This window comes from Cibotium barometz, chromosome 16 (assembly GCF_041138505.1).
Source record: "Cibotium barometz isolate CiBa-2024 chromosome 16, ASM4113850v1, whole genome shotgun sequence".
In the NCBI taxonomy this organism is placed as follows: Eukaryota; Viridiplantae; Streptophyta; class Polypodiopsida; order Cyatheales; family Cibotiaceae; genus Cibotium; species Cibotium barometz.
The window spans coordinates 22,458,340-22,573,135 of NC_141061.1; the positions used below are offsets into that span (position 1 = coordinate 22,458,340).

The following is a 114,796-nucleotide window of genomic DNA, read 5'->3' on the forward strand; positions in this document are numbered from 1 at the left end:
AAAACTTACTATTTTTTAATCTGAAAATAGAGCTTCAATGGAGTATGTATTTGGGAAAGGTAGAGTTTGAATAAGCTAGAAAGCTTTTAGGGCATGCAATAGTAATGAATCTAGATGATTTTTAGGCCCATAAACATAACGTTAAGCTCAATACTCAAACCTTAACCTTTGTTTTTCCAAAACAGTATTTGAGAGGTGCACAAAGCTTGAATTTATTGATGTAATCACAACAAAGTAATCATCAAATTGACTTAATCATGAAAGAACAATGTGTCCATCCTTTCTACCATCAAATTTTGTAAAAGTGAAAGAGCGACGACTTATCTTTCATTCCTTCCGTGTGCTTTGGGCATCAAAAATTGCTTTGAGAATCTTGGTGAGGCTATCATCTTCTAGAGAATTATTAGCCCATGCATGCTTCTCATGCTCCAATAAGGATTCAATGTGCATGCGGCGTTGTTGCTCTTCTTGGAGTTAAGCTTGGATCAAAGAAAGTCTCATTTGCACAATGCAGATCATGATCGGGTTAAGAAAAGAGATGCCGAGTGTTGAATATGGGAAGAGGATCACCTTGCTTTAAAGAGATCAAGGACGAGAGGTAATACTTCCACAACCAATCTACTTCAATTTGTTGCTTTTGCACCGTAAAATGAAAGATTGGAAGGTGTTAGTGATGAAGCAAGAGAGTTGATTTGAGAAGGAAATTGTTGATTGTGGAGAGGCTAGCATTCACAAGCACATTACTTATGAAGCTTGCAAATCACTTTGCACATAAATTAACAATGATTTTTTTATTGCTATTTAAAATAAAATAGGGGTGTAGTAGCTCAAAACGACGGGGTCGATGAGATGAAGAGGGGGAAATTTGCAGAGGTGAATTTGGAGGTGCGATGTGGATTTTAGAGGTAAAATAATATAATTTGGGGAGAAATTTTAGGGGGGAGATGGGTTTATGAAAAAGTGGGAGGGTGAATGAGGAGAGGGGAGAAGGTAAAGGAAAAATCCCATAAGCCAAAACATAGGGAGTGAAAAGAGGGGTATATATAGTTTGTTGGTTTTATTGGCATGTGTCTAAGAGGTGAAAGAGAAGGGAGAGAGCTTGTGCGATTTACTTGCTTGCTCCTCCTAATGAGCTTGATCCTCTATATAGGGCCTTGGGCCTTATGACCTTTGTGGGCCTATGTTAGGATGTACCTGGCTACCATCGGCGGGTGTACCCGATTCTGCAAGAGCTGGGCTGGCACCCACCACGTTCGCACGTGTCTTCTGGGATGCTTCTTTGAGGCTTCTATGCACAACATGTGGCACGCTTACCAAGGATTGGTTCTTTGCCCAACGGGTGACACGACAAGGATTAGTTGCTGCAGTACTTCTAGATGTAGGCCTGGCTATGGTACCATTGTTGTAGGAGGGTTGTGGCACTCATGTGCAAATTCAATAAAATAATGGACAAAGCTCACTCTTCTTCTCTCAAAACACCATAGCTTATTGAGAAATAGATTTGCAGGAATATGAAAGAAGAGAAGATGCATGACACACACATTGGGTACAATCTCCCCCCACTTGCTTGATGGATCGCGCTTTCAAGCAAATGTATTTAGATATCTTTTATTATTATTTTGTGAGCCAAAAATGACTTTTACACTCCACTTTGGGCCTTGCCCCTAAACTTTAGGGAAGTGTCATACATGAAGTGATGTGAACCACCTTTGGGCCTTGACTTTAGCAAAGTGTCAATGCATGAATTAATATGAACCATATACTAAGGGTAAATAAACCATTTGAATAAATATGTCCCTATAACAAATGTGCACATTAAATATGTGTGCTGCCATTTTATGTACAAGATAATGACAGCCACCAAGCCACTACATAATATGTCCCATAAATATAATGTCGCTAAAAGTATAATACCGCCACCATGAACATAGTGATGCCAAACTGTGCATCCAATATGCATGCCAAAAATGTGTAACCATCATCATGCCGCCCGCATTAGCCCTGCCACCACTGATCTGCTATCGAAAACACATGCACAAGATTACATTCAGTTACTATCTACTGAACATGCACCTAACATGGTGCGACCAGTACTACCTGGCGGTAAGTCACTGACCATGTGGAAATAAATCAAAAATAAATATCCATAAAAATATTTCAATAATTTCCATAATCCATAATAGAATGCCCAATCGTCCTTTGCATAGTTTGCTAATTCTTTCTTGTCAACACTTGGTGCTGATGCATCAGCTACCACCACATCCATGCCTAACTCTTTGTTATGTTCCTTTCATTCATTGATGTAATGGCCCTTTAGAATCATCCTAGTCTTCTTAACATCCTTGTGAACCACATATTAGTTAACACATTCCTATGACAACTATGTCCGCACACTTATGTAATGGGCACTCGTACTATATTGTAAATCCTGTCATTTGATGAGGGAAAGGTCCCTAAAGACGCTCCCAAGTATCGAGCTTTAAAGGACAGACAAGAGGATCTTGGTCAGTTGGCCAAACCATAGAGAAAAGCCTTGTAACTATGTTTTGGGCACCCAGGTCACTTACTCCCAAGCAGCCTAGTGGGAAAAGGCTTGGAACTATAAAAGCCAATTTAACTTATTTGTAACTCATCCTCCCATTTGTGCAATAGAAGTGGAGTGTTCTCTCTCTCCCTCTCTCTTGCAACTTTAATGTAGAATGTGTGGTGTGATTAGGGTTAGGGTTTGGGAGTGATTAGTACTAATCACTTACTTTCTCTCTCTCTCTCTCTCTCTCTCTCTCTCTCTCTCTCTCTCTCTCGATTAGGCTGACCAACGATGCGATTCTCTTCCGTGGAGATCTCACATGATCTTCACGAGAGAGCTTGCATCACCTGTTGGATTAGAGTAACCACCTCGGTGTAACAACGAGTGTGGGAGGACGGTAGTGTGACGAGCGGCTACGATGGAGCTCTTGAGCTATGCTTGAGCTCACAGATAGGCAACTTCCCATGACACACTTAGGGTAGGGTTTCCTTAACATATTTGGTGCCACTGCCGGGGAGTGCCATCTGCTACTTGTCTACGCCATCTTTACCGATGGATCCCCCATAGCCTACGAGGGTAGGCTCTTTGGCATGCAGTTTTTTGATTTTTTGTTGTATTTTGATGTTTTTCTTGGTTGTTTTTATGTTTTTGTTGAGATTCATGTATAGCTTTGTGTTTAAACTAGGATTACTACTTGTTTGAGTTAAAAACTTGTGATTTGGGTGATTAGACAGACTACTCAAGAGGGTTTTTGCTTAAACCTAAATCGTTTTTCTTAATTTTTTGCTCAATCCTTTTTCTTTTGCTTAATCTCTTTGCATACGTAGGTTAGCATTACTAGATAGAACACTAATCAAACAAAAAAACCCAAAAAACATAAATTCTCTTAATTTTCACTAATATGTTAGTGGACTTAAAGAGAGCAAAAACTAAATTGAGCCTAATTACGTGTAATTAGATTAATTGGAGTGACATTAGTGTTCTCAACACTTGCCTTCACTCAAACCTATGCTTAGTTCACTCCAATGAAGCCTTAATTAGCAAGATTTAACACTAATTTAGTCTCTTTTATCTAATTTTCTCTCTTTTGAGTGGATTAATTAGTGACCTAATTAGTAATCACATCTTTGGATTAGCATAACATTACTAATCCACCTATCAAATCCCCATGCTTAAACTCCTCACCAATTAAGAGTAATTTGAGGGCAAAGAAGAGGGTTAAGGAGTGATTAATAGTAAGATTAAGAGAATTAGTTAAGCTAGAGTACCTCTAAATTAGTTGAAATACACTAATTTAGAGGTAGCCTCTAACTTTAGCCCTTTCCCACCTACCTACCTACCTCCAATTTGAAATTCAAATTCCAAATTCCAAATTCCAAATTCAAACTCAAATTTCGGCTTGCCATGGCCGTTCCACACTTGCCATGGGTGTTCCATCCTCCTAAAGCCACGGGCGCTCGCTTGTAAGTGTACACTCGTACCCAAAAAAAAAAAATTAAAAAAAATTGAACAACCGTTCCACACTTGCCATTCAAAACTAAAGCCACGGGCATTCACTTGTAAGTGTACGTACGGCGTACAAAAAAACATTTTTTTTCCCAAAAATTTGTACGACTATTCCACACATGTCGTGGTCGTATAATTTTTTTTTTCAAAAAGATAAAAAATAAAAAATTTGTACGGTTGTTCTACACTTGCCGCGGCCGTTCCAAACTAAAGCCACGGGCGATTACCTAGCATACAGCCGTACCCAAAAAAAAATTTGAATTTTGTTTGAACGGTCATTCCAGACGTTTGCTTGTAAGCATACGGTCGTACCAAAAAATAATAATTTAATTTTTAAAATTATAAATTTTAAAATCTTTCAAGGTGCTTTTGGTCTACCTCCCTAACTCACTAGGGTCGTTTTTACATGCATAAAACGCCTCAAAAGACCACTTTTAACCTTGAGGATGCATTCACGCGACGCAAGGCAAAAGTAAGCTAAAACTCTTATTTTGGGCCTGCACGCACACTATTAAAGCTTTTTTAAGCTTCCTTGCATACCATGGACACCTCTCGCTCATGGTTGCATGCCTCCAATGCCTCTATTCCATTCGACAGCACCCCGGCCTCAATTACTCATTCACATATGGTCGCCATGCCACACATGCTTGGCCGGGAGGGTGAAACGATCTTTGAAGAGCCCTCATCTAGTGGGGCCCCTCCATACATGCACACCGGCGTGCATAGATGTCCGAAGCACATTCACATATCCTCTTCACTATCTACCACGGATCTATTCCCACCCCCACCCTTGTACCACCTCCCCTTACGCCACAATTTGACATTCCAAGCTTAGCACAAGCTCTAGGAAGGGGAGTGTCACAACACTTGCACCCACGAACATCACATACAAAACCTATGTGAGAAAAAAATTTCAAACTTCTGCCAAAATTCCACAGAGTTTGAGACCCTGTATTCCACATTGAGATCTTTAACCAAATTTGTCAGGCATTTGAAATTTTTGATGATGCAACCAAAGTCCATCTCCTTAGACTCAGCCTTGAAGGCAAGGCCGTGCAATGGTTCCAATGCTTGGACCCTCGGCACAAAAGTGCTTTCAAAGCGCGATGAGAGACGTCTTTATTTGCGGATTTGAACCCTACGGGCCCAAATAGAGCCTCGTTATCCAATTGTTCCAATTAGAACCAAAACTCGAGGAAACATTATGTGACTACATCGCTCACATCAAGTACCTTGATTCATGTTGTGAAGAGAGGGAAAAATTGAGAGATAAGCAATTAATGGACCGTTTTCTCTTGGGCTTGCACAATCCAAGGCTTCATGACCACCTGTTGGTTAAGGACTCCTCCACCTTTGATCAGGCCTGCAAATGGGTGATCTTTCTCGATAACAACACGCGAGAAAGCTATTCCACGCAATTGGCCACTACGCTAATAACAACCCAAAGTTTGTTTGTAACGTTACCTTTCTCTCTTTTCAGGCCCCAAGCCTTGCTAGTGGCACCACCCCAAACTTACTACTCATACAACGTGCCACCACGACCTTCTCTAATACCAATCTTTCCATCCCAACCGTTGCCTACCATGAAAACCCCATTACTTATGGAAAGATCCCAACCAGGTTTATTGCTCAGCCTGTGGAGCCCATGAGCTCCGGTATCCCCAAGGCACCCCTAACACCTCATCTCCCTTTGTCGATGCCTCACATGGACCCTAAACCACTTGTGCACACTATAGGTGCCCCCACGCAGGGAAACCACCTCTTTTGTGTTTCCTCTACCATGAACCCCATAGAGTGGCGGACTGCCCTCAAAAGAAACGTCTGCCAATGCAACCAGAATGTCATAGCTGTGGAATTGACCATTACTATAAGGATTTCCCTTTGCAATCAATTTCTCATTCCACAGTTGAAGGCATGCCATCCCTCAATGTGTTAAGCGTTCAACATGGGAAGATATCCACTATCCCATTGAATGTCATCATGCAGTTGTAGGCCAAGCTAAAGAAGGCCACATCCCAAAAGAAACAACACTCTAAGCACATTGGCCACGGTGACGATTGGGTTAGCATTCGCACACACGGGCTCAACAAAGACCACATCATCCTCGTCTGGGAGCAATGATCGTGCCGAACTGCCACTCCCCCATGCAATCCACCAAAAAAACTCACCAAACGGGAAAAACAGATGGCCACATACCCCAATGTCATCCTTAAGAAGCAACGTCTTTAGGAGGCCCAAGCACTAGTAGAGCAATACTAGGCTCTACTTGAACCGGCATTTGTTTTCATAACCTTTGACCCCGTACTACCTGAGTGCACACTATCCCCCATTGAACCTGAACTTTCGCACTAGGTAAGGCAGAAGCCCCCACAAACGCTCATGGCCGAGGACGATCCGTTCACCAACATGATATTGACAAATGATGATTTTGCCCCTCTGGCGCCTCCTCATCCTCCAATGCATATTTCACAAACGGCCGAGCCCAAATCCCCTGTTCGCATCAAACAACTCGATGCGAACACTGACAGAGACTCACGAGGTCCGCACACCAAATTTGCTAAGGTATTTTGTCCTCCTACTGCAGCCACCTATCGACCTTCACACTTGTCAAATAAGGGCCAAATTGAACTTCCATATACTATTGTTGGTCCACCCTACGATCAAGGCCCCACCCCTCAAGAAGCCTCTTTGTCTTCCTTTCCTCCTAAATCCACATGCCCATTGGAACCTTGTTAAAAGGTAGTCCAAATTTATGGAATGACCTTCGGGATTGATGGAACACAAACTAAGGGCTTCTGTGGAGGAGGAAGCTCCATATTCCTTGGATGAATCGGAGCCCCATCATCCAGACTTACTCCATCACCACCACCCACAACACAAAGGTGCACCAACAATTCGTGTCAATGCACTGGGACAATACTTTGAAGGTAATGACACAAACACAGCATTGCCCATTTCCTATAACGGACATGTGGTCAAAGGCATCCTAGATGGAGGTGCTGGTGTAAGCATCCTCACACAAACATGTTGGGAAAACTGTGGCCAAACACGCCTTAATCCCACCAAATTGGTGATCAAGCTTGTGGACAGGAACTCTACAAAACCCATGGGCCTAGTGCATGACCTCAAGGTCAAAGTCTGTGACATGACATTCCACCTCACATTTGTGGTCATGGATTTTCGTAATGACACCTATGAAGCCATATTGGGTCGACCCTTCATGAGACAAACCCGACTAATCCATGATTGGGACCTACGTCATGTCTACCTTTGCAAACAGCTTCAAACGCTTAAGGTCAATTTATATACCTAGCACTCCCATCCCAGGGCCAAATCTCCCTTTGCTGAAGACTCTGTGACCACTACCAGGACAAATGATCTCTTGGTTTGCAAGGCTTGTCATCAAGCCCTTGATGACATGCGGGTGCCATCCACGACCGCTTCTGTCAATAGTGACAAAGTTGACCATGATTGGCTTAAACTCCTTGCTACACTTAACACCCTCCCAGGTCACAAACTTGACACAATTTGTGCTCCCAAATGGCCAAACCATTCATGAACCCTACAAGGCCATTGCCTCACTTAACCTCCTGAGTGTAAGTGTAGCTCCACAACCTGAAGCAACCACCCTTCAAGTCTGGATAGATTTCTCCTTTGGTAGAAACATGCCTTGTCTCCCATACCTAGCCATAATATTTTGCCATGGGAAACATGGGTCTCTCTGGGCAAACCCTCTCTTAAAACTACCCATGCCAAAGTTCAATTGCCTAGTGGATAACTCATACAAAGCCTTGGGTCCTTACATAAACTATACAATCTGTATCTAACCCATTAGCTTGTAAGTTCTATGTGGTTCCTACAGGTGAGGCAAAAGAAGTAGTCATCCTCGGAGGAAGCTGGGTCCAAAACGCTATAAGTACAATCAACTCCACTGACAACATAACTACCCTCAAGCTCCCCAAGGCAAGGTAACAATGATCCTCTAGGATAGGGAGTGCATCGACTCTAATCCTTTACCCCCACCAACTGCTTCCACAAAGGGTATTCTCAGACTCTCCCCAACAACTAGTAAGTCTTCCACTAAACCTGAACTACCACCAGAACTCAACTCACCAAGAATATGGATTGAACTCCCAATTGAGAATGGTCTACAAAGGTGGCAAGCCCACATATATCCTATGGTCCACACCAATCTCATATTCTTGGAGGCGTAGAAAGATCGTAGAAAACCCACACTAACAAAAGAAGACACTTACATTCAAATATCACATGAAATGCGTTTAATGAGTGTTGGGTATTTCATTCCTAAAATTTCTATTGGAAGTAACCAATTGGAGTGCATATTTCATGTTATAGATGCAGGAGCACTTCAAGGCCGGATAAAATTAGAAAAGATGCCACTCACTGTCAAATCAATTGACGCAAAGAAACGGCCACCATGGAAATCAACGGCAACAAGGCTACCGTCCTCTTGTGTCCGCCCTAGAGGAAACCATCCACATGTCCTCACCCTCGACTGCCCTTCCCCCTCACGGCCCCTCCTCATTATCGGTAGTCTCCCCTATTTCCCCACCACATACCTCACCTAAGCCGGTTGATCGGCCACTGTCGACACCACCCACCAAGCCTCGTCGTCTTGTCCACATTGCCCCTCAACCCTAGATCCTCGACCACCCACACTGGAAGCAGACCTCATATCTTTATCATGACAATCAATGGTGGGTGCCCAAGAATCTTCTAGCCATTCAGGGATTCTATGATGGCTATACATAACTATGGATCCTTAGACGGCCATCTCTAAAACCCAAGCACAAAAAGCCAACTAAGCCAATAAACACCAACCCTAAGACAAAGATTCAACGTTGGCTAGTCCACGACTGTCTTACAAGCACAAGGCTACTATGAAGGCAACCCTCACCTCTGGCTACCCAAGCATGCCACCTGTGCTCATCCCCCACAACAACTCTCTAGAAAGACGCGACAAAGGGTCCTATAACCATTGGTTTGGCAACCCCAAGCACAACGAAGCCAACAACGTTGGGTGCCTACCAATGTGCTCCAAGCACGAGGCTTCCATGAAGGCAACACACATTTGTGGCTTCCCAAGAGCTTCCCAAGCCACAATCAAAAGCCTCTTCTCCGCGTCGACAACCATCTCATAGCTCAAAGCCTCGTCGACAAAAAAGCCAGAAGCCTCACTAACCCATGGACCTTCCTCACTAACCCATGGACCTTCATCACTTGGCAACATTGGGTGCCCAAATGTCTCTTAGAAGCCCAGGGCTTCCATGATGGAAATTCCATCATTTGGCATACCCCTCAGCAATTCGCCCAAACCACACCCACAATGCCAGTACCTGTCCAATCGACAAAGATGGTTTGGTGACCAATGGGCAGGCAAGTTCCCTCCTCCCTCGATAAAATCCTTGGAATTTGCCCACACCCAACCCATGGGCACTCCAAAGCTCAATTCGCCCAACCCATGAAGCCTCATCCACGAAGCTCCACCCCGCCCCTTGACTTTGTCACAAAACTAAGAGGCAGCGCTACACGTGGCTAAGCTTATCTAGCCACTCAAAGATAAACTCAAAGGTAAGCTCACAACTCTAGCCACATGGGCCACTCAGTACAAAACCCTCTTTAGGGGTGCTGACCAATAAACACATGTAAAAAAAAAGAGAGTGTCTAGGTGATTAGGACCACGGGCACACCTTTTGCCCTCACCCATGCACAACACCTGCAAATCTCATTGGGCTCAGTCCATGCGCACACACCGCGTAAAGCTTCATCAACAGCCATCCAAGTACATCTCTGGATAGGATTACCATGGTGGGAAAAGGACATACAAGAGGATCTTGGTCAGTTGGCCAAATCATAGAGAAAAGCCTTGTAACTATGTTTTGGGCACAACAGGTCACTTACTCCTCCGAGCGACCTAGTGGGAAAAGGCTTAGACCTATAAAAGCCGATTTCTCCTGTTTGTAACTCATTTTCTCATTTGTGCAATAGAAATGGAGTGTTCTCTCTCTCCCTCTCTCTTGGAACTCTAATGTAGCATGTGTGGTATGCTTAGAGTTAGGGTTTGGAAGTGATTAGTGCTAATCATTTGTTCCCTCTTGCTTCCTCTCTCTCTCTCTCTCTCTCTCTCTCTCTCTCTCTCTAGTGATTAGGCTAACTAATGCGATCCTCTTCCGTGGGGGATCCCACTCACGATCTTTGCCAGAGAGCTTGCATGATCCGTTGGATTAGAGCAACCGTCTCAGTGTGACAGAGGATGGGGATGACGAGCGGCTACGGTGGAGCTCTTAAGCCATGCTCGAGCTTGGCGGATAGGCAACTTCCCATGACATGGTTAGGGTAGGGTTTCCTTAACAATCCTTACCGAGAAAACTCGACTGATTCTGCTAGCACCACTATCAAAATACAAACATGTTGATCTGTCCATTGACATCCCCACATGATGGATAAAAGGGTCATAATTGTAGTGTCCACAAATCCTTTGCATAGTTCTCTAATCCTTCTTTTCAACACTTGGTGTGCTGATGCATCAACCATACCTGACTCTTTCTTCTTTTCCTTCTCTAGCCTTTTCCTACATTCATTGATCTAATGGCCTAGCTTTAGAGTCAACCCAATCTTCTTGGCATCCTTGCCAAAAGACTGGGCTAATTCTGCCTTTAACTTATAGCTGCCTTGAGAAAAGGCTTTGCCATTACCTTTTTAACTAGCAAAAATGCTGATCTCCCACATGCATACTAGTTCGCTTTTGTCAAGATTGTGTGTTGCAAGAGAACTACTAGTTCGGTTTTGTCGAGATTGTGTGTTGTTTGACTCTCATTCATCTTTAAACTTATAAAATTATGTTTTAGAAAAACCTTTAAGTTGTTAATTTTATTGTTGAAAAGATTTTCCAATTTCTCCCATACCTCTTGGGTTGTTTTGTTGAAGTCTAAATGGTGGATGAGACTATCAATGATTCCCAAGCCAATAAGTGCCAGTGCTTTGTCATTTTTGTCCTCTCAAGTAGAAAAGCTTATGGGTTTCCTCGTATACTCCAATCGGTACCTTTGGTAATATTCCAGACTCTATCAGAAATTTTTGTTTGCCAGGTAGGGAAGTTAGAGATGGTGAACTTCTCGACTACTATGATGTTTCTTGTGATCTTTGTGGTGAGTCTTTTTGGAGAGGCTTGAATTTGAAAAACCCCCAATTTTTTGATGCTGCAGGTGCTCCTATCTATTTGATGTAGAAAAAGGTGGGAGGTGCATACATGGTTGTTGCTAGGTTAGTTAGTAGGTGTCACACATGTGGAGGCAATAGCAATGATGAGATGAGACAGGCAACGGTTATAGGTCATCGGGCCAATAACGATAGATGATAGCGACTGTAGGTCATCAGGCACACGTAGCAAGAGGTAGTGTGAAGTTTCAAACTGTTGGTGGGTGGCAGTGGAGCTATTGGTGCGGTACAGTTACTATTGCACAGAGGGTAGCTCAGGGAGCTAGCTCTTGTAGGCTGATCATTGTAGATGTGTAAGACTATCTCCTATTAGGGTTTTCTAAGGAGACACAGGCCTAACCTTGCTTTGATACCAGGAGTATTGGTGTTTGTGGAGAGAGAGAGAGAGAGAGAGGTATTAACATCAATAGAATGCAACACGAGGGCATATACGACCAATGGTAGGACTTGAACTTGGGTGGATCATGGCCTTTACAAGGGCCCTCGCACTAGCCAATCTGCCTCACTTGTGAGTGGCAGAAAGGTAGTGCGAGGGTCCTCTTTTATTACACACACACACACACTATGGGAGAGAGAGAGAACGAATGTATTGCATGACTCAACGATTGTTGTCATTAATATATTAGTCTTCACCAAGTACATTGCTTTTATATCTTAGAGATTCATCCACCTCATAGATTCACATTGCATGCATACTTATCCACTTTACCTCATAGATTCACATTGAATGCATACTTACCCACTCTCCTAAGAATGGGTTCACACACACACATGCAGACTTACCCACTCTCCTAAGAATGGGTTCACACACACACATGCACATAGAGAGTGTACATTGGCTCTGAATCCCAACGTTTGCTCTACAAATATCTAGGCTCTACTCTTAACGGAATGGTCCTAGGTCTACCTCTATTGTCAATTAAGAGTGAATATCCTCTTTATGTTAAGTTCTCATATATAGGCTCATAACTAGGCTTTGGTCTAGTTATAAATCCAATGTTCATTTATTCAATGTGAGGCTCCTTGACCTAAAATATTAGTCATTCAACTTTGACCTCAAATATTTGTCATTGATTCAATGTTAGGCTCCTTGACCTCAAATACTAGTCATCTACTTTATGCATCACATAAAGTAGAATTCTTCTCATGTGTTCTTATGTTATGTCTAGGGAAAGGGATAGCCAAGGATCAAGTTCATGATGATGTGCAAACTGATGGGACACCTTGTGACACCTCAACATCTATAGTATGATAAAGTTCATGGTGTGCAATTTGATGAGACACCTTGTGACACCTCAACATCTATAGTTCAAGTACAATGGATCTCCTTACACACCTCAACATCTATAGTTTAAGTACAATAGATCTCCTAACACACCTCAACATCTATAGTTTAAGTATAACGGATCTCCTTACACACCTCAACATATCTCCTTACTCTATAGTTTAAGTATAATGGAACTCTTTACACTTCCATGGCATTTTGGTATCTTAAGAATCCATCTATGGTAGTACAATGGAACTCCTTATGCACCTCAACATTTGTAAGTACAATGGAACTCCTTATGCACCTCAACATTTGTAAGTACAATAGAACTCCTTACGCATGTTGGTATCTTAAGAATCCATTTGGAAATGGATGTTGGTATCTTAAGAATCCATTTGGAAATGGATGTCTAAGTTTTTTATCACTCACGACTAAATTAACATGTATGCAAGTAGCGATTTTTCCATGAGTTGGTACATGTCATGGCTTCTCATCTATGAAAGCCCCACCATGATTGCATGGGAGGAATGGATAGTCAATCTCGTTGTTCAACTCTTGAATCCTTGCTTGTCACGTGGACATGTAACCTCTATTACGAGTCTTAGTGTGCTTCCATTGTGTGAGTGCCCAATAGGATCATCATGCATATTCTTCTTCCCATTGTGAAATCCGTGCCATCCATCAGACTTCATTCTATTGTAGAAGTCACAATTCCAAAAACAATATTTGGCTAGTCCCACACACATAGCTTTACCTAACCTTCTGTTTTGAAAAGCCAATCAAAACATGCCCCTTATGTCAAAAAATGTTGTTATTGTAAAAAAAAAATGTATTTCATTAATATTTTAAAGCTATGGTTTTACATATCAACCTAAGGAAGGATCCTTGCATAGGCCACCTGGTGCCACTTGGTGCCTATAAAAGGGGAAATCTTGCCATTTGGGCATCCAATGCATGTTAGGCCATTGTCGCATGGTCAAGTTAGACATAGATGCACATTTATCGCAATTCCGTGAGCTCATTCTCATGGATGGAAACTGCATGGACAAGTTGCATTTAGGGCTGAGATCCTTGTAATCGTCGTGGACAAGATTCCATCAATTCCATTGGATACAACTAGTTGGGAACCAGTGCTTCACAAGTCTTTTGAGGCTTCCAAAATCAAATTCTACCCAAACCTCCTCCTCCCCTTCTCGAACCTCCAAATTCTTGCCACGTGGCTTGTGCTCTTTCTTAAGATAATATAGAGATATAGAGAAGAGAAGAGATGGAGGAAGGACGTTAGCCAGCAGTGGGAAAAGGCTATTAGTGAACATGTGTCCTGATTGCCCATCATGTGAAAACTCAGTGCTCACAGTCTCACTCTCGCCTGTCTCTCTCTCTGTCTCTCTCTCTTGCGGGAGCGATGGACATCATCTCTCAGTTGCAAGACCAGGTGAACAAAATCGCCTATTTGGCGTTCAACACGGTGGGAACCCTTCAGAGAGACGCGCCCCAATCTCGCCTCTCGCAGCATTACCCAGAACCTCCTCCCCCTTCCTCCGCAGAGGCCATCGCTGCCCTCTCGGACCAACCCAAAGCCATGGCGGCGGCCCTTCTCCAAGCGGCCAAAGAGGTACTTCTCTCACAGGTCTTATTTTTCGTCTTCAGGAAAACAAAGTGAAAGCCTAAGAGTCCGCATGCTTGCCGTATCCTTTTCTGAATACATGTTACGAACACAGGCAGAGGATGGATGAGGCCTTGGCCTTCTCGGAAGAATGGCCCATTTTCCTGCCACTTACCCTATAGGTCCTAGACTAGGGTTCTAACCTTTTATTCATGTGTGTGCCTAAGTGCACCACCCCTAGCACTTTATTCCTAACTTCCAAACACATTTCCAACAATCCCCCCTTGGTGGTAATGTGTGTATGTACAAAGATTTATGCAGCCTTAAAGCTGCTGAATATGCCTCTGCTTCAAAGCGATGTGCTGAATATCCAAGGCACTGATAAACATAGCTAGAAGGTCCAATCTTGTTCAACAAAACTGGCTGAATTTGGTTCTTGCTTTTTTCTCAGACCTTTCAGACACTGTATTTCTAGACTCTTTCTTCTTTTCACTGGCAATCCTCTTCCTACACTCACCAATGTAATGACGAGGCTTGTGATAGTAGTGACACTTGCCCTTTTTCTTGGCTTTAGAAGCATCACCTTTGGGCGATGAGTCTTCTTGAGAAGATGGCTGGCTTGAATCAACATTGGTTTTGTCTATATCTTTGACTGTGATGAATGCTTGATCACCACCACGAGTGTTAAGACATATTAACTCTAGTTTTCTTCTCTTGTAATAATAATCCCATGAACTCATCAAAGGTAACAGGATTAGCAACTCCTCTCATAGAGAGATTTAGAGAGGTGTGAAAACCAAGATAAGAGGAAGGCAGTGAGGTCAGAATGTTGTGACAAATTGCCAGTGTGGAATTACCTCATCAATGTTTAGCAGTTGCTCCCTTAAGTCTTTTACCTTCGTAAGGTGCTCAGTCATAGCGTCCGCGTGTTACATTCATATCAGAGCATCAGGCTCAGCAAAGCTAAACACTGATTCAGTCCCATATGATGGTGTATAGGTCCAAGGTATGGGAAAGTACATGGGTACAAAGCCCAAGGCAAGGAACACAAGATCGGGAAGAGCTTCGAGGAGGTTTGTTGGTGGTGTTCCACAAAGCCAGAGAGGATGGCAGTCCTGTGAGCCAAATAGGTTCTCGGGCAACGGTCCCAAGGGAGGATTATCCTCCAAGGGTTGATGTGAGTGTCAGACTCATTTCTCAGGAATGAAGACCAAGACAGTGTTCAGAGACAGGGCAGGAACGGATTGGGGACTGGATGGAACAGATGCATAGATATTATTCAGAGTCAGAGTGGTTTTGGAGACCGGGCCGGGTTTTCAGTGAAAAGGGTTGCCAGAGATAGATGGATGGATGACAGAGGGACTCCCGGAACAGAATGGGATGATGACAGTCATCCAAGGAAAAGTTGGAATCCCGTCATCAAGTTTAGCAGAGGGGGATGTCATGTGCAAGTATGCCATGGACATGTTCCTTAGCTAGTTTAGAAGGGGCAGCCAAAAAAGAATGATAAGAACCAGAAATTGGAGCATCAAGTGCTTTTTTGGCTAGAGGGGACCAGGATGACCAAGCGGTTGCAAGAGGGTACTGTCGGCTGCAAGAAAAGGCTGTCGGCTAGACCATATTAGGGGCGGTTGCAGGCGCATCACATTTATGGGAAGATATTGCCAGTTGGCTGGCCGACCAACAGTCGGCCAGCTCTTCTATTTGTTCAAGAGCCTATAAAAAGGCAAGGATGCTCATTGTATTAGTCATTCGCTCCCTTATAGAGTGGATCAAGTACTAGGACAGATTTTGGTGTGTTACACCTTTTTGGCAAGGCAACCTAGGACTGTAGACTGAGTACCTTTTTGTACCATATGAAATATACAAAATTTCCAGCATTTCTCTCTCTCTCTCTCTCTCTCTCTCTCGCTCTCTACTCTCCCTTCTGTCTGCGTTTTTGCATGAGCATGTTCTAAGTAGTGTTTAGGGCTGAAAGAAGACCCCCATAGCTTCCGCGTGCTACATTACATTGGTATCAGAGCATCAGGCTCAACAAAGCTAAACACTGATTCAGTCCCATATGATGGTGTACAGGTCCAAGGTACAGGAAAGTACACGGCTACGAAGCCCAAGGCAAGGAACACAAGATCGGGAAGAGCTCCCAGGAGGTTTGTTGGTGGTGTTCCACAAAGCCAGAGGGGATGGCAGTCCTGTGAGCCAGATAGGTGCTCGGGCAAGGCTCCCAAGGGAGGGTTATCTTGCAAGGGGTGATGTGAGAGTGCGAGACTCATTTCTCAGGAATGAAGACCAAGACAGTGTTCAGAGTCAGGGCAGGAACGGAGTGGGGACTAGATGGAACATATGCATAGATATTATTCAGAGTCGGCCTGGGTTTGGAGACCAGGCCGGGTTTTGAGTGAAAAGGGTTGCCAGAGATGGATGGATGGATGATAGAGGGACTGGTGGAACAGAATGAGATGATGACAGTCATCCAAGGAAAAAGGGTTGCCATGGATGGATGGATGACAGAGGGACTCCTGGAACAGAATGAGATGATGACAGTCATCCAAGGAAAAAGTTGGAATCCTGTCATCAAGTTTAGCAGAGGGGGATGTCATGTGCAAGTATGCCATGGACATGTTCCTTAGCTAGTTCAGAGGGGGCAACCAGAAAGGAATGATTAGAACCAGAAGTTGGAGCATCAAGTGCTGTTTTGGCTAGAGGGGACCAGGATGACCGGGCGGTTGCAAGAGGGTACTGTCGGCTGCAAGAAAAGGCTGTCGGCTGGACAAGATTAGAGGCGGCTGCAAGCGCATCACATTTATGGGAAAATACTGCCACTCGGCTGGCCGACCAGCAATCGGCCAGCTCTTCTATTTGTTCAAGAGCCTAGAAAAAGGCAAGGATGCTCATTGTATTAGTTATTCTCTCCCTTATGGAGTGGATCAAGTACTAGGACAGATTTTGGTGTGTTACACCTTTTTAGGAAGGCAGCCTAGGGCTGTAGACTGAGTACCTTTTTGTACCATATGAAATATATTGAATTTCCAGCATTTCTCTCTCTCTCTACTCTCCCTTCTATCTGCGTTTTTGCATTAGCATGTTCTCAATAGTGTTTAGGGCTGAAAGAAGACCCCCAGAGCTTCCGCATGTTACATTGGTATCAGAGCATCAGGCTCAGCAAAGCTAAACACTGATTCAGTCCCATATGATGGTGTACAGGTCCAAGGTATGGGAAAGTACATGGGTATGAAGCCCAAGGCAAGGAACACAAGATCGGGAAGAGCTTCGAGGAGGTTTGTTGGTGGTGTTCCACAAAGCCAGAGGGGATGGCAGTCCTGTGAGCCAGATAACACGGACATGTGCCTTAGCTAGTTTAGAAGGGGCAGCCAGAAAAGAATGATAAGAACCAGAAGTTGGAGCATCAAGTGCTTTTTTGGCTAGAGGGGACCAGGATGACCAAGCGGTTGCAAGAGGGTACTGTCGGCTGCAAGAAAAGGCTGTCGGCTAGACCAGATTAGAGGCGGTTGCAGGCGCTTCACATTTATGGGACAATACTGCCAGTCGGCTGGCCGACCAGCAGTCAGCCAGCTCTTCTATTTGTTCAAGAGCCTATAAAAAGTCAAGGACGCTCATTGTATTAGCCATTCTCTCCCTTATGGAGTGGATCAAGTACTAGGACAAATTTTTGTGTGTTACACCTTTTTAGCAAGGCGGCCTAGGGCTGTAGACTAAGTACCTTTGGTACCATATGAAATATATTGAATTTCCAGCATTTCTCTCTCTCTCTCTCTCTCTACTCTCTCTTCTATCTGCGTTTTTGCATTAGGATGTTTTGAGTAGTGTTTAGGGCTGAAAGAAGACTCCCAGAGCTTCCGCGTGTTACATTTCTGTTATCAACTACTTCATTATATTCAACAGCTATTCTTTTAGGTCTGTTACCTTAAGATGATATGCAATGGAATCACCTTTGTTCATGGTTAAGTCGTTGAGCTCCCGCATCAGGTTTATGACTCGTACTTCATTAATAGAGTATGGTCTCGAGGACCACCCAGGCAGTCCTTGTAGAGCTACAGGATTGGATGTGAGGTACAATTGAGTGCTTGACTTAAAGAGCAATCATGGGCATCCCATTGTCTTTGATCTATAGTGGGTCCAGGAGGCGGTGATGTAATGCCTAACACAACTTGTGCCACAATTTGAGTTGCCCTTGATGTCCAGGTGCCAGGAGTTGGTGCAGTAGGACGAGGCTCTTCGCCCGTGAGAATCTCGCATAGCCCCTTGGCATAGTCACAGGGGACGGAAGGGACGGACTGTTGGAACGGAGGGACGCCGAGTCGGGAGGGTTCAGCCAACGGGGACGGTTCAGAGAGAGAGGCAAGGGCCAAGCCTCAAGGGCCAAGGCCCCAAGGCTCAAGTCTAAAGGCCAAGCCTCAAGGCAAGAGAGAGGCAAGGGCCAAGGGCCAAGCCTCAAAGGCTCAAGGCCTCCCCAAACGGCCAGAAACGGGCAAAAAAAACTAGTCTGATTGTGCACAATGGCTCCCTGCCGTCCCCCACAGCGGTCCTCGTTCCTACTGCCGTCCCCTTCACCGTCCCTTGTGAGGGACGCCTCCAGGGGGACGTCCAACTGTCCCCTGCCGTCCCCGTTGCTGAACCGTCCCGACTCGGCGTCCCTCCGTTCCAACAGTCCGTCCCTTCCGTCCCCTGTGACTATAAACTACACGCTTCTACACATATGCTTGGCATCTGGATGCAAACCAAACACTCAAAACACTTGACATCGTTCCAGAGGGAGACTTGCAGTATGGACTGCCACCACAGATTCATGTGCAGGACAATGCACATGAATCAATGTCAAGTTTCCACTCTAGGTCCTGCAACGGCTACACTGATATGTCCATGTGGCATCCAAGTGCGGGATGCACGTGACACTCTAGCTTCTGCATAATCCCACCAAAGTCCTTTTCATGCATAGTGATCTCTCATGGAATCCAACTCTCTATGATAGGCAATGGTCACTGAATGTACCTGTGGTCTCCTAGATAGAGCATCTGCAAACACATTCTTCTTTCCAGGTTTATGAATAATCTCAAAATGAAACATGGACAAAAAGTTTGCCCACCTCATATGCTTCTTGGAAAGCTTAGTTTGGGTCAAAAAATATCTCAAACTTCGAAGATCCGTCTTCACCATGAAATTAGCCCCAAGCAAATAATGCTTCCATGAAGTAAGAGCATGAATCACGGCTAGAAGTTCTTTCTCATAAATCTGCAAGTGTTTCTCTGCGTGTTGCAACCTTCAGCTCTCAAAGGCAACCACGTGTCCTTGGGTGTAAAATGTTGGGTTTTATGCTGTGTATGCACCTAGAGGAGTGCTAGTGATCATCAGTAGATTACTGGGGCACTTTTTACTTCAGTTAGTGGAGGTTTTTTTCCCGAGTTTTAGCTTAGTTTCACTTATAATAATTTATAAGTGATTTGGTCCACCTGGCACACTTTATGGCCGGACCATGTGAACACATCTATTAGGTCACTTCTTTATGTGGCTATTGTACTTCACTTTATCATAACTGAATACAAGAGTAGTCGTGTTCCTTCCTCTGCCTCTCACGTTTCTGTTACGTTCCTGTTTGAAGTACCTCCAAACCCTAACCCTAACTGCAGAGCCAGGTTGGTCTGCCCTGCCCGTACTGCTCCACGCCATGAGTGTCCATACAGACAGCCGCCTTCAGCCGTACATTCAGTACGGGCGCCTGTCCTATTCCGTACTCTGCTCCGTACTCTGTCCGTACTGGTCCCCGCACTCAGCTGCACAGTCAGCTGTTCGTACAGTCAGGTTCGCCAAGCTGAAAGTACAGGTCTTCGCCTGTTTTGTATTGTACCCGTCAGCTGCAGGTACAGTTACTCTGCTTCGTACAGGCGACCTACACTTGCCGTGTACCTGCTCGCCTAGCTCCGTACAGTACTAGTCAACTGCAGTCTCCGTACAGTACTTGCAGGTGACTTACACACGCCGTTAGCTGCTCGCCCAGTTCCGTTCAGTAAAGTCATCCGTACCTGCACCGTACAGCAGTCCAGTACCTGCTGCGCATATCTGAAGCCAACCAGTCGACTGCAGTTTCCGTACAGTACCTGGTTGCGTGTACCTGCACAGTACAGTCGATTGTACCTGCTCCGTACAACAGACCAGAACCTGCTGCGCGTGCTTCGAACTGTTGTCTACCTACAGTCAACTTGTACCTCCAAAAATCATAGTTTTGGTAAGCTTTACAAGTTTTGAAATTTGGGCATTTTTCTCTGTGAAAATTTTATGGCAGATACAGGCAGATTTGCTTGCAAAGAAATCTCTACAGGTTTTTTGCAAGGTTTTGGGTGCAGTAATTTTGGGCATTTTTGGGCACTGTGTAAGCCATTTTTGCTGCTCTACTCAGTCAGTGGTGCATTGTTTTGCACATTCAGAGGATTGAGAGTGCAGGCATATTTGGGTTAGCTGTATTCAGTGGAGTACAGTTGCTTTCAGGGTTGTTGCTATTGGGTTTTTTGATACACAGGTACATTGTGCATTGGCATAATGGCAAATCAACAGCAGAGTGATATATTCACGTATTTGTCTAAGGAAGACAAGTTGGATGGCATGAACTACTCCTTGTGGAGTTTTATGCTGAGAAATGTGCTCGTGGCAAAAGGTCTTTGGGATTTTGTTAGTGGTGATGAACCACGTCCAGGTCCATTGGCTCCAGAGACTCCTCCCCAAGGGGGTGCTCGTTGGACGAGGACAACAGGTAGTACAGGCACCAGGTCAGCCATTGCCTGTTCAAAGAACAAATGCTCAGAAGACATGGGATGCCAGAGATGCACAAGCCTTGTCACTCATTGCATTGTCAGTACAGAGGTCTATTATACCTCATATTCGTTCAGCTGGCTCTTCACGGAATGCATGGGTGACTTTGGAGCAGATGTATGTTGCTCGTAATGAGGCTCGGATCTCATTTTTGAAAAGAGAGCTGGAAAATCAGAAAATGCATGAAGGAGATGATATGTCTAGCCACTTGAACAAGCTGCAGGATTTGAGAGAGCAACTCATCAATGTGGATGAGATTATTCCCGAGACATAGCTTGTGTCCACCATCTTGAACTCTTTGCCAAGATCTTGCTTGGCTTTTCATACCTCTTTGAACCTCAGCATGAGGAATGCTGTTGAACCCCTTAAGTATCAGGAACTTGTTGCTCTCTTGCTACAAGAAGAGCAAATCAAGAAGAATATGAATATGAACACAAGTGCTGAACAAGCATTTACTACAGGTCAAAAAGGGAAAGGCAAATCTCAGCCAAAGAGTTCAAATCAGAATTCAGGTGATGGTGGTTCATCTCAGGAAACCAAGAAAGGTGATGGACAGCCCAAGAAGAAGGGCAAATGCCATTACTGTAAGAAGCCAGGTCACTACATCACAGGGTGTAGGAAGAGGATTGCAAAAGAAAAGCCAAAGGAATCTGGGATGTCTGTAAATGATGCTTCTCAAGCTCCTCCGGAGACTGCTTCTTTTGTTGAGGACAGGGATTACTGTTTCTACACATGCAGCTATGATGCCTCTTGGTCTTCACAGGCACTCAGTGTGACAGAGCATGCATGTACTTGGTATTTTGATAGTGGTGCTTCAAAGCATATCACATCTCGCAGGGATTTGTTTTGTCATGTAGGCCCTGCCCCTGTTGGCAAAACTGTTCAGTGTGCCAATAATGCTTCATATCCAGTTCGTGGCATTGGGGAGATTCAGCTCACAGCCATTGATGGCTCTATTCTTCGTCTTACAGATGCCTTATATGTACAGGGATAAAGAAGAATTTGTTGTCCATTTCTTCTTTAGCACACTGTGGTATGCAAGTCCACTATGATGATGACAAATGCATGGTCAGAGACAAAGCTAATGCTTTGACCTTGATGCTTACTGGTACATTATGTCATGGACTTTATCAGTTGGATGCATTTCAGTCAGTGGATCAGTCTGCTTATAATGCATTCACTCTTACTCCAGCTATGGTTGATGCGGAGTTATGGCATGCTCGCATGGGGCATGTAAATTTTGGTAGTCTTATGCTTATGCAGCGACATAACATGTTGACAGATCTACCTCTTATGGAGAAACCTCCAGATCACATATGTGAAGGATGTATTTTGGGAAAAATGCATCGGTTTTTCTTCCCACGTGATCAGGCTCTACGAGCAACTGCAAAGTTGCACCTTATACACAGTGATCTTTGTGGTCCCATGCAGACGAAGTCATTAGGAGGTTGCTTCTATTTTGCTATATTTATTGATGACTTCTCTCGTATATGCTGGGTCTATCCGTTGACACAGAAATCGCAGGTATATGATGCATTTTTGGCCTTTGTAGCACTTGCTGAAACAGAGTCAGGATGCAGGTTCAAACTCTCCGTTCTGACCGAGGGGGGGAATATATGTCACACATGTTGAATTCCTTTCTTGAGAGTAGAGGTATCAAACATCAATATACTACTCCTTATACTCCACAGCAGAATGGGGTTGCAGAAAGGAAGAATCGGTCACTCATGGAGATGGCCAGATGTATGTTAAAGGCAAAGAAGCTACCGCATTCTTTTGGGTGGAAGCTGTTATGTGTGCTTGTCATATTTTGAATCGATGTCCCACAAAGGCATTGGTTTCGATAACTCCTTTTGAGGCTTGGCATGGCCGCAAGCCTTTGGTATCACATTTTCGTACTTTTGGGTGTCTTGCATATGCACACATACCCAAAGAGTTGAGGAGGAAGTTGGATGATAAAGCCAACAAATGTATTTTTGTTGGGTATAGCCGTGAGAGCAAGGGCTACCGGTTATATGACCCACTATCCAAGAAGATATTCACTAGTCGGGATGTGATTTTTGATGAAAAATCAGAAATATCCATGGCTGGTTATGATGCAAATCAGGCTGAAAATGATGTGTTTGAAGGTCTACTACCTATGGAGTTTCATTCCACAGTTGGTGATCCAGATCCATGCCTGAATTCAGAAAACAACTCTTACTCCTTGTTTCAATATCTTCCTCAACGCATGCGTGGGTATCGTCGGTGACCCAGAGCCCGAGCATCGTATGGTCAGCCCCCTCTAGTATCCTAGAACTTCACTCATAGGCCGCTTCCTTGGTCCCTCATCCACCATAGTGGAAGCCCACCATTTTAATCGAACCGAGGCTGGTCAAGACCTTGGCCTTGCTATGCGAGATGTAATTCAGCAGCAATTGAGCTAGAAGTTGAGCCAAATGTTATGGCCCTGTGAAAATGGAACAGCACAAGTGTGGGCATGGTGGTTGCTGAGTCAAAATATTAAATGATTCACATGTGGGGTGCCCGGATAGAGATAATGATGTGTGGACATCCCTAGGTGTGAAGGGGGGAACTAGAACATTAATATTTTAATGTTATATATGTGGTTGCCCCTAGGCCTTAGTGGCCCCTAGTGAACTTTAATAATTATTAAAGTTGGGGCCCTAGGACAAGTTTGGGGAGGGGGCAACTCCACTTTTGGAGTGCATGCCTCTCTCTCTTCACTTTCTCTCTAGCTTTTGGGGGAATCGTGCAAGCCTAAGCGTGGAGGAGAGGAGAAGCAACGTGGGACTACTGAATATTGTTTTTGCTGCTGTTTTTCTGTGCAAACCTGCCGTACAGTCCACGTATGCAGTCCGTACAGAGTTGTATGACTGCAAGTACAGTACGGCTGTCTTCTCTGCTGCAAGCTTTGCTGGTACAGGCGGCGTTGACAGAGCTTGAGCAGGTACAGGCGGCGTTGTGGGTGCTGCTGTCTGCAGATTCTGCTGCAGATGCAGGTACAGGTACGGACAGCTGTACGGACTGAACAGGAGCTGGCGGCACTGGACAGTACAGGTGTTGGCGGCGCTGGACAGACCTGGAACAGGCACAGCGCTGGACTGAGCAGGTACAGTCGGGTACAGAGACTGTATTCAAGCAGCGTAGGCAGGTACAGTGCCACGTGGGCTGCTGGTACAAACTGTACGGATTGGTACAGTGCATATTTTATGGTCTGTACAGTCAGGTACAGCACTGAAGTGGATGCAAAGAGGAAGGTACAGACAGGTACACCCACACGTGTGAAGCAAAGTTGTTGAAACAAGTGTGCAAGTACAGAGTGCAAGTACAGACTGGTACAATCACTTCCTCCGGTGCAGATCCACGAGCTGATTTTGGTAAGCTCTGAATTTGTTTATCTACTTTTCTTTCCAATAGCTTATGTCTGCTGCAGATCTGTGCTATCTGGCCCCTTGTGAGAGGAGGGGTATGGTAGATTGAAAAGGGTGGAAACAGAGAGATTGGACAGTGAATGTATGCTTGTGCTGAGTTGTGGAATCATGTGCATGAGATATGCTAGATGTATGTTCAAGGTTGTCCTGCTGAATAGTCTTGGTTGATCAGAGGGGAGCACAGAGTGTTGCTTTGAGACACAGATTTGTGCGTGTGAATCCTCTGTGCTAAGAGGTATTATGGGCTGCCAGATTGGATATACAGGTGTATTCTCTTGGCTGGTTTTGGTGTACTCAGCCTTACATATTTGTGAAATTGAATAAAGAAATACCGCAAGGGACGCCAAGCTTTGGGGCCAACAGGTGTCATTTTATTTTCAGATTTGGGGCACTCTAGTTCCAATCCAATTTGTTTTCATATCTAGACTACAAGTGGAAGGGTGACTGCTAGTCTACCGCACTTTGGTTTCTACCAGAGGCCGGTTTCACCAAATATGGGGCAGGAGGCACCACAGGTCAGACCTAGATGGTATTTGAGGACGTTACAGGACAGCCATGTAGAGGGTCCTCTTGCTGGTCGTACTCGTAGGGAGACACGGACCAATGAGCATGCACACATCATGGATTTGAATATGGTTATGGCAGCTAGGTTACAGGATGATGGCGAGCCTGATTCATTTGTGGATGCACGAGACAATGTGCATTGGAATAAAGCCATGCAGGATGAGCTTGATTCTATTAAAAGGAATCAAACATGGGATTTGGTTGATCTGCCCAAAGGCAAGAAAGCAACTGGTACTAAGTGGGTCTGTAAGTTGAAAAGACATGCAGATGGATCCATTGACAGGTACAAAGCCCGTCTAGTTGCAAAGGGCTATGCACAGAAGAAGGGCATTGATTATGAGGAGACATTTGCTCCTACATCCTGTATGTCGACACTTAGGTGTGTCATTGCATTGGCTGCACATTGTGGTTGGGTTGTTCACCAGTTGGACATTAAGACTGCTTTCCTACATGGGGACCTCGCGGAGGAAGTTTATGTATATCAGCCCATCGGTTTTGCAGAACATGGTCATGAAGGGAAAGTATGCAGGCTGAAAAAGGCCTTATATGGTTTGAAACAAGCTCCACGAGCTTGGTATGGAAAGATAGATGCTTTCCTACTCACTCAAGGCTTTGTGAACAGTCCATCAGAAGCCACTTTGTATGTAAAGAAAGAAGAGAAAGATCTGCTGGTCATCAGTCTTTATGTAGATGATCTTTTGCTCATGGGATCAAATGATGACAAAATTGCAGCTTTTAAAGAGATACTGCAAACAGACATTTGACATGTCTGATTTGGGGCTCGTACACTACTATTTGGGCATACAGTTTGTGCAGGATAACAGAGGCATTGGGTTGTTGCAATCTCGGTATGTTGCTAAACTTCTGGAGAAGTTTAAATTTCAGGATTGCAAGCCTATTAGCACTCCTATGGAGCCTGGGATGAAACTGTCACTACAAGATGACAGTATTTCCTTTGATGCCACTACGTATGCTCAGGCTGTTGGGTGCCTTATTTACTTGTGTACTACACGGCCAGATATTCAGTATGCCGTATCTCAGTTGAGCAGATTCATGCACAGCCCGCGATTGTCACATTGGCAAGCTGTGAAGCGTGTATTTCGGTATTTGTAGGGTACCTTGTCTCTTGGATTGCTTCATCCTGAGGGGGGTGACATGCAGTTATATGCTTACAGCGATTCAGATTGGGCTGGTGATTTTGATACCAGACATTCCACTAGTGGAAATTGTTTCTTTCTTGGCTCTTCATGTATTTCTTGGCTAAGCAAGAAACAGATCACAGTGGCCACTTCGTCTTGTGAGGCAGAGTACAGAGCAGCCTACACTACTACCGTTGAGTGTGTCTGGCTGCGTCGTCTCATGACTGATATGGATATTTCAGTGGAGGAGCCTACACCTATCTATACTGATAGTCAGAGTGCCATTGCTGTGGCCAGGAATCCTGTGTTTCATGCTCGCACGAAACACATTGAGATTCACTATCATTTTGTTCGGGAGAGACTCCAGGCAGGTGATATCAGTCTTATCTACTGTCCTACAGATGAGAATGTGGCAGACATCTTCACCAAGGCATTACCACGTCCAAAATTCGAAGCATTCCGCATTGCTTTGAATTTGTTTCCTTTTGGTCGATGATGTACAGTGATCACATATCACTCGAGGGGGGTTTGTTGGGTTTTATGCTGTGTATGCACCCAGAGGAGTGCTAGTGATCATGAGTAGATTACTGGGGCACTTTTTACTTTAGTTAGTGGAGGTTTTTTTCCCCAGTTTTAGCTTAGTTTCACTTATAATAATTTATAAGTGAATTGGTCCACCTGGCACACTTAATGGCCGGACCATGTGAACACATCTATTAGGTCACTTCTTTATGTGGCTATTGTACTTCACTTTATCATAACTGAATACAAGAGTAGTCGTGTTCCTTCCTCTGCCTCTCACGTTTCTGTTACGTTTCTGTTTGAAGTACCTCCAAACCCTAACCCTAACTGCAGAGCCAGGTTGGTCTGCCCTGCCCGTACTGCTCCACGCCATGAGTGTCCATACAGACAGCCGCCTTCAGCCGTACATTCAGTACGGGCGCCTGTCCTGTTCCGTACTCTGCTCCGTACTCTGTCCGTACTGGTCCCCGCACTCAGCTGCACAGTCAGCTGTTCGTACAGTCAGGTTCGCCAAGCTGAAAGTACAGGTCTTCGCCTGTTTTGTATTGTACCCGTCAGCTGCAGGTACAGTTACTCTGCTTCGTACAGGCGACCTACACTTGCCGTGTACCTGCTCGCCTAGCTCCGTACAGTACTAGTCAACTGCAGTCTCCGTATAGTACTTGCAGGTGACTTACACACGCCGTTAGCTGCTCGCCCAGTTCCGTTCAGTAAAGTCATCCGTACCTGCACCGTACAGCAGTCCAGTACCTGCTGCGCATATCTGAAGCCAACCAGTCGACTGCAGTTTCCGTACAGTACCTGGCTGCATGTACCTGCACAGTACAGTCGATTGTACCTGCTCCGTACAACAGACCAGAACCTGCTGCGCGTGCTTCGAACTGTTGTCTACCTACAGTCAACTTGTACCTCCAAAAATCATAGTTTTGGTAAGCTTTACAAGTTTTGAAATTTGGGCATTTTTCTCTGTGAAAATTTTATGGCAGATACAGGCAGATTTGCTTGCAAAGAAATCTCTACAGGTTTTTTGCAAGGTTTTGGGTGCAGTAATTTTGGGCATTTTTGGGCACTGTGTAAGCCATTTTTGCTGCTCTACTCAGTCAGTGGTGCATTGTTTTGCACATTCAGAGGATTGAGAGTGCAGGCATATTTGGGTTAGCTGTATTCAGTGGAGTACAGTTGCTTTCAGGGTTGTTGCTATTGGGTTTTTTGATACACAGGTACATTGTGCATTGGCATAATGGCAAATCAACAGCAGAGTGATATATTCACGTATTTGTCTAAGGAAGACAAGTTGGATGGCATGAACTACTCCTTGTGGAGTTTTATGCTGAGAAATGTGCTCGTGGCAAAAGGTCTTTGGGATTTTGTTAGTGGTGATGAACCACGTCCAGGTCCATTGGCTCCACAGACTCCTCCCCAAGGGGGTGCTCGTTGGACGAGGACAACAGGTAGTACAGGCACCAGGTCAGCCATTGCCTGTTCAAAGAACAAATGCTCAGAAGACATGGAATGCCAGAGATGCACAAGCCTTGTCACTCATTGCATTGTCAGTACAGAGGTCTATTATACCTCATATTCGTTCAGCTGGCTCTTCACGGAATGCATGGGTGACTTTGGAGCAGATGTATGTTGCTCGTAATGAGGCTCGGATCTCATTTTTGAAAAGAGAGCTGGAAAATCAGAAAATGCATGAAGGAGATGATATGTCTAGCCACTTGAACAAGCTGCAGGATTTGAGAGAGCAACTCATCAATGTGGATGAGATTATTCCCGAGACATAGCTTGTGTCCACCATCTTGAACTCTTTGCCAAGATCTTGCTTGGCTTTTCATACCTCTTTGAACCTCAGCATGAGGAATGCTGTTGAACCCCTTAAGTATCAGGAACTTGTTGCTCTCTTGCTACAAGAAGAGCAAATCAAGAAGAATATGAATATGAACACAAGTGCTGAACAAGCATTTACTACAGGTCAAAAAGGGAAAGGCAAATCTCAGCCAAAGAGTTCAAATCAGAATTCAGGTGATGGTGGTTCATCTCAGGAAACCAAGAAAGGTGATGGACAGCCCAAGAAGAAGGGCAAATGCCATTACTGTAAGAAGCCAGGTCACTACATCACAGGGTGTAGGAAGAGGATTGCAAAAGAAAAGCCAAAGGAATCTGGGATGTCTGTAAATGATGCTTCTCAAGCTCCTCCGGAGACTGCTTCTTTTGTTGAGGACAGGGATTACTGTTTCTACACATGCAGCTATGATGCCTCTTGGTCTTCACAGGCACTCAGTGTGACAGAGCATGCATGTACTTGGTATTTTGATAGTGGTGCTTCAAAGCATATCACATCTCGCAGGGATTTGTTTTGTCATGTAGGCCCTGCCCCTGTTGGCAAAACTGTTCAGTGTGCCAATAATGCTTCATATCCAGTTCGTGGCATTGGGGAGATTCAGCTCACAGCCATTGATGGCTCTATTCTTCGTCTTACAGATGCCTTATATGTACAGGGATAAAGAAGAATTTGTTGTCCATTTCTTCTTTAGCACACTGTGGTATGCAAGTCCACTATGATGATGACAAATGCATGGTCAGAGACAAAGCTAATGCTTTGACCTTGATGCTTACTGGTACATTATGTCATGGACTTTATCAGTTGGATGCATTTCAGTCAGTGGATCAGTCTGCTTATAATGCATTCACTCTTACTCCAGCTATGGTTGATGCGGAGTTATGGCATGCTCGCATGGGGCATGTAAATTTTGGTAGTCTTATGCTTATGCAGCGACATAACATGTTGACAGATCTACCTCTTATGGAGAAACCTCCAGATCACATATGTGAAGGATGTATTTTGGGAAAAATGCATCGGTTTTTCTTCCCACGTGATCAGGCTCTACGAGCAACTGCAAAGTTGCACCTTATACACAGTGATCTTTGTGGTCCCATGCAGACGAAGTCATTAGGAGGTTGCTTCTATTTTGCTATATTTATTGATGACTTCTCTCGTATATGCTGGGTCTATCCGTTGACACAGAAATCGCAGGTATATGATGCATTTTTGGCCTTTGTAGCACTTGCTGAAACAGAGTCAGGATGCGGGTTCAAACTCTCCGTTCTGACCGAGGGGGGGAATATATGTCACACATGTTGAATTCCTTTCTTGAGAGTAGAGGTATCAAACATCAATATACTACTCCTTATACTCCACAGCAGAATGGGGTTGCAGAAAGGAAGAATCGGTCACTCATGGAGATGGCCAGATGTATGTTAAAGGCAAAGAAGCTACCGCATTCTTTTGGGTGGAAGCTGTTATGTGTGCTTGTCATATTTTGAATCGATGTCCCACAAAGGCATTGGTTTCGATAACTCCTTTTGAGGCTTGGCATGGCCGCAAGCCTTTGGTATCACATTTTCGTACTTTTGGGTGTCTTGCATATGCACACATACCCAAAGAGTTGAGGAGGAAGTTGGATGATAAAGCCAACAAATGTATTTTTGTTGGGTATAGCCGTGAGAGCAAGGGCTACCGGTTATATGACCCACTATCCAAGAAGATATTCACTAGTCGGGATGTGATTTTTGATGAAAAATCAGAAATATCCATGGCTGGTTATGATGCAAATCAGGCTGAAAATGATGTGTTTGAAGGTCTACTACCTATGGAGTTTCATTCCACAGTTGGTGATCCAGATCCATGCCTGAATTCAGAAAACAACTCTTACTCCTTGTTTCAATATCTTCCTCAATGCATGCGTGGGTATCGTCGGTGACCCAGAGCCCGAGCATCGTATGGTCAGCCCCCTCTAGTATCCTAGAACTTCACTCATAGGCCGCTTCCTTGGTCCCTCATCCACCATAGTGGAAGCCCACCATTTTAATCGAACCGAGGCTGGTCAAGACCTTGGCCTTGCTATGCGAGATGTAATTCAGCAGCAATTGAGCTAGAAGTTGAGCCAAATGTTATGGCCCTGTGAAAATGGAACAGCACAAGTGTGGGCATGGTGGTTGCTGAGTCAAAATATTAAATGATTCACATGTGGGGTGCCCGGATAGAGATAATGATGTGTGGACATCCCTAGGTGTGAAGGGGGGAACTAGAACATTAATATTTTAATGTTATATATGTGGTTGCCCCTAGGCCTTAGTGGCCCCTAGTGAACTTTAATAATTATTAAAGTTGGGGCCCTAGGACAAGTTTGGGGAGGGGGCAACTCCACTTTTGGAGTGCATGCCTCTCTCTCTTCACTTTCTCTCTAGCTTTTGGGGGAATCGTGCAAGCCTAAGCGTGGAGGAGAGGAGAAGCAACGTGGGACTACTGAATATTGTTTTTGCTGCTGTTTTTCTGTGCAAACCTGCCGTACAGTCCACGTATGCAGTCCGTACAGAGTTGTATGACTGCAAGTACAGTACGGCTGTCTTCTCTGCTGCAAGCTTTGCTGGTACAGGCGGCGTTGACAGAGCTTGAGCAGGTACAGGCGGCGTTGTGGGTGCTGCTGTCTGCAGATTCTGCTGCAGATGCAGGTACAGGTACGGACAGCTGTACGGACTGAACAGGAGCTGGCGGCACTGGACAGTACAGGTGTTGGCGGCGCTGGACAGACCTGGAACAGGCACAGCGCTGGACTGAGCAGGTACAGTCGGGTACAGAGACTGTATTCAAGCAGCGTAGGCAGGTACAGTGCCACGTGGGTTGCTGGTACAAACTGTACGGATTGGTACAGTGCATATTTTATGGTCTGTACAGTCAGGTACAGCACTGAAGTGGATGCAAAGAGGAAGGTACAGACAGGTACACCCACACGTGTGAAGCAAAGTTGTTGAAACAAGTGTGCAAGTACAGAGTGCAAGTACAGACTGGTACAATCACTTCCTCCGGTGCAGATCCACGAGCTGATTTTGGTAAGCTCTGAATTTGTTTATCTACTTTTCTTTCCAATAGCTTATGTCTGCTGCAGATCTGTGCTATCTGGCCCCTTGTGAGAGGAGGGGTATGGTAGATTGAAAAGGGTGGAAACAGAGAGATTGGACAGTGAATGTATGCTTGTGCTGAGTTGTGGAATCATGTGCATGAGATATGCTAGATGTATGTTCAAGGTTGTCCTGCTGAATAGTCTTGGTTGATCAGAGGGGAGCACAGAGTGTTGCTTTGAGACACAGATTTGTGCGTGTGAATCCTCTGTGCTAAGAGGTATTATGGGCTGCCAGATTGGATATACAGGTGTATTCTCTTGGCTGGTTTTGGTGTACTCAGCCTTACATATTTGTGAAATTGAATAAAGAAATACCGCAAGGGGCGCCAAGCTTTGGGGCCAACAGGTGTCATTTTATTTTCAGATTTGGGGCACTCTAGTTCCAATCCAATTTGTTTTCATATCTAGACTACAAGTGGAAGGGTGACTGCTAGTCTACCGCACTTTGGTTTCTACCAGAGGCCGGTTTCACCAAATATGGGGCAGGAGGCACCACAGGTCAGACCTAGATGGTATTTGAGGACGTTACAGGACAGCCATCTAGAGGGTCCTCTTGCTGGTCGTACTCGTAGGGAGACACGGACCAATGAGCATGCACACATCATGGATTTGAATATGGTTATGGCAGCTAGGTTACAGGATGATGGCGAGCCTGATTCATTTGTGGATGCACGAGACAATGTGCATTGGAATAAAGCCATGCAGGATGAGCTTGATTCTATTAAAAGGAATCAAACATGGGATTTGGTTGATCTGCCCAAAGGCAAGAAAGCAACTGGTACTAAGTGGGTCTGTAAGTTGAAAAGACATGCAGATGGATCCATTGACAGGTACAAAGCCCGTCTAGTTGCAAAGGGCTATGCACAGAAGAAGGGCATTGATTATGAGGAGACATTTGCTCCTACATCCTGTATGTCGACACTTAGGTGTGTCATTGCATTGGCTGCACATTGTGGTTGGGTTGTTCACCAGTTGGACATTAAGACTGCTTTCCTACATGGGGACCTCGCGGAGGAAGTTTATGTATATCAGCCCATCGGTTTTGCAGAACATGGTCATGAAGGGAAAGTATGCAGGCTGAAAAAGGCCTTATATGGTTTGAAACAAGCTCCACGAGCTTGGTATGGAAAGATAGATGCTTTCCTACTCACTCAAGGCTTTGTGAACAGTCCATCAGAAGCCACTTTGTATGTAAAGAAAGAAGAGAAAGATCTGCTGGTCATCAGTCTTTATGTAGATGATCTTTTGCTCATGGGATCAAATGATGACAAAATTGCAGCTTTTAAAGAGATACTGCAAACAGACATTTGACATGTCTGATTTGGGGCTCGTACACTACTATTTGGGCATACAGTTTGTGCAGGATAACAGAGGCATTGGGTTGTTGCAATCTCGGTATGTTGCTAAACTTCTGGAGAAGTTTAAATTTCAGGATTGCAAGCCTATTAGCACTCCTATGGAGCCTGGGATGAAACTGTCACTACAAGATGACAGTATTTCCTTTGATGCCACTACGTATGCTCAGGCTGTTGGGTGCCTTATTTACTTGTGTACTACACGGCCAGATATTCAGTATGCCGTATCTCAGTTGAGCAGATTCATGCACAGCCCGCGATTGTCACATTGGCAAGCTGTGAAGCGTGTATTTCGGTATTTGTAGGGTACCTTGTCTCTTGGATTGCTTCATCCTGAGGGGGGTGACATGCGGTTATATGCTTACAGCGATTCAGATTGGGCTGGTGATTTTGATACTAGACATTCCACTAGTGGAAATTGTTTCTTTCTTGGCTCTTCATGTATTTCTTGGCTAAGCAAGAAACAGATCACAGTGGCCACTTCGTCTTGTGAGGCAGAGTACAGAGCAGCCTACACTACTACCGTTGAGTGTGTCTGGCTGCGTCGTCTCATGACTGATATGGATATTTCAGTGGAGGAGCCTACACCTATCTATACTGATAGTCAGAGTGCCATTGCTGTGGCCAGGAATCCTGTGTTTCATGCTCGCACGAAACACATTGAGATTCACTATCATTTTGTTCGGGAGAGACTCCAGGCAGGTGATATCAGTCTTATCTACTGTCCTACAGATGAGAATGTGGCAGACATCTTCACCAAGGCATTACCACGTCCAAAATTCGAAGCATTCCGCATTGCTTTGAATTTGTTTCCTTTTGGTCGATGATGTACAGTGATCACATATCACTCGAGGGGGGTTTGTTGGGTTTTATGCTGTGTATGCACCCAGAGGAGTGCTAGTGATCATGAGTAGATTACTGGGGCACTTTTTACTTTAGTTAGTGGAGGTTTTTTTCCCCAGTTTTAGCTTAGTTTCACTTATAATAATTTATAAGTGAATTGGTCCACCTGGCACACTTAATGGCCGGACCATGTGAACACATCTATTAGGTCACTTCTTTATGTGGCTATTGTACTTCACTTTATCATAACTGAATACAAGAGTAGTCGTGTTCCTTCCTCTGCCTCTCACGTTTCTGTTACGTTTCTGTTTGAAGTACCTCCAAACCCTAACCCTAACTGCAGAGCCAGGTTGGTCTGCCCTGCCCGTACTGCTCCACGCCATGAGTGTCCATACAGACAGCCGCCTTCAGCCGTACATTCAGTACGGGCGCCTGTCCTGTTCCGTACTCTGCTCCGTACTGGTCCCCGCACTCAGCTGCACAGTCAGCTGTTCGTACAGTCAGGTTCGCCAAGCTGAAAGTACAGGTCTTCGCCTGTTTTGTATTGTACCCGTCAGCTGCAGGTACAGTTACTCTGCTTCGTACAGGCGACCTACACTTGCCGTGTACCTGCTCGCCTAGCTCCGTACAGTACTAGTCAACTGCAGTCTCCGTACAGTACTTGCAGGTGACTTACACACGCCGTTAGCTGCTCGCCCAGTTCCGTTCAGTAAAGTCATCCGTACCTGCACCGTACAACAGTCCAGTACCTGCTGCGCATATCTGAAGCCAACCAGTCGACTGCAGTTTCCGTACAGTACCTGGCTGCGTGTACCTGCACAGTACAGTCGATTGTACCTGCTCCGTACAACAGACCAGAACCTGCTGCGCGTGCTTCGAACTGTTGTCTACCTACAGTCAACTTGTACCTCCAAAAATCATAGTTTTGGTAAGCTTTACAAGTTTTGAAATTTGGGCATTTTTCTCTGTGAAAATTTTATGGCAGATACAGGCAGATTTGCTTGCAAAGAAATCTCTACAGGTTTTTTGCAAGGTTTTGGGTGCAGTAATTTTGGGCATTTTTGGGCACTGTGTAAGCCATTTTTGCTGCTCTACTCAGTCAGTGGTGCATTGTTTTGCACATTCAGAGGATTGAGAGTGCAGGCATATTTGGGTTAGCTGTATTCAGTGGAGTACAGTTGCTTTCAGGGTTGTTGCTATTGGGTTTTTTGATACACAGGTACATTGTGCATTGGCATAATGGCAAATCAACAGCAGAGTGATATATTCACGTATTTGTCTAAGGAAGACAAGTTGGATGGCATGAACTACTCCTTGTGGAGTTTTATGCTGAGAAATGTGCTCGTGGCAAAAGGTCTTTGGGATTTTGTTAGTGGTGATGAACCACGTCCAGGTCCATTGGCTCCACAGACTCCTCCCCAAGGGGGTGCTCGTTGGACGAGGACAACAGGTAGTACAGGCACCAGGTCAGCCATTGCCTGTTCAAAGAACAAATGCTCAGAAGACATGGGATGCCAGAGATGCACAAGCCTTGTCACTCATTGCATTGTCAGTACAGAGGTCTATTATACCTCATATTCGTTCAGCTGGCTCTTCACGGAATGCATGGGTGACTTTGGAGCAGATGTATGTTGCTCGTAATGAGGCTCGGATCTCATTTTTGAAAAGAGAGCTGGAAAATCAGAAAATGCATGAAGGAGATGATATGTCTAGCCACTTGAACAAGCTGCAGGATTTGAGAGAGCAACTCATCAATGTGGATGAGATTATTCCCGAGACATAGCTTGTGTCCACCATCTTGAACTCTTTGCCAAGATCTTGCTTGGCTTTTCATACCTCTTTGAACCTCAGCATGAGGAATGCTGTTGAACCCCTTAAGTATCAGGAACTTGTTGCTCTCTTGCTACAAGAAGAGCAAATCAAGAAGAATATGAATATGAACACAAGTGCTGAACAAGCATTTACTACAGGTCAAAAAGGGAAAGGCAAATCTCAGCCAAAGAGTTCAAATCAGAATTCAGGTGATGGTGGTTCATCTCAGGAAACCAAGAAAGGTGATGGACAGCCCAAGAAGAAGGGCAAATGCCATTACTGTAAGAAGCCAGGTCACTACATCACAGGGTGTAGGAAGAGGATTGCAAAAGAAAAGCCAAAGGAATCTGGGATGTCTGTAAATGATGCTTCTCAAGCTCCTCCGGAGACTGCTTCTTTTGTTGAGGACAGGGATTACTGTTTCTACACATGCAGCTATGATGCCTCTTGGTCTTCACAGGCACTCAGTGTGACAGAGCATGCATGTACTTGGTATTTTGATAGTGGTGCTTCAAAGCATATCACATCTCGCAGGGATTTGTTTTGTCATGTAGGCCCTGCCCCTGTTGGCAAAACTGTTCAGTGTGCCAATAATGCTTCATATCCAGTTCGTGGCATTGGGGAGATTCAGCTCACAGCCATTGATGGCTCTATTCTTCGTCTTACAGATGCCTTATATGTACAGGGATAAAGAAGAATTTGTTGTCCATTTCTTCTTTAGCACACTGTGGTATGCAAGTCCACTATGATGATGACAAATGCATGGTCAGAGACAAAGCTAATGCTTTGACCTTGATGCTTACTGGTACATTATGTCATGGACTTTATCAGTTGGATGCATTTCAGTCAGTGGATCAGTCTGCTTATAATGCATTCACTCTTACTCCAGCTATGGTTGATGCGGAGTTATGGCATGCTCGCATGGGGCATGTAAATTTTGGTAGTCTTATGCTTATGCAGCGACATAACATGTTGACAGATCTACCTCTTATGGAGAAACCTCCAGATCACATATGTGAAGGATGTATTTTGGGAAAAATGCATCGGTTTTTCTTCCCACGTGATCAGGCTCTACGAGCAACTGCAAAGTTGCACCTTATACACAGTGATCTTTGTGGTCCCATGCAGACGAAGTCATTAGGAGGTTGCTTCTATTTTGCTATATTTATTGATGACTTCTCTCGTATATGCTGGGTCTATCCGTTGACACAGAAATCGCAGGTATATGATGCATTTTTGGCCTTTGTAGCACTTGCTGAAACAGAGTCAGGATGCGGGTTCAAACTCTCCGTTCTGACCGAGGGGGGGAATATATGTCACACATGTTGAATTCCTTTCTTGAGAGTAGAGGTATCAAACATCAATATACTACTCCTTATACTCCACAGCAGAATGGGGTTGCAGAAAGGAAGAATCGGTCACTCATGGAGATGGCCAGATGTATGTTAAAGGCAAAGAAGCTACCGCATTCTTTTGGGTGGAAGCTGTTATGTGTGCTTGTCATATTTTGAATCGATGTCCCACAAAGGCATTGGTTTCGATAACTCCTTTTGAGGCTTGGCATGGCCGCAAGCCTTTGGTATCACATTTTCGTACTTTTGGGTGTCTTGCATATGCACACATACCCAAAGAGTTGAGGAGGAAGTTGGATGATAAAGCCAACAAATGTATTTTTGTTGGGTATAGCCGTGAGAGCAAGGGCTACCGGTTATATGACCCACTATCCAAGAAGATATTCACTAGTCGGGATGTGATTTTTGATGAAAAATCAGAAATATCCATGGCTGGTTATGATGCAAATCAGGCTGAAAATGATGTGTTTGAAGGTCTACTACCTATGGAGTTTCATTCCACAGTTGGTGATCCAGATCCATGCCTGAATTCAGAAAACAACTCTTACTCCTTGTTTCAATATCTTCCTCAACGCATGCGTGGGTATCGTCGGTGACCCAGAGCCCGAGCATCGTATGGTCAGCCCCCTCTAGTATCCTAGAACTTCACTCATAGGCCGCTTCCTTGGTCCCTCATCCACCATAGTGGAAGCCCACCATTTTAATCGAACCGAGGCTGGTCAAGACCTTGGCCTTGCTATGCGAGATGTAATTCAGCAGCAATTGAGCTAGAAGTTGAGCCAAATGTTATGGCCCTGTGAAAATGGAACAGCACAAGTGTGGGCATGGTGGTTGCTGAGTCAAAATATTAAATGATTCACATGTGGGGTGCCCGGATAGAGATAATGATGTGTGGACATCCCTAGGTGTGAAGGGGGGAACTAGAACATTAATATTTTAATGTTATATATGTGGTTGCCCCTAGGCCTTAGTGGCCCCTAGTGAACTTTAATAATTATTAAAGTTGGGGCCCTAGGACAAGTTTGGGGAGGGGGCAACTCCACTTTTGGAGTGCATGCCTCTCTCTCTTCACTTTCTCTCTAGCTTTTGGGGGAATCGTGCAAGCCTAAGCGTGGAGGAGAGGAGAAGCAACGTGGGACTACTGAATATTGTTTTTGCTGCTGTTTTTCTGTGCAAACCTGCCGTACAGTCCACGTATGCAGTCCGTACAGAGTTGTATGACTGCAAGTACAGTACGGCTGTCTTCTCTGCTGCAAGCTTTGCTGGTACAGGCGGCGTTGACAGAGCTTGAGCAGGTACAGGCGGCGTTGTGGGTGCTGCTGTCTGCAGATTCTGCTGCAGATGCAGGTACAGGTACGGACAGCTGTACGGACTGAACAGGAGCTGGCGGCACTGGACAGTACAGGTGTTGGCGGCGCTGGACAGACCTGGAACAGGCACAGCGCTGGACTGAGCAGGTACAGTCGGGTACAGAGACTGTATTCAAGCAGCGTAGGCAGGTACAGTGCCACGTGGGCTGCTGGTACAAACTGTACGGATTGGTACAGTGCATATTTTATGGTCTGTACAGTCAGGTACAGCACTGAAGTGGATGCAAAGAGGAAGGTACAGACAGGTACACCCACACGTGTGAAGCAAAGTTGTTGAAACAAGTGTGCAAGTACAGAGTGCAAGTACAGACTGGTACAATCACTTCCTCCGGTGCAGATCCACGAGCTGATTTTGGTAAGCTCTGAATTTGTTTATCTACTTTTCTTTCCAATAGCTTATGTCTGCTGCAGATCTGTGCTATCTGGCCCCTTGTGAGAGGAGGGGTATGGTAGATTGAAAAGGGTGGAAACAGAGAGATTGGACAGTGAATGTATGCTTGTGCTGAGTTGTGGAATCATGTGCATGAGATATGCTAGATGTATGTTCAAGGTTGTCCTGCTGAATAGTCTTGGTTGATCAGAGGGGAGCACAGAGTGTTGCTTTGAGACACAGATTTGTGCGTGTGAATCCTCTGTGCTAAGAGGTATTATGGGCTGCCAGATTGGATATACAGGTGTATTCTCTTGGCTGGTTTTGGTGTACTCAGCCTTACATATTTGTGAAATTGAATAAAGAAATACCGCAAGGGGCGCCAAGCTTTGGGGCCAACAGGTGTCATTTTATTTTCAGATTTGGGGCACTCTAGTTCCAATCCAATTTGTTTTCATATCTAGACTACAAGTGGAAGGGTGACTGCTAGTCTACCGCACTTTGGTTTCTACCAGAGGCCGGTTTCACCAAATATGGGGCAGGAGGCACCACAGGTCAGACCTAGATGGTATTTGAGGACGTTACAGGACAGCCATCTAGAGGGTCCTCTTGCTGGTCGTACTCGTAGGGAGACACGGACCAATGAGCATGCACACATCATGGATTTGAATATGGTTATGGCAGCTAGGTTACAGGATGATGGCGAGCCTGATTCATTTGTGGATGCACGAGACAATGTGCATTGGAATAAAGCCATGCAGGATGAGCTTGATTCTATTAAAAGGAATCAAACATGGGATTTGGTTGATCTGCCCAAAGGCAAGAAAGCAACTGGTACTAAGTGGGTCTGTAAGTTGAAAAGACATGCAGATGGATCCATTGACAGGTACAAAGCCCGTCTAGTTGCAAAGGGCTATGCACAGAAGAAGGGCATTGATTATGAGGAGACATTTGCTCCTACATCCTGTATGTCGACACTTAGGTGTGTCATTGCATTGGCTGCACATTGTGGTTGGGTTGTTCACCAGTTGGACATTAAGACTGCTTTCCTACATGGGGACCTCGCGGAGGAAGTTTATGTATATCAGCCCATCGGTTTTGCAGAACATGGTCATGAAGGGAAAGTATGCAGGCTGAAAAAGGCCTTATATGGTTTGAAACAAGCTCCACGAGCTTGGTATGGAAAGATAGATGCTTTCCTACTCACTCAAGGCTTTGTGAACAGTCCATCAGAAGCCACTTTGTATGTAAAGAAAGAAGAGAAAGATCTGCTGGTCATCAGTCTTTATGTAGATGATCTTTTGCTCATGGGATCAAATGATGACAAAATTGCAGCTTTTAAAGAGATACTGCAAACAGACATTTGACATGTCTGATTTGGTGCTCGTACACTACTATTTGGGCATACAGTTTGTGCAGGATAACAGAGGCATTGGGTTGTTGCAATCTCGGTATGTTGCTAAACTTCTGGAGAAGTTTAAATTTCAGGATTGCAAGCCTATTAGCACTCCTATGGAGCCTGGGATGAAACTGTCACTACAAGATGACAGTATTTCCTTTGATGCCACTACGTATGCTCAGGCTGTTGGGTGCCTTATTTACTTGTGTACTACACGGCCAGATATTCAGTATGCCGTATCTCAGTTGAGCAGATTCATGCACAGCCCGCGATTGTCACATTGGCAAGCTGTGAAGCGTGTATTTCGGTATTTGTAGGGTACCTTGTCTCTTGGATTGCTTCATCCTGAGGGGGGTGACATGCAGTTATATGCTTACAGCGATTCAGATTGGGCTGGTGATTTTGATACCAGACATTCCACTAGTGGAAATTGTTTCTTTCTTGGCTCTTCATGTATTTCTTGGCTAAGCAAGAAACAGATCACAGTGGCCACTTCGTCTTGTGAGGCAGAGTACAGAGCAGCCTACACTACTACCGTTGAGTGTGTCTGGCTGCGTCGTCTCATGACTGATATGGATATTTCAGTGGAGGAGCCTACACCTATCTATACTGATAGTCAGAGTGCCATTGCTGTGGCCAGGAATCCTGTGTTTCATGCTCGCACGAAACACATTGAGATTCACTATCATTTTGTTCGGGAGAGACTCCAGGCAGGTGATATCAGTCTTATCTACTGTCCTACAGATGAGAATGTGGCAGACATCTTCACCAAGGCATTACCACGTCCAAAATTCGAAGCATTCCGCATTGCTTTGAATTTGTTTCCTTTTGGTCGATGATGTACAGTGATCACATATCACTCGAGGGGGGTTTGTTGGGTTTTATGCTGTGTATGCACCCAGAGGAGTGCTAGTGATCATGAGTAGATTACTGGGGCACTTTTTACTTTAGTTAGTGGAGGTTTTTTTCCCCAGTTTTAGCTTAGTTTCACTTATAATAATTTATAAGTGAATTGGTCCACCTGGCACACTTAATGGCCGGACCATGTGAACACATCTATTAGGTCACTTCTTTATGTGGCTATTGTACTTCACTTTATCATAACTGAATACAAGAGTAGTCGTGTTCCTTCCTCTGCCTCTCACGTTTCTGTTACGTTTCTGTTTGAAGTACCTCCAAACCCTAACCCTAACTGCAGAGCCAGGTTGGTCTGCCCTGCCCGTACTGCTCCACGCCATGAGTGTCCATACAGACAGCCGCCTTCAGCCGTACATTCAGTACGGGCGCCTGTCCTGTTCCGTACTCTGCTCCGTACTCTGTCCGTACTGGTCCCCGCACTCAGCTGCACAGTCAGCTGTTCGTACAGTCAGGTTCGCCAAGCTGAAAGTACAGGTCTTCGCCTGTTTTGTATTGTACCCGTCAGCTGCAGGTACAGTTACTCTGCTTCGTACAGGCGACCTACACTTGCCGTGTACCTGCTCGCCTAGCTCCGTACAGTACTAGTCAACTGCAGTCTCCGTACAGTACTTGCAGGTGACTTACACACGCCGTTAGCTGCTCGCCCAGTTCCGTTCAGTAAAGTCATCCGTACCTGCACCGTACAGCAGTCCAGTACCTGCTGCGCATATCTGAAGCCAACCAGTCGACTGCAGTTTCCGTACAGTACCTGGCTGCGTGTACCTGCACAGTACAGTCGATTGTACCTGCTCCGTACAACAGACCAGAACCTGCTGCGCGTGCTTCGAACTGTTGTCTACCTACAGTCAACTTGTACCTCCAAAAATCATAGTTTTGGTAAGCTTTACAAGTTTTGAAATTTGGGCATTTTTCTCTGTGAAAATTTTATGGCAGATACAGGCAGATTTGCTTGCAAAGAAATCTCTACAGGTTTTTTGCAAGGTTTTGGGTGCAGTAATTTTGGGCATTTTTGGGCACTGTGTAAGCCATTTTTGCTGCTCTACTCAGTCAGTGGTGCATTGTTTTGCACATTCAGAGGATTGAGAGTGCAGGCATATTTGGGTTAGCTGTATTCAGTGGAGTACAGTTGCTTTCAGGGTTGTTGCTATTGGGTTTTTTGATACACAGGTACATTGTGCATTGGCATAATGGCAAATCAACAGCAGAGTGATATATTCACGTATTTGTCTAAGGAAGACAAGTTGGATGGCATGAACTACTCCTTGTGGAGTTTTATGCTGAGAAATGTGCTCGTGGCAAAAGGTCTTTGGGATTTTGTTAGTGGTGATGAACCACGTCCAGGTCCATTGGCTCCAGAGACTCCTCCCCAAGGGGGTGCTCGTTGGACGAGGACAACAGGTAGTACAGGCACCAGGTCAGCCATTGCCTGTTCAAAGAACAAATGCTCAGAAGACATGGGATGCCAGAGATGCACAAGCCTTGTCACTCATTGCATTGTCAGTACAGAGGTCTATTATACCTCATATTCGTTCAGCTGGCTCTTCACGGAATGCATGGGTGACTTTGGAGCAGATGTATGTTGCTCGTAATGAGGCTCGGATCTCATTTTTGAAAAGAGAGCTGGAAAATCAGAAAATGCATGAAGGAGATGATATGTCTAGCCACTTGAACAAGCTGCAGGATTTGAGAGAGCAACTCATCAATGTGGATGAGATTATTCCCGAGACATAGCTTGTGTCCACCATCTTGAACTCTTTGCCAAGATCTTGCTTGGCTTTTCATACCTCTTTGAACCTTAGCATGAGGAATGCTGTTGAACCCCTTAAGTATCAGGAACTTGTTGCTCTCTTGCTACAAGAAGAGCAAATCAAGAAGAATATGAATATGAACACAAGTGCTGAACAAGCATTTACTACAGGTCAAAAAGGGAAAGGCAAATCTCAGCCAAAGAGTTCAAATCAGAATTCAGGTGATGGTGGTTCATCTCAGGAAACCAAGAAAGGTGATGGACAGCCCAAGAAGAAGGGCAAATGCCATTACTGTAAGAAGCCAGGTCACTACATCACAGGGTGTAGGAAGAGGATTGCAAAAGAAAAGCCAAAGGAATCTGGGATGTCTGTAAATGATGCTTCTCAAGCTCCTCCGGAGACTGCTTCTTTTGTTGAGGACAGGGATTACTGTTTCTACACATGCAGCTATGATGCCTCTTGGTCTTCACAGGCACTCAGTGTGACAGAGCATGCATGTACTTGGTATTTTGATAGTGGTGCTTCAAAGCATATCACATCTCGCAGGGATTTGTTTTGTCATGTAGGCCCTGCCCCTGTTGGCAAAACTGTTCAGTGTGCCAATAATGCTTCATATCCAGTTCGTGGCATTGGGGAGATTCAGCTCACAGCCATTGATGGCTCTATTCTTCGTCTTACAGATGCCTTATATGTACAGGGATAAAGAAGAATTTGTTGTCCATTTCTTCTTTAGCACACTGTGGTATGCAAGTCCACTATGATGATGACAAATGCATGGTCAGAGACAAAGCTAATGCTTTGACCTTGATGCTTACTGGTACATTATGTCATGGACTTTATCAGTTGGATGCATTTCAGTCAGTGGATCAGTCTGCTTATAATGCATTCACTCTTACTCCAGCTATGGTTGATGCGGAGTTATGGCATGCTCGCATGGGGCATGTAAATTTTGGTAGTCTTATGCTTATGCAGCGACATAACATGTTGACAGATCTACCTCTTATGGAGAAACCTCCAGATCACATATGTGAAGGATGTATTTTGGGAAAAATGCATCGGTTTTTCTTCCCACGTGATCAGGCTCTACGAGCAACTGCAAAGTTGCACCTTATACACAGTGATCTTTGTGGTCCCATGCAGACGAAGTCATTAGGAGGTTGCTTCTATTTTGCTATATTTATTGATGACTTCTCTCGTATATGCTGGGTCTATCCGTTGACACAGAAATCGCAGGTATATGATGCATTTTTGGCCTTTGTAGCACTTGCTGAAACAGAGTCAGGATGCGGGTTCAAACTCTCCGTTCTGACCGAGGGGGGGAATATATGTCACACATGTTGAATTCCTTTCTTGAGAGTAGAGGTATCAAACATCAATATACTACTCCTTATACTCCACAGCAGAATGGGGTTGCAGAAAGGAAGAATCGGTCACTCATGGAGATGGCCAGATGTATGTTAAAGGCAAAGAAGCTACCGCATTCTTTTGGGTGGAAGCTGTTATGTGTGCTTGTCATATTTTGAATCGATGTCCCACAAAGGCATTGGTTTCGATAACTCCTTTTGAGGCTTGGCATGGCCGCAAGCCTTTGGTATCACATTTTCGTACTTTTGGGTGTCTTGCATATGCACACATACCCAAAGAGTTGAGGAGGAAGTTGGATGATAAAGCCAACAAATGTATTTTTGTTGGGTATAGCCGTGAGAGCAAGGGCTACCGGTTATATGACCCACTATCCAAGAAGATATTCACTAGTCGGGATGTGATTTTTGATGAAAAATCAGAAATATCCATGGCTGGTTATGATGCAAATCAGGCTGAAAATGATGTGTTTGAAGGTCTACTACCTATGGAGTTTCATTCCACAGTTGGTGATCCAGATCCATGCCTGAATTCAGAAAACAACTCTTACTCCTTGTTTCAATATCTTCCTCAACGCATGCGTGGGTATCGTCGGTGACCCAGAGCCCGAGCATCGTATGGTCAGCCCCCTCTAGTATCCTAGAACTTCACTCATAGGCCGCTTCCTTGGTCCCTCATCCACCATAGTGGAAGCCCACCATTTTAATCGAACCGAGGCTGGTCAAGACCTTGGCCTTGCTATGCGAGATGTAATTCAGCAGCAATTGAGCTAGAAGTTGAGCCAAATGTTATGGCCCTGTGAAAATGGAACAGCACAAGTGTGGGCATGGTGGTTGCTGAGTCAAAATATCAAATGATTCACATGTGGGGTGCCCGGATAGAGATAATGATGTGTGGACATCCCTAGGTGTGAAGGGGGGAACTAGAACATTAATATTTTAATGTTATATATGTGGTTGCCCCTAGGCCTTAGTGGCCCCTAGTGAACTTTAATAATTATTAAAGTTGGGGCCCTAGGACAAGTTTGGGGAGGGGGCAACTCCACTTTTGGAGTGCATGCCTCTCTCTCTTCACTTTCTCTCTAGCTTTTGGGGGAATCGTGCAAGCCTAAGCGTGGAGGAGAGGAGAAGCAACGTGGGACTACTGAATATTGTTTTTGCTGCTGTTTTTCTGTGCAAACCTGCCGTACAGTCCACGTATGCAGTCCGTACAGAGTTGTATGACTGCAAGTACAGTACGGCTGTCTTCTCTGCTGCAAGCTTTGCTGGTACAGGCGGCGTTGACAGAGCTTGAGCAGGTACAGGCAGCGTTGTGGGTGCTGCTGTCTGCAGATTCTGCTGCAGATGCAGGTACAGGTACGGACAGCTGTACGGACTGAACAGGAGCTGGCGGCACTGGACAGTACAGGTGTTGGCGGCGCTGGACAGACCTGGAACAGGCACAGCGCTGGACTGAGCAGGTACAGTCGGGTACAGAGACTGTATTCAAGCAGCGTAGGCAGGTACAGTGCCACGTGGGCTGCTGGTACAAACTGTACGGATTGGTACAGTGCATATTTTATGGTCTGTACAGTCAGGTACAGCACTGAAGTGGATGCAAAGAGGAAGGTACAGACAGGTACACCCACACGTGTGAAGCAAAGTTGTTGAAACAAGTGTGCAAGTACAGAGTGCAAGTACAGACTGGTACAATCACTTCCTCCGGTGCAGATCCACGAGCTGATTTTGGTAAGCTCTGAATTTGTTTATCTACTTTTCTTTCCAATAGCTTATGTCTGCTGCAGATCTGTGCTATCTGGCCCCTTGTGAGAGGAGGGGTATGGTAGATTGAAAAGGGTGGAAACAGAGAGATTGGACAGTGAATGTATGCTTGTGCTGAGTTGTGGAATCATGTGCATGAGATATGCTAGATGTATGTTCAAGGTTGTCCTGCTGAATAGTCTTGGTTGATCAGAGGGGAGCACAGAGTGTTGCTTTGAGACACAGATTTGTGCGTGTGAATCCTCTGTGCTAAGAGGTATTATGGGCTGCCAGATTGGATATACAGGTGTATTCTCTTGGCTGGTTTTGGTGTACTCAGCCTTACATATTTGTGAAATTGAATAAAGAAATACCGCAAGGGGCGCCAAGCTTTGGGGCCAACAGGTGTCATTTTATTTTCAGATTTGGGGCACTCTAGTTCCAATCCAATTTGTTTTCATATCTAGACTACAAGTGGAAGGGTGACTGCTAGTCTACCGCACTTTGGTTTCTACCAGAGGCCGGTTTCACCAAATATGGGGCAGGAGGCACCACAGGTCAGACCTAGATGGTATTTGAGGACGTTACAGGACAGCCATCTAGAGGGTCCTCTTGCTGGTCGTACTCGTAGGGAGACACGGACCAATGAGCATGCACACATCATGGATTTGAATATGGTTATGGCAGCTAGGTTACAGGATGATGGCGAGCCTGATTCATTTGTGGATGCACGAGACAATGTGCATTGGAATAAAGCCATGCAGGATGAGCTTGATTCTATTAAAAGGAATCAAACATGGGATTTGGTTGATCTGCCCAAAGGCAAGAAAGCAACTGGTACTAAGTGGGTCTGTAAGTTGAAAAGACATGCAGATGGATCCATTGACAGGTACAAAGCCCGTCTAGTTGCAAAGGGCTATGCACAGAAGAAGGGCATTGATTATGAGGAGACATTTGCTCCTACATCCTGTATGTCGACACTTAGGTGTGTCATTGCATTGGCTGCACATTGTGGTTGGGTTGTTCACCAGTTGGACATTAAGACTGCTTTCCTACATGGGGACCTCGCGGAGGAAGTTTATGTATATCAGCCCATCGGTTTTGCAGAACATGGTCATGAAGGGAAAGTATGCAGGCTGAAAAAGGCCTTATATGGTTTGAAACAAGCTCCACGAGCTTGGTATGGAAAGATAGATGCTTTCCTACTCACTCAAGGCTTTGTGAACAGTCCATCAGAAGCCACTTTGTATGTAAAGAAAGAAGAGAAAGATCTGCTGGTCATCAGTCTTTATGTAGATGATCTTTTGCTCATGGGATCAAATGATGACAAAATTGCAGCTTTTAAAGAGATACTGCAAACAGACATTTGACATGTCTGATTTGGGGCTCGTACACTACTATTTGGGCATACAGTTTGTGCAGGATAACAGAGGCATTGGGTTGTTGCAATCTCGGTATGTTGCTAAACTTCTGGAGAAGTTTAAATTTCAGGATTGCAAGCCTATTAGCACTCCTATGGAGCCTGGGATGAAACTGTCACTACAAGATGACAGTATTTCCTTTGATGCCACTACGTATGCTCAGGCTGTTGGGTGCCTTATTTACTTGTGTACTACACGGCCAGATATTCAGTATGCCGTATCTCAGTTGAGCAGATTCATGCACAGCCCGCGATTGTCACATTGGCAAGCTGTGAAGCGTGTATTTCGGTATTTGTAGGGTACCTTGTCTCTTGGATTGCTTCATCCTGAGGGGGGTGACATGCAGTTATATGCTTACAGCGATTCAGATTGGGCTGGTGATTTTGATACCAGACATTCCACTAGTGGAAATTGTTTCTTTCTTGGCTCTTCATGTATTTCTTGGCTAAGCAAGAAACAGATCACAGTGGCCACTTCGTCTTGTGAGGCAGAGTACAGAGCAGCCTACACTACTACCGTTGAGTGTGTCTGGCTGCGTCGTCTCATGACTGATATGGATATTTCAGTGGAGGAGCCTACACCTATCTATACTGATAGTCAGAGTGCCATTGCTGTGGCCAGGAATCCTGTGTTTCATGCTCGCACGAAACACATTGAGATTCACTATCATTTTGTTCGGGAGAGACTCCAGGCAGGTGATATCAGTCTTATCTACTGTCCTACAGATGAGAATGTGGCAGACATCTTCACCAAGGCATTACCACGTCCAAAATTCGAAGCATTCCGCATTGCTTTGAATTTGTTTCCTTTTGGTCGATGATGTACAGTGATCACATATCACTCGAGGGGGGTTTGTTGGGTTTTATGCTGTGTATGCACCCAGAGGAGTGCTAGTGATCATGAGTAGATTACTGGGGCACTTTTTACTTTAGTTAGTGGAGGTTTTTTTCCCCAGTTTTAGCTTAGTTTCACTTATAATAATTTATAAGTGAATTGGTCCACCTGGCACACTTAATGGCCGGACCATGTGAACACATCTATTAGGTCACTTCTTTATGTGGCTATTGTACTTCACTTTATCATAACTGAATACAAGAGTAGTCGTGTTCCTTCCTCTGCCTCTCACGTTTCTGTTACGTTTCTGTTTGAAGTACCTCCAAACCCTAACCCTAACTGCAGAGCCAGGTTGGTCTGCCCTGCCCGTACTGCTCCACGCCATGAGTGTCCATACAGACAGCCGCCTTCAGCCGTACATTCAGTACGGGCGCCTGTCCTGTTCCGTACTCTGCTCCGTACTCTGTCCGTACTGGTCCCCGCACTCAGCTGCACAGTCAGCTGTTCGTACAGTCAGGTTCGCCAAGCTGAAAGTACAGGTCTTCGCCTGTTTTGTATTGTACCCGTCAGCTGCAGGTACAGTTACTCTGCTTCGTACAGGCGACCTACACTTGCCGTGTACCTGCTCGCCTAGCTCCGTACAGTACTAGTCAACTGCAGTCTCCGTACAGTACTTGCAGGTGACTTACACACGCCGTTAGCTGCTCGCCCAGTTCCGTTCAGTAAAGTCATCCGTACCTGCACCGTACAGCAGTCCAGTACCTGCTGCGCATATCTGAAGCCAACCAGTCGACTGCAGTTTCCGTACAGTACCTGGCTGCGTGTACCTGCACAGTACAGTCGATTGTACCTGCTCCGTACAACAGACCAGAACCTGCTGCGCGTGCTTCGAACTGTTGTCTACCTACAGTCAACTTGTACCTCCAAAAATCATAGTTTTGGTAAGCTTTACAAGTTTTGAAATTTGGGCATTTTTCTCTGTGAAAATTTTATGGCAGATACAGGCAGATTTTCTTGCAAAGAAATCTCTATAGGTTTTTTGCAAGGTTTTGGGTGCAGTAATTTTGGGCATTTTTGGGCACTGTGTAAGCCATTTTTGCTGCTCTACTCAGTCAGTGGTGCATTGTTTTGCACATTCAGAGGATTGAGAGTGCAGGCATATTTGGGTTAGCTGTATTCAGTGGAGTACAGTTGCTTTCAGGGTTGTTGCTATTGGGTTTTTTGATACACAGGTACATTGTGCATTGGCATAATGGCAAATCAACAGCAGAGTGATATATTCACGTATTTGTCTAAGGAAGACAAGTTGGATGGCATGAACTACTCCTTGTGGAGTTTTATGCTGAGAAATGTGCTCGTGGCAAAAGGTCTTTGGGATTTTGTTAGTGGTGATGAACCACGTCCAGGTCCATTGGCTCCAGAGACTCCTCCCCAAGGGGGTGCTCGTTGGACGAGGACAACAGGTAGTACAGGCACCAGGTCAGCCATTGCCTGTTCAAAGAACAAATGCTCAGAAGACATGGGATGCCAGAGATGCACAAGCCTTGTCACTCATTGCATTGTCAGTACAGAGGTCTATTATACCTCATATTCGTTCAGCTGGCTCTTCACGGAATGCATGGGTGACTTTGGAGCAGATGTATGTTGCTCGTAATGAGGCTCGGATCTCATTTTTGAAAAGAGAGCTGGAAAATCAGAAAATGCATGAAGGAGATGATATGTCTAGCCACTTGAACAAGCTGCAGGATTTGAGAGAGCAACTCATCAATGTGGATGAGATTATTCCCGAGACATAGCTTGTGTCCACCATCTTGAACTCTTTGCCAAGATCTTGCTTGGCTTTTCATACCTCTTTGAACCTCAGCATGAGGAATGCTGTTGAACCCCTTAAGTATCAGGAACTTGTTGCTCTCTTGCTACAAGAAGAGCAAATCAAGAAGAATATGAATATGAACACAAGTGCTGAACAAGCATTTACTACAGGTCAAAAAGGGAAAGGCAAATCTCAGCCAAAGAGTTCAAATCAGAATTCAGGTGATGGTGGTTCATCTCAGGAAACCAAGAAAGGTGATGGACAGCCCAAGAAGAAGGGCAAATGCCATTACTGTAAGAAGCCAGGTCACTACATCACAGGGTGTAGGAAGAGGATTGCAAAAGAAAAGCCAAAGGAATCTGGGATGTCTGTAAATGATGCTTCTCAAGCTCCTCCGGAGACTGCTTCTTTTGTTGAGGACAGGGATTACTGTTTCTACACATGCAGCTATGATGCCTCTTGGTCTTCACAGGCACTCAGTGTGACAGAGCATGCATGTACTTGGTATTTTGATAGTGGTGCTTCAAAGCATATCACATCTCGCAGGGATTTGTTTTGTCATGTAGGCCCTGCCCCTGTTGGCAAAACTGTTCAGTGTGCCAATAATGCTTCATATCCAGTTCGTGGCATTGGGGAGATTCAGCTCACAGCCATTGATGGCTCTATTCTTCGTCTTACAGATGCCTTATATGTACAGGGATAAAGAAGAATTTGTTGTCCATTTCTTCTTTAGCACACTGTGGTATGCAAGTCCACTATGATGATGACAAATGCATGGTCAGAGACAAAGCTAATGCTTTGACCTTGATGCTTACTGGTACATTATGTCATGGACTTTATCAGTTGGATGCATTTCAGTCAGTGGATCAGTCTGCTTATAATGCATTCACTCTTACTTCAGCTATGGTTGATGCGGAGTTATGGCATGCTCGCATGGGGCATGTAAATTTTGGTAGTCTTATGCTTATGCAGCGACATAACATGTTGACAGATCTACCTCTTATGGAGAAACCTCCAGATCACATATGTGAAGGATGTATTTTGGGAAAAATGCATCGGTTTTTCTTCCCACGTGATCAGGCTCTACGAGCAACTGCAAAGTTGCACCTTATACACAGTGATCTTTGTGGTCCCATGCAGACGAAGTCATTAGGAGGTTGCTTCTATTTTGCTATATTTATTGATGACTTCTCTCGTATATGCTGGGTCTATCCGTTGACACAGAAATCGCAGGTATATGATGCATTTTTGGCCTTTGTAGCACTTGCTGAAACAGAGTCAGGATGCGGGTTCAAACTCTCCGTTCTGACCGAGGGGGGGAATATATGTCACACATGTTGAATTCCTTTCTTGAGAGTAGAGGTATCAAACATCAATATACTACTCCTTATACTCCACAGCAGAATGGGGTTGCAGAAAGGAAGAATCGGTCACTCATGGAGATGGCCAGATGTATGTTAAAGGCAAAGAAGCTACCGCATTCTTTTGGGTGGAAGCTGTTATGTGTGCTTGTCATATTTTGAATCGATGTCCCACAAAGGCATTGGTTTCGATAACTCCTTTTGAGGCTTGGCATGGCCGCAAGCCTTTGGTATCACATTTTCGTACTTTTGGGTGTCTTGCATATGCACACATACCCAAAGAGTTGAGGAGGAAGTTGGATGATAAAGCCAACAAATGTATTTTTGTTGGGTATAGCCGTGAGAGCAAGGGCTACCGGTTATATGACCCACTATCCAAGAAGATATTCACTAGTCGGGATGTGATTTTTGATGAAAAATCAGAAATATCCATGGCTGGTTATGATGCAAATCAGGCTGAAAATGATGTGTTTGAAGGTCTACTACCTATGGAGTTTCATTCCACAGTTGGTGATCCAGATCCATGCCTGAATTCAGAAAACAACTCTTACTCCTTGTTTCAATATCTTCCTCAACGCATGCGTGGGTATCGTCGGTGACCCAGAGCCCGAGCATCGTATGGTCAGCCCCCTCTAGTATCCTAGAACTTCACTCATAGGCCGCTTCCTTGGTCCCTCATCCACCATAGTGGAAGCCCACCATTTTAATCGAACCGAGGCTGGTCAAGACCTTGGCCTTGCTATGCGAGATGTAATTCAGCAGCAATTGAGCTAGAAGTTGAGCCAAATGTTATGGCCCTGTGAAAATGGAACAGCACAAGTGTGGGCATGGTGGTTGCTGAGTCAAAATATTAAATGATTCACATGTGGGGTGCCCGGATAGAGATAATGATGTGTGGACATCCCTAGGTGTGAAGGGGGGAACTAGAACATTAATATTTTAATGTTATATATGTGGTTGCCCCTAGGCCTTAGTGGCCCCTAGTGAACTTTAATAATTATTAAAGTTGGGGCCCTAGGACAAGTTTGGGGAGGGGGCAACTCCACTTTTGGAGTGCATGCCTCTCTCTCTTCACTTTCTCTCTAGCTTTTGGGGGAATCGTGCAAGCCTAAGCGTGGAGGAGAGGAGAAGCAACGTGGGACTACTGAATATTGTTTTTGCTGCTGTTTTTCTGTGCAAACCTGCCGTACAGTCCACGTATGCAGTCCGTACAGAGTTGTATGACTGCAAGTACAGTACGGCTGTCTTCTCTGCTGCAAGCTTTGCTGGTACAGGCGGCGTTGACAGAGCTTGAGCAGGTACAGGCGGCGTTGTGGGTGCTGCTGTCTGCAGATTCTGCTGTAGATGCAGGTACAGGTACGGACAGCTGTACGGACTGAACAGGAGCTGGCGGCACTGGACAGTACAGGTGTTGGCGGCGCTGGACAGACCTGGAACAGGCACAGCGCTGGACTGAGCAGGTACAGTCGGGTACAGAGACTGTATTCAAGCAGCGTAGGCAGGTACAGTGCCACGTGGGCTGCTGGTACAAACTGTACGGATTGGTACAGTGCATATTTTATGGTCTGTACAGTCAGGTACAGCACTGAAGTGGATGCAAAGAGGAAGGTACAGACAGGTACACCCACACGTGTGAAGCAAAGTTGTTGAAACAAGTGTGCAAGTACAGAGTGCAAGTACAGACTGGTACAATCACTTCCTCCGGTGCAGATCCACGAGCTGATTTTGGTAAGCTCTGAATTTGTTTATCTACTTTTCTTTCCAATAGCTTATGTCTGCTGCAGATCTGTGCTATTTGGCCCCTTGTGAGAGGAGGGGTATGGTAGATTGAAAAGGGTGGAAACAGAGAGATTGGACAGTGAATGTATGCTTGTGCTGAGTTGTGGAATCATGTGCATGAGATATGCTAGATGTATGTTCAAGGTTGTCCTGCTGAATAGTCTTGGTTGATCAGAGGGGAGCACAGAGTGTTGCTTTGAGACACAGATTTGTGCGTGTGAATCCTCTGTGCTAAGAGGTATTATGGGCTGCCAGATTGGATATACAGGTGTATTCTCTTGGCTGGTTTTGGTGTACTCAGCCTTACATATTTGTGAAATTGAATAAAGAAATACCGCAAGGGGCGCCAAGCTTTGGGGCCAACAGGTGTCATTTTATTTTCAGATTTGGGGCACTCTAGTTCCAATCCAATTTGTTTTCATATCTAGACTACAAGTGGAAGGGTGACTGCTAGTCTACCGCACTTTGGTTTCTACCAGAGGCCGGTTTCACCAAATATGGGGCAGGAGGCACCACAGGTCAGACCTAGATGGTATTTGAGGACGTTACAGGACAGCCATCTAGAGGGTCCTCTTGCTGGTCGTACTCGTAGGGAGACACGGACCAATGAGCATGCACACATCATGGATTTGAATATGGTTATGGCAGCTAGGTTACAGGATGATGGCGAGCCTGATTCATTTGTGGATGCACGAGACAATGTGCATTGGAATAAAGCCATGCAGGATGAGCTTGATTCTATTAAAAGGAATCAAACATGGGATTTGGTTGATCTGCCCAAAGGCAAGAAAGCAACTGGTACTAAGTGGGTCTGTAAGTTGAAAAGACATGCAGATGGATCCATTGACAGGTACAAAGCCCGTCTAGTTGCAAAGGGCTATGCACAGAAGAAGGGCATTGATTATGAGGAGACATTTGCTCCTACATCCTGTATGTCGACACTTAGGTGTGTCATTGCATTGGCTGCACATTGTGGTTGGGTTGTTCACCAGTTGGACATTAAGACTGCTTTCCTACATGGGGACCTCGCGGAGGAAGTTTATGTATATCAGCCCATCGGTTTTGCAGAACATGGTCATGAAGGGAAAGTATGCAGGCTGAAAAAGGCCTTATATGGTTTGAAACAAGCTCCACGAGCTTGGTATGGAAAGATAGATGCTTTCCTACTCACTCAAGGCTTTGTGAACAGTCCATCAGAAGCCACTTTGTATGTAAAGAAAGAAGAGAAAGATCTGCTGGTCATCAGTCTTTATGTAGATGATCTTTTGCTCATGGGATCAAATGATGACAAAATTGCAGCTTTTAAAGAGATACTGCAAACAGACATTTGACATGTCTGATTTGGGGCTCGTACACTACTATTTGGGCATACAGTTTGTGCAGGATAACAGAGGCATTGGGTTGTTGCAATCTCGGTATGTTGCTAAACTTCTGGAGAAGTTTAAATTTCAGGATTGCAAGCCTATTAGCACTCCTATGGAGCCTGGGATGAAACTGTCACTACAAGATGACAGTATTTCCTTTGATGCCACTACGTATGCTCAGGCTGTTGGGTGCCTTATTTACTTGTGTACTACACGGCCAGATATTCAGTATGCCGTATCTCAGTTGAGCAGATTCATGCACAGCCCGCGATTGTCACATTGGCAAGCTGTGAAGCGTGTATTTCGGTATTTGTAGGGTACCTTGTCTCTTGGATTGCTTCATCCTGAGGGGGGTGACATGCGGTTATATGCTTACAGCGATTCAGATTGGGCTGGTGATTTTGATACTAGACATTCCACTAGTGGAAATTGTTTCTTTCTTGGCTCTTCATGTATTTCTTGGCTAAGCAAGAAACAGATCACAGTGGCCACTTCGTCTTGTGAGGCAGAGTACAGAGCAGCCTACACTACTACCGTTGAGTGTGTCTGGCTGCGTCGTCTCATGACTGATATGGATATTTCAGTGGAGGAGCCTACACCTATCTATACTGATAGTCAGAGTGCCATTGCTGTGGCCAGGAATCCTGTGTTTCATGCTCGCACGAAACACATTGAGATTCACTATCATTTTGTTCGGGAGAGACTCCAGGCAGGTGATATCAGTCTTATCTACTGTCCTACAGATGAGAATGTGGCAGACATCTTCACCAAGGCATTACCACGTCCAAAATTCGAAGCATTCCGCATTGCTTTGAATTTGTTTCCTTTTGGTCGATGATGTACAGTGATCACATATCACTCGAGGGGGGTTTGTTGGGTTTTATGCTGTGTATGCACCCAGAGGAGTGCTAGTGATCATGAGTAGATTACTGGGGCACTTTTTACTTTAGTTAGTGGAGGTTTTTTTCCCCAGTTTTAGCTTAGTTTCACTTATAATAATTTATAAGTGAATTGGTCCACCTGGCACACTTAATGGCCGGACCATGTGAACACATCTATTAGGTCACTTCTTTATGTGGCTATTGTACTTCACTTTATCATAACTGAATACAAGAGTAGTCGTGTTCCTTCCTCTGCCTCTCACGTTTCTGTTACGTTTCTGTTTGAAGTACCTCCAAACCCTAACCCTAACTGCAGAGCCAGGTTGGTCTGCCCTGCCCGTACTGCTCCACGCCATGAGTGTCCATACAGACAGCCGCCTTCAGCCGTACATTCAGTACGGGCGCCTGTCCTGTTCCGTACTCTGCTCCGTACTCTGTCCGTACTGGTCCCCGCACTCAGCTGCACAGTCAGCTGTTCGTACAGTCAGGTTCGCCAAGCTGAAAGTACAGGTCTTCGCCTGTTTTGTATTGTACCCGTCAGCTGCAGGTACAGTTACTCTGCTTCGTACAGGCGACCTACACTTGCCGTGTACCTGCTCGCCTAGCTCCGTACAGTACTAGTCAACTGCAGTCTCCGTACAGTACTTGCAGGTGACTTACACACGCCGTTAGCTGCTCGCCCAGTTCCGTTCAGTAAAGTCATCCGTACCTGCACCGTACAGCAGTCCAGTACCTGCTGCGCATATCTGAAGCCAACCAGTCGACTGCAGTTTCCGTACAGTACCTGGCTGCGTGTACCTGCACAGTACAGTCGATTGTACCTGCTCCGTACAACAGACCAGAACCTGCTGCGCGTGCTTCGAACTGTTGTCTACCTACAGTCAACTTGTACCTCCAAAAATCATAGTTTTGGTAAGCTTTACAAGTTTTGAAATTTGGGCATTTTTCTCTGTGAAAATTTTATGGCAGATACAGGCAGATTTTCTTGCAAAGAAATCTCTACAGGTTTTTTGCAAGGTTTTGGGTGCAGTAATTTTGGGCATTTTTGGGCACTGTGTAAGCCATTTTTGCTGCTCTACTCAGTCAGTGGTGCATTGTTTTGCACATTCAGAGGATTGAGAGTGCAGGCATATTTGGGTTAGCTGTATTCAGTGGAGTACAGTTGCTTTCAGGGTTGTTGCTATTGGGTTTTTTGATACACAGGTACATTGTGCATTGGCATAATGGCAAATCAACAGCAGAGTGATATATTCACGTATTTGTCTAAGGAAGACAAGTTGGATGGCATGAACTACTCCTTGTGGAGTTTTATGCTGAGAAATGTGCTCGTGGCAAAAGGTCTTTGGGATTTTGTTAGTGGTGATGAACCACGTCCAGGTCCATTGGCTCCAGAGACTCCTCCCCAAGGGGGTGCTCGTTGGACGAGGACAACAGGTAGTACAGGCACCAGGTCAGCCATTGCCTGTTCAAAGAACAAATGCTCAGAAGACATGGGATGCCAGAGATGCACAAGCCTTGTCACTCATTGCATTGTCAGTACAGAGGTCTATTATACCTCATATTCGTTCAGCTGGCTCTTCACGGAATGCATGGGTGACTTTGGAGCAGATGTATGTTGCTCGTAATGAGGCTCGGATCTCATTTTTGAAAAGAGAGCTGGAAAATCAGAAAATGCATGAAGGAGATGATATGTCTAGCCACTTGAACAAGCTGCAGGATTTGAGAGAGCAACTCATCAATGTGGATGAGATTATTCCCGAGACATAGCTTGTGTCCACCATCTTGAACTCTTTGCCAAGATCTTGCTTGGCTTTTCATACCTCTTTGAACCTCAGCATGAGGAATGCTGTTGAACCCCTTAAGTATCAGGAACTTGTTGCTCTCTTGCTACAAGAAGAGCAAATCAAGAAGAATATGAATATGAACACAAGTGCTGAACAAGCATTTACTACAGGTCAAAAAGGGAAAGGCAAATCTCAGCCAAAGAGTTCAAATCAGAATTCAGGTGATGGTGGTTCATCTCAGGAAACCAAGAAAGGTGATGGACAGCCCAAGAAGAAGGGCAAATGCCATTACTGTAAGAAGCCAGGTCACTACATCACAGGGTGTAGGAAGAGGATTGCAAAAGAAAAGCCAAAGGAATCTGGGATGTCTGTAAATGATGCTTCTCAAGCTCCTCCGGAGACTGCTTCTTTTGTTGAGGACAGGGATTACTGTTTCTACACATGCAGCTATGATGCCTCTTGGTCTTCACAGGCACTCAGTGTGACAGAGCATGCATGTACTTGGTATTTTGATAGTGGTGCTTCAAAGCATATCACATCTCGCAGGGATTTGTTTTGTCATGTAGGCCCTGCCCCTGTTGGCAAAACTGTTCAGTGTGCCAATAATGCTTCATATCCAGTTCGTGGCATTGGGGAGATTCAGCTCACAGCCATTGATGGCTCTATTCTTCGTCTTACAGATGCCTTATATGTACAGGGATAAAGAAGAATTTGTTGTCCATTTCTTCTTTAGCACACTGTGGTATGCAAGTCCACTATGATGATGACAAATGCATGGTCAGAGACAAAGCTAATGCTTTGACCTTGATGCTTACTGGTACATTATGTCATGGACTTTATCAGTTGGATGCATTTCAGTCAGTGGATCAGTCTGCTTATAATGCATTCACTCTTACTCCAGCTATGGTTGATGCGGAGTTATGGCATGCTCGCATGGGGCATGTAAATTTTGGTAGTCTTATGCTTATGCAGCGACATAACATGTTGACAGATCTACCTCTTATGGAGAAACCTCCAGATCACATATGTGAAGGATGTATTTTGGGAAAAATGCATCGGTTTTTCTTCCCACGTGATCAGGCTCTACGAGCAACTGCAAAGTTGCACCTTATACACAGTGATCTTTGTGGTCCCATGCAGACGAAGTCATTAGGAGGTTGCTTCTATTTTGCTATATTTATTGATGACTTCTCTCGTATATGCTGGGTCTATCCGTTGACACAGAAATCGCAGGTATATGATGCATTTTTGGCCTTTGTAGCACTTGCTGAAACAGAGTCAGGATGCAGGTTCAAACTCTCCGTTCTGACCGAGGGGGGGAATATATGTCACACATGTTGAATTCCTTTCTTGAGAGTAGAGGTATCAAACATCAATATACTACTCCTTATACTCCACAGCAGAATGGGGTTGCAGAAAGGAAGAATCGGTCACTCATGGAGATGGCCAGATGTATGTTAAAGGCAAAGAAGCTACCGCATTCTTTTGGGTGGAAGCTGTTATGTGTGCTTGTCATATTTTGAATCGATGTCCCACAAAGGCATTGGTTTCGATAACTCCTTTTGAGGCTTGGCATGGCCGCAAGCCTTTGGTATCACATTTTCGTACTTTTGGGTGTCTTGCATATGCACACATACCCAAAGAGTTGAGGAGGAAGTTGGATGATAAAGCCAACAAATGTATTTTTGTTGGGTATAGCCGTGAGAGCAAGGGCTACCGGTTATATGACCCACTATCCAAGAAGATATTCACTAGTCGGGATGTGATTTTTGATGAAAAATCAGAAATATCCATGGCTGGTTATGATGCAAATCAGGCTGAAAATGATGTGTTTGAAGGTCTACTACCTATGGAGTTTCATTCCACAGTTGGTGATCCAGATCCATGCCTGAATTCAGAAAACAACTCTTACTCCTTGTTTCAATATCTTCCTCAACGCATGCGTGGGTATCGTCGGTGACCCAGAGCCCGAGCATCGTATGGTCAGCCCCCTCTAGTATCCTAGAACTTCACTCATAGGCCGCTTCCTTGGTCCCTCATCCACCATAGTGGAAGCCCACCATTTTAATCGAACCGAGGCTGGTCAAGACCTTGGCCTTGCTATGCGAGATGTAATTCAGCAGCAATTGAGCTAGAAGTTGAGCCAAATGTTATGGCCCTGTGAAAATGGAACAGCACAAGTGTGGGCATGGTGGTTGCTGAGTCAAAATATTAAATGATTCACATGTGGGGTGCCCGGATAGAGATAATGATGTGTGGACATCCCTAGGTGTGAAGGGGGGAACTAGAACATTAATATTTTAATGTTATATATGTGGTTGCCCCTAGGCCTTAGTGGCCCCTAGTGAACTTTAATAATTATTAAAGTTGGGGCCCTAGGACAAGTTTGGGGAGGGGGCAACTCCACTTTTGGAGTGCATGCCTCTCTCTCTTCACTTTCTCTCTAGCTTTTGGGGGAATCGTGCAAGCCTAAGCGTGGAGGAGAGGAGAAGCAACGTGGGACTACTGAATATTGTTTTTGCTGCTGTTTTTCTGTGCAAACCTGCCGTACAGTCCACGTATGCAGTCCGTACAGAGTTGTATGACTGCAAGTACAGTACGGCTGTCTTCTCTGCTGCAAGCTTTGCTGGTACAGGCGGCGTTGACAGAGCTTGAGCAGGTACAGGCGGCGTTGTGGGTGCTGCTGTCTGCAGATTCTGCTGCAGATGCAGGTACAGGTACGGACAGCTGTACGGACTGAACAGGAGCTGGCGGCACTGGACAGTACAGGTGTTGGCGGCGCTGGACAGACCTGGAACAGGCACAGCGCTGGACTGAGCAGGTACAGTCGGGTACAGAGACTGTATTCAAGCAGCGTAGGCAGGTACAGTGCCACGTGGGCTGCTGGTACAAACTGTACGGATTGGTACAGTGCATATTTTATGGTCTGTACAGTCAGGTACAGCACTGAAGTGGATGCAAAGAGGAAGGTACAGACAGGTACACCCACACGTGTGAAGCAAAGTTGTTGAAACAAGTGTGCAAGTACAGACTGGTACAATCACTTCCTCCGGTGCAGATCCACGAGCTGATTTTGGTAAGCTCTGAATTTGTTTATCTACTTTTCTTTCCAATAGCTTATGTCTGCTGCAGATCTGTGCTATCTGGCCCCTTGTGAGAGGAGGGGTATGGTAGATTGAAAAGGGTGGAAACAGAGAGATTGGACAGTGAATGTATGCTTGTGCTGAGTTGTGGAATCATGTGCATGAGATATGCTAGATGTATGTTCAAGGTTGTCCTGCTGAATAGTCTTGGTTGATCAGAGGGGAGCACAGAGTGTTGCTTTGAGACACAGATTTGTGCGTGTGAATCCTCTGTGCTAAGAGGTATTATGGGCTGCCAGATTGGATATACAGGTGTATTCTCTTGGCTGGTTTTGGTGTACTCAGCCTTACATATTTGTGAAATTGAATAAAGAAATACCGCAAGGGGCGCCAAGCTTTGGGGCCAACAGGTGTCATTTTATTTTCAGATTTGGGGCACTCTAGTTCCAATCCAATTTGTTTTCATATCTAGACTACAAGTGGAAGGGTGACTGCTAGTCTACCGCACTTTGGTTTCTACCAGAGGCCGGTTTCACCAAATATGGGGCAGGAGGCACCACAGGTCAGACCTAGATGGTATTTGAGGACGTTACAGGACAGCCATCTAGAGGGTCCTCTTGCTGGTCGTACTCGTAGGGAGACACGGACCAATGAGCATGCACACATCATGGATTTGAATATGGTTATGGCAGCTAGGTTACAGGATGATGGCGAGCCTGATTCATTTGTGGATGCACGAGACAATGTGCATTGGAATAAAGCCATGCAGGATGAGCTTGATTCTATTAAAAGGAATCAAACATGGGATTTGGTTGATCTGCCCAAAGGCAAGAAAGCAACTGGTACTAAGTGGGTCTGTAAGTTGAAAAGACATGCAGATGGATCCATTGACAGGTACAAAGCCCGTCTAGTTGCAAAGGGCTATGCACAGAAGAAGGGCATTGATTATGAGGAGACATTTGCTCCTACATCTTGTATGTCGACACTTAGGTGTGTCATTGCATTGGCTGCACATTGTGGTTGGGTTGTTCACCAGTTGGACATTAAGACTGCTTTCCTACATGGGGACCTCGCGGAGGAAGTTTATGTATATCAGCCCATCGGTTTTGCAGAACATGGTCATGAAGGGAAAGTATGCAGGCTGAAAAAGGCCTTATATGGTTTGAAACAAGCTCCACGAGCTTGGTATGGAAAGATAGATGCTTTCCTACTCACTCAAGGCTTTGTGAACAGTCCATCAGAAGCCACTTTGTATGTAAAGAAAGAAGAGAAAGATCTGCTGGTCATCAGTCTTTATGTAGATGATCTTTTGCTCATGGGATCAAATGATGACAAAATTGCAGCTTTTAAAGAGATACTGCAAACAGACATTTGACATGTCTGATTTGGGGCTCGTACACTACTATTTGGGCATACAGTTTGTGCAGGATAACAGAGGCATTGGGTTGTTGCAATCTCGGTATGTTGCTAAACTTCTGGAGAAGTTTAAATTTCAGGATTGCAAGCCTATTAGCACTCCTATGGAGCCTGGGATGAAACTGTCACTACAAGATGACAGTATTTCCTTTGATGCCACTACGTATGCTCAGGCTGTTGGGTGCCTTATTTACTTGTGTACTACACGGCCAGATATTCAGTATGCCGTATCTCAGTTGAGCAGATTCATGCACAGCCCGCGATTGTCACATTGGCAAGCTGTGAAGCGTGTATTTCGGTATTTGTAGGGTACCTTGTCTCTTGGATTGCTTCATCCTGAGGGGGGTGACATGCGGTTATATGCTTACAGCGATTCAGATTGGGCTGGTGATTTTGATACTAGACATTCCACTAGTGGAAATTGTTTCTTTCTTGGCTCTTCATGTATTTCTTGGCTAAGCAAGAAACAGATCACAGTGGCCACTTCGTCTTGTGAGGCAGAGTACAGAGCAGCCTACACTACTACCGTTGAGTGTGTCTGGCTGCGTCGTCTCATGACTGATATGGATATTTCAGTGGAGGAGCCTACACCTATCTATACTGATAGTCAGAGTGCCATTGCTGTGGCCAGGAATCCTGTGTTTCATGCTCGCACGAAACACATTGAGATTCACTATCATTTTGTTCGGGAGAGACTCCAGGCAGGTGATATCAGTCTTATCTACTGTCCTACAGATGAGAATGTGGCAGACATCTTCACCAAGGCATTACCACGTCCAAAATTCGAAGCATTCCGCATTGCTTTGAATTTGTTTCCTTTTGGTCGATGATGTACAGTGATCACATATCACTCGAGGGGGGTTTGTTGGGTTTTATGCTGTGTATGCACCCAGAGGAGTGCTAGTGATCATGAGTAGATTACTGGGGCACTTTTTACTTTAGTTAGTGGAGGTTTTTTTCCCCAGTTTTAGCTTAGTTTCACTTATAATAATTTATAAGTGAATTGGTCCACCTGGCACACTTAATGGCCGGACCATGTGAACACATCTATTAGGTCACTTCTTTATGTGGCTATTGTACTTCACTTTATCATAACTGAATACAAGAGTAGTCGTGTTCCTTTCTCTGCCTCTCACGTTTCTGTTTGAAGTACCTCCAAACCCTAACCCTAACTGCTGAGCACCTTCATAAAATTGTCCCTATACGATCCCCACTTGCATCACATTTTGCCACAAACGGTTTCACTAGGTTTGGAATGACTAATACCGGTCCAAAGTAAGCTTCTTCTTCAATAGGTTGAAGGCATGTCTCTGATGGTCACCACATCTAAACACTGCTTTATTCTTGGTTAGATCATGCAATGGAGCGGCAATGGTGGCAAAGTTTCTAATGAACCTCTTGTAATAGGAGTGTAACCGGAAGAAACTACACACCTCATGTATGGATTTCAATTCTGGCCAATTCTTGATGGTCTCAAGCTTTGCTGGGTCCGTCCGCATGCCTTCCTTAGACACTATTTCTCCAAGGTAATGTATCTCTTCTAAGAAAAACTCACTCTTCTTTCCATTGATGAACAACTTGTGCTCATGCAACTCTTGGAATACCTTAGCTAAATGCTTTCTGTGTTCCTCTTTGGTCTTGGAAAACACCATGATGTCATGATGTCATCAAAGAAAGTGTTTGCGTACTTCGGATGTGGTCTAAGGATCCGATCCATCATGTGGTTGAAGATAGCCGGAGCATTTGTGAGAACAAAAGGCATCACCAAGGTACGGAAGGCAGTCTTGTGAATATCTTGTGGTTGGATCCAAATGTGATGATAGCCACTCTTCAAGTCAATCCGACTAAAGAATGCCGCGCCTTCTAGTTGATCCAATATATCATCAACCCTCGGTATAGGAAACCGATTCTTGATTGTAATCTTGTTCAAGGCTATGCAATCCACGCACATGCAGGATGAGTCATTTTTCTTTTGCACTAGAAGCATTGGAGAACAAAAGGGTGAAGAACTAGGCTGTATCAACCCCTTTGAATGCAAGTCCTGTACTTTTGCCATAATCTCTTCTTGTTATATTGCACTCACATGTGTTGTCAGACCCCATCCTATCCACACAGCTTGCGAATACCATCTCTCCTCCTGTGGGGACTTGCTATCTCAATGAAGTCTCCCGTAACTCTATCGCTAGCCTGGGTCCAAAAGGAAGCTCTGGCATGGTATCTATACTCCACCCTCCTCTCCTTGATGGATATGATGTTTGTACGGGTGGTAGCAAGCTGACTCTCAATCCAAGGGCTATCGGGGGAACTCTCTTGAAACCGCTAAAGAGAAGCTAGACCCCTCCTCAGACTCCTCTCCTGCTCATGGAATCCGTCCAATCTGCTTTGAGCTGCCTCGTGCAAAAAGCTGTTGATCTCACCAAGCCCGGGATCTGAGGAGCACGCAACAGAGCCTGATATAAAATCCAATCCCCCAAATTCGCTCTATCTTGTTGCATATCTAAGCAATCCCAACTGCCCTTGCGAGAGACGAGGCAGTAGTGGGGGGGATTCCATCACTCTTCCTAAGTCTCCACCGATCACTGGGAGGAGAGGAAGGTATTGCTTTCTAAGGCTTGGAAAGTGAAAGAAAGTGAAGCAAATAGAAAACACAGATGTAGGCCCAGGTACAAGACCTGTAAATGCTGGAAACTGATGTTTATTATTGAATACTGAGCACGAGGGAAGCCCGTAGGTGCTGTACAATGGTAAGAAGTAGTAGCATCTGCGAATGACCTCAAGTGAATGCTAAAAAATGAGATGAACTGGGGGAGAGGGAGTCAGCCCTTATATATTCCCTCAGGATGCTGGTCGGCTAGCTGTAGCAGGCTGACAACAAGACAGTAGCATAAAATGCTACAAAAATGCCTAAAAATACCAAAAAATGGTAGAAAAGTGCTGAATAATCTCTACTAAGATATGCCAATGCAGGGCCTCATAAATGGCCAATACAAGTGATGTAGACTCTTTGGAGATGATATAATCCAACACCTCCTCTTCAGCGCCAGAGGGGCGGTCAAATACCAGCACGCTGAAGTAACACCTCCATAGTAGCTTTCGGAAGTGGTTTGGTGAAGAGATCAGCCACATTGTCCTTGGTAGAACAGTTCCAGTCACGTACAAAATGATAATGCACTTTAATATGCTTGGATCGTCCCCGTATCATAGGATTTTGTGCTAGAGCAATAGCACTCTAAGAATCCGAGAAGATAGTAACCGGGGAAGTGTCGGCACAGCACAAATGCTCGAGAATCTGATGAATCCAAAGTGCCTCAGTGGAGGAGAGAAGGTAGGATTTATACTCAGCCTCGGTGGAAGAAGCAGAAACAATCCTCTACTTTTGAGACTTCCAAGAAACCAATCCAGTACCAAGCATGAAGGAATATCCAGATGTAGACCTCTGAGTATCAATGCAGCCTGCCTGTAACATGCAGCGGAAGTATTCGTAATTTGAGGATCCTGTCACACAAATGCTCACACCGTCTTCTGTATCTTGAGTTTCGTGAGTTTAGCAATCCACTTTAAGACTTCAAACTTAAGAGATTTGAGAGAGAGAGAGATGGAAACTGTACATCGTATGGGGTCCCGACTTACCCACTGAAGGGCCCCCTATCCCGTTATCGGAATAGTATTTTCTTTATTTCTTTGAAGAGACTGACGGTGGACTAACGGTAAGACAAACGCATGATCTAGGAAAACCAAGAGCCGGGCTGAACTGTACTACACGGCTGTAGAAGCACCAATGATAACCAATCTCGAGCCTATGCACTCTTCCCAATGGATGTAGGAACGCTAAATCTGAGGCTGAGAGAAGGGGCTGATTGGGACTGTTCTAGACTATGTATGAATGTTGAAAACGAGTATGAATGCTAAGTTTTACCTTCACCAAGTGGCTGTAGCAAAACGATGCATATGAGTATGCTGAAAACTGTATGGATGCTGAAAATGCAAGGGGAACTGAATGCTGAATGCTGTAGAGGCTGCGTTTTACTGCATAGAGGTTGAATTGCTCAAGCGTTGATGCTCCTATATGCTGATGAGGAAAACGCTGAGGTATGAGGTGCTGAATTCTGCAATCGCTTTATGCTCCTTGTGCTAAAGGCTCTAGGCGATGAGGTCTTCAATGCTGATTATGATATGAATGAATAAATGGATGATATGCTGAGCTATTTATATGGACATGGGGTGCTGGTCGGTTGGCTACAGGCTTGGCTACAGGCTGGCCGATTGCACTTGTCCAAGAAAAATATATAAATGATGTAAAAAATGCCCAATAAATGCTGAAAAATATGGGAATCATACTAGATAAATATTGATGACTGCTATATGATATCTGAAGGCTTCTGCAATGGTCTAGATGGCCTACATGCATATGGAATGAATGCTATGCATAAATGCATACATGTCCTGATGCAAACTCTAAGGCTTCTACTGACTCTACATGCATGAATGCATCTCTTCAAGTGGGTTAAGGGACTTGGATTGATTGACTGGCTGTCTAAGGTTGAGAATGACCTACGTAGCTCGTGCCTGACTTATCCTGGACTGAGGATTACAATGGCGTACGACAATTATCATCCTAAAAGGTACTAATAATGTACAATGTTGCATTGATGATGATGAGCCATCTTGTCACCATGCACTACAGTGCAGAGTGCATGTGACACTGCCCAATGAGAATGTATGAAGCCAACCAAATCAGCACCACCGGAGCAGGTGATGTCATAATCTGAAGTACCTCGAAGATAACGAAGAACTCTCAAAGCTGCCTGCCAATGAGACCTTCGAGCAGCTGATGAGAACTGGTTGAGGACACTCATAGCATAGGAGATGTTTGGACGGGTGTTGGCAAGGTAAAGCAATGAGCCAACAATCTGCTGGTACTTTGTGGAATCCACCAAGGGTGTATCATCCTCACATAAGTTGGCATTGGGATCCATGGGACGAGAGAGGTGTACAATCTGACAACCCATAAAGTGAGAGCAGCTTCTTCACATACTTCTGCTGAGAAATGAAGATACAATCATCTTTCTGCCAAACCTCCAACCCAAGAAAATAGTGTAGAAGGCCAAGATCAGTCATGTCAAATGTCTCTGAAAGCTTGGATTGAACTTGAGTGACCAACCTTGTATTTGAGCCAGAAAGAATGAGGTCATCAACATACAAAACAATGACACAAATATCTCCATTAGAAAGAAGCACATAGAGATGGCTGTTAATGCCTTCTCAAATTCAAGAGACAACAAGAAGACATCAATCTTCTGATACTAGGCATGGGGTGCCTGTTTGAGACCATGTTTGAGACCATAAAGAGCCTTCTGTAGAAGATACGCATGGGTGTCCTGTCCCTAAATCACAAAGCCAGGAGGCTGCTCAACATAAACTTCCTCCTCTAAATATCCATTCAGAAAAGTGGATTTGACATCCATCTAGAACACGGGCCATCTTAAGTGTGCAGCCAGAGCCAAAACAATCTTGATTGTGGTATACGTGGCTGTAGGAGCAAATGTCTCATCAAAGTCTTCACCTGCCTTCTGAGAATATCCTCGTGCAACAAGGCAAGCTTTGTACTTGTCCAAAGTACCATCTGCATGAAACTTGACTTTGAAAATCCATTTCACACCAATAACACGACAATGTAAAGGCCGTGGTACCAAAGACCAAGTGTTATTCCTCTCAATAGAGGCCATCTCTACTTCCATCGCTTGCCGCCACTGTGGCTGTGAAAGAGCCTCCTCTGGACTCTAAGGCTCATCAATCTCCTGGAGAGAACTCATGAGAGCATAATTCATTGTGTGATGAGATGTGGAAGCCCGAGATGAACGGCGAGGTCCAGGGGTGGTGGTAGAGATCTGGTTATGGAGCTATGCGCATCAGTTAGACCAGAATCTCTAAAGAGTTGCTGAATCCACTGAGGTAGGCCAACCTTCCTCTCAAAGCGTGAAGAAGAAAGAAGATCTAGCTGCAGAAGAGGACTCATCCGATGCTGCTGGAAGTGGTGATGAGGTAAGCACTGGTGAGGGTAATCCCAGAGTCAAAGCAGGATTCTTAGAGGGACTGGGAGTTGTAGAAGCTGATGCAACGGGATCGGGTGACTGTGAAGGAGCAACTTGCACCGAGATTGCAATAGGGGGAGGAGGAGGAGCTGGATGTGGAAGAGGTAAAAGATCACTAGCATTTGTTGGGAATAGATCATCCAGAAAGTCGGAAGATGCATCAGGTGGAGAGGAATCAGTGCCAAACAAGCTCTCATCAAATCGAGCATCACGAGAAATGATGATGTCATCAACCTTCAGATCCCAAAAGCGGTACCCTTTGGATCTGAGACCGTAGCCTGTGACGATCATCCTCCTTGACTTTGGTGCGAGTGTGGTCCTTTTCTTATCTGGAATATGTACATAAGCATACAGAAGGCTTGTGTCTTGTAAAGGCCTCCTCCGGAGTCATCTCCTCAACCGCTTTTGTGAGAGAGCGGCTAATGAGATAAACTGAGATAGCCACAACTTCACCCCAGAAGTAGGAGGGAGACCTCCATGATGCAACAAGGCACGAGCCATCTCTTTGACGGTCCGGTTCTTCCGTTCCACAACTCCGTTCTGCTGAGAAGTATAAGGAACTGTAGTCTGTCGGCGGTGAATGCCCTTTGAAGCAAGGAAGTCATCAAATGGTACAAACTCGCCACCATTATCAGTCCGGAGGAATGAAACTCTACCCCCAGAATGATTTTCCACCATTGTGATCCAAGTCCCAAAATTGGCAAAAGCATCTGACTTGCGAGCCAGAAAACATACCCAAACTTTGCGAGTGAAATCATCCACAAGAAGAAGAAAATATCGAGCCCCGCCAAGAGACTCAACCTCCATGGGTCCTGTAAGATCTGCATGTATAAGCTCCAGTCTTTGGGTTGCTCGATGAGTGGCCTCCTCTGGAAATCCATCTCGATGATGCTTGCCCATCATGCAGGATGAGTAGATGTGTGAGAGAGACGTGAGCCGAGGTAGGTCGCTGACAACCTACTTAGAATGGAACTTTTGTAAGGCAGCAATGGGTACATAACCGAATCGAGAAAGCCACATCGAAGTATCTGCCTCAGAAACCAAAGCCATCAAGGGGGAGAAAAGCTGATGAATATGAGAATCAGTGTGAGGGATTTGGGAAGAAAAATTGGTGATCTTGTAGAGACCCCCATCATGGACTCCATTGGCAACAACTGAGAGAGTCTTTTTATCAATTACTTCGATGACCTCATCATCAAAGTACACACCAAGTCCCTTTTGAGAAGCTTTGTATACTGAAAACAGATTTTTGGAAATTCGTGGTACATGGAGCACATCATGTAAGGTGGCAAAGGAACCCAAACTTCAAAGAAACATTAACAACACCGGTGAGGACAGGAAGCGCAGAGTTGTCACTGATACGAACTGAAGAAGAGAGAGTTTGGTAGTCCTCCAAGATATGGGCCTGATTGTTCATGTGGGCAGAAGCACCACTATCACCAACCCATTCCACTGCTTTAGGTGTGACACTAACCTCTTCAGGCGAAGTCATATCTATGATCACGAGGAATGAATCTTTCGAAGAAGTGGATGAATCTGTGACTGCCATGTATGCAACTTTGGCAGATCCCTCCTTTGAAACTTTGCCTTTATCTTTGGTGTTGTCCTTGTCAGATGCTTTAGAAGCATCCTGGGCTTTATACTTGGCTTTTGCTGCTCGAGAATCATCATGGTGAGCAAAGCAACGAGTCTTAGTATGACCTGACCTGCCACAATAATCACATTCATTGCTTTTGTCCTTGGATTCCTTAGAATCCTGTTTACCCTTGCCTTTGCCTTTGTTGTTGTTGTTGTTGTTGTTGTTGTTGTTGTTGTTGTTGTTGTTGTTGTTGTTGGAGTTCCCTTTTCCGCCTTTGCCTTTGCCCTTGTCAGAGGCAACAAAAGCAGACTCCGACTTGCCTTTTTCCGCGAAGCATGCACTTTGTTGGGGTAAAGGCGTTATGCCCACCCTTATAGTGTGTACAAGCCCATAAGTTATAGTACATGGTACACTTAGTACTTTTAATGTACTAAGTGCACTATGTGTACTAGTGCAATATACATGTGTGATAGGGGAGTCACACACTCACATTCTTGATGAGTTGACTTATCCCCACAACTCTCTCTCTCTCTCTCTCTCCCTTGCTTCTCTGTGTATGTCTCCCACACATGTACTCTAACCCTAATTCTTCTCTCTCCCATTCAACTGGTATCAGAGCCTGCATGTACTGTACGGACCTGCGTGCTGCATCAGAACTGGTCGCCTGTGTGCGCTGCGTGGGCAGAATCTCTTGTAGGTGCTAAAGCACATGTGAAGCTGCCCTGTGCAGAACAGGGCAAACCAATTCGTAGGAGACAGCTGAGCAAAGCAGCAAGGCGTGTGACCACAAGGTGTGTGAAGCGAAGACTACAGAGGCGTGGTGCACATGGTGGATGGCATAGCGGACGTCCATCGAATACTAGGCCAGCGCATTCAACTGACTCCCTGGGCGCTAGGCGAAACAGGCGGACACTTAACTGGCTGCGAACCAGAACAACACGCATACCTGGCGCTACCTCGCTACCAGCGATAAGGTTGGCGGCGTGCTGCGCTTGTTGCCCTTCTGCTGGCGCCTCCAACAACAAGAGGGTAAAGGACAACCATGAAGCTTCTGCCCAGGGAAAGCGAGAAGCTTTTCTTGCATCAGGCATGCTTCCTTGCACAAAAACGCCTTGCTAGAGGTCTCCGCCTCAATTGTGCAGAAGCCGTTGCCCTTATTGCTTCTCAAACGCCATAGCTCACAGCTCTCGTATGGTCCTGGCTGGGGGAGCGAAGCCTCCTGTGGACAGAATCGAATCCACAGCAACAAGCAGGAGCAACAGCATCAACATCAACAAGAAGTGCCCCCCCCCTTTCTGCAACAGCATCAACACAAAGAAATTCAGCTTGCAAATCTCAGAGAAATTCAAAAATTTAGAGGTATTTACCTTCAATTTTGGGAATTTCTTATCAATTCAATCAATTGAGCAGGTACAGGTGTCGAATTGCTCAATTTTTGAGCAAAATTGGCAAAATTGGGTGACATTGGTCACAATCAGGATCAATTTGCAGGAAATTGGATGTCGAAATTTTGGGCTTTTGATGTAATTGTGCAATTAAGCAGTCATACATGCTGTATGATGTGAGAAATCGCACATTTGGGCAAAATTGCAGCAAATTGCAGTGCAAATCAAGGGGCTTTTGTGCCGATTGGATTGATTTGCATGCAAGCAATCGCATTTGATGCTGTGGATAATGTGTTGATGCCTTACAAGCACTCAATGTGCCTGTAAATCAAGGGGCTTTCATGTATTGGATGTATATCTGGCCAGGGGGAAGCACTGTGAACACTCTGGATGCCTTCATGTGCGTCAATGTACCATGTATGATCAGCAATTGATCTTAAATCAAGGGGCTTTTCAAGATTTTATACTTGTTGAGCTCGGCAAAGCAGCAGGCAAGACATTTATGCCTTGAATCCTCAAAAATCAGCTTGCAGTCAAGGGGCTTTTGCCAATTTCTGTTCGGGACTGTTGTATGCAGTGTTCGGGACTGTAAAAGTCTGATTTTCACGGTACAGGTTTGGTACATCATTGGTGCACTTAGTACTGTTGTACAGTACTTTGGAAGGGCAACAGAGCACATTTAAGGTGCTGTCCAAAATCTGCAGCAACCAGATTTTGGTGATTTCATCACATAAAGTGGGAGAAAAGTTGCATTCTTGCTTCCGCAGTGGGAGATAAAGCTTGGGAGAACAACTGTGAGCACTTTGTGTGCTTTTGGTGCAGTGTTTGCACATTTTGCAGGGAGTCAGGCATTGACAGGTTGCATATTGCTATGGCAACCACAGGTGAGAGCTCTTCATTGCTTCACATCAAGAAGCTTGAAGGCTCACATAACTATGATATTTGGCAAACCCAGTGCTACAATGTGTTGCTCCAGAAAAAGCAGCACAAGCCTATCAAAGAAAGGGGTGTAAAGCCCGCTTCTCTTACTGCTGAAGAGTGGGAAGATATGGATGAGCTGGCAAGATCTATTATCATGTTGTCTGTGTCAGACTCTTTACTTTTCAGCATTCGTGAAGAGAAGACAGCTTGGGGAATGTGGCAAAGATTGCAGGACTTGTATGCCCAGCAAAGTGCCTCAAGCAAAGTGTATTGGTTGAAGAAACTCATAGGTCTTCAGATGAAGGAAGGGGCATCTATGGCAGCCCATCTCAATGAGTTTAATGGTATTGTCAGCCAAGTTATAAATCAAAAGTTGGCAATGGACGATGAGTTCAAAGCCACTTTTCTCTTATGCACTTTGCCAGAGAGTTGGGACACATTCAGGACAGCCACTAGCAATTCGAATGCTATGTTGTCATATGCAGATGTTGAGGGTGCTCTTCTTCAAGAAGAGATGAACAGGAAAAACAATTCTGTTGGAAAGTCCAATGCAATGAATGCACGTGGGAGATCCCAGCGAAGGGGTAAAAGCCAAGAACGGGGAAGGAGCAAGTCTCGCTCCAAAAAGGACTTGGAATGCCATTATTGTGGCAAGAAGGGACACATTAAAAAGCAATGCTACAAATGGAAAAATGATCAAAAGGAAAAGAGAAAAGGCAAAGACAAAGACAAAGATGAAGCCAAAGATGTAAAGCCAAAGGGCAAAAGTGGAGTCAAAATTGAAGAAATCAATGTGTCACATGCAGGTGACAGTGAGGATGAGGTCCTATTTACGTCTTCACTTGATGCCCATTCACTTCTTACAGGTGGTCATGGTATGCACTCATGGATCATTGATTCAGGTGCCTCCTTTCATGTCACAGGCTACAGAGACTTGTTTGTCAGGTATACTGTTGGCAATGAAGGAGTAGTTTATTTGGGTGATAACCATGCATGCAAGATTCTTGGCAGAGGTGATGTGAGGCTTGTGTTTTCAGATGGCTCACAGCTTATGCTCCATGATGTCAGGCATGTGCTTGAAATCAAGAAGAATCTGCTTTCTACTGGACAGCTTGATGATGCTGATTATGTTACCACATTTGGTCGTGGAAAGTGGAAAATTAGTAAGGGCTCACTGGTTGTTGCCAGAGGCTCTAAGGTGGACACTCTTTACTTCATGCATGCAGGTGTTTGTTACCATGCTAACGTAAATGCAACCGAGCTGCCGGAAATCTCTATGTGGCATAGCCGGTTGGGACACATGAGTGTCAAGGGAATGGAGCAATTGTCTCGTTTGGGTTACTTGCCTTCTCTAAAGTTTTCAAGTTTTCAGTTTTGTGAGCATTGTATATATGGTAGGCAACTACAGTGCCCCCACAAGAAAGCTCTTGGACAGAAAGATGCTCAATTAGAGCTTGTGCATACAGATGTATGTGAGATGCCTCAGCTTTCTTTGGGAGGGGCAAAATATATAGTGTCTTTTATTGATAATGCCACACGCAAGGTGTGGGTTTATCCTCTTCATTTGAAGAGTGATACATTCTCAGTGTTTCAGAAGTTTGTTGCTCTTGTTGAGAATCAAACTGGCAAAACACTGAAGGCTTTGCGTTCCGACAATGGTGGAGAGTATATGTCCAAAGAGTTTCAGGACTTTTGTGATGCTAAAGGCATCAAGAGGGAGCTCTCTACTCCTTATGATCCTCCACAAAACGGGACAGCAGAGAGGATGAACAGGACCATTCAGGAGAAGGTCCGTTCTATGTTGTCACATGCTGCGTTACCTCATGGTTTTTGGGCTGAAGCTGTTATGACAGCCGTTCACCTTATAAACAAGTCACCTAACATGAGGCTTGGTGGGAAAGTGCCAGAGGAAGTATGGACAGGGAAGCCTCCGTCATACAAGCACTTGAGAGTGTTTGGTTGCGTTGCGTGTGTGCACATACGTAGGGAAATGCGCACCAAACTTGATCCTAAGTCTCTCAAATGCATATTCCTAGGATATGGTGACAGAGGTGAAATGGGGTATAGACTTTGGGATCCCGTGAATAGAAAGATTATACGCAGGAATGATGTCATTTTTGATGAAACATGCATGTATAAGGAGCCTGCAAGGCAACAGGAGCCTGGCAGAGTCATCTTTGATGATGATGGACATCATGGACAACAACCAAGGACTGTAAATCAGCCATTACAGCAGCAAAACCAGCCCTTAAATGGTGCTGAAAATGGTCCAAATGGACAGCCAGAGATGGCAGAAGATATCTCTATGGATATGCCACAGTTAGAGGAAATACCGGGCATGATATTTCAGCCTTATGGCATGGAACAGGAGCCACCAATAGGTGATATGCAGGCTGGACAGCAACCTGCAAATGATGGTCATTGGGTACGGAGGTCCATAAGACCCTCCAGAGCCCCTGACAGGTTTGTTCCAGGGGTTGACTACTTGATGCTTACTGACTGTGGGGAGCCCTCATGTTATAAGGAGGCTTTACAGAGGGCAGACAAAGCTCTATGGGAGCGTGCCATGAAGTCAGAGATGGATTCTCTGCACAAAAATGGAACATGGAAGTTGGTGCATTTGCCTGCAGGCAAGAAAGTTTTGCCATGCAAGTGGGTTTACAGGCTCAAAGTCGCACTAGATGCAAAGCCAAGATACAAAGCCAGGTTAGTGGCTAAGGACTTCAAGCAGGAATATGGTGTGGACTTTGATGAGATCTTCTCTCCAGTGGTCAAAATGACCACACTTAGAGCTGTATTAGCTTTGGTTGCACATGATGATCTGGACTTGATTCAGATGGATGTGAAGATTGCTTTTCTTCACGGTGATCTCCATGAGGAGATATATATGCAACAACCAGAGGGTTATGGAGTGAGTGGAAAGGAGAAGCTTGTATGCAAGCTGAAAAAGAGTCTTTATGGGCTCAAACAGGCACCAAGGGAATGGTATCATAAATTTGATACATTCATGAAATCCCAGAAATTCAGGAGAAGTGACATAGATCACTGCTTATACACCAAGAAAGCTTTGGATGGCAGTCTATTGATCCTCATCTTGTATGTTGATGATATGTTGATTGCCGGAAAATCTCGTAAAGAGATGGATGCCTTGAAGAAGAGGCTGCATCAAACCTTTGATATGAAGGATTTGGGTGATGCAAATCACATCTTGGGTATGCGGATACTTCGGGACAGAAATCAGCATGTGTTGTATTTGTCTCAGAAGGAATACATTTGCAAAGTTTTGCAGAGGTTCAATATGGACGGGGGGAAGAAGACTAGTACTCCTTTGCCTCCATATGTGAAACTCAGTGCTATGGACAGCCCACAGTCGGATAGAGACAGGGCTGATATGGCCAAGGTTCCGTATGCTTCAGCTTGTGGCAGTCTCATGTATGCCATGGTTGCTACTAGACCGGACATTGCATTTGCAGTGGGAGTAGTTTCTAGATACATGGCTAAACCTGGCAAGAAGCATTGGGAAGCAGTGAAAGGTGTCATGAGATACCTGAAGGGCACACAGGATATTGCATTTGTTTTGGCAAACAGGATGCATTAGTGCATGGTTACACGGATTCGGATTATGCCGGTCATCCAGATAACCGGAAGTCTACTACTGGTTATGTGTTTACATTCACAGGAGGTGCTGTGTCGTGGATATCCAGGATGCAGAAGTGCACAGCCTTATCTACTACAGAGGCCGAGTATATTGCAGCCACAGAGGCTTGCAAGGAGGCATTATGGCTATCTCGGTTAGTGGCTGATTTGGGTTATACAGGGGATATTCCATTGTTGCATTGTGACAGTCAGAGTGCCATCCAGTTGGCAAAGAACCCTGTCTTTCATGCAAAGACGAAGCATGTGGATGTGAACTATCACTTCATCAGAGAGGTGATAGAGAACAAGCAAATTCAGCTTGTAAAGATTCATACGGATGACAAAGAGTTTGCCTCCGGAGCGGTTTGCTCATTGCAGACACTTGATGGGCATTGGATGAGGCCAGTTTCAGCCTTGATATGGCCTTGTATATTATCATGTACATGCTGATTTTTTCTTTTCCTTCATTTAAGGGCACTTTGCCTCTAAGTGGGAGGTTGTTGGGGTAAAGGCGTTATGCCCACCCTTATAGTGTGTACAAGCCCATAAGTTATAGTACATGGTACACTTAGTACTTTTAATGTACTAAGTGCACTATGTGTACTAGAGCAAATATACATGTGTGATAGGGGAGTCACACACTCACATTCTTGATGAGTTGACTTATCCCCACAACTCTCTCTCTCTCTCTCCCCCTTGCTTCTCTGTGTATGTCTCCCACACATGTACTCTAACCCTAATTCTTCTCTCTCCCATTCACACTTGTCGTGGAGATAACTCACGACTTCCTCAAAAGGGGGGAGAGGATCACAGAAATAAATATTATCCCTGAAAGAATAAAAGGAAGCAGGCAACTCAAAAAGAAGTTTATGGATGGGATTGTTGATGGTGCTCCCGTACTCCTCAAGTTGCAGCTTGATATGGGAGAACTCTCCAATCTTCTCAATCAAGTTCTCTGTCCACATCTGATGAGCATTACTCCGAGAGGAGACAAACTGTGCCTGTATGGATGGAGTCATGCAATGGATGATGATAAGACGAGCCCGAGCATCTAATATGCTTCTCAAAGCAAGGTCCACCAAGTGAGGTGTGGAGATAGCCATCCTCACACCGGCTCCTTCCAGCAACAACTGAGTGTAGTTGGTTGCTATAAGCTTCATGGAGTCATTGTAGGATGGTATGTGGGTAGGGGTGGGAGCAAGACCTAGATGAGAGAAACATAGAGAGGAAAGATTGGGAATAGGAACCACCTGTGGAGCGGCGGGAGCAAGACCTAGATGAGAGAAACATAGAGAGGAAAGATTGGGAATAGGAACCACCTGTGGAGCGGCGGGAGCAGGGGATCCAAGCTGTGATGGTGCTAGAGAATCAACAGGAGAAGGAGCAGTAGTAGAGAAACCTCGTGAAGCCATGTCCTCTGACAAGAAACCTTCTCTGAAGAAAGGGGCTGAAAAAAATCAGCAAGTCCTTCTCTCAGGCTGTGCACCGCAAGAAGAAAGGGAGGGAGGGTGGGAAATTGAAAGGAGAGGAAGAAGATCTCTCCAAGATGTAGTTCCTTGTCCTCAACACCTAGAAGAGGGCTTCAACAATCAGAAAAATCAGCAATCTTTGCTGAAAATTCAGAAATACAACAGTCCCAAGTGTCAGATGAAGAAAACGCAGCACTCTTGAGGAAGCCTCTGCTCCCGGAAGAAAACGCAGCAAATTATTGAAGCCTCTGCTCCAAAATAGAAAACGTAGCTATCTTTTGCTCACAGGTCAACGCTTTTTTCTGATACCATGAAAGAAAGTGAAGCAAATAGAAAACACAGATGTAGGCCCAGGTACAAGACCTGTAAATGTTGGAAACTAATGTTTATTGTTGAATACTGAGCACGAGGGAAGCTCGTAGGTGCTGTACAATGGTAAGAAGCAGCAGTAGCATCTGCTAATGACCTCAAGTGAATTTTGAAAAATGAGATGAACTGGGGGAGAGGGAGTTAGCCCTTATATATTCCCCCAAGATGCAAGTTGGCCAGCTCTAGCAGGCCGATAGTAAGACAATAGCATAAAATGCTACAAAAATGCCTAAAAATACCAAAAAAATGGTAGAAAAATGCTGAAAAGATATGCCAATGCAGGGCCTCATAAATGGCCAATACAAGCATGAAAAAAGGTGATGTAGACCCTCTGGAGATGATATAATCCAACAAAAAGTAGACTGTCATTGGGAAGCCCGACACGCCAGCTGGAGGGTCGGACACGGGTTGAAGCTGTGCTGTCACCATGCAAAGAAGGCTTGGGCCATACGCAGTGCAACGGGGCTCAACTGCATGACTCGATCCGACGTTGTTAGCGAGTCGAACTCCACTTGATAGTAGCCATGCCCTAGAGGATGAATGTCTATGATCTTTGCAGGCCCACCAATGAGGCTTGCCTGCAAAAGATCTTTGAGTTGTCTGTGCGCTGAGCGGCTACCGACAATCTTGCATACCAGAGTGGAGGCCTCTAATGATGCAACAGTCGAGAAGTTGAAGGTCCGCTTCAGAAAAAGATAAGTAACGGCGGCCTCAGTTGGGGTTGACCGAGCGGCTGCCATGGAGTCCTCTTGAGGATATGAACCAAAAAAAGCCGAGACTTGCCTATAGGAGAAAGCCCCAAGAACTAAGAGAATTGCCTGAAGAGGATGGAGGAGGCGAAGTAAGCAGAGGAGAGGCTACCAAGACGGAAGGGAGAGACATGGAAAAGGGGGGGGGGGGGGGGGGGGGCGGGGATCGAGGCAGGCTCAGGGGGCGCAGTGTTGCAGAATGCACAAGCGGAAGCATAAACAAAACAACAATGAGAGAGAGTAAAGAAGATGGAGAGAGTTGGACAAGAACACCTTTTATAATAGGAACAAGCTTTAAAATGGCAATAGCCAGCAAAGGTGTTGGACAATGTGTACGGGAATGGATTGATCAAGTGAGCAAAGGGAAGACTCCTTATATAGTGACTTGGGAACTAGTCAGCAGCCCCTTGAACTGGCCGACTGCTCCACGACCAACTACACACGGAGAAAATATATAAAATACCCAGAATAAAGTTACAACCTGATAACATTGAGATGCACTAATTCTAACACCCCCTATGCAGCTCATAGTGTGTAAGAGTCTGAAGTGTCAGAATACGCAGCGGAGATGATGACCAAATCTGGGAACACAGGAGCAAAAACGCAGGCAGAAAAACAGCACAAGAAAGAGAGAGATGTAGGCGTGTAACTCTGCTTTGATATACACAAGAAGATCCCGAATATGATACAAATAAGGTATGGGGGCTGGGGGCCTATATATACCTCCCTGGGAGGGCAGTCGGCCAGCACCTAAAGTGCCCACGACTGAAGAAAAGGTCCCACGACTGCATAAATGCAGTCGGCCAGCAAACTGGTGCCCACGACTGATGAAAACCAGTCGGCCAGCAGCAAGAGTGCCCATGACTCTGATAAACACCCAGTCGGCCAGCACTGTACTGCTCTTGGCACCCTCTGGCAGCCCTCCCAAGCCTCAAAAAAAATGGAAAAAATAGGGGAAAAATACGGGGAGTGAGGAAAAATGATAAAACATCTCATAAGGGCGGGCACACCCACAACAAAGGCCCTGGTGTATATATCTAGACAGGAGATGACTTCTAACACCCCCTCTCAGCTCCTGGCTGTGTAACCAACCACTGGGAGCTGGGGTGCCGCCTGAGCAAATCCTGAGAGAGCGACTTCGTGAAGAGGTCCACCGTACTGTCCTCCGTTGAACAGAACTCCAGCAAGATGTCATCAGCCAACGATCTGTTCACGAACAAAGTGCCTCTGGATGACCATGGGTTCCTCCAGTGGAAGCCCAAACCTGCAATGCAACCTCCTCCTGCTCCGTAAAATTGCTCCTGGGCCTGAAGTAGATCCCCTCGTGTCCGGATCTCCTCCCCAAACTGAGTCACTCCAACCGCGGAGTCGGACTCCATCCAACAATCCCCCTCCTGTGTACAAGAGTCCATGATCCTTCGCATGCCGCAGAAACCACAAGAAACGTAATCCTGCCTCCCAAAGAGACATCTGCAACCATGAGCTCAACCGCCTCATCAGAAAGCTCCCGTCCAATCCGGTGTCCATCAACCAGATCAATGAACCATACAGCTTCTGAGTCACAGAGACATCACACGACTCACAAGGATCAGCACCTGTTACGGTGCACAAGCAAGTCCTGGAAACCTGATGAAACCTGTCAACCACCCCCTCTGAATCCAGAACCACAAAGCCTGGAGAAAACACCTCCTTCTGCAAGTAATCACCTGCTACCTGCCTGGCTTTCCGAAAGGTCCCCGTGGAAAGAACATCCTCAACTATTGGAAGTTCTATGTCCCGAACACTACGAGACATCAGAGCATAAGTGAACTGTTCAGCTTCCTCTGACTCAGGAACACAAGAACTACCAACATCAGTACTGGAAAGTTCCTGCCAACTGCTGCCATCTACTGGTAAGCTATCCACCATCTGGTCCCGGAAAGCTCGTACCTGCAGCGTATCCACACTTGAGTAGCCATTACCAGACTGCCACTCATCACAATCCTGAGGACCTGGGGGAGAGAGTGCTGAAAGCCTGTAGACTCCATTCTCCACTCCACCTTCCCAAACCACTTGGCTTGTTGCTTTGTCCCGGAGAGCAACAAAATGCTCATCAAACTCCACCCGTACGCCAGTCTTGCAAACCTGATGCACTGACAACAGATGAAAACCAAGTGCCGGAACATACAACACCTGGGAGGAATGCTTCCCCCCTCTGCCATTGGGAACTATCTCCATCCTGTCCTCACTGTGAACTGGGATAGTGGACGTATCCCCAGTAAGAATATGACCAGAAAGCCTGCAGAGATCCTGTAAACCGGAACGGGAAGGAGTCATGTGCCTGGAAGCACCACTATCGAGAATCCACTCCCGAGTATCCGTTGCGGAGAGTCCTCCAATCTCCTCCCTGCCTGTAGAAAATGAAACATCGGTGTCCATCACCTCCAGGTGCATAAAAGCCGGAGTCTTCATGATTGCTGCTGAGGAATCATCACCCTTCTCGGTCTTTCGCTTGGGACACTGCCTCCAATAGTGGCCTTTCTCGCCACAATCATTACAGGTCCTCTCTGCCTTCAGTTTCTCGCGGTCAACGTCGGACTTCTTCTCAGAAGACTTCTCCGATGAAGCCTTCCCTTTGCCCGAGTTTCGGCCTTTCGACCGTTGGCCAGTTAAGGCCTCCGAACCTCCACCCTGAGGAGGGTTCGTGAATCGTTCCTCCTGGTCCAAGACCATGGGCACAAGCTCCTCCCACGTGATGGTGCTGAGCCGGCCACTGGTAATCAATGACGAGTAGAATGCTGAGTACGAAGAGGGCAAATGTGACAGCAACGTTATGGCCATGTCCTCTGACGATATCTCCTTCCCAGCCTGAAGAACTTCCTGCTGAAGAGCCTGCAGCTTGTTAATATGCTCCCGCATCGTCGACGACTTTGCAGGGCTCATAACCCGCATCTGTACTTCCAAGGAAATCCTCTTCATGGGCGATACCTTGTTGTAAAGTGAGGCCAAATGCTGCCATATACCTCTGGCCAGCGTCATATGCTTTACATGATTAATTACCTGTGGTGTGCAGTTGAGGAAAATAAACGAACGGACCCTGGCGTTGACGCGATCCCACATCGGCGTCTGGGCCTCCCGGTCCTTTCGGGTTGACGGTAACTCCCCTTCCTCTACTTCCGGCCGTGGAATACCAACAACAACGAACTCTGCGAGGTCCTAAGACTCCAGAACAGATTCTATCATCACCTTCCATATGCCGTAGTTGCTCGTGTCCAACTGACGGTCCACCGGGAACGTGGGGAGTGTCGGGATCTTCACATGTCTCTCGGCCATCTCTAACAGATCTGCCATAGCGGGGATGTACTCTGAAAAGGGTGGGTGGGTGGGAACAAAGAAGAACTGATACCTGCAAGTGGCTGTCCAGCAAATCAGCCCGCCTTCCTCTTGCTTCTCCTCTTCCCGAACAGTCCAAAACAGTCCACCAATCAGCCACAAAACAGCCCCCTCTTGCTCACACAAATCCCAAGACCTATCTAGAGCCTAGGGCTCTGATACCATGTCAGAATACGCAGCGGAGATGATGACCAAATTTGGGAACACAGGAGCAAAAACGCAGGCAGAAAAACAGCACAAGAAAGAGAGAGATGTAGGCGTGTAACTCTGCTCTGATATACACAAGAAGATCCCGAATATGATACAAATAAGGTATGGGGGCTGGGGGCTTATATATACCTCCCTGGGAGGGCAGTCGGCCAGCACCTAAAGTGCCCACGACTGAAGAAAAGGTCCCACGACTGCATAAATGCAGTCGGCCAGCAAACTGGTGCCCACGACTGATGAAAACCAGTCGGCCAGCAGCAAGAGTGCCCACGACTGATAAACACCCAGTCGGCCAGCACTGTACTGCTCTTGGCACCCTCTGGCAGCCCTCCCAAGCCTCAGAAAAAATGGAAAAAATAGGGGAAAAATACGGGGAGTGAGGAAAAATGATAAAACACCTCATAAGGGCGGGCACACCCACAACAAAGGCCCTGGTGTATAAATCTAGACAGGAGATGACTTCTAACATGAAGAAGATAAGTTGATGAAGATGCAACCATGGACCCTCTAGCACCACGAATATTAGAATCACCTTTGCGAGAGCATCCACCAACCTATTTCCTTGAAACAAAATGCCACCATGAACATCAAGGAACTTTGCTTGCATAATCCCCAACAGTGGACGGAAAACACATGACGTCCTAAAAGCCTTGAACAATGAACTTGGAACGGATCCAGTTTATAATCTCTGCTACACAAAAGAGAACCATGTCTTGCTAGATGTCTAATGCTTGGAACTCGGAATCACGGTCCCCATGCACCAGTGGAGCTGCAATCAGCCCCCTCTCCCATCCACAAGCCTCCTCTGGCTGGAAGCACATGGGGGGAACTGCATGTATACTAGAGAAGTACACCATCTGGGTCCTCTTGAGTTGGAAGCAGCCCTAGAAGTGGTACTAGAAGAAATTGTATCATTGTCGTGTGTCGTGTCTTTACCCTTTTTCTGAGATGAAGACTTGCCCTTGGTCTTGTCCTTCTTCTTGGACAAACAATCCTTGGACATATGTTCTCTCTTCCCCACAAGAGAAGCAGCGACTCCGACCTTTCTTTTGAACTGAAGTAAGTGCTTGATCAAAACTGTTAAGAGACCTTTATCTTACCCTGAGAAACGAGGACGAACTCTTCTTGCAAGAGTAGGGAGCTAAGATCATCAAAATCCAACTAAGTGGATGTGACCTAGCATCTCAAAGATCGAGAAATCACATCATAGTCCGGGGGAAGCTTGGTGAGGATAAGTGTAGCCAACTGAGCAGAGGACAAAGCAGCACCCATTGTTAGTAACTGGTCATGGATAAGCTTCCAATGGGCATAGTTGGGTCCTTTCAACATTGAAGGAGTTCAGCTGTTAGGGTTAGGGTTTGGAAGGTACTTCAGCAAGAAGCGTGAGAGACAAAGAGAGAAACACGACTTCTCATGTATTGAGTAGTGATAAAAAATGAAGTACAATAGCCACATAAAGATGTGACCTAAAAGGTGTGTTCACATGGTCTGGCCATAAAGTGTGCCAGGTGAACCAAATCACTTATAAACTATTATCAGTGAAACTAAGCTAAAACTGGGGAAAAAACCTCCACTAACTGAAGTAAAAAGTGCCCGAGTAACCTACTGATGATCACTAGCACTCCCCTGGGTGCATACACAGCATAAAACCCAACAAACCCCCCTGGAGTGATATGTGATCAGTGTACATCATCCACCAAAAGGAAACAAATTCAAAGCAGTGCGAAATGCTTCGAATTTCGGACGTGGTAATGCCTTGGTGAAGATGTCTGTCACATTTTGATCTGTAGGGCAGTAGATCAAACTGATATCACCTGCCTGGAGTCTCTCCCGAACAAAATGATAGTGAATCTCAATGTGTTTCGTGCGAGCATGAAACACAAGATTCCTGGCCATGGCAATGGCACTCTGACTATCAGTATAGATAGGTGTAGGCTCCTCCACTGAAATATCCATATCAGTCATGAGACAACGCAGCCAGACACACTCAACGGTAGTAGTGTAGGCTGCTCTGTACTCTGCCTCACAAGACGAAGTGGCCACTGTGGTCTGTTTCTTGCTTAGCCAAGAAATACATGAAGAGCCAAGAAAGAAACAATTTCCACTAGTGGAATGTCTGGTATCAAAATCACCAGCCCAATCTGAATCGCTGTAAGCATATAATTGCATGTCACCCCCCTCAGGATAAAGCAATCCAAGAGACAAGGTACCCTGCAAATACCGAAATACACGCTTCACAGCTTGCCAATGTGACAATTGCGGGCTGTGCATGAATCTGCTCAACTGAGATACGGCATACTGAATATCTGGCCGTGTAGTACACAAGTAAATAAGGCACCCAACAGCCTGAGCATATGTAGTGGCATCAAATAAAATATTGTCATCCTGTAGTGACAGTTTCATCCCAGGCTCCATAGGAGTGCTAATAGGCTTGCAATCCTGAAATTTAAACTTCTCCAGAAGTTTAGCAACATACCGAGATTGCAACAACCCAATGCCTCTGTTATTGTGCACAAACTGTATGCCCAAATAGTAGTTTACAAGCCCCAAATCAGACATGTCAAATGTCTGTTGTAATATCTCTTTAAAAGCTGCAATTTTGTCATCATTTGATCCCATGAGCAAAAGATCATCTACATAAAGACTGATGATCAGCAGGTCTTTCTCTTCTTTCTTTACATACAAAGTGGCTTCTTATGGACTGTTCACAAAGCCTTGAGTGAGCAGGAAAGCATCTATCTTTGCATACCAAGCTCGTGGAGCTTGTTTCAAACCATATAAGGCCTTTTTCAGCCTGCATACTTTCCCTTCATGACCATGTTCTGCAAAACCGATGGGCTGATATACATAAACTTCCTCCTCGAGGTCCCCATGTAGGAAAGCAGTCTTGATGTCCAACTGGTGAACAACCCAACCGCGATGTGTAGCCAATGCAATGACACACCTAAGTGTCGACATACGGGATGTAGGAGCAAATGTCTCCTCATAATCAATGCCCTTCTTCTGTGCATAGCCCTTTGCAACTAGACGGGCTTTGTACTTGTCAATGGATCCATCTGCATGTCTTTTCAACTTATAGACCCACTTAGTACCAATAGCTTTCTTGCCTTTGGGCAGATCAACCAAATCAATTTGCCTTTCCCTTTTTGACCTGTCGTAAATGCTTGTTCAGCAGTTGTGTTCATATTCATGTTCTTCCTGATTTGCTCTTCTTGTAACAGGAGAGCAACAAGTTCCTGATACTTAAGGGGCTCAACAGCATTCCTCATGCTGAGGTTCAAAGAGGAATGAAAAGCCAAGTAGAATCTTGCGAAGAGTTTAAGATGGTGGATACAAGCTGTGTCTCAGGAATAATCTCATCCACATTGATGAGTTGCTCTCTCAAATCCTGCAGCTTGTTCAAGTGGCTAGACATATCATCTCCTTCATGCATTTTCTGATTTTCCAGCTCTCTTTTCAAAAATGAGATCCGTGCCTCATTACGAGCAGCATACATCTGCTCCAAAGTCACCCATGCATTCCTTGAAGAGCCAGCTGAACGAATATGAGGTATAATAGACCTCTGTACTGACAATGCAATAAGTGATAAGGCTTGTGCATCTCTGGCATCCCATGTCTTCTAAGCATTTGTTCTTTGAACAGGCAGAGGCTGACCTGGTGCCTGTGCCTGTGCCTGTGCTTGTGCCTGTTGTCCTCTTCCACGAGCACCCCCTTGGGGAGGAGTCTCTGGAGCCAATGGACCTGGACGTGGTTCATCACACCACTAACAAAATCCCAAAGACCTTTTGCCACGAGCACATTTCTCAGCATAAAACTCCACAAGGAGTAATTCATGCCATCCAACTTGTCTTCCTTAGACAAGTACGTGAACACATCACTCTGCTGTTGATTTGCCATTATGCCAATGCACAATGTTGTACCTGTGTATCAAAAAACCCAATAGCAACAACCCTGAAAGCAATTGTACTCCACTGAATATAGCTAACCCAAATATGCTTGCACTCTCAATCCTCTGAATGTGCAAAACAATGCACCACTGACTGAGTAGAGCAACAAAAATGGCTTACACAGTGTCAAAATGCCCTGTGGGGTAAGCTTTACAAGTTTTGAAATTTGGGCGTTTTCTCTATGAAAGTTTTCTGGCAGATACAGGGAGGTTCCCTTGCAAAGAAATCTCGCAGGAGGTACTGTACGGAAACAGCAGTCGACAGGCTTTTGCAAGGCTTAGGTACTGTCCAAAGCAGAGTACTGGTTGACTGTACGGCGGATGTACGGAGCTGCAGGTACACGCAGCAGGTACTGTACGGAAACAGCAGTCGACAGGTTTGCAGCAGGTACTGTACGGAGCTGGGCGTGTACGTGCAGCTGACGGGTACAGAACAAAACAGGCGAAGAACTGTATGTGCAGCTGACGACTAGCAATACGAACAACTGCAGACGAACCAGTACGGGCAGCTTGGCGAACCTGGTTGTACGGACAGCTGAAGGCGATAGCTGATAGCGAACCTGCACGGAGCTGTGTACGGAACAACTGTCTATGCAGCTGAGGGCGTCTGTGTGTACGTGTCTGCAGCTGAAGTAAAAACAGGTGAACTGATTACAGGCGAACTGTACGGACAGCTATGTGAACTAGCTCTGATACCAAATGAAGGAGTTCAGCTGTTAGGGTTAGGGTTTGGAAGGTACTTCAACAAGAAGCGTGAGAGACAAAGAGAGGAACAGGACTTCTCATGTATTGAGTAGTGATAAAAAATGAAGTACAGTAGCCAAATAAAGATGTGACCTAAAAGGTGTGTTCACATGGTCCTGCCATAAAGTGTGCCAAGTGGACCAAATCACTTATAAACTATTATAAGTGAAACTAAGCTAAAACTGGGGGAAAAAACCTCCACTAATTGAAGTAAAAAGTGTCCGAGTAACCTACTGATGATCACTAGCACTCCCCTGGGTGCATACGCAACATAAAACCCAACAAACATGTCATCCTTTTTCGTACAAGGGGGAGCCATATCCATAGCAACAAAGAACACAAATCTCAGCTCTCCAAGAAAACTCCTCAAGTGCTGTCCAACGAAGCGAGGCACCAGTTACAATCAGCCCCCTCTCAAACCTGAGAGAGGAAGAGGCTGGACGGCAGCAAAACAATCCAAGAACCACCGGGAACCTCCTGGCAGGTACTTGTGGAGGAAGAAGAAAAAATAGTGCCAGTTGTCTGGCAACACCATATGCAAGAAACTCACAATCAACTGATGCTGGAGGAGAAAGCACAGCCAAAAACTTCACAGCTTGCCTCTGTAGAAGAAAATGCAGCCAAGAAACTCCACAGCTTGCCTCTGTAGAAGAAAACGCAGCCATGAAGGCTGGCCGACAGCAAACAGATGGCTGGTTGGACCAGAAAATGCAGCAAGGTGATAAAATGCAGCCACTGTTTGATGATACTCTACAATGGCAATAGCCAGCAGAGGTGTTGAACAATGTGCACGGGAATGGATTGATCAAGTGAGCAATGGGAAGACTCCTTATATAGTGACTTGGGAACTAGTCGGCAGTCCCTAGAATTGGCCGGCTGCCCCACGAGCAGCTACACATGGAGAAAATATATAAAATACCGAGAATAAAGGTACAACCCCATAACAGTGAGATGCACTAATTCTAACACGTAGGTGAAGGCAAGGAAGGGGGGGGGAGTGAGCAGGAATGTGCTACAAGTTTAGGGTATCATTTCGCTCTCCTCGTGTGTGCATCCCCTTTACGCCCACACCTTAGTAGAGTTGATATGTGCGTGATATGGATGTATATTATCTACGTCCTTTGGGATTTTGGGAGGCGACCAAGGGAGAGTCGTAAAAGCAAGATCCTGTTTTACCTTGTTTTGGCCTAAAGAGAGAAAATGTTTAGAGGGAGGTAATTTAAAATTGAGATATTTTTAGATATAAAAATCTTCCTAGTGTCTAAAATGGTTTCCCCTGAAACAGATATTCAAAAAGAAATTTCCAATGTGCAATTGGAATAAATTGAAATCAGGTAAAAAGGACCTTAGCCTAAGGGTGCAAATTGTCTGAAATTTTTGAATCAAGGTTTCTATGGACCAATCAGATTAATCCAAATGTAGGGAGGAGATAAATGGAAGAATAAAAGAAAATTTGCCAAAAATGAGTAAATGCTCACATAAGATGAAGAGTTGACTAAGGACAAGGTTATCAGTTAAAAAAGAAGAGAGATTTAGAAGAAATGATGCATTTTTGACACCTCAGTGTGGGGAATTCCCCTCATGAAAGGCCTCTTACAAGGTTTGGGTTGAATTTCATACAGACTACGACCTGTTCTGTGGACATGTGGAGGTTTCACTGTCTAGGCCCTTGAAATATGATATTTTTACTCGGCTATTTCTTTGACACAGCTTGAGCTTCCAGCCTTAGCAGCAGAGGAGCATATGGTGAGAACCTGCTGCCACTTTAGCATCTGCCAAGTTAGAGACCTCTTAGTGTTTTTTTGTTGCATCTGCAGTTAGGGGGTGCTCTAGGCGGTTAAATAATTTTCTTGCTTTTGAGATTTCTTTCAATTCTTGAGCTAGAATATATTTTGGTCTTCCAGAGGGTTTTTATTTGTTGGGTAAATTTTGTGAGAAGATTATACCTCAAGAAATCAATGTAACGATGGTGCTTTGCATGTGCAGTTTGACGCTCTGATTGCGGCTTTACCCATCACAGAGGAAGGGGAAGAAGCACAACTGAAGCTCATTGCAAAGCTACAGGTTAGAATGTACTGTAGTGGAGCTGTCTAAAAATCTCTTCCTTTTTGGCAATTTTTCAATGATTGAGTGGATTTTCTAAGAATCTCTTTAAAAGCCAACTCTCCTCCTGAAAAAGGGAATGCTTTTCTTCTACAAGTAAAGGGATAGACATTGATTTGGGCATTACATTTTTACATAGCCTTTCTAGCTGTTATGATCTATATGCAAGTGGACTCAAATATACTCCAAAGTTGCATTACTCTCTTCTGCCTTGAAAGAGTTTCTGACTCTACTCTGTGCGTGTGTGTGTGTGTGTGTGTGTGTGTGTGTGCATGTGCATGTGCGTGTGTGTGTGTGTGTGTGTGTGCACGCGCACATGTGGATGATAGCATGGATGGATGGATTGCTGCATGCATGCATGTATGTATGTATGTACTTCACTGCTAGTGGAGAACTGTTCAAATATTCTGCATAGGGAAAGGAGAAGAGGGAAACCAGGCTACCTAGTGAGCGTTGTAAATGCTCTGTACATGGCTAACTTTTTTGATTTTATTGAATGAATGGGTTTCAAAGAAAGTGTGATGAATCTGTAACGAAGAAGAAGAGCCAGTCTGTAACTTTTTTGATTTTATTGAATGAATGAGTTTCAAAGAAAGTGTGATGAATCTGTAACGAAGAAGAAGAGCCAGACTTTCATTCAGAAGTAGCTCATTAGATGCTTTCAAGCAGACGCCTTGGGAAAGGTGTCAGCAGTCACGTTGCATAAAGGAAGGTCATCCTTTCAGTGAGGAAAGGAGACACTATTATGTCGTCAATTTGTTGAGTGTAGATTATGAGCACCCTTTTAACAAGCGTAGTCTCACTTGAGCAATCACAACTGTTGGTCATGATTATCATCTTTTTAAAGTAAAGAAAAAATCCAGAGGCTTCATGTTGAAGTAATGAAAGACAACTTCCAATGCTTTGCTTTGACAGGCAGAAAACGAGGAAGTTGGTCTAGAGCTACAAAGGGAGCTTGAAGCTGCTGGTATAAGTTCTTGCTGTACTTGATACCATGTTTTTGAAATTGGACTTAATTTAAGCCTTGATATGGGCACAATGGGTGTGATCCAGACTCAGACTTGATGAATGTTCGGGAGCAATTTCATACAGCAGCAGACAATTGCCTTCGTTTGAAGCCGCATCAGTAACTAACTACACTCAGAATGTAGAGAACAGTTAAGTTTTTTGTCAAACTACAACCTTTTGGTTATCCAGAAGAACATGGAATGAACGAGCACAAGCATGTGCATATAAGTACACAAAAGTGCTCATGCTCATACATAGGCACGGACAGGGCTGGACTTTTTGAGATTCCAGGTTCACATACTTTGTTCCCCTTGTTGGCCAAATATAACATTTTAACTAATTTGATTCTCTTAGAAATTGATGCACTACAATGTGGTGGTGGTATGATGTCAAGTTATGTCCAAGAAGTATGCAGGGGGCTTTATTTGTGAATTGTTTGTCCCATCACACGGACACAATTTATGCTATGCTGCCAAATCGAAGTTTATGGCTCTCTAGTCATATCTCTTTGGCATTTCAAAAGAACACCTTTTAGAATTGGATCGGCCTTCTGTTGTAAATGGTACAGAAAAGTGTAGATGCCAATCCAACTATTATATTGTCAGGATTAAAAAAGTGCAAAAGTTGGGACCAAACTTATCATCAGACCAACCATTGTCTTGATTATTATATCAACAAACCCTAAGGACATGTATCCCTATCTGGAGTTAAGAACTTGTATGTACGTAGTCCTGAAATTATAATCATGGGGAACTTACATTGCAGTCCTAGATGTGATCCCTTTTTGGGCTTAACATGGTTTATGAGCTTATAAGTAAACAAACCTCGAGTCAAAATCATGGGAAAACAGATTTTCAATCTTAAAAACACCAAGTCTATTGTTATATAAGTTAAGATTGGCTATATGTCATGAGGGTAAAGGCAATTAAGGTTAGGGGGTTTGATTGAGACACGAGATGCCAACACCACCCTTTATGGATGTGGGTGTAGTTAATATGGCTTTGATAGCTATGGTATTTGCTATGACAAAGACCATGGTGGTGAGAGTATTGATGCTTTTTTGTTAGTGATGAGGTTCTTGAGTGACGTCTAGGTACTTGGGGTTTTGTAGCATGGAGGACGGGAAGGGACACACAAAAGTGTGAGTATAGTGTGGTCGGTCAGGTTCACATTGGATGTTCGGATAACATTGATATGCATGTGGATGGGAGTTATGCCATGCTAGGGTTGCATGCTTTTAAAGAGCTCTTTACCTTCTTCACATTAGACTTTGCGGATATCATACATATGTGCACAACCCTCTATAAGGGATCCCACATATATGTCAAATGCTTTTTCCTTGTCTTCTTTTGCTTAGAATGGTGTCTATGCCTCTATAACACCAGCAGTTCACACACAAGAAGAATATGTAAAGGGATCAGAACTACGGGACACTAAAATTGCAGCTCCAAGGGCACCAATCAACTTTGCACCTATCCTCAACCCTTCAATGGGCACCTTTGGACACCTATACACACCCCAATCGGACTCAGCTGATTCCTCCAACTGTCCTCCCAAGTGAGATCTAACTTCCAACACCTCTAATTTTCAACCTATATACCCCGATTGACTTTCTCTGACAATCGGTTCACCTGAATCCTTCCTAGTTGACAAACGGCTGACTATAAACTAATGCAGAAGGCTGACGCTGATCCTAGTCCAATATGAGTTCTCCTAGCTCTTTTATTATTCTCCAGCATCATCTAACTTTAAACCTACAACCCGAGAATCTTACTGAATACTTTATTGACCTTTTGCTGACCTTCTACTGACACCTATCAAATTGGATTTGACTAAAACTGACTCAGCTGTCTAAAACAACCCATCCAATTTCAACTGCCTCAACTGAATCAGAAATTTTCACTTATGTGTTCTTTGGCACTCCCTAACTCTTAGGCTACTGTAATTTCATAAAGATATAACATTATAGACACTTAGGCTACTCTAATTTCATAAAGATAACACATTATAGACTCTCAACAATTGACTGCAGAGCAGACTTAAATATGATTGTATTGAATGAATTGTCTCAACTGATTCAGTTGTCAGACTTCCTCTCCTATGCGTCCTCTCACACTTTTAGACCCTCAAAACACTCAAACCTCGCAAGGATCCAACACTATGGACTCTGAACTGATTACAACAAACTGACTCAAAGCTGACTCTGAACTGATTCCTGACTCAAAGCTGACTCTGAACTGATTACAACTGACTCAAAGCTGACTCTGAACTGATTCCTGACTCAAAGCTGACTCTGAACTGATTACAACTGACTCAAAGTTGACTCTGAACTGATTACAACAACTGACTCAAAGCTGACTCTGAACTGATTACAACTGACTCAAAGTTGACTCTGAACTGATTACAACAACTGACTCAAAGCTGACTCTGAACTGATTACAACTGACTCAAAGTTGACTCTGAACTGATTACAACAACTGACTCAAAGCTGACTCTGAATCACCATTCAGTCCACTAACCATTCTATTTAACTACTGTCAGACCTGACTCAAAACCACTTCCCTTCAACCCAGATAAACCAATCCTAGTCCCCTACACCTTCAGCTGATTACATTTGATGCTTAATCGACCTTATCTGACTCTGTATCTTCTTATTTGGACTGAGTCAGCTCTCTGACTCAGCATCAGCTCCCCAGACATCAGATTAACACTCACACAGGTGTTCCATTTCCATTAACTCAATCAAAGCAACACATTCACCACAGCTAAAACATCAAATTGAAAAACCTTGCATCCGTTCATAACATATTCAATCCAAACTCTTTGACTTCTTCAAATAGATAAAAAACACATCAATGTCGCAACATCCCAAAGCCATGGGCTCAAACATACGAGAAGAAAACACCAAAACCTTAGAGCCTCCACAGGTAGACCCCAGCAACTATTCTTTATTAGACCATCTTCACACCCACGACTTCTAACCTCACTGAATCCATTGCCACAAACAGCATGTCTTTCTCAAACACATACAAATTGGCCTTCATCTGAGAGACAGCAACTACAATTGAGCAAGTATTGGCTCGAGCCAAGTCTCTAACAGAGATGCCACACAGAGATCTTAGGGCAACCACATCCTAGCTGATTCTCTAGTCCTCAGTACACCCTCTGTTGTGGCTCAAAAAAACCTACTCACACTGTACTCATCTTCTCTCTACCACCTTTTTTATCTGTACAACCTTCACTCGCAGGCAACCCCTCCTCCGTAGTCCCTCTGCTATTGCCTTTGGGATTGCCCAAAGGGTCACCAGATTTGGCAACGGATTCTCCACATATTCGCTATGGACAGGGCATTGACCCGAATCATTACATGGGGCACTGTCGCTTGGGCTACAGAGGCTAGAGTGGTCAGGGCTTATGAGGAGGATGGGGGTGGGCTAGCCCTTTAGGTCTCTCACCATCGTATTGAAGCAGTACCAGTCAATAGGTCCACTTACATGTGACTGGCGGCCAGGCTCATGCCAGAGATGGGAGATTTGCAATAGCATAGTAGCCTGGCACATTTGGCGTGCTTGATGCAGCGAGGCCATTGAGGGTACCCACAGTCGGCTGAGTCCATCAAGAGCATATGGCTCAATATAATTCACACCCTCCCCAGTCAGTGGGGGAAGTTACAGGGAGGTTCGGACCACATGCGGAAGCGGCTGGAAGCTTTCTTGAGGCTTTGGAGGCCAGGCCCATTCCTCACAGATAGAGGCGGGGAGTCCATTTGGCATTACAGACCACCTGTGTGGTTGTTCCGCTCCCCCCCCCCCACCCCTTATGAGATAGCCTTCTCCTCATAGAGTGGCTAGCCGGAGGAGAAGTGTCTCTTCCCCTTTTGATCATTTGCTTTTTTTCCTTAAAAGAGACGTGTTTGTTTTTAGCCCTTCGTGGTTGTATCTAGCCCTTTGTGGTTATTTTTTCATTAACTAATAGAATGATCTTCTTCCTATTTTTTTAAAAAAAAGCAAGACTATCCTCTAATCACACAACACATCCTAATAGGACCCTTGGACACGTTTTTCCCACACTACTCTTATAGGTTCACTCCTATTACTATACATGGACACTCCGAATGCATGTGCCCCAAATACATCCTAATGAAACCTCTAGACACCTTTTGTCTAAGTGCACTATGCTAATAGATTCACTCATATTACTTCATATAGACACTCACACACACACATATACACATGTAGAGAGAGAGAGAGAGAGAGAGAGAGAGAGAGAGAGAGAGAGAGAGAGAGAGAGAGTTATACTAATGTCTGCAAAAGGCCGAAATGACCTATGAGACCAAAAGTTTGCATAGATCATCTAGAGTACAAAATAAAATGAACTGAGCATGTAGCTGAGCATTACATTGCAAAGCTAGAACTAACTATGATCTATGAGCTAAGGCTAGAGCATATCCAAATACAGTACAAGGCTGATCCAAGTATACATATAAAAGAGGGGGGACCCAACCCAAATGCAAAGTAAAGCTGATACAAGGCCGATGGGGGGGGAGGGGGGGGGGAGGGGGGGGGGTAGCATGGAAGTCATGGTAGTGAGGCTAAGTCAACAACATTTTAAGGCTCGGTGGTGGTGGGAAATGAAAGCCATAATCCTCCTGTGATGGCACGGGCATGGTTCCTGGCCTACAGCGTCTGGTCCTACAAAGATCAGTGGCTATCGCTAGAGTCACTCCTCTTGTCTTGGCTCCCACCTTTGTGTCCAAGTGTGTAGTCAGCTCTCAGGGTCTTGATGTGGAAGAAATCAGTGATGAGTGGCCTTTGTGCTGCTCGCTTGGTCTGTAGTAGAGACTCCCTCTGTCTGCATAGCTCCAAGACAAAGAGCCCTAAACATCTATGGTCTGAAAAGAGAGAGAGAGAGAGAGAGAGAGAGAGAGAGAGAGATACCTATTTTTACACTTTCTTACTTCATGATTTTAATTTTTCATGGCCAAAATATTTTAAGGCTCCTAAAAAGTTGAAGGGGCTTGTATATGTAGGCCTATTTCAAAAACAACTCTATAGACAAGTGCTATCGACATGCTTTGCACATGGTTTAAGAAAATATAGGTTTATAATCACACACACATTGATGCAAAAAAAAAGTTATGACATATTTCTGCCAAAAAGTTACCACAATTTCAAGGCGAGAGATGAGCGTGGAGCACTACATCTAGCTCTACACTTTCAATCAATAGATGATGGTTTTGGTAATTCTTTACAACGAGCCAAGTCCTTCATTAAGTGCAAGCATTTAAGAAATCCCTTTTGCAAATGGAGAGCAGATCAAGAAAGCATTCCATGCAACAACAGAATGATAAGGTAGATGATTGCAACACATTGTACATTCTAAACATATCAAATTGTACCAGTTAGTGGAGGACATTTGATATGAACATGTTCATTTGGTTGACGAGATCTTATTTGATTAGATTAAGTGCATTTATAGTAATCTCTTACCCATTTTAGATGTGATTTTGGCTTGAACCTATGACAAAAAATTTCCCTCATCATTGGATCATAGGATTACCAAATTCATATTTTCGATGCATTTAATGTATCCCTTACCCATTTTCGATGCGATTTTGGCTTGAGCATATGATTAAAAAATTCGCTCATCATTGAATCATAGGATTGACAAATTCATCTTTTACATTGATTGACAATGTACCCTAAAGATTTTTAGAGTGCATTTGTGGTAAAAGCTAATGTATTTGCCACTTAGAACACCTTCCACTTTACAAATTATTTTGCTTTATTTCTCCTCTTCATTTTCCTTTCTTAAGTGTTTTTATATTGTAGTGCACCTCTTTTCCCAACTCTATATTATATTGATGCATGCTTTGAAATTCATTTTAGATATAAAGGATGCATTTTTTAGGAGATGATGTTGATGTTATTCAATGCGTAATAACTTTAAAATAACAATGTATTCTTGCATTTTTGTCAAGTTAAAATCATTCTGAGTTTACTATTTTATAAGATATTGAGAGATTATTCAAAAATCAAGTATAGTAAAATATTGCTGATCAAATCTTATTCAATGGTTAATAAAACCTTAAAGATATTTAAATATTATTTGTTGAAGGGTATTTAGGTATCAAGATTTAAATATTATAATCGAAGTACGATTAATTCAAAGATTATTTAAAAATATAAAAAGTTAACAAAGATTATTAAAAAATACATAAAGTGTACTATTATTAACTTTTAATAGCCTTATTAATAAAAGGTGAGTTTCCTTAAAATTGAATATTTCAACCTTATGTACTCGAAATTTGAATATTTAAAAGTCTCCAAGACCTCGAAGCCTTTTAATCTTTTCTGGAATAACTATTTTGGGCGAGAAGGAGATGTCTAAGTTCAGTAATGTCTCTACAAAAGATGTCATTCTTAGAGGCGTTATCTATGTTGACAGCCTAGTAATATTCAGTAAGCACAGTCTCTTCTAACTCATAACATATGATGATGTTTTGAACTAACAAGGATTTTCATAATACAAAATTAGTCATCCCAAATATGGGTCCAACCGGCCCTCTATCGCCCAAGTATTTTTGCTTCATGCTCTTGTTGGACCCAAATATGGGTCCGACTAGCCCACCCTCTATCACCAAGTATTTCCACTTCATGCTCTAGAATTTAATTGATGGTGCAAATGTGCTCCCTTGCTCATAAATCATGGATGGTGCAAATGTGCTCATAAATCATTGACCCATTCGTTTTAAAGGCCCTCAAGAAAGTCGTTACTTAGCCTTCTAGCTATAATTCCTGAAAGATAACAATCAATATTCCTAGTTTTATCTTTCTTTCTCCAAAATATCATTATTTCCATGTGTTCACTCTAATACTAATAGGGAGGCCACTACCCTCCCACCCGCGTGGGTCCTTAGCATGTGCGAATTGCCTCCACTTGGGTCCCAAAATTCTGTTACCGAGCCCAAGGGGGTAATCACATAACATAAGAACATGCATCATGACACAAAATTCAAAACTCAATTAGCATTGATTTGTCATTCATTCTCGACTTACAAGAGAATATAATAAGTAGGAAAAATCACACAACGATATGCTATAATTTATACAATATGCTCATGCAAGGTTTTTCCAAGAGCTTCTTCATCATAAGATGTGCAAAAAGGAAAGCATCGGACTCATCTGTACGCTAGTACATTGGACTCATCCATACGCTAGTACATCGGGGCCTCGTTAATTAAAATTAATTGCTAAAAATTTAGAGAAAAGACAAAAAATATCTTACAAAACACTTGGCTTGAACATTGGAAGAGCAAGAATTAGCCTTAAATTATTATAAAATATTACCCAAGAGTGGAGGGGGTAGTGGTAGGAGGCCCTATGTAGTAGCAACAACAAGAGGGAGAGCAAATTATGAACAAAAATAAATTCACAAAGCCATGTGCAGTGTAGGCACAAGTTTTAGCTTGGAAGTAGGGAGAAGAAGTCTCTAGTCAACCCAAATTCCAGTAGGAATATGGTGGATGTGGTCACACAAGGAAACGGAATGGTGAGAGGTAAGGTGAGAAGCATTCAGAAGGAGGTATGGTGGGCGCATGGTTGGGGGATTGGCAAGCAAGCCCCTTGAGCAGGTTTCCCAAGCAGGCCCCTTATTACTAAGGTCCAATTAAGTAAGGTTACAATTTACCCACACCTAGGTGTTCGAACGGTCACTTACATGGGACCAAAGTTTTATCTTTTACAAAAATCACTAAAAATAATTTGTTCCTAATTTTTAAAAATAATTTGAAATTTTTCTTTGATATCTTGCTAAAGCACCATGCCTAGCTTGAAATAAATATTTATCAACATAACTCTTAATAATGGTGGACACAGCTTAAGAAGTTTTCTAGCCTTTTACCCCAAGTAAAATTTCTCTTGTCTAATATTTACTACATCGTTGCCCTATAAAATTTATATAATATCTACTACTATCTATCTCTGAGTGTTGGAATTAAAAAGTAATTTTGTATCTCATTATAATGGGCAACTTAAGAACTTTTCTAGGCGGCTTTTTAGATAAAACTCACAACTTGGTTTTTTTAACAACATCAGAGCATAGTTAAAGAAAATCACTGAGGTCATCAGATATGAAGAGGGAGGGACTTTACATCCCCTATGGAGTCTAGAGGACACGCTACATGTATCAAGGCTTTGTTATGGTTTGGAGGTTCAACCAAGGTTTATTCTATATTGGAAATGAGCAAATGGCTACCCAAACTTTGTTATATGTAACATTGAGACTTGTCTGACAATAACTCAGATTATTGGTATTGTTTTACATTGTATAGTTTTCTCTAATTTTCTCATCTCCTCTCTTCACTTCTTATAAAGACTAGCTACACACAATACACACACATGCATACATACACATACATGTGCACACACACACACACACACACGCATGCGCGTAGACAGACACACACACACACACACAAAAGTCCTCTCCTCATCTTGCCAGTTTCTCTCCTACCATGGGCATCATAGGGTCATGAGCAATATTATGTCTATGGAAAAGGGGGCCATGATTCTTATTGGTGTAAACACAAGGCACTTATGTAAAGCTTGGTTCAAGAGCTCCCAAATTTAGCCTCATGGTGCTTTAATCTTCTTTGCCTCCACTATCCTCCTACTTGTCCCCACTTTGTTCTATGCAAGGTGCTCACAACAAGAAGTGGAGGCAAAAAGAACCTAGCTTTTTTTTAATTCCATAAAAACTGTGGGGGTGTAGGTTTCAAGAGCTTTTAATAGAAAGCTTTCTTCACATCAATGAAACAATAGGGAAATATCCCTCATGTATGACAATTTTCAAGGCACCGGTGTATGGGAAGTAAGAGCCCACATGATTCCATGCACACTATATAACACACCCATTCCTTTAAAGGTTAATTTACAGACACACCAATGTATGGGACAATAAGAGTCCACAAGGTTCCATGCACATACGAAAACTGCCCTTCCTTCAAAGGTCAATTAGAGGGAAATTGGGCATTGATCTTACAATTCACGGTTTTGCTCACAAACTATGATAATTAATTTATTTTTTTGATTAGCTTAGCAATTCCATCACTAACTATTGCTTATATGCAATAATTTATTTATTTTATTAGCTTAGCAATTCCATCACTAACTATTGCTTATATGCAATAATTTATTTTTTTTGATTAGCTTAGCAATTCCATCATGTATATTAAACATGTGATTAATTGGCGTAATTAGGCTATTAAAAATGAGATTCACGGCTAACAGTTGGTTGAGACTAGCCCTTATTAATCCTTCAATAATGATAATCATAGAGTTAGTTAATATGGTTAGCATGGATAATTGATTTCGGCAATGCTCTTCTAGCTGCTTGTTGCACATCTTGGTTCTATTCAGCCCAAAAGAACATGGCATTTGGCTAGTTTTACGAGAATTTGAGATTAAAAAAAGAGGTAATTATGAAACGATTAGTGGCCTTTAATATTGTCTATTTTTGTTTTTCTTTTTTAAAGTTAAATTGGATAATTTAACAAAATCACGTAGGCTACTTATACCCCACCTCCTCTTGGATAAAGAGAAGACATCTTAAGGATGGCATATGAACCATGAAGGGGGGTTACTAATGCTACTAACCCAATTCCTATGGCTACGTTATAATTCTCTAAGCTCGAGGATTTGGGTTGGTGGCATTCAATAAGCCACCTTTCTAGTTCATATGCCATCCTTAATATGCCTTCTTTTTATCAAAGAGTAGGTGGGATATGAGGTGGTTAGAGGGTTTCTTAATTTATTATATTTGTTAATCAGCTTCAAAATTTCAAACTACTTTATTTCTCTAGGCTCTAGGATTGAGGTTGGTGGCATCAATAACCCCCCTTCCTAGTTCATATGCCATCCTTCAGGATGCCTTTTTCAAGACAAGGTTTCTTGTTTTATTATATTCGATCATTAGCTTGGAAATTTCAAACTACTTTAGTTGTATAATGAAACAAGAAACCATGTTTTGAGATATTTGAACAAGTTTGTGAGGTTGATGGAAATGTAGACTGTCCCTCCAAGGTACATGCCTTTGGACTTTTCCTTGATACCAAAGGCAAGCCAATGGTTCCACTCACTAAAATAAGAAGTAAAGGTGAACTGTTTCAATTCAAGGTGAGTTGTTTCAATTCAAGCCATAAGAAGCTTTACAAGATTATATTATTATGTCAATTCTAGTTCTGAAAAGAGAAAAAATTGAGTAATTAAGATTGTTTCCTCTTGGTCTAAATATGAATTTTTGGCATGACTTGATCATCACTATAAATTTTGAGTCTTTTGATCATTGCTATTGTTTGCAAACTAGAAATCCAGTGGAATAAGAACCAGTTCCAAGCATTACACACATCCCATTGGAGACTTTAAGTCCCTCCATGTCTAAACAACCTAAAATCAAGAGAAAAAAGAAAAAAGAAAATGTGTAAATTTGAGGAGATCAATTCACATAAACTAGATCCCATTCATCAATAATGTGAAGTGGGTTTGCCGATTAGGTCCACAAGGACAACCACCCTCATGGAGATACTATCTGGTGAGTTGTTATAATTGAGACCATCTAAGTGTTGATTTATTGACACCTCTCAGACTCAAATGAGACTAGTATTGTGGTCATTGTTCATGCATGGGTCATGACACCTTATTGTCCTCTCACTATGCAATTCCCACACTTATAACAATAGCTCCCCCCTCCTCTAAGTCATCCAGTAGCCCTTTTATGATTCTGCCACCACCATGAATCTCAACAAATATAGCTCATGGTCTCCTATCCCAACCACCTATGATTCAACAAAAAATATAGCTCATGGTCTCCTATCCCAACCACCTATGATTCAACAAAAAATATAGCTCATGATCTCCTATCCCAACCACCTATGGAAATAGTGAATGCGATCAATTATGTAAACACTAGGGTGCAAGAAGGAGAGGTCTCAAAGTGTGAATAACCTCAAGCCCTTGAAACACATGGAATCCCACCAAAAAATCTAACCTAAGTGTTTCGAGTAACACATAGGAAAAGGGCTACAAATAAGGTAGCATAGCTACCCTAGCTATAGTGTTTTCACTATTATGGCCCACATAAAGTGAATAAATTCCCAAACACCGGAGAAGGGCTTAAAAATAAGGTAGAATAGCTACCCTAACTATAGTGTTTTCACTATTATGGCCCACATAGAGTGACTAAATTCCCAAACAAGCATAATCACATACCCAATAACTACTAACATGTTGCCACACACTTGTACAAAGAATGTCCATCAAAGGATATAGTGAACTCCACTTTATAAAAGGTCTCAACCTTTTAAGCATGAAACATAGCAACATCTATAATGTCCTCACCTGTAATAAGAAAAAGTGAGGGTAGCATGACTAAAGAAGAAAAGGTGAGGGTAGCATGACTAAAGAAGCAAAAAGAGCTACATCCTCTCATTGCATGAAAGTGCACACATCAATTCCAAAGAAGGCCAAGGGTAAGCAACCTACTAAACCTTAAAGGGTAAGTAACCTTTTGATTCTTCAACCTTGAAGGATGATAAGGATTAAAAAACAATAAAAGCCTCTATTAAGAAGGAATTGAAGATAAATCATGATTCTTCAACCTCTAAAGAGGCTAATTAAAACAAAGCACAAATCGACAAACCTACTACTCTAAAAACATAGGCACAAGTGAAGATGTAATCACCATACAAAGTGGCTCTAGTAACAATTCATACTGCTCTCCTCCCAAAGGGATGTGGTAGAAAACACCCTACGTAAACCTATGCAAAGCCTTGATGGATCAACCTAGAGTCCCCAAAGGCTTGGGGGAGTATCCTAACCCTATGTAAAGCCTGAAAGGATAAACCTAGAGTACCCAAAGTCTTGGGGGAGGACCCTAACCCTATGTTAAAGAAAGCTTGAGTTGAGGATTAAAAGTTGGTGAAAGGAGTCCAAATGGTGCTTGAGCAAGTGGTTCAATATAAAACATTACATGATTGTGAGCCAGAGTAACCAACCCTAGGATTTAGCTAAACCTTTTCATACCTTCTCGAAGGTAGAATCACCTAAAACCAATATGTAACCTATGAGACCCATAGAGCCACACAAAGTAATATGATCCCCTAATAGAGGATTTTTACAAAGGCTCTGATGCAATGCCTATGGGGGCATGATACCCTTTTTTTCTCATGTGAATGATGATTACATGGGAACACCTCTTGTAAGAGGAGGTGCACATTCCTTAATACTATTGCTATTCCTAGCCCCACCATCAAGTGAATTAGTCTAGAGACATTGCTTAACTAACTACTTTTTTATCCTCCCAAGTAAGTGTCCCCGTAGGCTCTTTATTAACAACAAATACTAGAGTGTGGAGAGATATTGCTCGACTAATTACTTTTTTATCCTCCCAACTAGGTGTCCCCACAAGCTCTCTATTAACAACAAATACTGGAGTGTGGAGAGATATTGCTCGACTAATTACTTTTTTCTCCTCCCAACTAAGTGTCCCAATAGGATATCTATTAATAGGAAATAGTGGATTGTGGAGAGACCTTTAGAATAATATGGATAAAAACCTTCAAACAAACATTGAAGATTTAGCTGAGCTTGAAACAAATTCAAGCCATCACTTAAAAGTAGAAACTTGTCATGGATTAACCAAAGTGCCGATAAATTGGAACACTATAATTTTAAAGTAGGTAAGTTGAATGCTATAATCCCCATCAAATGAAAAGGAACAAATGTTATGAAAATCTTGCATGGTGATGCTGGTGTAAGCATAAAAGTCACCAAGAGTTGTTCGAAAACTTACAAATGACCACCCTAGAAAGAGGTAAGCTTAGTGGTGAAGAAGTTTATAGATGGCATTGCTAAATCTAACTCTCCCTCTCACCTTCATGGTTTTGAAGTTGATGTAGACATGTTGATATAGATATGCCAATGCCAATGTAGACACGTATCATCTCTAAGCAAGGGAGCTCACAACATGGTGATGTTTATCAACACATGCACGCTAAATCTAACACCCCCTCTCATCTTCAATGTTTTGAAGTCGATGTAGAAATGTCAATGTCGATGCTCCTTTTACGATCTCTCCAATATCTCTAAAGGATCTCTTCATGCATGCATAAAATTATATGATATGATATACTATGATATGGACATGTTAATGTCAATTCTCCTTTGTGATAAAAATATATAATATGATATGGACATGTTAATGTCAATTCTTCTTGTGATCACTCTAGAATCTCTAGAGGATCTCTCCACGCATGCATAAAAATATATGATATGCTTCAAACCTTTTGATGAGGCAAACTTCATGTCCTCCTCAAGTACAATCTCCCATGGTATCTTGACCAACACCTGCTCTCAGTCATCACTAGAAATTTTGATCAAATATACCTTGGAACTTGTAGAAGAAGGGAAAAAATTGGGTGAACAATAACATGCTCCAAGAGTGTCACACATTCTCAATGATAACCAACTTTGAGTTACCACGTAGGTTGCTATAACAACTCTCGTCCTTTGTATACCATTGCCACACAGAATCCAACCCTTTGTAACTGATACATTCACAATAGAATAGAACTTAGACAATACAAGGAGAAATATCTTCCAAGGTTTTGGCATGTTGGATGTTGGATCACAATGGTTCAAAACAATTAGACAAAGTCATTGGTAGGTGCTAAGATTGAGAGGGGGACTGCAAGTCCTTGATTGAGACAGATTTGACTATTTCTTGGATAGGGGGAGAAGTGTCTCCAAAAGTTCTGGCATGTCGGATCATAGTGGTCCAAAACAATGGGACAAAGCCATAATAGGTGCTAAGATTCAGAAGGGGGAATGTGAGTCCTTGTGGTATGTATCCAAGGACTGTGAGTCCTTGGTATGTATCCAAAAATATACACCATTCACGAAACATGATTGTGCTTGTTTTTGTCACATAAGTTAGTGGTGAGGTTATTCTTTCTTTGATGGCTTTGGGCACCCAAATGATGGAATTACTATCATAATACCCTTGAGCAATGATTAGATATGTAGGCACCCATTTTTTATGGACTTTACATTGTGGGGGGTTGGTGTGCAAGTTGATGGGACCTTGTGGATTTCTTTAGGATCCACACATTGTCAAATGTTACCTTCATAGAATCCCTGTGCTTGTAATAATTTCTTGGGAACCCATAACTAATGGTTGAAAGAAGATCTTGTCATGTTCTTTTGGGTTTTTATTGTTGCGAAAGACATCGATAAGGACTCTGCTTTGAGATTTACTTTGTGAACATTGTTGTTGTGAGTGTTGCTTGGGTTATTAAGGTAGCCGAGTCGTATTGCCACCTTCACAATAGCCTTGAGCTACTAATATCTGCTTTTCTGCCCACCTTTTAGCACTATGAAGATATCTTAACATCAACTTATGTGGTGGATATACCTTCTTTGTTTGAAATGAAATTTTGGCATTTGTTTGAAATGAAATTTTGGCATTTGTTTATAATGGAGTACTGGGCACCATCGATGATGAGACTTGGGTCTTGATGAGAGAGATTACTGGTGAGGTTACTTGGATGGATTTACCTTCCAGCTATAGCGATGACCTTAGGTGTCATACTCATTGGTGATTTAGGATTGTTTTCAAGATGGGGTTATTGAGATGAATGAGGTTTTTATGATAGAATCCTTTGACTCCTTTGGCAAGGTTGGTCGAAGAGGGGCTCTCGGAGTAGAAGCTTCATCATGAGGTACTATCAATATAGAGGGTAAGATTTTACTATCAATGGAAGGTTATTGTAATCTAGATTAGCATAAAGACTAAGTTGAGCTAAGAATGATTCAAGATAAAGAGTAAACACAAAGGTAAACTTAATCCTAATTAACTAATTATTAGTAAAGCTTAAACAAGCTTATGAGCTTGCCATAAGACCTAAGATCTCACTCAAACAACAAGATGAAAGAATGAGACAATGCAAGATTATGTTTCACAAAGGATCACGACAATTGTATTCCACCAAGGACCGTAGACCACCAAGGTTACATTAAGTAGTGTACGCCCACTTTGGGTGAGATGAGTTATATAGGCTTGTAAATTTCTATGGACACGAGTCTAGATGAGTCCCTTGGATCATATGTAGGTTCTTCTTTGGTTAAAGCACGTGGTATACCAACTCCAAGCATTTGTAAGAAGGTAGGAGTAGTTGTTGCATTTGGTGTGTAGGACTGGTCATTCACTGTGGGAATTGGAGTCACTAAGGGTTTGAAACCTATTGGCACAATTGGAGACATAAAATTGGTCAAATGCATAGCATATGGGATTGGGGGTTGTACTTAAGGCATGGGCCTTAAGGGCTCGTAGGTTTCAACTGTTGGATAGTGAGTTTCATTATTGGTATGTTTTTAACCCCCTAGGTTAGACATCATGTTCACACACCGTTATCTTTTTTTTTGGGTTTTTTTTTTTGGCTTTTTGCTCGAAACAAGCTTTATATGCATGGTCTACTTCCCTATGTCTTAAACGAGGGTCCATTAGGATGTGTTTGCATGAATTTTCTCTTGGACGTTAAGGCATGTGAATGCCCTCTAAGGAATATTTTTCAAAAAGTACATACACCAATGGTTTTCTAGTTGGTAAAGACGGTCTCAAAATCTATTTTCCACCACTCTCAAACCATGCGTTTTTTTCGGAAGGTTTGAAAATGATTTTTTAAAGTTTTTGCAGCCCTTTTTCGAATGTGCTACAAAAGGAAATTGGAAACAAGTTCTATGAAAGATTCTATAAGAGAGTTATAGTATTTTTGGAGTACTACAACTTTGCTCCCATGATTATGTCAAAGTTCTTGCACCAAACAATGGTTTGAGAATGATCCACAAGCTTGTTTTTATTAAGTTTAACACATTTTTTAAACCTCGATTTCCATATTGACTTTTGCAACGGTTGGGTGGTTGGAGGCCAAAGCGATGGAAATCGGCTTGGTCTACTCAAGAAAGATTTAAAGAGGCCAAAACAATGGAAATCGCCTTGGTTTGCCTCGATTTCCAAAATGATGGAAATCGGCTTGGTTCACCCCGATTTTCGGGTTAACTTTTGCGAGTCGAAGAACAAAGCGATAAAAACCGGCTTGATCTAGTCAAGGAAAGATTTAAAGAGCCTGGAAAGATTCAAAGAGCCTGGAAAGATCTTAAAGATGAGCACTAGAACATGTTCATTACCCTCACGATTTAGGAGATACAGGTGTGTGAACATGCTACTTTATATGTGTGTGTGCATGTATAATTTTATTTTTCCTATCCCTAATTTTTTACGCCATAATTTTTTGATACTTTAAGTACAATTTCACTCCTGGTGAACTCTAATAATCATGCTCTGATAGTAATTCACCTTCATAACCCCAATTGATGAAATAATTTTGACGTAATTTTGTCAAGAAATTCACGATGTGAATATCTAAGTAGGAGATAGTCACGTGAAAAACTCGAGATAGTCATGATCACGTGAAAAACTCGAGATAGTTATGATCATGAAAAACTTTGGTTTTTCACGCCAAAATTTTTTGAGTGCAATTTCTTTACCAATGAAGTCTAATGGTCAATCTAAAACATGTCACCTTACTAACCTCAAAATATAATTTTTTTCTACATGATTTTCTCAAGAAATTTATGGTGTGAATATCTAAGAGATAGCCACGGCCGAGAAAAACTATGGTTTTTTTCGTGTCAATTTTTTTTCAAGATAAGAGGATGAGATTTTCCCAATAATATTTTCTAGTCTTGGCAAAGAAATCCCCCTCCACTCATATGAAGTGATTTTTAAACCTTTTTTTCGATGTGAATTTCTCTGGTTTTTCATGCTAGCATTAGCGTGAATATCTCTTTTAGTGGGGGGGTATGGTGGTTTTTTAATCCAATTTATATGGAGAGGGTGGTTTTGAATTTCAAATCAATAGGTATAAAGAGTTTTTTCCAAAGAGGCAAGTGGAAGGCAAAAGTCATCACTTTATGACACCCCTCTAACACTCATAATTGTCACCTAAAAGTGGATCCTATCCAACTCACTAGGCATCTTCTCATTGAATGCACATTAGTTGAGTTGTGAAAAATAGTGATTAGGAGTTAATCCAAGATTAATCCTTACACTAAATTTTCTCCTTTTTATGATGATTAAGAGGCTCTAATGAACCACTAATTATTAGTTAATTCACACAATTAGGCATATCTTTGTATTAATGCATGTGTGAATTAATAATTAATTAAAGATTAATTAAAATCCTAATTATGGGCTCTTCTCTTATGCATAACTATGCAAAAGAGAGCTAAAGTCCTTAATTTTATGAGTTTTAAGGGTTAATTAGGTGCATATTTGCATTAAAATGCACTCCTAATCCATTTTGCTAAGCTTGCATTAGCTCAAAAACCACTAAAATTCCTAGTTTTTTGAGTTTTACCACTATTTATCTTCTTTAATCACTCCCTTAATACAAAAAAAGCAATCCAATTAGTGTATTTAATGAAAATTAAGAGTTTTTTTAAATGCTTTTTTAAGATTTCTTTAATGATTAAGCTAACTAAAATGGATGCTAATAGTCTAATCTACTACATATTAAGAGACTAAAGTTATGTAAAAGGGGAGGAGAAGGGTGTGTGTGTGAAGGGACTTAAGGTCCACTAGCTCACCTATTTAAAGGTGAAGCTAGGAGGCATTTTGTATGAAGCATGAAGCTTAGTTGTATATTAAGAGACTAAGGTTATGTAAAAGGGGAGGAGAAGGGTGTGTGTGTGAAGGGACTTAAGGTCCACTAGCTCACCTATTTAAAGGTGAAGCTAGGAGGCATTTTGTATCGAGCAAGAAGCCTAGTTGTATTTTGAGCAACTTAATAAGCAAGATATTTTCTTGTATTTTGTGAGTCTCTCTCCTCCACATAATGATCTAGCATGAGCACCACGAAATTCTAACACTACAATGCAACCAAACTAAAATTCTTTTAAAAATAACAAGGAGAGTAAAAACACCGTAAATATTTATCAAACCAATCTCTTTTTGTGGAAATACACTACCAGAGAGTATGGACAATAGATTATGCATAGATCTAGAGAGCAAACAAAAGTCAAGGAATTGCTCCTCGACAATGGCACCAAAAAATGTTATGGCCCATTCTGATCACTCCTACAAATGCAGTCACAAGAGATTACCTTCATGAGCTACAAGCATCAATTGCCGAGCTCGAGCACACCACTTTAAGATCTCCACACCTCCATGGGTAGTAGTCTTGTCACCGTCTCCCTGCGAGCATTGTCACACCATCACGTTGGTGGACTATGGGTCTTCATCCCTCCTCTTACCTCAAATCACTCATACTACATCACTAGCATGCATGAGAGAACGTAATTAGCAAGAGCAATACTTTATTACACACAATTGGAGAGTATATTGCACCATGAGAGAAAAATGACTTATTTACAAGGCCATAAGTGTTCACACACACTTGAATTATGGTCGTGTGGCCGAGCCCAAGGCTCATAATTGTCCTATTGCTTATACAATACTTAATCTCATAATATATTCATGAAATAGGTTCACAAGGAATCCATTTTAGCTTGGTTTCCACACAGTCTTGGATTAGGATTCCCATAAGTATTTCGTCGGCCATTCCGGGTGCCTGTTCAAGTTGTCGATTTGGGCAGCATTAGTTTATAGATTGACCATAGATGCTTTTGGTGTCTCCATCTTTTCTATTTTATGTAGAATTATAGTGGCAACTCATTTTAGCCCCAAAATGGGTTAACATATCTCAATGTGCTTTTCGTGCCAGCGTGGATTCTTCATAATTTCCGTATAACTTTGATAACTTTGATAGTAACACAACAACTCATTTAGCTTCTCTTGAGATATGTTAACCCTAAAATGGGTTAACATCTCAATGTGCTTTTTGTGCGAGTATAATTGCCATACAACTTTGATAGTAACAAAACAACTCATTTAGCTTCTCTTGAGATATGTTAACCCCAAAATGGGTTAACATATCGCAATGTGATTTTCGTGTGAGCTTGGATTCTTCACAATTGCATACAACTTTGATAGTAACATAATAACTCATTTAGCTTCTCTTGAGCCACACCCATGCTCCGCCCATGTTTCCCAAAATTCTTCTCAATGAGATTGCTGAAGCATAGCATGCCACTGTGTACCTGTGTAGAAGAAATCACCATTGTAGGTTGCTTTTTATTGATCTAAAAGGTAATTCCATTAGATCCAATTAAAAAACAATAACCAAAAACTAATTTTTTGCTATCACAATCAAATCCAATTAAAAAACAATAACTAAAAACTAATTTTTTGCTATCACAATCTCCTACCCAATATGACTCACAATATCCAATCAAAGACTTACCCGTGGTGTAGACAATGACATACCCAACAAGTGTACCTTGGATGTATTTTAAACACTTACATCCTTGCCTTTTAAATGGTTCTCTCAGAGCTAATTTGAGAACCTACTGCCATGTGATGGCTTTAAAGTACCATTCTTCTCAGTAGGCTCCCACTGCTTGCATTCTTTTTTGCATATTCTCATGCTTGTCATTTGCAGTAGAAGCTATTTCACCATCTTATTCTTCTTCTTTCCAAAAGAAGAGGGGTTCTTTGTGTTAGCAGAGAAAGCTACTCTTTTGAGGCATCTCCTCCTCCATGAGTATGGCACTAAAATTCCTCACCCAAGTGTTCAATGAGGAGGATCCCTTAGCTGAGTGTTCAAGGAGGTGCTATTATGATTGCTATTATAGTTAAGGGCAAGATCTTGATGCATAGTCATGCCATATACCTAAGTGTTCAATGAGGAGGATCCCTCAGCTGAGTGTTCAATGAGGTGCTATTATAATTATGGGCAAGATTGATGTATATCTTAATCCACAGTCGTGGTATATCTTCACTTGATTTGTTGATCCCAACTATCACCACATCTGATCTTATAGATTCTTGATCTACATGATAACCGCTGCTGCTCGGTTGCTGCTTCTCACCATCAGAGAGCCTCTATGATGTTAGTTGCTTCTCAAGTCTTTGTACCCTTGTATGATTCATCATTTCAAATTGGTTCCACATAACCACCCAAGCCTATGTCCCCATGGTAATTTGCGTAATGAACTAGTCAATTGCTTCTCCATCATAGTGCCTCTCTACTACTAGTTGATTCTCAAGATTTTGTATCCTTGTTTGATTTGTCATTTTATACTAGTTCCATAGAACCACCTAAGGCTCTGCCATGCTGAATTTGAGTCAGCACAAAGTATGACGAAGGCACACAAAGTATTTATGTTCCTCCTCCTCCATGCCAAAAGTAAGACCAAGATCTACTAGTATTGTGTATAGTGGATCTATCGGCCACCATTGGTGGACCTAGCTTCACATCAATCCTAGTACTTGTCTCCCACAACACAATTAGACTCACTGTAGGGTGGCCGCCCCTCACTAGCCTTGCGTAGTATATGTAGACATATTCAATATCGTCCACCATATTTTGATCATCAAATTTTGACAATCAATTTTGAGATCTACCTTCATTGCTTTTGTGTGCCTTATGCATATATTCATCATCTTGATACCTTTTTAAATTGCCATCCAAGCTCTATCATAGGGCTTTATGGATGGAAGGAAATTTAAACTGTCAGTGGTCATCTTGGTAATTCAAAATATTGTCCATCGTTGTCTTGCTAGATCTTGTTCTTTGTAAAGGTCTCATTGTATGTTTGTGTTAATGCACAAGTTGTCATTTCTTACGAAGTTATATCCTTGAATCTAATTTGAAAGTTAATGTGATCATAAGTTTTGTACAAAATTTGACTTGAGAGAATAGACTCTGTGATAAAGGTAGCTACTAAGAAAGAGTAAGGCCGATGGTTAATGCTCCCTAGGTCTAAACTTTCACATTCTTTTCATGTTATAATTAAAAGACTTTGTGATAAAGGTAGAAAGATTAAGGGCTATGGTTAATGCTTCCTAGGTCTAAACTTTCACCTTCTTTTCATGTTATAATTAAAATATCTTGCCTCAAAACTCCTATGCTAATTTATAATCAGGGTGGTGAAAATATACTCATATTATAATTTTTGAACAAACGGCGAACAAACGACTAAAATAGGTTGCCTGATACTTAGGAATTTATATATGGCTTTTGAACCATTGATAGGACTCTATAATGATCAAGAGATAAGGATGACAATGTTATAATTAAAAGACTTTGTGATGATAAAGGTAGAAAGATTAAGGGCTATGGTTAATGCTTCCTAGGTCTAAACTTTCACCTTCTTTTCATGTTATAATTAAAATATCTTGCCTCAAAACTCCTATGATAATTTATAATCAGGGTAGTGAAAATATACTCATATTATAATTTTTGAACAAACGGCTAAAATAGGTTGCATGATACTTAGAAATTTATATATGGCTTTTGAACCATTGATAGGACTCTATAATGATCAAGAGATAAGGATGACAATTTGGATAAAGCTTAGTATATAATTGGATGCAGGAATTGGTAGTAATACAAAGCCCATGCATTTATTACCTTGGCGTGAAGAAGATAGAGACCTTAAGTAGTGAGCCATGTGAGCATACACATGTAGACTTTGAAACAACCTCAATGATATCCAAGGGCACTTTGTTAACAACCTTGGGAAAATAGTTGTTAAATCACCAAGCCAACCATTAACCCGATTGATTAGGAGAGATAAAGGCTAATAAACACTTGAGCTCATGAACTCCATGCTGTAAAAAAGATTTACTTGTGGATAATAATCTAATACATCCTATACCATGCTTGATAACCACTAAAGGACTCAATATTCTGTTATCTACCTATGGACTATATATACAAGATCAAGACCCGACACGGGTGTGTGTGAACACCCACACGTATGTAGGCCACATGCCTTACTAATAGCCTTACTTTAATATGATAATCAAATCACCCACATTTACCTTACATGACCCATATTACCCTATTACTTATAGCTGGTCTTGCTAAGGTTGTAAGTGTAGGAAAACATAAGGTGTGGCATACCATAATCTATACTCACTTAATGAGGATCAAAATACATATTAATGCATAAGTTCCACAAGAAGTGAGAAGAAGAGAGTTTCCATTACTGATGAAGTAATTACAAAAGGTGGCACCTTGTGACATGGGAAGTTAGTTTCCCTTTTAAAAGAGAGTGATGATGGGTGGATACTACATCATGAAAGATGAGACTATTGAATAACTTAGTGGAAAATGTGGTGTGATCAATATGTTGCCAACTTGCAAATTAGGGTGTTGGCCTATACAACTAGATTTCACTACTAGCACTAAGATGCCAATGTGTTTGATAAGCCTAAAAACCCAATATAAGAGCATCTAGGTCCCCACTAACATGTTGTCTAATTTTGAACATATTCAACTACCAATGTATGCTACAAATCTATTTGTGATGTAAACCTCTATAAAGCCTTCACAACCATCTCAACCATTTAACTACCAATGTATGCTACAAATCTATTTGTGATGTAAACCTCTATAAAGCCTTCACAACCATCCCAATCACATACTTCCATGTGCAATATCAAAACTAGGATCATAGCTACTCCTCATAAAGGGGGCCGAACAAACTTGAGCTAGTTAAGACTCAAGATCCAATTACAGTATACGATGAGGGTGAAACGTTGATTTCTAAGAGTACATACTCCTTTAAGATGATCCCTTAAAGTATATGCTTCTTTAAGGGATCACCTTTGTACTGACCAAGCTAGTTTGATCATGTTACATAATGTCCACCCTTTGGCTAAACGGGGGTGCCCGTGATGCTAGTGTGCCATGCTAGTGGTATTGTGGGTGACTCCACATTAAATACTAGTTATGTTACGAATAATAAAATTTACTATTTATCTTGGGTGACCCAAGTGTAATTTAAGAATTATTTGTAAGAGTGAATCTGATTAATTCTTGAGAGGGTTACCCAAGAGTGGTTTAAGAATTAAGAGCGAATCTGATTAATTCTTTATAGAGAGTGAACCAAGTTGTAAGTGAATCCGATTAGCTGAGCATGTGTGACACATGTAAAGAATGTGTGAGTTTGATTGTGAGTGAATCCGATCAACTTTGTGACACGTGCAACACATGTGAAGACATTGTGAGTGAATCCAATGTGGGAGTGAATCTGATTAATTATGTGTGATGCATGGTTTACTAGTGAATTTAGATTATGATTTCCACTTGCCAGTATTATTTCTGTGAGTGTTTCTAAGGTAATTGTGATCTAACATTGTGGACTATTTGTGAGTATAGATCATAAGTTCGAGACAACAAAGGTGGACATTGGACGGAATTATCTAGCTATGCACATTGTGAAAAATAATTAATTTTGTATAGTTTGGCCTATTGTAAATATGTTGGTGGACAAGGCTTATTTTTTATGAGAGATACTTTAAAAGCATTGGACTATGGTTCAATTTTGTAAAAGCCCAATTTTGAAAAGGCTATAATATTTATGGCTCCAAGGGCTAAATTTATAAAATATGTTTTAAATACCATGTGTGGGAGTGGAGCCACACGTTGGGGGTGAAGATTGCACCCAATCTTGTGTTTTCTGATTTTTATGCTCTTGAGTTATGCTATGGTGTTTATGGTTTATTTTCTTATTATTCAATTTGTAGAATATTTAAATCTCCATGTACCAAAGGTCCTGTAAAAGTGGTATCAGAGCATGACAAAGTCAAGTATTAAATTAGGGTCATGGAGACTTGAAGAAAAAAAATCAAGAAATTGAATTTTTTTCCTTAAATGTTATTAGCTTGGAGTAAATTTGAAGGCTTTTCTACAAATTCAAAATATTTGCATGGGAAAAGGAGAATTTGCAGCAAGGGTACAAGGGCTTTGGAAAAGACAAGGTTCATTCAAAAATCAAAGGGTTGAAAGGTTTCAAGCTTTTACCACACAAGGCAAAAGAAGGCGGAAAACCACAAGTCAATTTGCAGGAAACTACCCTCGTTATCAAAAAGTGGTTTTCTAAATTTCTCAACCTCCCCCTAATCCAACCGTATGGATGGAATCAGCAAGAGGATTAGAACCCATAAACAAGATTGCTGATTTCTATAATGGACTCCTAATTATCTATTTTCTCTTCTTCATGGAAGCGCAACTTGGGATAATTAAAGCCAAAATTTTATTTTATTTTTATTATTCATTCTCCCCTCTCCCTCCAATTCATCAGCGACACGGACGGCTAAAGGATTTACTTCTTAATTCATCTCCAAATCACGCTACGCGGCGCTGGTGCTAGGTTCTTGTCTTTGCGCCTGGCTGACGTCTTGGCTGACGTCCATTGAAGCTAATACCAAGCTTAAATAAGCTTTAGTTCAGGCTTTGTTAAGCCTTGAATAAAGCTTAGTTCTAAAGCTTTCAAAGTTAAAGCTTAAATAAGCTTTCGTTCAAGCTTTGAATAAAGCTTAGTTCTAAAGCTTTACAAGTTAAAGGTTAAAAAATGCTTTAAAATAAAGCTTTTACATATCTTCAAAGGGGGTTTCAAAGTGCAATTTGTGGGCATCAAAAATTTCAACAAGTGGCCAAAACTTGGGCATTATTTCCTGTAAAATTTTCAAATTCTTTTCGTAGCCTCTACGGATTGGTCAAATTTCTAGCTACTTACCACTTTTGGATTTAGCCTCTCCAATTCAAATCGAGAGATTTAAGTGTTGAATTGAAACTTTTGTTAAAAATGCTTTCGGCGAAAAATCTAACAAGTATTTCGGAACTTCTTTTCCAAATTATCGACATCAAGGCAATATTGGATTATTATTCTTATTGTTCGTTGGACGCAATCAACTTCAAGCGCTTCAACAAGCCTTCTTTCAAAATACACGGGAGTCAAATAAGCTTGTTACTTCTTCTAGATTAGTAGAAAGGCTTTTATTTTTCAGGATTATGATGGCAAAAAGGATGCACATGTCATACTCGCATGGTTGAGCTAGCTTGATGATTAGAAATTTTCTGAGAAGGATAAGATTGAATGTGCTACTAATCATTTGGTAGGTGGTGTAGCTCTTTGGTGGAATGTTATTAGATAGGGAAAACGCAAACCAAAGTCATGGAAAGAATTCTAGAAGTTGATCAAGAAGGATTTATTACCTCCATCATACAAGAGTAAAGCCAGATAGCAATGAGATATTTTTAGACAGTTGGAAAAAGAGAACATGTCATCTTATCTTGACTGATTTTGGCAAACTTTATTACAACTTCAAGCTATAGAGAAAGTGCGTGAAAAAGAGCAAAGGAGAAAGTTTATAGCTGGATTAAAGTTAGTTATTAGAGAGGAAGTGAACATGTTCCATCCTCATTCTCTCAGCAACACCATTTCACTAGCCTTAAACTGCGAGAAGAAAAATGGATATTTCAAGGACACCACAGTGGTGGATTCTCACATTCTTCCGTTTCCTTGATGCAACCATCTTTCAAACCTTTTGAGAAATTTCAGCGTAAAGGTGAAACAATGAGGGACAATGGCGTGTGATTACATGCTATAGATGTGATAAAGCTACATGCATATTAATTTTAGAAGGAGGCTAAACTC

The 114,796-nt window shown here is 43.4% G+C and overlaps 1 protein-coding gene across 2 annotated transcripts; it reads left to right on the plus strand.

Moving 5' to 3' along the window:
• Positions 1-13,803: 13,803 nt before the first annotated feature.
• LOC147630452 (mediator of RNA polymerase II transcription subunit 21-like) lies at positions 13,804-89,542 on the plus strand. 2 transcript variants are annotated; one of them, XM_086810320.1, is made up of 4 exons: positions 13,812-14,154; positions 88,047-88,124; positions 89,079-89,130; positions 89,217-89,542. In XM_086810320.1, the coding sequence occupies exons 1-4, from the start codon at positions 13,945-13,947 to the stop codon at positions 89,291-89,293; spliced, it is 417 nt and encodes a 138-aa protein (XP_086666446.1). In that variant the 5' UTR covers positions 13,812-13,944; the 3' UTR covers positions 89,294-89,542. The 2 variants fall into 2 exon arrangements, with proteins under 2 accessions (XP_086666447.1, XP_086666446.1); XM_086810321.1 differs by lacking the exon at positions 88,047-88,124 and having other exon boundaries at positions 13,804-14,154.
• Positions 89,543-114,796: the final 25,254 nt, after the last annotated feature.

What these genes read in the sequence shown, in the direction of transcription:
- LOC147630452 (XM_086810320.1), top strand. Translation starts at nt 13,945, where the DNA reads ATGGACATCATCTCTCAGTTGCAAGACCAGGTGAACAAAATCGCCTAT. An exon ending in AGCTCATTGCAAAGCTACAG is followed by an intron (nt 88,125 to 89,078) that starts GTTAGAATGTAC and finishes TTGCTTTGACAG; the next exon opens with GCAGAAAACGAGGAAGTTGG. An exon ending in AAGGGAGCTTGAAGCTGCTG is followed by an intron (nt 89,131 to 89,216) that starts GTATAAGTTCTT and finishes GGTGTGATCCAG; the next exon opens with ACTCAGACTTGATGAATGTT.